We start from the raw sequence: 144,179 nt of genomic DNA on the forward strand, positions 1-144,179 counted from the left end.
TAAGGGGGCAGACAGGAGGCTTCCAAGTGGCTTCCCAAACACCAAAAGCTCAGTGTATATACTCTGGTCCAGGATGTCACAGGCACTTCCCAGAGGAAGACCACACAGGCTATATAATTATCAGAACTTCCCACTTGGCTAGAGCAGGTCCTGCTGTCTAAATTTTGGCACCAGTCAGCCCCCTCTGTGCCCTCCCATCTGCTCCCTGCTCCCTCTCCCCTTATCAGCTGAAGATGAACTCCACAAAGCCTTCCTGTCAACCAAAGCACAAACTATTCCCTTGTAGGGCAAAGAGTCGCGATTCCTTGCAACAATATTTCATAATTTATATATTTTATTAAAAACCAGAACCTGTGCCAGCAGCCTGCATAAGCTAACATATTGGGATCATTAGCTGCTTGTGTCATTCGTCTATTTTAAAACTTTCCATATTTGAACTCATGGAAATACATCCTTCACATTTATGCAACTTTTCCCATATCATCTTTCATACTTTTTTTTTTAAAGAGGGGCTTCGACAAAGCTCTTTAGACATTTCCTTCAGGGAATACCATTTTCTTTAGACCTTTTAAAATATTTGTCTTATCTTTCCAGTACTTAAAAAAATGTCAAAGCAAATGAGATTTTTAATGGCATTATTATTGCTTCAGCCTGAGCTTGGTGACCTGGCTTCCATCCTTGCCCTTTACTGCAGACCCTCCCAGGCCTTCCTGAGCCTTGGTTCCCCAAATCCTGTGATGTCTCCATTTGAAGCACTTCCTCCCGGGACACAGTCTTGTCTCCTGAATTCCTTGGGTTGGTCCTCTTCCAACTTCTCTGGTTGCTCCTTCTCTGCTTTGCTCCTGTTGTTTTATCCACCCAATTGCCCTTGACCCTCTTTAAGAAATGGAGCCAGCTTCCCTTTGCCGATAGGTTTTCCTTCCCCGCTCCATCTCCAGCAGCTTGATGGCATTTGATTGTGGGTGTCTTTTCTAATGCCTTCCCTGACCCAAAGATGTTGTGTGATCAAGTTCCTGCTGTAGGGAGTCCCCCATCCCCTCTGGGCACAGTCATGGGTCAAGGAAAGGCCTATGACCCATGTTGAGCTAATCAAGGTCATCCTTAGAAAAACAGAAAGAGATGCTGCTCCCTTTCCATTGAGGTCACCGGCTGTAAGGGCAAAAGTGGTCCTAGAGGCCATTTGGGGTATGCCTGCCTGAGAATGAAGCTACCGTGGAGGAAAACAGAAATTAGAGATTGAGAAAAAGAAGCAGATTCATTATTACATAATTTGAACTCCTGGAACCAGCTGTTGTTCCTGAAGCCAGCTGACTCCTGAGCCTTGTAGTCATGTAGACTCTCACTCATCTTCTGTTTAAACTGGCTTGATTTGGACCTCCCTCGCTGCAGGCATGAAGGCCTGGATGGCATTTGTTCTGTCTGCAAGTCCCCAAACTTTCCGTCTTCCAAGAACCAATGGTGTCCCAAACTCAAGCTGAAGGAATGCTCTGTGCTGATTCCCGCTGTTTCTATTTCCGTAGAACCAAAAGCATCAGACCAGGAGGTCATTTTGTTTCAAACTAGTAGAATATGATTGAGTACAGGTATCACTTGAGAGGGAGGAGAAATACTTCTTCCTCCAGTAACATCATCTCCAGACCTGGCTCGTTAAAAGCAGGGAGAGATGTGAACAGCCTCCACACCTCCTATTGCATTGTTTGGCTTTTCATGTAACTTTCTCATATTTGGAGCCCAAGTCTGATAACCCAGTGAGTCAAGCAGTCCTGACAGTATCGGTCTCACCCCTGTGGGACAGACTGGATTAAAAGTCCATATGAATTAGGGAGGGTAATGGTTTCAGAAGCAGGCAATTCACCCAAGCTAAAATGTGAAACACCTTGGGTGTTAATCACATTGGCTTTGACTACCATTAACAAAATCTCCAATAATGAAAAACTTGATGAGGAAATGTATGAAGCAATGAGGACATGTCTTGCCTTCCACAAAGGATAAGGAAATAAATGGTCTCATGCGACCATGGGTCTGGAGGCTGGTTCACTGCTTATAAACATCTCAAGGGCTTAGATTATCTCTCTCAGCTCCATCATCCTCATCTTATTGGCTCGGCTCTTAAATTTGTCCCTCAAGGTTCCAAGATGATGCCAAGAGTTCCGACGCAGCAGCACCCAGCTTAAGAAGAGAGATCCACTTGAGAAATTGCTGATTCCAGAGCTGGAGCAGAGAAAATACAAAATAAAGTTTGATACCTTATTGTGCCAGACTTTGAAAATTTGCTCAAAGGATGCTGGGAACATATCAAAGCTAGCTTGAAGGAGCTTCCTTGGGCTAGATCTGGGACAATTTGGGTATCAGGCTAAATAATGATAATAATGGACTATAAACTATTTCATAAAATAAAAATCCCTAAGTTAAAAGTGATGTGAATAAATAAATGGGGAGAAGATAAAGCTTTTCCTTGTAGTAGAATGCTAAGTTATAATTAAAGGAATAACTGAATTGGAAAAAAAAACATTTGGCAACTATCATAGTAATAATTAATTCTGTCAAGAAGCATCGATGGATTGGATTGTAGAAACTAGTGCGTGGCTGGACTCTGTTCTGTAGAGTGCTTTGAAAATTATTGTTTTTTTCTTTCTTTCCTTTGTAGATATGCTATATTATACAATAAAAAAAGTTCTTTAAAAGCTAGTGGGTGGAAGTTTAATGAGGAGCAGAATATTCTCATAATTTCTAAATACCTCCCCCCACAAAAAATAGTAACTTTACAATGGAAAATCCTGGCGGATACCAACATAACCGAGTGCTCAGCATTGCCACCACCTCTAATGGATTCAGTGAACATCCTGTACCATCTGATAGGATGCAGTGAAAAGCAAACATCACCACATCTGTGGTTTTTCTGCCAAAAATCTAAGACCTGAATCTAATTATGAGGAAACATCAAACAAATCCAATTAGATGGACTCAATAACTGGCCTTTAGTTTTCTAAAGACTCAAAGTAATAAAAGTCAAGGGAAGAAGGAGAAACATTTCCAAATTGAAGGAGAATAAACATGCAAAATAACTAAATGCAACCCATGATCCTAGCCTGGATTTTTGCATTATAAAATACATAATTAGGACAATTAGTAAAACTTGAACTGAGTCGGATTAAATGGGAGAAATGTACCAACATTAACTTCCTGATTTTGCTGGTTGGATTGTAGTGATGTAGGAGCTTGTCCTGGTTTGTAGGAACCATACTCGAAAATATTCAGGGGTGACAGGCCATCACGTCCGCAACACTCTAAAATGGTTCAAGGGCACCATTTCTGTAAATTTTCATAAAAGAAAGAAAGTGCGGCTATTTCTTTTCGTTAAGGAAGAAAAGTTTTTCCAAGAAGCCCTCCAATGATGAGGCGTCATTCGTCAAGACCGAGTCACATACCTTTTTTGTAGCTACTGGGGAGACTGGGGAAGTGAGTTCCTGTAATGGGAGGTGGGCTTCTCCCATCAGGAAGAGGTGAGCAGGATGGAGAATGGTAACACTTAGGCAGCCAATAGTGTCTGCCTCAGCCTACAATATTTTTGTTTGATACTGGCCGCTTTGGAATATAGTGCTGTTAGCACTCAAGAGCTCTAGATTGTTTGTTCTTTCATTTATTTATTTGTCATTGATTTGTCAAATTTTTTTTCTGAAGGGTGTCAGCCCTTGAACTAAGGGTTGGGGAAACAAGGATAATTAGACAATCTTCTAGGAGTTCCCATCATTACAGCATAGTAGAATCACTGTGACCACTGTAACTGTGGGGTATTATGCGAGCACAAGAAAAGGCAACTGAAACACCCCAGGGCAAGGGTGAGATAGGAAAGCCTTCCTAGAGCCTAGCAGCAGTGGCAGCGTCAGCTGCTGTTCTTGCTGACATGGAGGATAAAATCGTGCCAGAGTAAACAGTCTTCACCTTTTGAAACACACTCCCTCCCGATTCTGGGTTAGAAGCCCACTCCTCCACGGAAGAAGTAACAATTAAATCAAGTATGGGAAACTCCGGGAAAAGGGGACATGGTCTAGAGGTGGGGACATCACGGGTCACATATGGGACTTGAAAGCTGTTCATCTGGCTTCTGAAAGGGGAGCAGGTAGGAAGGGGGGCTGGGACCAGAAAAATTAAGGAACTTGATTGCAAAGCTAAGAAGTTAGACTTCCTTCTGGTATGCAACAGGGAGCCCTTGACTGTTTTTGAGGGGGAATGTGGCACAGTGAGGGCTATGTCTCTGAGTGATTCATCTGACAGCAGGACATGGAGAGGGTGAGCTTGTGGTAGGGAGACTTCTAGGAGGTTGTTGTTAGTCTGGGCAAAAAAAAAGTTGACGGTGGAATATGACCTCGGGAATGGGGAGCAAAAGATGATTGGAGAGAAGCGACTGGGCTCAGTGGTTAATCAGATGGGAAGGGGATGGTCATGTGCAAGGTTGGATGTCACTTGTAGACACAGAGAAGACAGGGGCATGCTCTGAGTGATCCCCTCTGAGGTCTGTCATGGAGATCAACCAAGTATTATGCTGAGGTTTCAACAGAGAACGGATCATGTATCTGCTAATACCCCTGTTGAAAACTCTTTGAAGGATCTGTTGCTTCTAGGTCAGGGACTGGTCTTGGCTGGCTCTGCCCACCTCGCATGCCTCAGCCCTCACCCTCCCCATTACCTCTGTGCTCCTGCCATGCCGGTCTTTTGGTCCTATCCGTGGGCCACATTCACCACTGCATTTCCCACACCTGGGTGCAGTTGTAGAATAAACTCAAGTGCTCCAGCCACAGGGCCTTTGCACAAGCCATTCATGTGTCTATCCTCAACCATCAGCCTTCCCCTCTTTGCCTATCTAGAGTCTACTCGTCCTTGAGATCTCAGTTTAAGTGTCTCAGGGGTACTTTCCCAACATCCCTGACTCTTCTATATGCTTGACTAGCTTCATGGATTGCTCGTTTATAGCATCCATGGGAGCTGTAATTTTATACTGACTTGTAGGGATCTTTGCCAGAGGTCTGTTGACCCCCTAGACTGTAAAATCCATGGGTGTGTGTGTCATGTTTCTTTTTGTGCATGCTGTATCCCGTTCTTAGCATGGGAATTGGAACTCTGGTGTACACTAAATATTTTTGGAGTGAATGAGTGAATACTCCATTGTTGCTTCAGGGAGGGTTCTGAGAAGCAGGTTGTTTGATGTGCCTTAAAGTAGAAATAGCATTTCAACAGGTGGAGATGGACTTCATGTGACCAGAACAGAACTAGAAAAAGTACAGAGGAGGGCTTGATCAAAGGGTGTTTCTGAATTGTTTGGGTCCAGGAGAAATAGGGAAAATAGAAATCTAGGGAAGTAAAGGATTCTAAAGCTGGAATGACAGTTAGTCTGAGTTTGGGAAGGATCCAGATGTCAGGGTAAGGACTTGTTCTTAACTTGACAGGCAATAGGGAGCCATGGAGGGTGGCAGAGGAAATCGTACTCAATGCCTGTCTATAGAAGATGGACATGACGTGATAGGGAAGCTGAGGGTGGCTGGAGAGAGGAGCTGGATGCAGAAAACCATTTGGGAGGCTATCACAGAGGCCTTGGTAAAACTTGCAGAGCACACAATTGGGGGTGTTGTAGACAAGAGACAGTGAGAAGGATGGGAGCCCTTAAGAAACTTGGCAACAGGTGCAGAAGTGGTAAGAGGGGAAAGTCATTGGTGACTGGACTGTGAGCTCCTAGGACCTGTGTCTATGTATCTTTATATCCCCAATAGAAAAACATATGTCCTTAGAAACTGAGGGAAGAAAACTAAAGTTGGGGGCTGAAAAGTACTCAAGATATGATAAAAGAGGGATCATATCTGGCCCAGAGAATCTGTTAATTTGGTTTATTCAATGTTCAGTTGGCAACAGTTAAAAATTGGAAGAGTTCTCATAGAAAGACTCGTATTTCTCAAGATCTGCCCACATTGGCCACATGTCTCACGTGGCACCTGCTGGGGTGAACTTGGAACCACAGGCTGCCTTCTCCGTGGGGCTTGGGTGACCTGTTCGGTTGGTCCTCAACACTCTCCCTGCCTGGGTAGTGACAGCATTTGAGTCAAGTTCCTGGATAAAAAGCAGCTCAGCTCTCCTCAGGAGGCCACTTTTTGTTCCACCCTGAAACCATAAGCTCAAGTGATGATCATGTTTCCAAGAGTGGCCTGGGTATGTGTGTGGGGGTGGGGGTAGTCCTGAGACCGGGGGGTGGGAGATTTGCACTGAGGACCTGCACCCAAAAGAAGTCTGATGAGACATGATTGAGGAAGAAGCTCTTTAGCCTTTACAGTATTTTCTGCCAGCACCAGTATTCAGAGCATGGAGTCAAACAGATCCTGTAGCATCACTGCCACGATGTAAATAACTAGAAAAGACTATCTGTGGAATTCATAAAACTTTTATTGAAATGTTGATCATGCCAAAAAAAGTTGTTTTTTTTTTTAAATTCAAATTCCACTGGAAAAGGAGAGAATAATTGCTAACTGGGCTCCCAGCCTGCTCCTGGAGGAGCTCCCACGTTCATGGAAAACGCACACACATCCTAGAGCTACGTGATTTGATCACTCAGAATTGCATTCTGGGAAACTCCTTCTACAGACAGATGCCTTGCGGGATGCCACTTTGTGCCTTTAGTTGGTTGTAGCTGGGAAAACATCAGCAGAAACAGAAATAACTCCATCTGCAGACTGCTCAGAATGTTTCTGGCTTTGAAACTATAGACCCTCAAGAATCCACCACCACCCAACCTAAAAATTTATATATATATATATTCCCACTGGAAAAAAAAACAATGTTTATGTTGCTTGCTGGCTGTGGCATCGGAACCTCAGGATGAACTCAGCACACAGCGGCTCTCATTCTTGGTGGGCTCCTGTGGACTCCTGCTGGGGGGTGGGGGGCAGCCTTTCAGGAGTGTTTGGTTTTGCTGCAAGTTGGGCAGAGGAGCTGATCCTTGGTGACGATGTATGCACGGCCAGTCAGTGGCTGCTCACAGCCCTCGCAGACGAAGTGCTTTCGGTGCCAGGCCAGGCCTTCCACCCGCTGGTAGTCCTCGGAGAATATTATCTGGGAGAGGAACAGAAGAAATGTGTGACTCGGTTTTGTCCCTATGTAGGGAGAATGTACCAAGCACAAGTTGTGGGATGGCGCTTCAGCCACTTCATTCTCGTTTTGGCTTCTAAATGCCCCAGTGGAGAAATATGACATAAATTTGGGGAAGGTGGATATATCTTAGCTTCTCAGGCAGAAAAAAAAAACATCTCTGCCATGAGCAGATTTTTATTGATCTGGTATCTCTGATTCTCTGAGCCAAATCCAAAGCCCAGTTGTGTTCTGAGATGGCAGTACACACCCAGGGATAAATAACCTAATTACAGCTAAGTTTGAGGTGCCACCAATGGTTTGTCATCAAGAGCAAGTCCCTGGGGCTTGAAATAAAGTGACACTTTAGACTATATATATATATATGGCTCAGAAAGAGCGTTACAGCACGCTGGTTTGGCGTGCCTTCTGATTTTGGAGCCAAACAGGAACTGAGTATGAGTTTTTACTTAGACACTTATTAGCTTCATGACCTTGGGTAAATTACTTAATCTCCCTGTGTCTCAGTTTCCACATCTATAAAATCGGGATGCAAATATTACCAATCCTGTAGTTTTAGGAATACTAAATAAGCTAATACATCCGAAAAGCTTGAAATGGCCACTAACACGAAGTCAGTGCTGTATTATTATCATTGGCCATTCTGAGCTGCACAGTTCTCAAATATAAGCTGGGGATAATGGTAGTCTCCCCCTAAAGGATTTTTATGATGTTTAGATAGCATAATGAAGGTAAAGCATGTTGCAAAGCACTGACCCACTGTAAGCTTGTAATAAAGGGTGGAGTTTTGTTTACTCTAGCTTACTCTAACACTGCAGAGTGTGTGTGTGTGCGTGTAGTCTATAGAAGACATTGTTGTCCTCACAGGAGGGAGACTGGGGCAGGCCTGCTGACAGTCCTTTTAAAAGACCCCTTCCTTTTTAATATTGCTTCCTAACACAGATATCGGGTAAGGATTGTGGTTCCTTAACTTCATTTGGAAACCAATACATAAAAGATGAGAGGAGACAGGTTTTGGCACATAATGAAAAGACATTTTACCAATGATGAAGGTAGTGAATGCACTGTCCCCAAAAGGATGCAGACAATAATTATCATAATTATTATTGACATTATTAATATACCTTAGAGTTCCTCTCGTCCAAGCTCCTATCGGGAAGTTGAATGCTTTCCTTAACATCTCTTGCTATTACAGAGTATTATATTACGTTGTATTATGATGTTAGAGTTATACTCACATCATATCACATGTCATAAGACTAACAGTGGTGACAATAATTCACTGTGCCAAGCGTTTTCATGCGTCCTCTACTTTATCTCATAGCAACTCCTTAGGATGGTACTAATCACAGTCCCATTAGATAGGAAAGAAAACCAAGGCACCCGACTGAAGGCACATGGTGAACGCAGAGGCGGGGTTTGAACCTGGCAATAGCTGGTTCAGGGCTTGATTACTAAACTAGGGGCAGCGGGACAAGCACAGGACTCCTCCCAGCAATCCCAGGGCTGGGAATGAAAAGCAGTCTCCCACTTTGCAGAGGAGAAAACGGAGGCTTAGAGAGCGAAGCTAGGCCTGGGCCTCAGTTTCCCAACCTGCACGACGCATGAGCAAGCCACGCAAGCAGCAAGGCATCCCCGCGGCTCCGCTCCCCCGCGTCCCCCGCGCCCCCGCTCCCTCCGCCCTTACCTCGTCGCAGCCCAAGCACCTGGGCCGCAGGCTCTCGCAGTAGTGGCGGCCGCACCAGGGCGCGCCGTCCTTCCAGAAGTAGATGAGGTCCACCAGCGGCTCGGAGCACTTGGCGCACACGAAGCAGGCCGGATGCCACTGCTTGCTGTAACCCGCCCGGTCTGAGTAGACCACCGGGCTGTCCGCGGGGGCCACGCCCTTGCAGAGCTCGCAGACCTGGAAAGGAGGGGGAAGACCCAAAGATACAAGGGAGGGGGGCTTAATGACCTAGTTTAGAATCCATTCTCAGCCCCTTTAATTCCTGGGCAGGGGCTATACCTCTCTGTTCCTCGGTTGTTGTTCTTTTTTTCATCTGCAAAGTGGGATATTATTGCCTGCCTAATAGGTCACTAGGTGGTTGTGAGGATTAAGCCAAGTATTTATTTAACTTGGTGATTCTCAATCTTTTTTTTTTTTTTTGGTCTCAGGACCCTTTGAACTCTTAAAAGTTATGGAGAACCCCAGAGAGTTTTTGTTTATATGGGTAATATCTATTGATATCAGTAGAAATGACAACTGAGAAAAATTGCAAATATTTTAGTTCATTTTAAAATGACAATAATAAACCTATAATATGTTAACATAAATATCTGTTATTAAAAAAAATTATTTCCCCCCCAAAATATATGTAGTAAGAAGAGTGGCATTGCATTGCATTTTAGCAAATCTCCTTAATAGGGGCTTAAGAGAGGATCGCTGGGTTCTCATGTCTACTTTTACATTCATTATTTCTTGCATGAACATATCTGGCTTCACCTGATAAGAAATTAGAAATGTGAGCAAAAGAGGGTTATTCCAATAGTCTTTCCAGATAATTGTGGCTATCCTTTGATACTCATCACAATTTGATAAGTGGTAGTTTCTTAAAAGTTAGTTGCAATATGGAATTTGAATCTGCATTGATGAACCTTTCATACTTGATTACATTAAAATTAAAACCTGTCGACCCATCCTGCACTTTGAATGGCTCTTTAGCGCATAAATGATTATTTTTTAATAAACGTTTAATTTTTGTATAGTTTAAGACTTATAGAAAACTTGCAAAGATATAGAGAGTTCTCATATACCACCCACCCAATTTCCCCTATTATTCACATTTTACATTAACATGGTACATTTGTCACAATTAATTTATCACAATATTGATATGTTGTTAAGTCCATACTTTACTCAGATTTCCTTAGGTTCTATTTAATGTCTTCTTCTCTCGCAGTTTCCCATCCTGGATGCCATATTACATTTAGTGGTCAAGTCTCTTTGGGCTTGTCCTAACTGTGACAGTTTCTCAGACTGTCCTTGTCTGGATGACCTTAACAGTTCTGAGGATTAGTGGTGAGGCATTTTGCAGAATGTCCCTCACGTGGAATTTATCTGCTGTTTTCCTCATATTAGACTGAAGTTATGTATTCTTGGGAAGATGACAGGAGGTAAAGGGCCATTCTCATCGCATCCTATCAAGACTAGCCTCAGTATACACCCCCTCAGTTGTCCGGCACTTGGTGGATGCACAATGGCTATTCGGAGGCGTCTGTCCTCCAACCTCATGTTTCCAACCTAGGGAGGTGACAGATGAAGGAGGAAGAGACACAAGCAGATGAGGCACCTGACCATACCTCGGACAGGTTTAGTGCTGCAGAGAGCCAGGCAGGAAGAGTTCTGTGTACAGGCCGTGGGAGTTTTCGTCTAATGCTCACTGAGGACCTATCGTGTGCCAGGCCTTGTGCTAGATGCTGGAGATACAGCAGTGGAGGAGAAAGGTAAGATCGGAGCCCTCGGAGATGAGACGTGAGATGGCAGAAAGGAAATCCATAAGAAGATTAGTACAGAGTCTGATGAATACTATGAAAAAATAACAGGGTAATAGTTGGAGAGGTGAGAGACTTGGGGGTAGATGGGTGGCAGGGGCTACTTTAGCGGGGGCTCAGGAGAGGCCTCTGTGAGTCCTGGGGGGTTAGGAGTCAGCCGCATTCCTATTCGATCTTCACAGCTTCTTCTGAGTAGGCAATGCATGGACCCAGGTTTAAAATGTACCCATTTTACGGAAGACGAAAATGAGGTTTAGTGAGATGGAATTGCTTGCTCTAAGAGCACAGCCAAGAAGCAGAGCTGGGATTGAAACTTCAGCCCTTGACTCTGTGGCTTCCTATGGGAATTGAGCAGGGACTGGGGGAGAGATGAAGTCAGAGGGTTAGGAGGGCTCCCAGGAGAACGCATTCTGGCACGGCCCAGAGAAAGGCATGCCCAGTGGCTCCGAAATGAGAATGGATTCCCTGGAGGACCTCCCGGCCATGAAGGAAGCCAGCCCTTGGCTCCTCTTTCCATAAGGGTCTTCTTTATCTCCCTTTTCCTACCCGTAGCATCTACACTGCTGGCTCAGGAACCATGGGCAAAGGTGGAGTTCAACTCATGCTGCTCTTTAGCTTCAGTTCTCATAATGACTTCATGGGGAGGGTGAGACTTCTTGGGAGGAGTGGGCTGAGAGATTTCAAGATTTTGCTCCTCTGCTCTTTCCCCAGGAGCAGAGAGAGTTGCTCAGTGTTCATTCATTCATTCGTTCAACTATTCACCCAACACAGGGAAGTGGCTATGTGCCTCCTCTAAAGAATGGGACCTTAACATTCTCAATCTAGAAAATCCTTTGAGCCATGTTACAGCTCAAAGCCCTGATGACGATGACGGTGATGAAGATGGCTGTTGTGTCCTCACGGTCATTTCCATGTCCAGCACTGTGCTCAAGACTTTGAAGTCACTAAAATCCCTTGTAGAAACCCTAAAGAGTTATTTCCCCTTCTAAGAAAATCATTATTTCCCCTTCTAGAGATGAGAAAACTGAGGTTCAGAGAGAGTTACAGATTTGCTCAATAATGCACACCTGATAAGAGACAAAGCTAGAAGTTGCACATGGGCCAAGCCCAACTCCAAAGCCATAAAAGGGTTCTATTATGTCACCTGGCCTTTAGAGCAGGTGTCAGCAAACTCCAGCCCCTGCACCAAATCCGGTTGCTGCCTGTTTTTATGTGCCAGAAGCTGGATTTACATTTGTACCCCAATTAAGTGAAATGTTCTCTCCTCCCAAATAAATCCATTTTTTTTCTCATTAATAAACCTATGTTAGAAAAAAAAAACTGTGCTTGATTATTATTATATTTTCAATTTCATCCAAATTTTGTAAAAATTGATTTTCTTTCTCTTTATTTAAAGTATCTACAAGGTATTATTGATTCTGGCTCTTGACCACAAAGCCTAAAATATTTACCATCTAGCCCTTTACAGAAAAAGTTTGCTGACCCTTTTAGATGACTTAGGTTTAGATGACTGCTCTAAACTTACTAAGCACCATCTATATGTCTGCTAAAATAAAAATACGTGTTTGGCCATGAAAAGTTGGGGAGGTATGTGCTAAGAGTCTGAACACTTAGAATACTTACATAAGAACTGAAATGGTGAAAAATGGGGAAGGAAAACCAAATGACAAAGACTGTCCATGCACTGATAGCAGTTCCTAAGCATGGTAGCTGTCAAATGAATGTCCTGATAAGAACTGTGTTTGGTTAATTGAGTATATTTTGAATTGGATCCTGACTGCCTAATAATGTTCCTCAAAACGTGTTAGACTTGTGGTCTCAGGGATGCCCATGAACGAATGGGGTGAAGCCTTCAGCAAAATGAAAACCTTATTCCTCTTCACGTAAGAGTCCCCAGCTGCCTGGAACTCATCAAAGGGTCCAGACCTGAAATAAGTGATGCATCAACCTCCATTTATTCTTACCAACTGTTCAGCAGTGCTGGGAACTGCTAACTATTTGGCAAGGGCCATCTGAGCATAAAGCGAGTTCTCAGTCTGTCTAGGTCCTGGGTTACGTGGAATGAAATTTCCAGTCCTTTTCCTCCCACTCAGAAAGAACTTGCTCTCAGCCAACCCAACTACACCTAGATGGATATCACCATGAAGGCAGTGGGACCCTCAGCAACAAATTTCCAGATGTTACTTAATATGGAAGTAGGGAAAGGGAGAGTGATATCAATGCCCTGAGATTTGGATGGGGCGTACTGGCTGGCAGCCCACGATGTATGGAAGGAAGTAGAGGGGCATGATACCAGAAAGGCAATTGGGGATAATAATGGGAGGCTTTGAATCCAGGCTCTGGGGTGTGACTTGGGGACAATGGGGAGCTATGACTGGTTCTTGAGGCATGCAGTACTATGTCCTGATTTGTCCTGTAGGTGGCTGGCTGTGGCAGCAGTGTATAGTGCTCTGTGCTCCCAGATGTTAGTCTCAACCTTCTCATTTATCAAATGCCTCTCAGAGGAGTGTCCCTCCCCTTGCTTCCTCCCTAGCCTCCTTGGCTCTTGACCCTGTTACCACCAGTAGCCAGCCCCTTTAAGCAACCAATGTCACCGCCATTTTACGGGAACAAGATGTCTGCATGATAAGCCCTGTTGACATGTATCAGGAACCAATTTTCTCTTCTTGCCTCTGAGCTATTTTCCATGCCTCCTCCCATGTTGTCTCAGATGATGGTGTCTCTGAGGGCGTCCTGGGTCTGTCGTCCAGCTTGGTGGGCTGGAGATGGAGGGTGGGGGACCCTCGGCCACCAGGGACAGGCTGGAAACCAACAGCCTGAATTCTGACAAGCCTTTCTCTGGGCAAATGTATTCTACCACAGTCTTTGGTACTGAGATATTATTTCTAAACTGCAGTGGATGATTAAACAGGGATCCTGCTCTCTCTATATGATGGACCATTATTCAGCCATGAGAAGGAATGAAGTTCTGATACATGCGACAACAAGGATGAACCCTGAAGACCTTATGCTGAATGAAATCAGCCAGATATAGAAGACAACTATTCTATGACTTCACTGAGATTAAATAATCAGAATAGGCAAACTGATAGGGTCTGACACTACAATACAGGTTACCAGGGAATGGAGAGAGGGCAGGGAAGAGGGAGTAAAGGCTTAAAGTGGACAGAGTGTCTATTTGGGATGATGGAAAAGTTTTGGTAATAGATGGTGGTGATAGCAGCATAACATTGTGAATGAAATAAACAGCACTGAATTATATATTTGAATGTGGTTAAAAGGGAAAATATTAGGTAGAAAAAGAGAAAGAGGGGCACTCGCCAGTCAGATTGCTTGGTTCATAGCTGTATGACCTTGGGCAAGTTACCTAATCTCTCTATGCCTCAGTTTCTTCACTTGTCAAACGGGAATACTAGTAACAGCTCCATAGGGTCTGCCTGGATTAAATGAGATAATGGGATTAATGATCTAATAACAGCGTTCAATAGTGATGAACTAAAATCTGTTACCTTTTCCCCAGCCTTGCTTAGAGATGAGAAACTCAAAGCTCAGAGGAGTTAAACCACTTTTCCAAGATGATGAAGACATGCTGAAGCCAGGGCTTGATTCTGATTTGGATGCCTGGGTTTCCTGTCCTTGATACCATAGAGACCATGGTTAAAAACAGGTCCGTTAGCTGGGGATGATTCTTCCCACTGACTAACTTGTGTTTTTTTCCCATCTTAGTTCTCTCCATCTGTGCAAGGCCAGAGAACGAAGTTGTGTGACTCTGTCCATTCATCTCTCACCACCCCTCACAATGCTACAATTAGACGCTAGCTTGGTGGGCCTACTCTTCTCCTTTCTAAATCTATCCCCCCAAAATAGTGTTTCTCAGACTTGAATATGCCTTATAACCCCCAGAGGGCTTGTTCAAACAGATCGCTGTATCTCTAACCCAGAGTCTCTAATTTTGCCGGGTCTGGAGTCAGGCACCAGAATTTTCAAATTCCCAGGGAATGCTGCTGTGGCCAGGGGACCACACTTGAGAACACCTGAGATGGTTGATTTCATGTGTCAGCTTGTCTAGGTTATGGTGCCCAGTTGCTTGGTCAAACACTAGCCTAGAGTTTGCTGTGAATTCCGTAGTGGGATTAGCATCTGAAATCCCTTGACTTGAAGGAAATGACCTTCAATAACGTAGGTGGGCCTCATCTAATAACTGGAGGCCTGAAAAGCAAATAAGTGAAGGTTACAGAGAAAGAAAAATATCCTCGCCTCAAGACCATACCCTCTACTCCTCTCTGAGTTTCCAGCCTGCTGGCTTCCCCTATGGATTTTAGACTCAAGACTCCAACATCATTCTTCCTAGAAATTCCAGACTGTTGGCCTGCCTATGGATCTTAGACTTTCCAGCACTCACAACTGCATCAGCCAATTCCTTATAATAAATCTCTTACACACACATGTATTCTGTTGGTTCTGTTTCTCTAGAGAACCTGGACTGATCCAACAATATTAAAATCGACCTTCCACGTGAGCTCAGCAAAAATGACAGCCCCAGTTTGGTTCAGTCACAGCAAAAGCTAACTTAAATTCCTGAAATGCTCAAATTCTATGCTATTTTTTAGAAAGCGCAATGTGGCCATTCTCAGCTTATTTTCCCCGTTACGATGGTCAGGTATAAGTTCTTTGGGACTACTTCAAAAGACACAGAGAAAAAAGAGTTTATCATCACATATCAGCTGGTTTTCAATGATTTCAAACCAGAGCTTGTGGATGAAAGTCTTTCCAACATTCACCATGTAACCTGATTCCCAGACTATTTTCCCCTTGGCAGAGAAGAGGTGTAACAAATGAGGTTTTGTCCTGCGTCAGTGAAGTTTTCCCTGTCCCCTGTTCGAATGTGAGAAAGTCTCAATTAAAAGGGTCTGAACCAGAGGGTTTGAAAGTTCTGTGCTTTGGGCCTTTGCCATTGGAAACGCTTTAAGAAAGCTGAAGAACATTTTTGATTCAGTTGTCTCAAAAGCTAAGACCTCACTGGGTTCAGAGTCCCTCAGCCGTGTGGGTTTGAGCCACGTTGGCAGATTCTTGGACACTCTCCCACCAAGCCGAAGTCTGAGTCCCTTCTTTTGGCTATGGTTGGGCCTCAGCGACTCACTTCTGTAGAGCAGAATGGGGTGGAAGTGATGCTTTGTCACCCTAGGGTAGGTCGTAAAAGTCCATGCAGCTTCCACAGGGCTCTCAGTCAGTCCACACATCTTGGGAGCCCTGCGTTGACACGGAGGAAGCCCTACTACTATCCTGAGGCAGAGAGGGACATCTCCTGGGGGATCCCACCCACTGGATGATGCCAGGTGGAACAGAGACTGGGAGTTCACACTGGGCCCTGCCCAAAAGGCTGATTCATGAGCAAAATCCATGTTTGAAGCCACTAAGCTTTGGGGTGGTTTGATATGCAGTGTGATAGTCAGGTTCACATGTTAACTTGGCCAGGTGGTGGTGCCTGGCTGTCTGGTTGGGCAAGCGCTGGTCTGTCTGTTGCTGTGAGGACATTTCATGAACTTAAATCACGACCATGCTGGCTGCATCTACAGCTGATTGCATTTCAGCTAAGGGGAGTGTCTTCTGCAATGAGTGATGCTTAATCTAATCCCTGGAAGGCTTTTCTGGAGGGTTCAGAAGAGACAGTCACTCTTCCATCCCCATGGTTGCCCAGCCAGCCTCTCCTGAGAGATCACGGAGGACCTTCACTGGAGTTGCCAGCTCGCAGTCTGCCCTACAGACCTTGGACTCTTACATCCCCACGGTTTTGTGAGATACTTTTATAAATTTTATATTTACAGATATCTCCTGCTGATTCTGTTTCTCTAGAGAACCCTAGCTAATACATGCAGCATTAGATAACAGAACATGGAAAGTGGATGCAAAGAATGATGAAGACTTACGAAATGGAAATAACCAAAGCACAGAGTGTTTCAGGCAGGCAATAGTAGGTTAAGGCCAGTGGTCAGAGTTACAAGCCCAAAGAGCTGTCTCTAAGGACCAAGCTGAGCCAGACTTCAGACAAGGATCAGCACACACAGAGAACCCTCCAAACTAGCAGTCGTCTCTCTGTCAGCGGTGCCAGTTCTTTCCCAGTCATGCAGTTTTATTCTGGAAGGCTCTTATCCAAAGCCTACCTAGTCTAAACCCAGAGTGCCTTGTGAAAATCTCACTAGAACACTACAGTAAATATTATTAACACAAGGGCCTTGAATTCAGATACTGGTTTCTTTCCAACACAAATACTCCACAATTTACAAACAGCATCTCCCCATTTCCTCTTATGGTGATTATTCACCCTCTTTGCTTTGCAACCTCATGTATCCCAGCGTATTTCTTGTTCTTTTCTGGCCTAGCTTCATTTCTGGCGTCCTTAGCATTCTTGTGCTCTGCTGCCCCCCTTCTCTAGTCTTACTGAGATTTCTTATGGTACCAGCGGGCAGACTGGGTGTGCAGCATTCAGGGACACGGGCTTTGGAAGGAGGTTAGCAACATGGCTGTGTCACTGGGCAAGACCTCTATGAGCCTCAGTTTCCCCATCTGTAACATGTGATAGGCCCAGGTCCGTGGAAAATGCTTTCACCAATAACCCCACCTTATGTCTCTTCTTGGGGCACGTTAAATAAAATAGGGGGCTCTCGGCCACACAAAGTAAAATACGAGGCATTTCTAAGTAAATCTCCCACACTCGCTATTTGGAGAAAGTGGGAAATAAAACGAGGAAGGCCTCATAGGAGGTACACTTCTAAGGGAGAGCTTCAGTGTGGGGTATTCTCAGACCCAGCTGTGATAAGCACAGGGAACAGGGCTGGCTCCGCAAAAAGGTCTACATGCTGGGTAGGAAAAAGCTGTGGTCATTTTCACCTCAACTGCCTTGCATGGAGCCTGGAGCTGCTGGAAGCTCAGGAAGCGGGAGTTTCTATGATCTGGAGTTGCATGGAGTTTGGGGCGAGGCAGACCTGGGGTTCTAGGTTTGAGATATGCACTTGGCAGCTAGGAGATGAGAAAATTTGCCCAACTCTCTCATTTTTTGCCTGTGATCCGTAGCAGAAAGTACTTTATGTCCTGATCTAGCACACTACACACACACAGACACACACTCCTGAAACAAAGTTTCCAAGAAAAAGTCTTACCCTGGAAGCACTCTTTTTCATTAAAAAAAGAAAAAAATTCTAGTTGTAATTTGCTAAATCAGTTTTACTACCCACTAATGGATTGTGGCCTGAAATTTGAAAACAGTTTTACTTTGCTAAGCAAAACTTACATAAACTTCAGGTTTAAATGAAATAACATGCTCAAAAAAAACCCCTCAGTTCCTGGCACAATTTAGGTGATGAATGAATGACAGAAGATGAGGACATCATTGTCACCATTATCACCATCGCTTAACCTATAATAGCAAAATAAAACTGGATAAAACTAAAATAATTGATAAAAAGCGCTTTTTAATGGCCTTTCAAGTCCAGGGATTTGGCAAACTACAGCCCATGGACCAAATTCAGCTACTTGTTTCTGTAAATAAATCTTCAGCAGAACACAGTATGCTAAGGCTAATCTGTTTAGGTATCTCTATGGTTGCTTTTGTGCTCCAGCAGTAGAGATGAGTGGTTGTGACAGGGACTGTCTGTCCCACAAAGCATAAAACTTTCATAGTCTACCCTTGACAAAAAGTTTGCCAACCCCTGTTCCAGTCAATGGGAAACTATGCAGCCTCTCCAACCCACCCGGAGACACACAAAGATGATGTGCCAACATGCAAAAGTATTTACAGTATAAAAAGTGGGGTAAAGGTAATTTTCTTTGGAGGAAAAAAAAAACCCAAAACTCCTGTAATAGCATTAAAATGTGTCCACCATAAGGAAGGGGTCAGGGTCAGGGGCAGATGCAAAGAGGTTGGTAACCACGGTGATCTGGCAGGGCTGCTTTCCAGGCTCCTCCCCATGAATGACTGAGCAGGCAGGAGAGTGGGCAGACGGGATTCCTTGGGGCAGGGGCCCCAGAAAGAAGGTGACAGCGGGTTTGCTTCTGGGTCCTTCACTCTCTTGGCCTCCTGCCCAGTCAGAGCCCACGGGGGTGGGCGGTGGTTTCAAATTCCCAGCGAAGGGGCAGTAAGGGAAGCCAGCCTGCTGAGCCCACAAGCCAGCCTTCCGCTCAGAGCAAGACTTGGACGCCCCTGGCCGCAAATATGTACCTCACTGGGACTGGAGTCAGGCTGAGCCTGCCAGCTGCTGCAAGTTTCCATCCGAAAGGCAGGCCTTGGCTGAGGGTGGGGACCCAGGCCTCCCTGTCCCCCTCCGCACATTGTTGCGGGGAAAGGGGGACAGGGGAGCCAGATTGTGCTCCCTGAGTCCCACTGGGCAATCTGGGGCATTTACCCAAACTTCATGACTGAAAGGAATGTCTCCACTTCTCTCAATTGTTCTCTTCCTTCTGGTCTCTTTTTGGGTGCAACTGCCTGGCTGAAGAAGGGGGTGGTGTGAGCACGGGGCAAGCGAGGCAGGGGAGGCTCCTGGTGGGAATAATTAATACCAAAGAGTGGAGAATATATTAAACCCTATGTTTTGGCTTTTTCTCCCTTTCTTTAGTTACACGTTTGGGGTGTGGAGAAGGGCGGAAATTCCTGGGCAAAATGACCATGCTCGGGAAAGCTGTATGGTTAATTTCCGAGAAAATATCCAGTAAGCTCTGTAAATGCAGGGAAATGGTTTGGGGGAGCTGTTACCAATCAGAGTTGTTGCCTGTGGTGCAGGCACCCAGCAGATCCACCCAGGAGGGAGAAGGGGGAACAGTGTCTTGGAAAGTGGATGTAGGGTCTCAGTCGGGCTGGTGTGAAATGGTCCAGACTGCTGGGGTTTTCCCGCACACCCCTCCATGGAACTCTGGAGCTCCCGAGACCCACAGGAACCCACAGCTAGTGGATGGGGCCGGGGCAGAAAAGTCCTTCTGTTGTTTCTGGCATGCACATAAGAAGTCTGCCAATTCCTCCCTGGGCTGGGACTGTGGGTTTCTGCCAACAGTTGGCTCCCCCCCACCCCCCGCCACAGTCAGACACACCAATACCCGCCCTGGTTCTGGGTCCCTTGTCCGGCTCCATCCCAGGACTGTTCAGACTCCTGCCTGCTGATGAAGGAGACAGACCTGGGGTTGAGTCCCTGTCCCAGCACTCACCCGCAAGCCAGTTACCCTCTCTGAGCCTTGGGCTTCGCATCTGTAAAATGGGTATAAGACCACCAACCTTCTCGCTGGCTGTTTCAAGGATTCAGAGATTGGGTAGGTGAAGAGAGTTGCTCAGTGCCAGCTCTCCAGGGACTGTTAGTTTCTTCGTCCCCTTCTCCAGACTTAGCCAGTGTCCCTCCACCCCTACCCAGCCTGCCACAAATGCACACATGCATGCACACCCATGCACACACACAGAGAGGCAAGTGAAAGAAAGTGGGGGAGGCTGATTGTTTTCTACTAATTGGCTTCACTGATGCAAAAGGCATTATGTGGGTGAATTATGTCCTGGGACTTTCCTGTAGAGGTATTTCCTCATGCTAAGGGAATACTTCTGGAAGCATGGTTGGCAATTTCTCATGGGGTCCCTGCCCCTTCTAACTTCAGGGTAATAACTGGGAGGTGAGCAAGGACCCCCTCAACTCGGGGTTCACCTCTCAAGCAGACAGATGGGCCACAGCTAATTTTAGGTCACCTGTCTGTCGGGCCTGTCCCAAGCCTTGGGTTTGAGAGCTGGGGGTGGCGCTGCAGATCGGCAAACTGTATTTGGGCCGGTGTAAGGGGACACACCTGGCTGCTTCTGGGCTGCCTCAATGAGAAGGGTCTGGCAGCACTGCTGCTCCCTGCAACCTGGCTGTCTCTGTGCCTTCCAGCTCGGCTCAAAGCTCAGCTCCTCGGCAGAATTTCACACAGGCAGGCTTGGAAAAGGCTTTGGCAATAGCTGCTCCTGTGAGCTTAATAACCCTTTCCTCTGGGGATGCTTTGGTGGAAGGGTTGGGGCTGGAGGCCGCGGCAACCTGACCCCGCGGTGGCTCCCGTCCGAGCCTCTCCCAAGGGCTCAGAGGAAGGCCAGCATCTGACAAGGTTGACCCAGCAGCAGGCTGGAGCCAGGCGAGTGCAGGAGAGGATTGCCTAGCCATGAAGATGGCCTTCAGAGAAAAACTGGAGGCTTGCAGGCCTCCGAGTTAAGGGTGGGCATGCTGGAGTGGGGTATAAAATAGTGTCAGTTCTGTGCCTGTGTCCCCAGAACCCTCCCCCATTCTCAAAGCTGGGCTCCTTGGAGATAGACAGCTCCCTGCCCTTTGCCCTTACACAAAGCCAAGAGGCCAGATAAATCCAGAAAACTGCCCATGACATCACTGGTTAGACACTCACTATATACCCTACTGGTGATATCATTTTTGCTGAGCTTATTTATAAAATAATTTGAGAACATTTGGTTCTCAAATGAGTCCCCAGAACTATATTAGCATCACCCGGGAATGCTTTAGAAATGCAGATTCTTGGGCCCTGCTCCACTACCGACAGAGTGGGAAACCCTACCCAGCCACCTCCACGTCAAGTCTTTCAGGAGAGTTAGCCCACTAAAGGCTTTGAGAAGTACTGCTATTAAAAACTCTATTTAATTTGATTCACCCTCATGTCTTCCAAATTTACATGACCTCATAACTCTTTTTTAATGGCATAATATTGATTTACTTTCCCAAGAACAAGCTTTGGGACACAGGAAATAACACGGACTTTGGAGCCCGACAGATGTTACTTCAAATCCCAGTTTTGAATCTCAGCAGCCTGGGGAGCTACATCCTGTTTGCTTCCATACAGTTGCCGTGAGCTTTAAATAAGGTACGATAGAGCTTAGTATTGCCCTTGCTTCAGAGCAATACTTTCCGCACTGTAGCTGCTGATGATAACACAAATGGTCATTATGATGAAGATATCGTCATGCGTGATTAATATAGTTCCTGTATAATTTTTTTTTGATGTGTCCCTCTCTTTGCCTTCCATTTGTCTCCTTAATCCCTGTTCAGATTTGGGATTTCAGGCCAAATCCCATATTTGCCTGCACACACCTGGGTTCTCAGGCTGAATGTTAGGACTTCTGCTAACCAGGTTCACTGCTCTTCAGCATGGGAGTAAAAATCAGGCTTCCTGCCCGGTGCTGGTGAATGTGGGTTCTATGCTGTCCCTTCAGGAGAAGCAGGAGAGCAGGGAGAGCCCGGGCACACATGAGCATGTGACGTGGCTCACTGGGGTAAGGCTGCATCTCAGGGTGCAGAGCCCATGTCCACGCTAAGGTTGGGCGGCTGGCGGCACACAGTTTGGGCCCGTTGGGGCTATCTAGCTGCTTTTCCCTATAAGGATTCATTTCCCTGCTCCGACGGGATAAACAGAAAGTTAAATAAGACAACTTATTTCTGGAAAAAATAATGAACAGGTTCAGTAAACCAGCAGCACGTAGTGGAGATAACGCTGACCTTGCAGTCAGCAAGCCTGAACCCTCATCCCAGCTCTGCCCCCTTCGAAGCTGTGGGGCCTTGGAAAAATCACCTAACCTCTCTGAATTTCAGACTTCTCACCTGTAAAATGGGGTTGGTGAAATTCACTCCACCAGGCAAATGTGTGAATTAAACAAAGACTGGGGAAAGATGAACACAAAGCTTGGAATAGAACAAGGGTCTAGCTGTGGAAATGGAAGTTCACATCTTCCCAGGTAAAATGTCCATCCAAATTGTTCCCATTTTCAAGGTACAATTTAGGTCAAACATTTATTCATTCATCTGTTAATTCATTTGTATGTCATATATTTATTAAGGACCTACTATATATGCCACATGCTGCGGATACAGAGATGCACACGGTGAGACCTCAGCATCCAGAGGAGGTGATGGACATTAAACCACTGTGACATAATTAGCTATTGAATTAAAACTGTGATTAGGGCAAGGAAGAAGTCTGCCTTTCCCAGACTAACCTACATAAGCTTTCTTCAGGCTCCCTCCCTCATTCTCTGCCCTTGAACTTGCCCCTTACGGTCTTGAATTGTTTAAATGCTTTCAAAACGCCAGAAATGTTTCTTAAAGTTGAATGTAGGCAAGGACCCAGGATCCCAAGCTGCCTTTGCCCCAGTTCCACACTGAAAAAACATTTGGGGTTCAGTAAAGGATAAAACATGTTCTTCAGCTCAGCACATCCGCCCTTGGGGATGGCAGTGAAAACAGGGACTTTCACAAATGTCACCACAACGTAAAGAGGCTTCTTTTGACTTGAGACTAAACAGCATTTATGATTTAAGGATAGACAGTTCTTTGAGAGTGGATACAGAGCAGAGCAGGATGAGGAGACCAACTTATGAAACAGGGAAACTGGATCTATTCTGTTATAGTCCCTAGGATGCATATTCTTCCTGAGAAATGGGTCTTTTAAACATCATTGCCAAGTGTGTGGTAGAGACAATCCATTCTGTTCTTTTGACTTAGAGTTCTCAGATTAAATGGGGTGAGACAGTAGGTAGCTGGGTGGCAGGCCTGGATTAAAATGTCAACAAGATGTGAGGGAAACATGTTTCAAGTCACTCCAGGAGGCGAAGAGCCCAGAGCTCTCTGAATGTGGTAGAAGCATCACTGGGCTTGGGTGTCTGGCTCACACAGGGACGGGCACCTGTCCCCAGGAAGACAAGGGCTTGAGGACCCCACATATTGGGGTCTTTGTCTCCAAATGCCAAATGGAGGCCAATGAGACCCTTGGATGATGGGAAGTGGGGCAGAGGTGGCAAAAGGTAGAAAGATGGCTGGGAGCTACAAACCCTCGTGGCCACCAGCGCCATGTGCTACTGGTCTCAAGCTATTCCTCTTGCCTCTTGGAGTGTAATTTAAGGCAAACCAACCTTAGGGCTTTCAATTCTCAAATCCAAGATTGCCTCCAGTGGCTCACTGCCCAACAGCCCATGTACTTACTCAGGGTACTTTAGAAAGCAACGCTTGGATGGTGGGCCTGGGATAGAAAGCCTGCCATGGCTCTGGGGTACTTAGAATAAGGGCCAAACTCCATGACATCCTTGAATATGGGGCCCAAAGAGCCTTCTGCTTGTTTGAAACCCTGGAGCTTGGCATATAACACAGCTAATCAGTGTCTGCCCGATGAACAAGTGGAAGGCATGGGTTCTTGGGGAGCTCACGCCTCCTGAACTTGCCAGCCTCGTGGCCCCCTTCCCTCAACACACCATACCTGAGTCTCACAGGGACTTCTTCCGATCCTGCCACTGCACCATACTCTAACCCATGGCAGATTTTGCACCTGTTCATCTCTTTAAGGGGGCACATATCATTCCCTTAAAAGCCCAGATAGCTCCTGGATCTTCTCCAGCGTTCAGCCTGTGTCTTACCCCCTCCTGGAAGCCTTCCCTCGCTCCCCAAGCAAGGCTGCAGGCACGTTCTCCAAGCTGTGACCTCTTGGTCCTTTCCAGAGCACTGACCTAGACTTATTTCCATCCGGACAGTTCCTGGCACAGGGAAAGTGAGCCACGCGTGTCTGGTGAACGCACGAAAGCATAAGCGAACCCCTGACCCTTCCACTGGGACCCGGCGGACCCTTCCACTGGGAGAGACTTACGTATTCCACCTCTTTGCTGGACGGGTCGCCGAGGCTGCCATTGGCGGTGGGGGCCACGGGCTCTGCGGGCTTCTCCGGCTGCTTCCCGTCCTCCTTGGGCAGGCCGCCCTGCCCCGGGAGGGCCACTTCTCCGACGCCCAGCGCCTCGCTCTTATATCGCTTGACAAATTCTTCCATCAGCTTCAACTCGCTTTCCACAAGTCCGCGGCAGCGGGAGGGGTCCTGGTCATAGCTGGGGAGCTGGTGCAGAAGCTGGCGCCGGCGGTAGTAGGCGCCCTCAGTGCCGGACACTGGCTGCTTCTCCTTCGGGATGAGCTCCATGTACTGCAGGCCCTGGGAGGAGACAGAGGGCAGAAGGCAGTGAGGGCGCAGCTCTAGGGACCCCTCCACCTCACCCCTCCGCACCTCTACCTGTTGAGTGGGGCCTGCAGCAGAGCAGAAAACTAGGGCAGAATCCAGCTCACACCGAAAATAAAGTCTTTTTTTCCCCCTAACATTACCAACCAACTGAAAGAAATGCAGCCTTTTTTTTTTTTTTTAATTTGAAGCAATGTTTTTATCCCTCCAAAATACAAAAGCAAATAAGAAAATGCAGACTAGAGAGAGAATGTAAAGGGAAAATAGGCATCCTCTACCCCGTGTGGGTTGGAAATGTTCTGCACCGTGATCCTGGTGCTAGTTCTTAGGTAAAAATCCACCCAGCTGTACACACAGGACACCTGCGCTTTCCTGCATGGATATTATACTTCGATTTAAAAAGCAATTGAAAATCCTCTCCTGGCCCCACGGTAGCAGCTTGTTGATAACTTTCAGTCTGCCCTTCCAGAAACTTTCCTAACTATATTTATTAAAACATGTATTGATATCATTTCCCATGCATGTGTGGATGAACTGCCTTTTAGAACTATTCTCTGTCCTGTGGGTTTTTTAATGACCGTGGGAGAGAGGACAATTTTGACTCATGCAAGAGCGACATTTGTTTGAATATGTAGATGTGAGCTCTGTTCATCCACGAGATACACTTCTGCTTGTTGACAACACTTTTATTTTATTACTTATTCTCCAAAGACCACTGCTGCTTTCATTTTCGGATGGCATTGGAAAGAGAAAAACCCTACTCGTGGGCTAGACTTTTCCATCAGAATTTGATAAAGATCATTTTGCTTTGTTCTCTGCTTTGCAAGTAATGGTAATAATTACTATTACAAGTATAACTCTTATCATCAAGGAAATGTGGCTACCTAAAGCCTCTTCTCTTGTATCATTTGCTGGACAGTAGCCAATGAATACATCTTGAAATATAATGACAGAAGTAATGCAAACCAGCCGACCTCATATAATCTGTGGCCTCCATGGGACCCTTTCCTTACCGACCCCACAACAGATGTGCTCATTTCTAACTTCCCTCATAGAAGTACCCTCCCAGGAAAGGAAAAGCTCTCTCTCATCTTTCCTCTCCTTAAGCAGTACCATAAGATCGAGCCACTCTCTATTCCCTAATCACTTCTTGCATGTTCGATTTAGCCATCCATTTCTTGAGGGCAGGTGACGTCCCTTCTACTTTGGTAGCAAGGCTGAGGGCCCTGGAGTCGGTCTGTCCTGAGCTGACCTCTGCTGCATGCCAGCCGTGGGCCCAGGGACACGTGGTCCCCTCTGTGCTGCGGAGACCCCACCCCCGGGGTGCTGTGGGATTAAGGAGCAGATAGAGAGCATGTGGCAGTCAATAAGCACTCCACGGAGCCCTCTTCCCTTCTCTTTCCTTTCTATGACTTTTCTATGTTTTAAAATCTGGGACTGCTGTCACACCTGCCAACTACCTACTTCGAAGCAGACATTCTCAAATGAGGCAATGAATAAAAATAAGGTGGAAAAATGACTAAAAACGTAGGTTCTGGGCACCGATCCCGCAAGGATTCCAATTCGGTAGGTGAGCTGTGGGGTAGAGTAATCCGTGTTGTTAACAAGAATCCCACAGGGTGGATCCAGGACCACCCGTGAATTCCTGTTCCAATGGAACGCTGGCCAGAAAGCAACTAGTGAGAAAACAACTGTGACTCTCAGGCATCCAGGGAGAGACACCCGAGGAAAGGCTCGCCACATGCTTCAGCTTCTTCAGGCTTTTGCAGGACCAAAGATTCTCAAGGAAGAAACATGAATTTTGGGAACACCCGGGAGAGGGCTAAATGAGCTTTTACTCTCCCCCACGCTGGAATCACAGATTCACTTTCGTGATGACAGTGATGCCATTTAAGTAGATGTTTATTTTTACATTTGCCCATTTTGCAATATGGGTTTTGTTGCCTTCAAAACGGGTTATTTTTACATCATTTACCTCATGGCAGCACTCCCAATAAAGAACACAATCTAGTTTAAAATGGCTTTTCTTAGAAGAGCATAATCAAATCATTATAAGGTATTTCATGGTTTATTAATTTAAAAGTATTCAGGGGCACCTTAGAAACAGGAGACTCAACAAGGGCTCAAATCAAGAACATTTCTACGTTGACATCACTTGTAATTGTCTGAATAGTAATACCTATGCAGATAACTTTTCCAATTAGGCCTCTTTCTTTCCTCTTTTAAGTGAACAGAAATCTTACGTGTGGATGGGTTCCAGAAATGGGACGATTTGGGGGAGATAAAGGTCAGGGCCGTGACGTGAGAAACTGAGGAATGCACATTGTCTGCTCCTGACAGCTGTTTTCCATTTCCATGCCCGACCCTGACAGCTCCCACACCCTGCCATAGTTTGACTGCTCCAGCCCAGGTGGCTGCTGGCACATTTAGGCTTAGAGCCCACCTGTCTCAAGTTTTATCTCCAGAAGCTTGGCTCCCTCTGGAATTATGGAAATCAGCATGGAAATGCATATTGAAATTCACAATGAACATTCCCACGTGTCTGATTTTAGGGAATTGGGGTGATGAATCTGGGGCATGGGACCTAGTCTAGAGGCTGGCACTTGCTCTAGATTCTACATACGGATGTTGTTAGAAAAGGGAGAGGCAGGTGACCTGGAGCTCCTGTGGGACCCTAACTGAAGAGTGCCTGGGGCAGCTGTGGACGTCCCACTGGTGGCTCTGCCTAGATTGTGAGGGCACCTGTCTGAAGGTCCCTTCCCAGCCTTGTGGCCTCACGGCAGGTCCCATTACTTTTGGAACATTCACACAAGCTTTAATGCTCTTCAGGGCAGATGGCCGGCAGTGGTGGACACAGTCCCAGCCTGTCTGGAAATCTGGGTCCTGAGTCCAGCTCTGCTGCGACTCTCTGTAATGCCGAGAAAGTACCTCACCCCTCTGGGCTTTGGTTTCCTCATCTGTGCATCTGGGGTAGATTACACCATCATCAGGGTCTTGTCTACCATGAGAAGTTCACGATGACCTCACCCAATCCTCACAACTAATGGGAGAAGAGGGGCAATAGCCTGAGGGGGATTTTATAGCCCAAGAAAGAGGACAAAGGAGGCAAATGGGTTCTGTCTGGTCCCAGAGCCTCCACCCAACACAAGGGAAAACAAGACGCCAGAAGGAACTGCACAACCTACTAAATGTCCCAGAATGGCACGTTTCTGATCCTGTCTTGGGAAAATCAGGGTGCCCAGCAGGTTTTCTCTGGGCCAACATGAAACTGCAGGCAGCCCCCAGCACATATGGCCTTGTCTAAAGAACCCAGTCTCAAGCTTAAGTGTGCATAAGAATCGCTTGGAGATTTCATGAAAAAAGATTCCAGGATCCACCCTTGGATTCTGACTTAGGAGGTCCCACATTCCCGGGTGAGTCTGAGGTGGGACATCCAAGAGTTGGGGCCTTTTTGGGGCAGTGGGTGAGGGGACGGGGATCTGATGTCAGAGGGCAGCCTGACAGCCAACAGGCTGAGCCAGGGCCCTGAGGACTCAAGTGCCCACAACCCTCCCTTCCGAGTTCTGGTCCAGGGCCTGCCCTGCTCCCAGGAACTAAGGGAGGATTTTGGAGACGTGGAAACGAGAATTTTTCTCACTCTGCCAGGGTAGGCATCCAGGCACGGCCAAAGTTTTACTAACTCCAAGCTTTGCAGCAGCCACAGTCCCAAGGCCAGTTCAGCTCATGGGAGAGTAACTGCTTCTCCTTGTGAAGGCTGCTGTCTCCCCCAGGTTGAGTGGTTTAAGGACTAACAGTACTAGCTGACACTTGCCTAGTGCTTATTACTATGTTCCAGGTACTCTTCTAAGGGTTTTATATACGTTTAACCCATATACTTATCACAGCAACTCTGGGAGGAAGATACTAATCTTACCCCTCAGGAAACTGAGGCACAGATGGGGTAAGTAACTTGCCCAAGGTCACACAGCCAGTATATGGTAGACAGGCCTTAAACTCAGTGGCTGGGTCTAGAAACCCTGTTCCCAACCCCTCTAGGAGATGCACTGATTTGCAAAGAGGAAAACCAGCCCCTGATCTCTGGAAGAGTTCCCCTTTGTCATCACTTTAGGGTGACTATGCAAGAACCTGGGGCCAGGGTTCCTCATTACAGATGTCTCTGTGGCTCTGGTTTGCCCAGAAAGGAATTAGCCCAGCTTTACAAATGCATGCCATGTTACAAATCCTGGAGCCTCTCAGCTTATGAGTGTCTCCGTCTGGAGGAGCCAGCCAGCTGCTTGCTAATTCAGCCTTCAGCATGTCCTTTCTCAACTCTGTTCTGGCCGTGAGGGGCTGTGTCCTGCCTGAACAGCTAACTGGTTCCTGGCTGGGGCCCTGGAGACGGGGAGTTTTCCTCCCCAGGGACCCAGTGTTCCTGTTGCAGTTCAAAGCCCCAGCTGGGCGCCGGCTCCCTGCCTTTGCATTGCCAAATCCACAGCATCCACGTGCCGCTGGACATGGGCCCTGTGGTCACTGGCTTTTCCTGGCTGGCCTGTGACTCTCCCCCATCCTTATTTATACATCCTGGGAGATGCTGTCAATCAACCATCATGCTCATTCCCACTGAGCACGGATGATGGTCTCAGAACCCCTCCACCCGGCACCCTAGGCAATCACTATTGCTTGGCATTGACTTGGGGAGACAGGTTTGGGTCCGAGTCAGCTGCCTGCTACTGCTCTGAGCCTGTAAGAGAATCTTCCAGATATCTCTCCAGAAAGTTGACTTAGGTCATGTTCCTGACATTTTAGCAAAAGATCTTTTCTCAGACCAGCTGGAAAGATTGGTTCAGGCTCTAACTTTTTATAAGGACTTTTCTGACTTAGTTGATGCTTTTGAACATCAAATGCCTGGCTTGAACATTCTGAATGGAGAGGTTCCTGGAACTTGACATTATCAGGAGAGAAATCAGAAGTGCAGAAAGAAAAGTGGAATGGAAGGTGTGCATGTTTCCTGAGTTGGACACTGGAAGGAGTATCTGGAATCTGATTCTGCTCTTTCTGATTTTTCTCCAGCTGCCAGATGAGGACAGTGAGTGGGCCTCATCTGACATGTTAACCCCAGTTAATAGAGCTGCCTGGAACTCTCTGTTGAGAAGGATTCTGAGGACTGCTAAGGGCTCAGTGGGAGACTGTGTTCTAATTTATCAGCAATTATGGTGAGCTTGTGAACTCTGAAGTGCTCTTTTAAAATGCCCTTTCTGCTTTTTAAAAAGTACAGCTTAAAAAAAACCCTTGCCTCTCTTTCATTTTATCTAGAAGAGGATTTTTCTCAAATGCCAGCTTAGAGCTGTGCTTCTTAAACTCTCTCTGGTGAAAGATCAGGATTTTCTGGTTTGTTTTTTGGTCCCTACCTTTTGCAGAATCATCTAATGCTCTAATGTCATGTGATTAGCATGTAGTTCATGCCACAAGTGAAATCCACGTGAGTCAAACTACAAATGAACTCTGTCCAGTGGGAAGTCTGTTCTCTGATCACATGCTTAGATGTCATACTGCTTTGAAGTCCTCTCAACATTTACTCTCAGTTTCTGTAAAGACTTTGTGGAGTGGTTCTAGTATACAGACTCACTTTGAATGTCACTGGCCTGGAGGGTGAGACACCACCAACATTTACAAGCCTAACTGTGGACCCTGCACCATGCTCGCTGCTGGGGACAGACAGGTGCACAAGACAGACTGTCCTCATGAGCCCTGCTTCACTCCGGGGTAAAAACAATAACTAAGTAGAGAGGTGCATGAAATAATAGCAACTTGCAATAATTAAGTTTTGAAAGATACAAACAAGAACTGAGATGGACAAAAACGTGTGGTGGGGGTGGGCATGTGCTGCAGATTGGGTCATCCGGGAAAGCATGTCTGAGACTTGAATGTCAGAAGGACCCAGACTTGTGAAGAGCAGGGAAAGGGAGTTTCAAGAAGAGAGAAGACCAAGGAATCTGAGCACGGCAAGAGCTTGGTGTGTTCCAGAATTGGGAGGAGAAAGGTCAGTGGGCTGTAAGGTACTGAGTGAAGGAGAAGAAGCAGGAGCCAGGGGTGGACAAGGGAGCAGGGATCAGATCATAGAGTACTCCAAAGGCTCCAGTAGACAATTAATTACATGCTTGGCTTGGATCTCTAAAATTGGAGAGCTTCTTGTATGTCACTGACTTACAGAATCATCCATGTCCCTTGCTACTCAGAGTGTGGTCTGGGGACCAGCAGATTCTCAGGACTTGCCCCAAACCTCCAAGATGCATTTTAACAAGATCCCCTGATAATATACATACACACTGAGAACTGAGGACCACTGGTTTGGCCTACCAGTTCTTAAACATGGCTGTATATGGAGTTACCTGGAGAGTTTTCCTAAAATGCTCATGTCTGGCGATTCTGATTCTAGAATCTAGGGGTTCTGATTGAAAGGTTGCGGCAAGGCCAGGGCATCAGGACTTTTTACAGCTTCCACGGCATTCCAGTGGGCAGAAGAGGGAGAAGGACTGATCTGCTCCCCCTTTTAGGTAGGGTTCCTACAGTCCTGCATGCAAACCAATGGACTCAGCCGTGAATGTTTATCTGTTGTCCGATATCCACCTTCTGCCCCTTGCTCGTATTTCTTTCTAAGCATCTCAATCCTAGCAGAAGGGAACCAAGTGACTGTTAGTTCTGTTAATTTATGCTAAAGCCTTCTAGAAGGAGCAATTGTTTCATCCATCAGCCTGAGAATCTGACAAGGCATTTCCTGTGCACCTACTAAGTACATGGTGCTCTCCTACGCACCTACTAAGTGCATGGTGTCCTCCCACGTCTGGGGCAGAGCCTGGGAACATCTGGGAAGGGGGAAATTAAAATGGCACAGCACCAGCCCCCTCATAGCCCGGCAGCCAAAGGGCCAGTGAACAGATGCATTTCTACAAAATGTGAGAAGAAGAGGGCAAGTAGGAGATGTGGAGAAGAATCCATTCCCTGGAGGAACAGAGAAAGATTTCACAGGGGAGGGACCAGTTATAAGGACTTGATAAATGAACAGGCATTGGCCAAGGGGTGATGGGCATTCGAGGCCTGAGAGTGGCCTGAGGCCAGAAAGGGCAGAAGATGTTCAGAGCTGGAGAGGATACTGGTTGAATGGAGAAGCAGTGGGGGCAGCAGGGAGGGACCAGACCACCTAGGGAAGGTGAAGTTGACTCAACCACTTGGGGGGTTGAAAGCAGCAAAAGAGAAGGTGGGGGATCCCTCTGGTCCCCCTTCATAGAGGCCAAGACTGGATGAGATTGAGCAGCCAAAGTGGCACAAGCTTTTGCTCCGATGTTATGGAACTTACAGTAGGAAGCGGTGAACACATCGCTCAAATAGGGACTTTGTTGAAAAGGAAATGGGGGATGGCTGAAACTTACTCTGTGACACAGAGTTGACTGTTCTGGTCAAATGATCACATCATCACCCAACGTTAATGCCAGTCTGTAGTGTTGGAGTTTGGGCCACAAACCAGGCCTCCTGTCTCCTAGTCCCACAGAAAATGGTGCTCTTGACAATAAACACTCTTCTCGGGGCTAAGCTGAAGACCAGTGAATCTCCATCCATTTCCCCTGTTCTTGCCAGAGCAGGAATTTTGCACTGACCTCATGAGTTTGCATCACACACTGTGCCCAGCACCTTGCTAAGGGCTGCTCAGGGTTATTCCCAAGATTTTTGCTAATACAGAGGCAGAGGTGGGATCTGAACCCAGGGGGTCTGACTCCAGATTCTGTGCTCCTATCCACCAGGGGATATGGCCTCAAGTCACTCAGAGGAGAAAGGATGTTCCATATATTCTGGGGGATGGTCTCAGAAGGGCTCCCGGGCACCTGAACCCCCACCTGGCAAAGGAAGGAAAAGAAGCACATGGAGGCCTCCACATGAAAGGCAGCTACTGGGGCAGCACATGCCCCCCATTCAGTCCATCAGGGAGCACTTCTGGTCTCAGCTGGTGCAGAAGCCTGGCCACAGTGCACTTTGGACAATGGGAGAAAAACTGGAAATAGGTATTCAGGAGACACACAGCATCAGCTGGTTATGCAGATAGCACTGAAGCAGGGTGCAGAAGAGGTGGTTTCAATTTCAGAATCTGCCACCAACTTGATAACCCTGTGTGAGTCACTTGCTCCTTCTGAGCCTGTGTCCTTGCCATTCTCCTTGGGGCTCTCAAACCATTTACCTCTTCCCCAGGGTATGAAAGACGAGTTAGGTTCTTCTTTCAGAGCCAAGGAGATTTCAGAGAGGACTGTTTCTCTGCTCTCCCAAAGGCCCAACTCAGGTCACTTTGTGGGGAAATGAGCATCTCCCAGTTGGAGAGAAGCATGCTGAGAATTTCAAATAATAAATCATTCCCTGTTCAGAAGTGGGAAGCTCAAAGAGGACCCGAATGACCCTCTATTAGGTCTGGAAGGGCCCTTAAGAGTTTATAGTTCATATAAATGGGTGACTCCCTGCCCATTTCATGGATAAGGAAAACTGAGGTCCAGCCAGTCTGCCCTTCAAGAAGCACTCAAACCAGAGCCCTTCCTACTATATCTGTAACCTTGCCCTCTTCCTACCTGATCTTCCAAATTCAACCCTCGCCATGACACTATTTACAAAGGCAGGACAACCCCCGCTGGGTTGGCTGCAAGCTGTCTTACCAGTTTCTGGGTGACTCCTGGGGGAGCCCACTCATAGGTGATCGTGTCAAAGGTGGGGTCTTTCCCGGTGGCAATGGGGTTGGTCATTATCATTCGGTTCCTCTTGTAAATCCGGATGCCATCCCCACCTTTCACCCGGGCTGTGAGAGTGGAATACTTGGAGTCCATCAGCAGGCGGCCAATTTTTCGATCGTCATCCAGGTCGGAGCTCAGGCAGTGATCCTCCTGGCTGCATTTGCAGGACTTGCATATTTTCCTGGGGGAGGGGCAGGATAAATGAAATCAACTTCTGGAAAACGGAGGCAGAGCCTCTAGCCAGTGGCTTCTACCCTTTTGAAAGCACGCTTAAGGTTTACCATTTGGTAAACTGTTACCAACTCTTTGATTGACAGCAAGGGAAAGATAACCCTAGACAAAGGGGCCCGTGTGATTGCGAACTCTGCTTGGGAGAAGCCCGTCTTTCTATCTGCAGGGAACGTGGGATGTGACTCTTGCTGGGAAAAAGAGCAGCCTACTTTTCCTTCTTGTCGTCATAGTGGCAAAGCCTTGTTCATTCACGAGACATGATCTAAAGCAAGGGTCTGCCCAATGGGTGGGTCATACCTGGCCCACAAGCTGCTTTTATAAATAAAGTTTTATTAGAACATGGCTGTGCCCATTCACTTACATAATGTCACGGCTGCTTTCACACTACAGGGGCAGTGTTGAATTGCAGCCACAGAGGCCGTCTGGCCCACAAAGTCTAAAATATTTACTACCTGGCCCTTTATGGAAAATGTTTGCTGCTCTGAAGAATTATTCAAACTGTTTTTCTAGATTTTTGAGCCTCCGAAATTTGGCAACTCTTAACCTCTTTTAGCATGAATACAGCTAGAATACAGCTGGAAATTTTCTTTAAGAAACTTGTGGACAGGACCCAGGGGGAAGAGAAAAAGCTGAGAAAACTCCTCAAGCTGGAAGATTGATAATCACTGGGCAAGGTTCTGTCATGAGGCTGGGAGAAGGGAAAGCATCCTGAGGAAGGCTCAAATTTACCTGAAAGCCTGACACTTCTCTTTGACAATTAAAAAAAAAAAAGTGTTCAGCTGCTTTCTGTCATGCTGTGAAGGTTTAGAAATCCAGAGAGTTCCACCGGATGAGAGGAAAATTGCTCCCTTTTCCACCTGTCACTGCAGACACGCTGTGCTGTGTCTCAGACACTTAGATGTGATTGAAGAATTTGTTCAGGAAAAACCTACCGCAGGGCTGGGGAAGGCCAGTGAGACGATGACTTCCCAACCAGGCAAGCCCCAGGGAACCCTCATTTTTCCTTCTAAATTTAGCAGATGAACAAACATCGACTGCGGGTCTACCATGGTTTGCACCCAAGTCAGTTTTGCTCCACCGGGGACGTCTGGCAATGTCTGGAGACGTTTTTTGGTTGTTGCAACTGGGAGGTGGGGGAGGGGTGTTTACTGCCGGCCTCTAGTGGGTGAAGCCAAGGATGCTGGGAAACATCTGGTAAGGCATGGGACTGCCTCCTACGACAAAGCATTGTCCCATCAGTACTGCTGAGGTTGGGAAATCCTGGTCTATACAAAGATTCCAGAGCCTTCCCCTTCAGGATGGGGGAAAGACAGAAAATCAGATGGAAACTATAATATAATTTAGAATAAGGTTGGACCATATGCTCTGGGCTAGTTCTACTCGTCTGGCTGGAGCTGTTCTCCAGGATGGGCACATAAAAAAGGGCTCAGCCGCCATGAGTTTGGAAAATAGTGAGTTAGAGGATGTTGAATACATTCCTTTAGTGCAAGGCTGCTCCTCGTCTTTCATGCAGTATGTGCATTGTGCCTTTTCAATGGGGAAGAAAATGAAGCATTTCCAACCTTATTTGGGAAGTTGGGAGTCCAAGTTCACGTTCGGTGGGCTACAATTTGGGAAATGCTAAAGCAGATGATCTTAGCACTACAAAAGAGTATGAGCTTAAGGTTGCTGCAGGACAAACACAGGAAGATTTTTCTTTTCTGTCTATAAAAGGGAGTTGCTCATTTTGCAGAGTGGGAGCATCGCATTCACAATCATTAGTAACATTCTCTTGCCTATCCCTTTTCAGAGCCAGAAAAGGAGGAGACTTCTTCTTTGAGAACCCACCATTGGTTTACATGGGGGGACTGACATCAACAGAGTGGAAGTGGACGGAGGAAAAAGAAGAAGGGAGTGAAGGAGGGCCAGCTGGAAGGGATGGGAGGATCCCTGATTCCAAGTCTTATGGGTCCCGTCTGGTCCTCTGATTTCCCCATACATTCCATACATGGACTGGGAGGAGGACGCTGCCTTTTGCTTTTATGTGTGGTTAATGTGGACTCTTGGGATGCTATGAGAGATGCTGGGAATGCACAAAATTTTGAAATGGAAAATTTTAATGGATATGAGGCATTCTTTGAGATGGTGTCACATTATTCAACAATGTATATGGCGTGCTCTCCATATCACCAGGCACTTTGCTGGGACTTTACAGATGAGAAAGACATCCTCTTTCTCTCTATTATAGGGACATATCCAGCAAGATCCTCAATGGTGTCTGAACAGCCATTTCTGCAATCTTCTACAGGAAACCTGGAATTGTGGGAAAGGCACAGTCTGTGAATCAAACCCCAGCCTAAACACTACAAGTTCCTTATCTGTAAAATGAAGGGTCTAGTCTAGATCAGGGGTTGGCAAACTATGCCCCAAGGGCCAAACCTGGCCCATCACATGCTTTTGTATGGCCCATGAGATAAGACCAGTTTTTCCACTTTTAAATGTTTGAATTTTTTTTCAAAACAATACTACCTTACGGTGCCTGAATATGGTATGAAATTCAAACTTCAGTGTCCTCAAAGTTTCACTGGAATACAGCCACATATATTCATTTATGTATTGTCTATGGCTACTTTTGTGCTAGGGCAGAGTTGATTGCTTGCAACAGAGACCAGATGGTCTACATGGTCTAAAATATTCACAACCTGACTGTTTACAGAAAGTTTGCTAACCTCTAGTTTCCTCCTTGAGTTGTATCAAAAATCACCTGGGAGCTAATTAAAGCTATGGACACCTGGACCCCAGGCCCAACTGGTTTGATTCAGAGATCTGGAGTGGGGTACAGGTCTGGGCACTTTCTATCAAGCTCCAGAAGTGATCTGGGTATATGCCAAAATGTGAGTCATATATGGTCCGAATGGAGTATGTACCCCAGAAAAGCCCTGTTTTATTCCTGATCCAATCTTATGGGAGTAGCCATTTCTTTTAATCCCTACTCAGCACTGTAGGTTGGAAACTTGATTAAATTATCTCCATGGAAAAGCAACACACCCAATTTGGGTATTTACTTTTGATTAGATAGAGATGTGACTCCACCATTCCAGGTCTTTTTTAGTTTACTGGAATACTTTAAAAGGGGAAACATTTTGGAGAGAGTCAGAAACGACAGAGCCTTAGAGCCTACAGAGAGACAGAAAATACAGAGAACAGAGCTGACTTGGCATCTGTGGAGAAGAGACACAGATGTTTGGAGATGCTTTGAGCCCAGCAGAAGTTGCCATGAGATATTGAGCAAGCCAGAAACTGGAGAGAGCCAAGGGAAGTCAAGAGATGAAAGCTAACCCTGGAGAAGCAAAATGAGGAACCCTACAGGAACAGAAGCTGAAAGCAAAGGTGCCCAGGAGCAGGGGACCAGCAGATGCCAGCCATGTGACTGCCCAGCTGACAGAGGTGCTCCTGACCCATTAGCCTTTCTTGAGTGAAGGTAACCTCTTGTTGGTGCCTTAATTTGAATTTCACTTCCTTAGAACTGTAAACTCACAACTTACTAAATTCCCCTTTATAAAGGCCATTCTAGTTCTGATATATTGCATGCCGGCAGTTTGCAAACTAACACAGTCTCTTTCGGGAAGTTACACAGCTCAGGTTGATTTTCTCTGGACTGTCCCTTGGGAAGCACAAGGAAACTCATCTATTACAGCAGAGTTATCTCTGAAGATCCCCGTAACCGATAAGGTTACAGTGACAGAGTTAGGGCTACAATTTCCAGGACAGTTGCTGAAGCTGGCCCGCAAACGGTGATGGAATGAGGAGATTGGGAAAATCTATCAAAAGTGGCCCCTGAAGAATTTTAAAAATATGTAATCTGGAGAGCCAAATGGCGTCTCTTCGATTTTTCTGTGCTCCTCCCCACCCCCGCTTCCCTCAAGTCAGGTTTTTTCTCTAAACACTTAAGTCAGTGTTAAGCCAGGTAGACACATTTTTAAAAGGAAAGCTATTAGAATAACAATAAAAAAATCTCTGCATTCAAGGAAAAGACATTGCCTTGGGCTCTCTTGGTTGAGAAAGCCTAGCTCTGCAAAGATTCCCCACATACGCGTCCTGGAGGTGATTTTCCCTCCATGAGAAGTCTTGCTCTGAATGGCAGATTTTAGCATCCTTTGAGGCTGGTCCAGATGGGCAGGGAGTCCCGAGTGGCCGTTTGGAAAACAGGAAATCAAAGGCTGCTGGGGAATTTCCTCCTAGATTTTCTTTCACAATATGTTTGTTCCGAAAACCCTGCTCTTGTCTTCTCTTCGTTATCCTTCTGAGTAACTCTACTGTTCTACGCAAGGTCACTGTCGCTACCCACATGAATTCAAGGTTCAGTTACAGACATTATGTCGGGAACCATGGAATTATGAAGGAGGAAGGGGAGCCGAGAACACATCAGCTCCAGCTTTCCCACTTTCCAGATGAATCTGAGGCTTAGAGATGGAAAGGGTCTTGTTTCAGCAAAGCTGGCTCTTGAATTCTGGTCCCATTATTATAAGTCAAAGGGATGTTCCACTAAGCCAGGCTGGATGACACAGATCATTCAAACATCCTTCAAACTACTGTAGAGTATGAGAACTGGAGCCCTGAAAAGGTTGGGCATGGTTCCCCCCTCTAAGAGCTTTGGTTTCTGAGACCTCACTGCTTCAATATGGCCTGGATTTAGGTCTTTATTAGGGTGGATCAAGCCAAAGAGGACATTCAATATGCAGGACCGACAAGCTGCAGTCTGTATTCCTCAAGGGCAGATTCATTTGATTTTCAAAAAATTTATCGGATGGTAAGGAAATGCAGGGATGAGAACAATGCTGCAATTTCTGTTTCCAGTCATGAAAAACAGTCCAGAATCTCCTCCCACCATAATCAACTAGAAAACTAGATGAAACATATAAAATAACTATTTTCAGATGTTGGACAACAGGCAGCACAGGACTGTGAGAGAAGGGAAAACAGTATTGAACTGATTAGACAGGTACATTTGGGGCAAATTCTTCCTGGGCTGCAAGTACTCTACAAAGAGTCTTCAAAGCAGTAAAGAGGAGTCGGTGTTATCCTATGTGACCCTGAAGGGAGATTCAGGACCAGTGGGTTGAAATGATAGGGAAGCAGATTCTCCTCAAGTCCAGGAAGAGTTAACGTGGCCAGAAATGGAAGTGTGGAGGTTCCCTTCATGGTAGGAGGACTTCGGGCAGGAGAAGGGATCCTGAGGTGGGTGATCTTGAAAGTCCCTTGCCTCCAGAAGAGTATACGAGCTCCTCTGAAGTCAAGGACTGACAGGGAATAAAGTCAAGCATGGTCTTGTGCTTTGAAAGCACACAGTGGTTAAGAGCATGGGGTTGGGCTTCATGCAGACCTGAATTTGAATCCTGCCATTCACTTAGTAGCTAGCTCCCCATTATCTACACTCAGTTTCCCTGGTCTGCAAAATGGAGATACTAATATGACTGCTTAGGATTCTTTCAACACTTACATAGAAAAGATTTAGCTCGGCTTAGTAAATGGAAGCTCCATCTGTAATTGCCATCTCACAATGGAAGTCAGAACCTCTGAGACTTTGTTCTCCACTGAGTGCCCAAGGCAACACTGTGGTAGCAGGGACAAAAGTTCCTTCTTTGCTACCCTGTTTTCTAGAGCTTAGGCTCTCTCCCAAGGCTCCAGGAAACACTCATATGGGTTGTGTACTCTGCACAACTCCAGGGGGTTGCTGTCCACATAAATGCTGCTGTGAATGGTGCCCCTGAAGTGGTGCAATGTGTGAGCCCTATACCTTGCTGTCAGAGTCCACAATGAAAACAAAGAAACACCCTGCAAACCAAAGTCCAGCCAGATCGTATGGCCAGTTTATGTGGCTCTGAGAATGATGCCCTGGTTTTATATGGATTGGGTTCAGAATGGCATTTATTTCTCCCCCAGGGGTCCCTCTTAGACTCAAACCCACCACCAGGGATGATGGTGCAGCAAAGAGAAATCAAGCCCATCTATCACGCCCCAGGGCAGACTTTCTCCCAGAATGCACCAGCTAACAGCTGCCCATGTCCTACCAGGGCAAGCCTTGGTGGGCTGAGCTTGGAGCCTCAATCATGGAAAGGGTTACAGAGCTAAACTCCCTCTTCATCTTTGTTCTTGTTCCCGAATAAGGCCAAGCCTTACTGACCAAGACCAGAATCAGGGAAAGAATGCATTCGCTCTGGAGCCATTTCTCCTTAATAATGCACACATCTGAAGCAGTCCCAGCAAAGAAGAACAAACAGCATTTCCAGGAAGAACAGACTAAAATGAAGGCAGGCGGAGCCCCATCTGACAAAACCCATTACCTCCATGGATGTGGCTCGAAGCCTGAGCACATTCCCTTGCATCTCAAACAAGGCACGCTTCTTGCTGCCTGCTGCTGGCCCAGGGACATCTGGAAAAGGAGACAGAAAAGAGGGTGTTTTCCTTCCAAACATCTTGGACTGGGGGTGCTTGACCTCTAAGAGACCTGGCATGCCAGCAAAGCGGCTGTGTGTGGCTCAAAGGACTCAAGATGAATATTCTGTCACTTACTATTTACCTGGAAAGGAGAGGATCCCTGGAAATGTGACAGGAGTTGAAGGGTGGGACCTTCCCAATAAAAATGCAATGGGGCTGCCTTCCCAGTCTCCAGTACTGTCACAAAACATCAGGGCTATATTGGAAAGTTCTGCTGTGAATGAACATCTGCTCCTTCTCACTTCCCCACCACCCCCCCCAACTCCCCTTAGCCACTTGTCAATGGAATGGAATCTTCAATAAATGTCTCCTCGCCCTCATTTACCTGTGATTTATGGATACGGTGTGCTTAAACCAAAGCTACAGGTACAAACAAATGTTTATGCTGCCAAGTGTTTACAGCTTGAAGCATAATTGGAAATATTTTGCTAAAACACTGGAAGTCACATGAGCGTTTAAAACCTGATTATCCTTTAGAGGGAGAAAAATGCACGAGACAGTTATTATTGTTACCAGGCAAAGGTAAGCAAAATGCATTGGTTACTGCTGCTGCTGGGTCTAGACTCTTGCACTCCTGCAGCATCACTTGGGAATGTGTCAAAAAGGCATACCCTCAGAGCCCACTGCAGCCCTTTTGAATAAGAATCTGCACTCTTACAAAATTCCCCGGAGATTCATACTACATTACATTTGGAGAAGCAGTTTGTTGGCATATGGATCTGCTGGCTGAGAAACTTACCTAACAGTCCACTGGGGATTGAGGGCTGCTCGGTCCAGGTGTACAAATTTCTTATGAGTTAATCAGAAGTAGGGCTCAGGCACTTGGACAAACAAGTCATTGATTCATTTAACTATTTATTGAGCATCTACTTTGTGCCATGCACAGAGGACTCAAAATAAAACATGAGTGTGCCTCACAGTCTGGTGGGGAGATGGAGAAGGAAACAAAGGCTTATGACCCGCTACTGGAAATGTTAGGTTTGATGCAAGAGAAGCTGTATGGTGTGTGGTAGAAAATGCTAGAAAGGCATGCACTTTGAGCCTGCAACCTAACAGCTGCATGATCTTGGGCAAACGGAGTGCCTACCGAGAAGGTAAAGAGATAATGTGTGGAAAGTGCCTCACCAGGCACTGAAAACAGTAGGTGCTATTATTTTGCACACAAACTTTAAGAGCACAAAGGACGGTGTTAATAAACCCACATGAGGTAGGCCACGGTTCACCCCATGAACCGGTCTGCCATGCTGGAAACCCGGGCTCGATTTCTGGTGCCTGCCTATGCAGAAAGCAAACAAACCAACAAACAAATAAAACCCATATGGGAAGTCCAAGGAGGCTTCTCAGAGGAGGTGATTTGGATCTGGGCAGGGTGAAGGATGAGCAGGAGAGCAGATTGAGAAGAAGGGAATTCCTTGCAGCAGGCAAGGAACAAAATGAACCAAAGGCCATGGTGGGTGGGGTGCGGCAGCCCGAGCGTGCTCCCTGGACCATTTCTCCTCTGCCCTCCCTTTTCTTTTCTTTTCTTTTTTTCCTTTGCTTTTAAGAGGGAAGCTGCCCATAGAGTCCATTCATGTTACTCCACGGAGGGATGTAGAAAGAAATAATTTCCCTTCACAATGCTTCCCTAACTACCTTAAACCCCTACGATGATGGGCAGCTGCACACCTCCTGCCTGGTGACTGCTGTCACACGTTTTCACATGCTATCCTGTTTTTTCGACTACCAAGTAATGCCTTCAGGGAGCCAGAGCCACGTGGTACATATTTGTGGGGAAGCAAGTTCATATTTGTGCCTGTTCAGTGCTCTATTCATGTTAAAAATGAAGACTCAGCCAACTTTCACCATCAATTCGTAGTCCCCAGCCAGGGAGCTTCCATTAGCAGGCAGAGCTTTCTCCCTAAAGCCATCAGCATGCAGTCTTGCTAACTTCTACCTCTTGTTCTGGACACCCTGAGTTCTGCTAGTGGAAGCACAGTGATCCCTCCATACTTCATCTTTTGAGTAACGCAAAGGTTATTTTTGGAGGTATTAAATAAATAAGTAAGACTTCATCATTGCATCATTGTAAGGCTTCATGGTCTGATTGGTTTGGATAGACCCAGAGGCAGTGAGGCTCTGGGACAGGAGAGAGAGGTGGAACCGGTTCCCGATGGGGAAGCATCCTGCATTCCTGAGCACTGTTGTTCTACGGGGAGGCTAATTTTAACAGTCATCCTACAAGGGGATTTGTCCTGATATGCAGCCTGGTGAGCCTGACAGCAAATTGTCTGCTGGCTCAGGGTTTGGTTTAGAAATAGAGGAGTGAGGCAAGCCAGAGCGGTACAGCAGGCCGCCTGCCAGGGGCTGGACGCCTTACGGGGCCGACTCCAACATTTATTAGGTGTGCGATGGGAGGCGAATCATTTACTTGACCAGCTTACGTTTCTATGCTGTAAAATGAGACAACTGGCCTGGATCAGGGATGCCCAAATCCTGCGCTGTAGAACACTCCTTCTGTGAGACAGTATGCCGAAGTTGATGGTCACAGGGAAATGACTGCATGATCAAATAAAAGTGGCCATTACTGGGTCCTCACAGGCTTGTCAGAGCCTGTAAAGCACCAACCTACTGTAGGAGCCAGAAGAGAGACACAGAGCAGGCGCCTTTCCCAAGCTAAGAGACCCAAGCTGTGGGGTCGGTTAGCCTGGGTTTTAGTCCCAGTTCTGCTCCCTTCTTCTGCTGGATTTGGACCAGAAACGGAAGTCACTGAGACTCAGTTCCTTCATCTGTTTCATGGAGATAATAAGAATCCAACCTGTCTCAAGTTACCGTGAGGCTTTGATGCAACGTGGCATGGAAGGGGTTCCACACAGCACCTGCACGCATGATGCACTGTTTTTGCTGTTGCTATCATTACATCTTGTGAAGAACAGTTTGACAGACTCTCAATCAGATGGTCTCAGAAAAATGTTCTTCAGTTTCAGAATTCGGCAGGACATCAGAAGAACGATTTTGTTAACTGCATGTCCCGCATACTTTGTTATTCTCTACTCTGTCTCATGTATTTAAGTGGTGTCTCTCTGAATAGATCAAAAAAAAAAATTAGCCTTTACATCCAGCTCCCACGCATGTTCCATGCTTAATGACTAACTCATGAATCAAAGCCAGTCCTAACCCTTTGCCCTTAAAGTGATCTGCTACCCATCACCTGAAGAAAATGACAAGCACCAAGAAAGATGAAAGTCATCAGAAAATTGATGACAGGAGGTTTGCCTTGTTGGGCTGTGACGCCAATCCAAACGGAGGTTCAGGAAGTGGAAAGTTGGCCGTCCCCATTCCTGCTTCCTGGGTGGTTTCTATGGCAACAGAAGTCCATGGGAGAGGAAAATAAATGGCCATTGCAAGGAAGAAATGGATTTGGGCCATCAGGTCCCACTTCTAGCTGGTTTCCTGGCTGACCGCTTCACAAAATGAGTAGTCACTTGTCCACTGCGTGCTATTCATCCAGGAGACAGACAGACCTAGCTATCTCCAACACAGGGAAGATGATATTGTTTATTGAGGAGGGGAAAAAATATCAGTCAGAAACTGTGTTTAAAATGAGATATTCTGGTTTATAAACAGTAGGTTCCTCTGATGTGGCCTCTGTCTCTGATGAAAGAATGCACAGTCTTACAGGGTCTCACGGTAGCTGAGAATAGAAGAGCTTAAAATGAACCAACACTTAACAAACGGTTTCTTGGAATGCAGCCTCTATTCTAGCCTCTTTCCTGAGGGGAGGAACAAATGTTTTGACAATTTTCTTTGGCTCAGGTCAGGGGATGTGGTTCATCTGATGCTGTCGGCTGAATTGTGTCGGGGACTTAAAAGGACTTGGATCAACCAAGATGCTCCCGGGGCTGCAGGAGTAGGGGGCAATGTTCCTCAGTCTTTGCTCCCCTTAAGAGTCTGCCCTCAGGTGAAGGTCAGGATCACATGAACTCCAGGGGAAGTCCTAAAGGGAAAAGACGTCACCAAAACAACGCCAGACTGAAATGAAGAGGAACGTAAAAGGGCAAATGCAATATGGAGTTAAAGGATGAGGATGGGATTTGGAGCTAGAAAATGTGGATTCTTCCCTCAGATCAGCTGCTTCTTCCTTGGGGAGCTCCATTTCCTTTTCTGGAAAAGGGGGCTTCCCTTTTTACCTCAACACAGCTGTTCTAAGTGCCATTTATGATGAAAAGATTCTTTGCAAAGTGAAACAAATCACTATTTCATCACTGTGAAAAAAATTATCCCATATTTGAAAATAAGGCAGGAAGGTGGGTGGAATGTCCTTTCAATGTCAGATTATGAATGAGTTTAACGGAGGTGAGGCAACTTGCTGCCACAGGACATGGGAACTGAAACAGAGAGAGGCTGAGCCTCTTGTTCAAGTTCCCATATGCCTAGTAAGTGGCGGAACCAGGACGTGAAGCCAGGAAGGTCTTACCACACAGAGCTCGCACTTTTCCTCAATCTGCGATGGCACTTTCTACCAAGGGCACAGTGCTTTACAGTTTACAAAGCATATCCACATCCCTTGTCTCGCCTGATTTTCATAACCCTGGGATGTGGCACTTTTTCATTTTGCTCATGAGAAAATCAAGCTCCTAGAACAGAAGGGGTGAGCTACCGAGTGGCTGGGAGAAAATCCACACTCGTGCCTTTAGACTCCATGTCCTGTGATTTTCTATGACACTAGGAGTCTCCAGGCCCAGGAAAGCTGTCCACAAGTCTAGCCTCGACTCTGGGCACCAGGCCAGTCCGGTCCCAAGAGGCAGGGGAGCGTGTCTGGAAGGGTGGGAGCTCCTGTGGGGTTTGGGATGGGGCAGTGCGACAAGGTCCCAGAACTACTCATTGTCTCAGGATTTCTACAGCCTGACCCTGTTCTTACACTCCAAACTAGAGTGCAGGTGTTCAAGCAACAGCCTGACTTCAAAGGCAGGTGGAGAGGCAGAGGCCAGAGGAGAAAGCGAATCAGAACCACACGTAGTACTTGGCAGGAACAAACTGCCCAGCCTTGGGTTTCGCTTAGACTTGAATGTCTGTCTCACCCCAGGAAACCTGAACCGACCACAGGGAGCAGATTCTTAGGCCCAGACCAGGAGGAGCTGGAGCTCACATCTGGATGCAAATGGCGGAGAAGCTTGGATGGACGCTCACTGGGGGGCTACATGTGGAAGACTGTTTTTTACAAACGATTATCACTCTTTAAAAAATGGAACAAAAACTCAAATAACTGAGAAGCCAGTCTCTTCCGGGTTGACTCCAACTCAACAGTTTGTTTCTATTAAGGAGACTCATGGCCACCTCATCTTGAAGCTAAGCTGAACTGCTTTAAAAGGTAAAAAAGGTTTGTTAAATGTCTGATGCCACTGGGCTCCCACGATGTGGCCCCACCACTTCACCTGACCCAAACTGTCTTCTACATGGTTTTCTATATTATCTAGTATTGCTGCCCAGATTCTCTTTCCAGCCACCTGGAGTGCTTGCAGTTCCCCGAAATATACACTCTGGGGTTTCGCTCGTGCTCATAGAGAGCTTCAAACTCATCCATTCTTCAGAGACTAGCTTAAAGCCCATCGTTTTCTTACACGATAAAAAGAAATAGCAGCTATCACAAGTACCAGGGCTTGCCGGCTCCCAGGCACTGTGCTAAGCCTGATCTCAGGCAGTTCTCACGACAATCCCAGGAAGTAGGTGAGCTGCCCTGGTTCACACAGTGTGGTCTCCAGCGCAGCAGCAGCACCTGGGAACCTGTTAGAATGGAAAACTCCCAGGCCTAGAAAATCGGACACTCTGCGTGTGCAGCACAGCCACTGGTCTTAACAAGGCTTCCAGGTGATCTGACGAATGGCTGTTGGAGAACCATGGGTATATTATTGTCCCCAAGTTGCAGATGAGTTAACTGAAGGGTAACCAACTGTCCCAGTTTGCCTGGGATTGGTTCAGTTCGTAGAATGCCGCACTTTTAGTGATAAAACCAGGAAGGCCCAGGGTCAACCATAACAAGTTAATCACCCTAATGACTGAGGTTCAGAAAGGTCAAATTAAAGAGCGACAGCTGGAATCTACACTTTAATTTAGCCACCATATCAGAGGGCCACATAAGAAGCTTTTGCAGCTATTTTGGGGTTCTTACCACTTATTCCTCAAATAGCTCACATAAATGTAGAATTACAAATGCAGCCAGTGCTAGAAGGTCACAAATACTATGCCACGAGACTGTACTTTAATGGCGCACTGGACCCGGTCTGTGTGTGTATGGAGGGCAGTGCTTCTCAAACCGAAGCGTGCATGAAGAGCACGCGGGGATCCGGGTAAAATGAAGATGCTGGTTCAGCTGGAGCCAACTGCAATGGAGCAGAGTTGGGCCACACTCTGCGTAGTGAGGGGCCAGGACAGTGGTTCCGGAGCCGGTCTGCACATGAGAATCACCCGGACGCACTCGGAGACTTTCCAAGCTCAGGCCACCAACTGGACCACAACTCTGGGGGGCGTGGGGGAGGCGGGCAAGCCTGAGGCATCAGGAGTTTGGGAAGCCCCCTCCTCCACAAGGTGATGCTATGTTTGGGAATGGACAAGCTTTACTGCTGTTTCCTCAGCTGCTCCAACTTGGACTTCAGAGCCCTCCGCTCATCGTAACAACTCTCCTTCCCAAATCCTGCTCTTGAACCTCCACTCCTGAAGAGGTGAGTTTTTGCACTGACTGGCTCCTCTTGGGGATCTCCCCAGTATGGAGACCTTCTGCCAGGCCTGAGGTCAGCGGAAGTCAGCACCCCTGCCCCCCAAACTCCCCCCACAAGAGGCCGGCCTGGGCAGGAGCTGCCCAGTAAGCCAGAGGTTAGAGGACCCATTGGCCAGGGGTGAAGGGTATGGGGGTCCTGTCAGGGGGCGGGGCCCAGCCTGGGGCCACGCAAAGCACAAGCTACAAGCTCTATGGGACGTGTTTTTTTTTTTTCCCCCTTAAGGAATATGGTCTTTTGTGGGAGTGGCCTGGCTAGCAGGGCCCCTTGAACCGCCTCCTCCAGAACCCCAAGGCCCTTTCTGGACTTCTTCCATGTTTTAAAGCCCCCCAATGATTTAAAAATGTGTTGTCAAAACAGGGTTAGTGAGACTGAACAACACACTCCCAAACACCACTGTCACTGCAAGGTTTAAAGTCTACAATTCGCGATCCTTCCTACCCTCAGCCCAATGTCTCCCCACCCTGTGGGCTGGGGGAAGGTGGACAGACAGACGTTTGGGGATCTCTTTGCTCTTAAACAGGAGGGTGACTTTTTGCATCCTCTTCCATAACATATATATTTTTTCTGTTTTAACTAAAATGAATGCTTCCCTCGCTTCCACCCGCGAGTCTCACGGCAAATAAAATGGGTGCTGTGTTTATACTCTGGCTTCTTGCTCGCTCACTTCGCAGTGAGGCTCGCATTGGTTTTGGGAAGCCCCAAGCGAGAGCCTTAGGTGACTGCCAAGGGAATCCTGTTTTCCAGATACGAGATGAGAGAGCAGGGCTTCCAGCCCCAATACTGGAGCAGTCTATACTTTACTTCACCCGATGCTGAGACGCTGAGTGGTTTAGAACACTATCTCAACAAGCAGAGGGACAAACAGAACTGGTGGCGGTGAGTGTCTCTATTTGAACTTCCCTTCCTTACCAGCCCTCTGCGATGTTGTGGAAATCGACTATAGAAACAACTTTGGATAAAGCACCCCTAAAATCACGGTGAGTCTCACACACACAAAGTCCATTTTATTTGCTGTGAGACTCACGGGTGGAAGCGAGGGAAGCATTCGTTTTAGTTCAAACAGAAAAAATATATATATGTTATGGAAGAGGATGCAAAAAGTCACCCTTCTGTTTAAGAGCAAAGAGATTCCCAAATGTCTGTCTGTTCGCCTTCCCCCAGCCCACAGGGCAGGGAGACATTGGGCTGAGGGTAGGAAGCGTCGCAAATTGTAGATTTTAAGTCATGCAGTGACAGTTGTGTTTGTGGGTGTGTTGTTCAATCTCACTAACCCTGTTTTGACAACGCATTTTTAAATCATTGGGGAGCTTTAAAACATGGAAGAAGTTCAGAAAGGTGTTCTTGAGGAGGCAGGTTTAAGGGGCCCTGCTAGCCAGAGACCATCTCTGGTGACAATGTTCAAGGGGTGTGTGTGTACAGGTGCGTGTGTCCCAATGCACGTTTTCTGCCCCAAGGCTGCTCCTCTGGCATTTGTATTACTCTCTCTGGAACAAACATGGGTGTGAAGAAATCCCTTTAATTTGGAGGCCTTATTCCCGAGTTGTGTAACGAGGATGACAATGCACAGACTAAACAAATTGATACTAGCTCTGGAATCCTCTGATGGAAAACGTTTTATTGTTGTTTTTAAAGGCCGAGTCTATTTAAAGCCACAGGATAGGAAAACGTGGGTGGGTGATGAGCTGATTGTTGGTGTGGAAATATTTAAGGGTAAAGAGGACTTCAAGGGCAAAGGTTCAATTCTCTTATTACATGGTTTGTGTGTATTGCATTATTCTGTGTGTTGGCAGTGACTGGGAGAGTTAGTCTGATGGATTTGTCCTGTGATGTTAGGAATGTCTGGTGTCCCTAACGAAGTTTTAAACAAACGCCCAACAAAAGGATACTTCTCTGTAAGAAATTTCTTGTTTTTGTTCTTTTGTCTCTCGAGAAAGTGTTTCGGGTTCAACTCTAGAATTTGCATTTAGGGCAAAATATGCCATGGTTTCCTTACCGTCTCCCTCTGTAAATACGTTTAATTGATAAAACCAAGTTAAAATCAGGGCAGCCAGGAAGGGGAAATGCATTGCACAAAATGCCCAGCATGTGAGTGGTTAGAGGAATGCAGAGTGGTGGAAGAGGCCCCGTTGCTCGTCAGTCTCCTACACCAGCTGCCGCCGCGGCCACGTCCCAAACGCAATGTGGCAGGACCCTGGAGGCACACGCCCCCACCCCCACCCCCTCGCTGCCCAGTTCCTCTGGAAAGACTCCTGCTAATTCCTCCCATCACTTCCTTGGGGTACTCTTTGAGTTTACAAGACTAGGATACCCCTTACCACCTCCGCCACCCTTTCCCCCGCCTCAGTGAGCTGCTGTCCCACCATGTGGACCACTGCATATACTAGTTCAGTTCTGGCTCCCCCTTTCCCATGAGAGACCCCCCCTTTCCCATAAGAGACCCCCACAAAGCCTGAAATCATCTGTGAACAAAAAGGGCTAATCCTGTTATGAAAAAGGAGAAAAGGAAATCCATGTGTGGAAAGGGCAATATAAAATGAAAGGTTTCTCTATTTAAGATCCTGCCCTCCCTACCGGGAGCCACGGAAGGGGTGAGCTCCTGCCAGCCTGTCTTACGTGGCTGAGGATGGTGGTGATACTAAAACCGCACCTCACCCAGCAGCTGAACCCATCCTCAACTGTCTGCAGCCTCCCAATTAAGAATGCAAGATGATTTCACTTGCAGTTCTTTCTGTATCTAGCATCATCGGAAACTGAGTCTACTAGTAATTTATCTCTCTTACCATGTCATTACTTGGCTTAAATGGAGCAGACTCTTTAAGTGCTCGGCTAGCCAAGACAGAGGATTATCTCTCTACCTCTTTTGCTTTTCTTTGTGTCTGCTATTTTTTGAGAAAAATTCTACTCTCTTCAATTTTTAACACTTTGATCAAAATGAGTCAAGAGGTGGTAAGACTCAAATCAGAATGTTTTTCAAGGGGTTGCAAGGTCTGACATGTGAGGGACGTTTGGACGGAAGAGCTATAGGCATTCTATAAAATAATTTGCAAGGCTCAGCTCCCTCTCCCAGTAGGTAATGGCAGGAGTTCTTGAAGTTGGATAGCCTGGAAATATGTGCAGAATATCTGTTTTCTCTTCCAAAGGTGATGGGGCTAGGGGTACTTTGAAAATGAAGAGTACGTGACAGGGCAAAAAGTTCCAAACTCTAAATTTAGTGACTGATTATTGGGCGATTGGATCTATGTAGTGGTATATGGAAAATTCAGGAAGTTTGCCGTCCTGGCTCGGGACACAGGTTCCTTTGTTTAACATTCTATTGGCAGGGCACAAACGATGATGACAGGGAGAAAAGAAAGTTTGGCTGCCAGCTTCTTTCTGATAGCTGATGTTTGCATGCGGTTGTTTCCAAAGAAGGTCCACAAATCTTGCGGATAAAGGACCCCACTGGACTGAAATGATGGGATTTTTAAGACTGAATACTTTTCTTCAACACCAGTTCCCTTTGAACTTGCTACAGACATGCCCTGGCTTACATGAATAGTGAATTGTACAAATGCAGACAGTCGCAATTAGCAGAGGGGACAAAATCATTCCTAGTTTTGAGAATTGGCCAAGTTTCCAGAATAGTGAGCCCATTATTCAAGGGGCTTGCTGCTTTATTAAAACAGTCTGTGGGAGGGGCCTCCCCCACCCCACTTCTGACTTTTTACTGCTCTTTTGAGACCACTTATGCTCCCCGAGTATGATCACTGTTTTCACTGACTATGAAAGGGATTCCTAGAGGGGAAGAGCTGGCCTGGCATTGCTTGCCAAGCTAAGTATTTTCAGAGGCTCCCATGCAATCTTTTTTTTCCCCTTGGAGTTTCCTTTTTCCCTTCCTAGGATATGCCCTGCCAGCTGGTTGGAAGATGTAGTAAAGTCACTAGCCATGCTCTGAGCCACAAGTAACTCAAAATCCCTGGGAATCTAGTCTGGAGATTTACCAAGTATCTTGGGAGAAAGTCAAGATGAAAGAAAATAAAAATAAAGTCCATGAAGGAAATTCTTGCTCCCCGCCCCAGCCCCATTTTCTAAATGAGAACAAGCTGTCATGTCCCCAGGCCTAATATCTTCAGGTTACACTTGGAAATTAAAATCTAATTGGTTTCATGCTTCTTAGGTTTCTACCCTTTATAGACTCCTTCTCAAGTATGAAACTGTAAGCCCAAGGCCTGTAATACTTATACCTCCCTAGTTTTATGAGACTCGCCTGCTTTTAGCAGCCTGATGCCTTAAGAATGTCCTCTAAGAACGCAATTTGGTACGGGTGTGTATCTGTTTGTGTGTTTGAATTCTTCATTTGTGGCATTACTGATCTTTCCAACAGTAACACGTTTTTATTGGCATTAATTTTGGAAAACTGGGAGACTTAGCAAACCAAGTGGGAGAGTTTTTAATTTTGCCTATCTTTGCCCCCCTCTCCCCCAACTTTGGTATCTTAAAAAGAAATGTGAGTATTCCTTCTGTGGGCAAGTCTGAATTAACTTCTCTAACATGGACTCTCTCTCCTTCTCTTCAATAAACTTTACTACTTACTCCTTGAAAAAAAAAATGCTCTGTAAATGTTTAGCACTGTTATTAAAAGTCTGAAGCCTTTGCTTATGCAAATGTTTCCTGCTGGGAATCTCACACCTAAATTCTTCTTAGATTAATTTATATGACAAGGGAGGCATTGAGACACACCCACACGGAAAGGGATTTCCTTTAGCTAACACTGGAGCCTTGCTCGATTCAAAAAAAAACACACTGCTTGTGTTTTAGCATCGTGCTTTTAGCAAGTTTTCTCGCTTTAAAGCAAGTATCTTTATAAATGGATCCCCTCTTTTTTTTTTAATGCTATTGCATGTTAGTAAAACCAGTATTAAATACTTCTTAGTTGAAATTATTTATCCTTTCCTTGATTTCCCTTCTCCCCGATATGATCTAGCTCATCATATTATATAGAGTTGAATCCTGTGTTTGAGAAAAGTGAACACAGGAATAGCAAAGATTCTTAGAACTGAAAGAACCTTAAGTGGTATCAGGCCAGGCTTTCCTAAGGCCGGTTACCTGAGTCAGAAACTACTGGATGGCCATCCCCTTTGCAAATAATCCACCTTCAAGGTCTCACTTTTGAGAGTGCATCTAATACAATCATAATGTAAAATCAAACTCATGTTAGCATCCAGGAAATTCTGTCTATTTGAAATTGAGGAAAATTCACTTAACCATCTGCCCCAGAAAGATGTAAGATTCCTTACCCTCTGAGCCTTCCCACATGCGGTTCCCTCTGCTTGGACCATTTCTCTCTCCCTTCTTCCCTTGAAAAACTCATATTTGTCTTGCAGATCCCCCTATTATGTGGTCTTAGAAAACTCTGTAACTCACACTTTGTAGTGCCTGTCACAGTTGTGATTATTTGTGTGTATAGCAGTTTGATGCCTTTCTTTCCCACTGGACTGTAAGCTCTGTGAGAGCAGGGTCCCTGTGTGTCCAGGTCACTGCTCTATCACCAGCGCCTGGAGCAACACCTTGCATATAGTAAGTAGCTCCTCAATAAACGTTTGTTTGGCTAGCTTCTATAACGCTTTCCTTTTTGCCTTTTATTAATGCTTCTCGGTTCATTAAAAGCTAATAAATTCAAAACAGTCTGTACCTGAGGCTGATGCCCACAGTGGGAGTTGGAAGAAAAAAGAACCACTATTCCCTCTGGTTTCCATGACTCTAGACTCCTGTTATCCTAGCCTCTCTGTTCATCCCTTATTTGGCTCCATTCACAACACAGTTCTCTTGTGAATGAATCTACTTAAATGGCTTCAGTTATTTCCTTCAGCTCTCTCCTTCCCCTCTAAAAGTTTCCTGCTTCTGGAATGTCTTTGTGGATAGCCTGATGGAATGGCCAACTCCTCCTTTGCCACCCGAACCCCATAGCTCCCCCGTACTCATGGTATCACTGCCCATGCCGTCACCTGGACATGACATCTAAATCCCTGGTAACTGCACAAGGCAAGGCAACTTGGAAAGAAATGCTTACTTACTGCCTTGTGCATGCTTTGGGTTTTCTGCCTTGGTGGCCCATTTCCAGTTTGTGGTGGACCATGCCCCAGGCTCATCTGGTCTCTGCTCTTCCTTGCCCCATTTGAAGAGCCAGTTTCTTCACCTTTTGGAAGGTCAATCACTAGGGACAGAAAATCAGAGTTCCCCGGAGAAAGAAGATACCAACTGCAGGCTTCTCCATGGAACAGAATATATATGAGGAAACTGAAAACTAAGGCCAATCTGCGAGACCCACTCAACTCACAGACTTTCCATGGCATTTCTGTTCTTGGCTCATTGCTTTGGGATATCCCTTATCCATTTCTGCCCTTGAAAGGATTTGCTGGTGTGGTGCTGGGGGACACTGTTCATGCTGGAGCTTGAAGAGTTGAACCCCCTCAGCTACTTTATGCACTAACTGTGTGACTCTGGGAAAGTGATTTCTGCTCTCTGGATCTCAATTTTCTCATCTGTGAAGTGGGTTGTGATCAATACTGGCTTCATGGAGTTGTTGTGAGAATCAAATATGGTAATGAACATAAGATGTTTTGACATCTATTAAGTGCTCTAGAGATCAGGGACGATCAATTTCAGATGTTTATGAAACCCTACGTGTTTCCTTTGTCACCTTTATCCACTTTTATCCTTATTTTTCTTTAAACAAAGCAATTTTAAAAAACATTTGTTTTTTTTAACAAAATTTTATCACATATATATGTGTGTGTGTGTGATTGTGAAGATAACCATAAAAAGCAAGAGATATAAAGAACCATCAGTAAATTCGAGATTTAAAGAAAATCAGTAAATGCTAGTACCTAAGGACTCCTCTCCTTCTGTTTAAAGAGAAACTGGGCAAGGGTTCATGAAGTGTTAAGGGTTCTTTTAGCACCAGGTAGATACTTACTTCCTCCTTGATATAATCAGAAAGATGGAAGAAATGAAAAGGGAGAGAGGCTCAGATTAATGTGGTTCAATGTTGTACATGCATGTCTGTGTACCAGCTAAATTCATCTCATGAACTGACAAATTCATGGCCCACACTGCTGTAAAAATGCTCAGAGGTATAGCAGAACAAGTAGTTCTAGTTCATTGTTACTAGCTATGTAACCATGGTAATTTCCTTAATCCCTCTGGATCTTAGCTTTTCATCTGTAAAATGGGGAAGGCATTAGATTAGGACAACAAGATGTAGCACAGGGCCTGACACTGGGCCTATGACTGGTAGAGAGAAGTTCAATGCTTGGTGAAGGAGCCAGGCATTGGTTGCAACACTCCCATCCATGGTAAGTCATGGTTGAAGCTTCTGATGCTTGGGTCTGAGGGGAGTAGAGAATGACTGACAAAACAGAGGAGAAAACCTGGTCATTTCTCTACTAGCAAAGTAGAGAAGAAAGTTAAAATGTTTAACTGCATCATTAAGACTTTCAAAAGAAGGAAAATACCAACAAAGCAAAACTTTGACTAGACTTACCCACTTTTTAAAAAGAATATTTTTGGTCATGGTGGTGTCAAAGGTTTGGCTAGAATTAAAAGGCACCAAGAGGTGCTGATATATTCAGCATTTTAAAATCAGGGAGTGCCAACTCTGTCTTCAGGATAAGAACAAGTATGATGGGTCCAGGGCCTTTTCAGAGTTTCTCACATTTCAAAGAACACATACTTGGCAATGATTCCCCTACTTTCCTGAGTTTGGTCAACACGGCTGAGGAAAGGCAAAACTCTTAAAACTGACACAGATGGAAGTTTTCCTCTGGCCTTATTCTGGTATAAATATCCATCAAAGGAGATATTGGTCTGGACCATGAGTGTCTGGAACTAAATTTCAGCCCGTCCCACCGCTTGCTCTTGTCTCTCAGGAAGTCCAACTCATTTGAGATGTGGCTGCTGTCATTTGGTGATCTGGGCCAGCTGCCTCCCCAGACCGTGGAAATCACTAGAGTTTGTTCTCAAGAGACGTCTAGCCAGAAAAAAAGGGCTTCAAGTTTAAGATAGAGGTTTGAGTTGTTTGAAAAGAAGGAAATGAATCAATGCTTGACTCATCCACATCCTAAAGTCAATTCTTTTGTACATAAGTTTGAAGGAGTATAGTAAAACTTGGGACAGTTCATAAAAAACTCAAGGTCTGTTGGGAATGGTGTCCTCAGCCTATCTTCTTACTTTCCTCTCCTTTTCATTTTAAATTTCCTCCAAAATACTACTAAGGAGTTTTCCCTCTTACTCTACACTCCTCATTATTCTACCTTGCCAGTTCTGACATTAGTCCACAAATTGGAAATTTAAAAAATAAGCAGTAGTGGGGACCTCACTGAGGGGCATTTAGAGAGATAATATCTCACCTACTTCATCCCGTGTCTGTTTGTTTTGCACTCTCCTGTTTGTATTTTCTCCTTTCCTATCCCCTCAGGAGTCCCTGTCTCTATCAGGAAGAAGAATGAAGCTGTTCTGACCCCTTATCCCTTTATATTGTGAAAAATAACACAGATACAAAAAGCAATACATTTCAAAGCATACCACAGCAATTTGCTGTAGAACAGATTTCAGATTTGGTATGGGTTACAATTCTATAATTTTTAGGGATTTACTTCTAGCTGCTCCAAGACACTGGAGACTAAAAGAAATATCAATATAATGATTCAGCAATGACACTCTTTTGTTAAACTCTACTTCTCCATATAATTTCATCTTCTCCTTCGTTCTTTTGCCTGCTCTAGGGGTATTTGGGCTATGCCCATTCTAACTTTTTCACATCGGAAGGGGGCTGTCTGACCTTTTTTGGTACTTTTTTTCTTCTTTCCTATTGGGGAATAGGGGAATTCCAAGTCCTTTCCTTTTCAGTCCGTGACTAGTACTGAGCCCCTACTGTATGCAAGGCCTTCTGGGGGGAGACAAAGACATATACTGCATGATCCCTGCTCTCAGGGAGCACACACATGGAGAATGTAGGCCTTAACAAAATATCGTGGTTCAAAAGTTAAGCAAGACAGAGATGGCAGATGTTAAAGGGCCATTCAGAAATACAGATGTCTGTTCATTCGGAGAATAAATCCCTGCCATGAATGCGAGTACTTGGTCTGCAAGGACAGCTTTGGAGAGGAGAGAATGAGGAATGGAAAGGACTTGCACCCATGGAGAAGGGTAGTTTCTAAGCTGTTACTGTGCTTATGAGGAAGAAAAGGTATGCTCAAGGAACAAGTGATGGATCAGTTTGAGGAAAGAAAGAAGAGTGTTGTAGCAGGAGATGAGGCCACAGAGGGAGCCATCATGCCCATGTAAAATCACTGGAAAGATCAGAAAAGGTGGTAGCTGCCTGGAACAAATTTATCCTTTATGTGCCTTCTTGACTGGGGTTGAAGCAAGAACTCAGCCTTCGACCCTTTTCTTCCCATATCGTTCTCCTGCTTCGATATATAACATTTTCCAATTCCTAGTTAAATATTGGCTTTTTCATTTTTTGACAATAGTTCAAAGCAAAATGTCCATACAGTAAAAATTCACAAACCTCAAGTATTCACTGGGTCACTTTATATGCAGATTCCATGTGTCTACATCCAGATAAGGACGCAGAACTCTTCCAGTGCCCTGGAATTTTCCCCCATGCCTCTTTCCTGTCAAGACCCATTCCTCCCTACAAAGGTAACTGCTATTCTGACTTCTTAAACCACAGATTAGTCTTGCTTGTTCTTGAACATCACACAGATGGAATCAGATAGGATTATTCTTCTTTGTCTGGCTTCTTCTGTCCAACATGATGGAGATGAGATGTATGTTGCTGGGTATATCAGTAGATCTTTGCAGTTTTTAATCAGGAAAGTGTTTTCTGTTCTGTTGTATAAATGTACAATGATTTGCATATCCTTTTTCCTGTTGGTGGACATTTGAGTTGTTTCCAGTTCTTGGCTATTATTGCTAAAACTCCGAACATTCTTGCCCAAGTCTTTTCATGGACATCTCTCTTGGGTATAGACCTAGAAGTGAAACTGCTGGGTCATGGGGTAGGTATATATTTAACTTTATTAGAAGCTACCAAACAGTTTCCAGACTGGTCGTATCATTTTACGTTCTCCCTGGCAATGCATGTGAGTTCCAGTTGGTTCACATCCTTGGCAACAGTTGGACTTTTGGCCTTTAACTTCACCATTTCTGGAGGTGACAGCATCTCATTGTGCTTCTAATCTGTATTTCTCTGATGGTTAATGCTACTGAGCCCCTTTTCATATACTTATTAACCATTTAGACATCTTCCTTTGAGACATGCCTATTTAAGTCTTGGGCCATTGTTTTAAAAAATAGGTTATTTTCTTTTTTTATTACTGATTTGTAGGGGTTACTTATGTATTCTGGATAAATCCTTTATTAGATATATATATTATGAATATTTTGTTTCTGCAGATTGCCTTGTACTTTTCTCATGGTATCTTTTCATGAACAGAAGTTAATTTTGACAACCAGCTTTCATATTATTGAATATTCCCTGGTCCAGAAGGTAAAGTCACAAAAATGTAAAATTTAGATTATTCTCTCACTGACAAGCAATGACAACATTGTGTGTGTGTGTGTGTATATATATATATATATATATATATATATATATATATATATATAAGCTTGGATATTACCTCTATTCAACAAGATTTTTCTCTTTTCCTTTTCCCCCATAGCTCTTCCTGATTTCCCATATACCCCTCATTTACCAGACAGATAATTTACTACAGTGCTGATTTCATATGAGGCTTATGACATAGATTTAGAGTTATTCTCTTAGTGCTATAGAACTGCCTACTTCCTTCTTGCCATGTGTTTCCACTTTAAAAACACTTTTCCAGGATACAGGATAGTATAGGGGTATACAAGTGGCCTTTGCAATTGTGTGTGTGGGGGTGGAGAGAGGGAAACTTCCTTCCCAGATGGAGGGACTGACAAAAATTTGACCCCAAAACGAAAACTGGGGGATATCTGTTGACCATCTTGCTAAGCCAAAAGTTAATATCTTTCCCAGAAGGTAGGGATAAAGAGAAAATGGATGTTCTGACCTTAATCTTGACCAATATGCAGAGTTTGGTTAGTGAACTGGACTACTAGGAAAAAAATGTGTCTATGGCATCCTAGAGCCTATCAAGAAAGCAGAGAGAACTGGGGAAATGCTGAGAGAGATTTTAGCTCAAAACGAAGCACCTAGAGGGGTTCAAAAACTAGGCCTCTCCAGGAGGTGGGCACACCCCTCAGTGACATACTTCCAGCATTTGGCTGCCCAGTTCAGCTCACGTTCAAGGTCATTAGAGGGTGTCGTTAGGCAAAATAGAGTTTTTTATTTTAAAAGCCTTTAAGAGAAGGGGCCATGATGCCTGTGGTGGCCTCCAGAAGCTGGACAAGAAAAGAAAGCAAATTCACCCTTAGAGTCCCCAGAATATAACAGTCTGGCTGAGCACTTGATTTCAGCCCCATGAGATTCAATGGACCTCTAACTTATAGAACCGTAAAAATAAGGAATTTGTTCTGTCTGAAGCCACTAATTTTTGGTAATTTGTTATAGCAGCAATAGAAAACTAATACAGCATTTTATTCCAAAAAAGGCTTAAATTCAGGGTGAGGTGTCTTATGTTTGCCTGTCACATTCTTTAAAAAGAGTTTATAAGAAGCTCTACATGTTGAAGGAGATGAGATAAGATTTAATGTTCTTGCATAGACGAATAAAATAATTTCTCACACTTAAAAAGAAAGAAGAAAAAAAGAGTCTTTCTGAGGCTGAAATGTTATGAAACCCTGAATTCTAATCTTATCATAGCCTACTAATTAGCTCTATGACATTGAACAAGTCACCTAACCTTGCTGGATCTGTTTCTTTGACTGTTAAACAAAGAAGTTAACCAAGTGAAACTCTAAGGTTCTTTCTGGTCCTTTCCATCCCTTAACAATTAATTGGAATTGCCAAACTATACAGCAAAAGTGTTATTCAATTAAGTACATGATGATTTCCCTAGTGATTGACCTAACCCTGGCCTGGGCTCTAGGAAAGGTACAGAAGTAGGGAATGGCACAAAGCTTATATCACAAGATTTTGTTTCTCTCACAGGCTCTTTGAGCCTACTGGCTGTGTAGGAGAAACAGCTTTCTCATCAAACCTTGTCGATTCTTCAGGGATGATCTCCATCATTTCATTTTCCAGATAATTGGTAGGGATTCCTCAGGGATCCTTTATTTTTTTTCTCTGCTTAATGTACCAGATGCAACTGGCAGAAACCAAGAACAATTATCTTAGTGGCATTTCTATATCCAAACCATGTGTTTTTTATTTCAATGCACCGCAAGATATTCCCTGCTCTAAAATATGGCAAGAAGGAACCCACATTCTCAGACCAGGTCAGAAATCAGAGCTGTGTAAAAGAAATTGTTCTGATGCAAGATTCTGCATCTTGTTAACCAGCTGATTTTCTTCCTTACAGTTCATCAAGGAATCCTGTTTTGGGTTTCTTTTCCTCTCATTATCACTTACATGGTTTCACGGTTTAAAGCTGAAACTCAGGCTGCACCCACTCAACCTGTCCTCTAAACAGCATTTTAAAGTTCTGCTTCTGTGGACAGAATGCTGAATCCTGCGGCGAGGTGGCGGGTTCACTGCTGGCTCGGTGTGTGTGCATGCATGTGTGCTCCTGTTTCTTTCTTTCCAGATATACTGTGTTTCCTCAGCTGTCGGGTTTTTTTTTTTTTTCCTATATCACAACATGAAATCTACTACTACTTAGAAAAATCCAAACTCCACAGGGATGAACTTGCTGAATCGCCATTGCCAGGCCGGGGAAATCTTGAGCCTTATCAGATTTCCTGGCAGGTCCTGCTAAACTCCCACCCCGAGGGGTTTTGGCTGAGTGGGAAGAGGAACTAGTTCTCAGATGGAAAAAGAAAAGGCATGTGACTGTGTCTGGGTGGACACACTGGAAGGTATTTCTCCATGGTCTGAGACGCATGATATCCCCCCAGGTTAAAAGTCAACCAGGACGGAGGACACAGGGGAGTCCCTGACATTTAATAAGTGTGTAATACATGTCTGAACAAAATAAATTCTTAAACTTTACCAAGTGAGAGGTGGGTAGTAAGTGTCATCAGTATGATGTTTTTATTCATTATGATGGTGGTGATAGTGCATTCAACACACATTATTTATCAAAGTATTGCACTAAGAATTTAACAGATTATTTGACTTAATCTTATAACAACTTTTAAGCCCATTTTATGGATGAAGAAACTGAGGCTCCGAGGTAATATGACTTGCCTGAGGAAACACAGGAAATGAATGGCAGAGCTGGGCTTCAAATCTAGTTTGTCTACTCCAAAGGCCTCAGCTCTCATCCCCACTGTTCGTTTATATAGGTATGCATGTGTGTATTTCTGTGTATAAATGTGTACATAATATTTTTACAGCTTTATGTTAAATATTTGGGGGTGGCCTTGGTTGTCTGATAGGAAGGGCCCCTTATGACAGTGTTTCAAATGTATAAGATAAAACACAGGATTAACAAGGAAACCAATGTGGATGAAATAGTATCAATATATAAAAACAAATCTGTGATTTAGCAACGTATGCACCTAGATCTCATGTTGCGTGTGTGTGTGTGTATTGGGGGGTGGGAGTGGGTGAGAACAGAGGGGTATTTATGGGAAGGGACTCTACTTTCCCTGCATTTTTCTGTAATAGAAAGCTATTCTACAAAAAAAGCTATTAAAATAAATCTATAAACATGCACACATTTAAAAGGAGAATTCCACCAAACTTTAAAGTCCTCAGTGCAGGCACTAAATCTGCCTATTGATGATCTTGTATCCAGTGTTCAGCATGGTGCCTGACGTAGTAGTTGCTAAACAAATATTTGATAAATGAAGAAATGAGTAACCATTAGTCTTTAATAGGCAAGACATCCAAGGCATGGAGTGGCTAAGGGCCTGCCAGGGCCAAGGCTGTTTTTCCAAGGGTGGCAGCAACCAGACACCCAAGGCAAATTCTTGCCATTCTCATGATTTTGCATACGATGTAGCCTGAGTATGTTTATGGCTAGATCTAAGTTTAGCTACAAAGACAAGGTGCTCCGATCAAGCTTAGAAATCATATGTGGGGTAGGTAAATTGAACTTGGTCTTCTGAGTTCCAGCACTTCACCAGCTCTGGGATTTGGGGCTGTGATGCTGACTAGGGGCTATCCACGATGGCAGGAGGCAGTGTGCTCAGCATTTACTATGCATCCCAGCAATTTATGTGCTTTATCTCATTAAAATGTTTAAAGAAGAAGGCTGGACTGTTTTAGCTCACTTTCTCAAATAAGGAACCTGAGGTTCAGAGAGGACTAGTAGCTTGGCAAGGGTCTGAGAGTGATACCTAGGTCTCTAGGCTTCCAGAGATTGGGTGTTTATCCACTTCTTGAGATGGCCTCTGAACCTTGGGGTAAGGCTGGGTCCACAGTCAAAATGCTCACCATTGGGCCTCCTAAAGCCTTGAGGGTGTGATGGACAGGTTGGGCAGGGAACTGTTCTGTCTGGGCATGGAATTGACAGAATAGAGAAGACCCTTTTCTCCTTCATTCATAAAAGCTGCCACAGGTCCTTACACCTTGATTCTGGCACCTTTCGCTTATGTAACAGGTAAACCCTGGATGTGCCGTTTCTTCCGATGGGTCTCACTTTTCTCATCTGTAACATAAAGGGGCTGAGCAGGAAGATTGCTAGATTCCACTCAGCTCTTTTGTACAATGATTCATTTGCACTTGTCTCCAAAAATAATTTTTACAAAAGATCCAAGGTTTTAAAATGAGAGGAGAAAAAAAAATCAATCCATAAACAAATCAACTGGATTTGAAACAGCTGCCTGGGTCTGGACCCTGCCTTTTACTTTGTCCTTCAAATGGGTGATTTGCCAAATGCAACCTTTGGTTTTCTTCACCCGCAACAATCTTATTTCCTTTTAAAGCATGTCCTGGTGGGGGCTTGGACTAGTGTTTTTCTTGGTCCTGATTCACATGATCTTGGATGGACCATGAGTCAGGCTGACCAGGCATGCAGAGATGCAAATTCCTGACACCAAGCTTGTCCCCAGGCTAAAATTTCCTGGAAGTTCTGGGACTGGGATTTCTAGGATTTTTTATTGTCGTTTCTAAGTGTCATTGCTGTTTCTTCGGCAATTTTCAGGATAATACCATATAATTCCTTTAAAGGTCTTTCTACCAGCATCCTGCCTATAGAGTTCTAGCAGCCTGCTAAGAAATCAGTAGAAATCTAAACATCTCTCGTTCTATACCTGGGAAACAGCTTTGGCCTGGTAAGGGTGACAGTACACAGCTGGCAGTAATCCAGAGAGATCAGAGAGGCAGCTGACTGCTGAGAAGTTCCTGAATCAACTACCAATGAGTGAGAAGACCATGATGTGTGTGTGCACGTGTGCATGTGTGACGGTCAAGCAAGGTAATGCTTGCAGTCCCTCTCTACCAGGCTTCTTCTGATGAACACCTTCTTGTTTCTTGTGTGACAGAAAAAGTTTAAGGTGTGGGATGAGAAGGGCCTGGGTTTGTGAGTTATCTGTCATCATGCCATTTAAAGTCTTTGGTCTTAAGGAAAGTCATTTTAAATTTTTAGTCTTAATTTACTCATGTAAAAATGGCACTAACCTTTTTGCACGGTAGCCCTTAAGGCTAAATGAGATACCATATGAGAAAATGTAAAACATCCTGTGTGGCCATCAAGAGATGTCTTTCTTCCTCTGTCTTGTCATCCTCCAAACTTGCCTGTCCTAATAAAGAGCAGAAACGTCTTCCTGCAGGGGCAGGAGTCCAAACAGATGACAACAGTGAAGGCCAAACACGCCCTTTCTGAGAAAAGAAGTAGAAGACTTTGCTTCTCATATAACGAGCAGACCAGGAGCCAAGGGGTTGATTTGGGAGTTTCACGGAGCTTTGCAATTGCATTAGTGTTTCTGTTTTTTTGTGAAAACAAAGTTAAATATTTAGCTTAGGTACCAAATATAAATTTAGACCACTAAAGGAGTCCCAATGCACAGCGAGACCCAACTACTTGATTGACTCTTTCTTAAAAAGTCTTCAGATCACAGAAGCATTTTCTAGTTCTTCTGCTGATACATGCCATTGATACATGAGAAGCTCCAAGAATGGGTTCAGGACACCCCAAATATTCCATGTAAAGTTAAGGAACTGTAGTGAGCTCAGGGGACTTATGTAGAGGTGGCTGGGAGTGGGTAGTTCTCTCTACCTGGTGAGACAAGAGCAGCCCTTAACCTGCCTGCCAAACTCCCTTCCAGTTATTAAATGAAAGAGTAGAGGAGAATTTCCAAAAGGCATTTAAAGAGAAACGGCTTTGGATGGCCTATAAAGTTTCTCCACAGTTCTGCTTTCAGTGGATCTGAGTCTTGGGCCTCTTTTGCCACACTCAGTTATTATTTGGGAGAAGGCTTGGTACAAAGAGAAGGTCAGTGAATGGAGGCAGAAGGAAGCCTGGTTCTTATACAAGTTCTACCACTTCCCAGGAAAAGTGACCTGTCCAAAGTCACCCAGTGAGAAATGCCTATGATTATCACAGTGACTCAAACCCTTCCTGGAAATCTGTTCTTATGAGGAATTTTTAAATAGCACACATTGGGTGAACAGTGGGGAGAAAATAACTCCCAAGCTCACAAGATCTTTTACTTATCATGGCAAAGCCCCACTTTATTCTAAATAAACTATTTTGAAAGTGTGAGTTGGAAAAAGGATGATTCTCTTTCTCAAAGTTAAATCCAACACCTCAGCTGGAGCCCAGTGGGTTTGCTGGAGAAACTATTCTGACTTTTCCATTCCTTACCATATCTTCACTGAAGGGGCTGGAGAGGGGGTCAGAGAAGGTGGGAGAGAAAGCAGCACACATGAACCTGAGCAAAAGTCTCTCTTAGCAGGCCCATCGCCTTTGCTAGATTCAGCCTACTCTCCTTTTTCTTCCTTGTCACCTTTGGTCAGTTACTATGGCAAGAAGATCAAACCAGAGGATTCTCAGACAGGCCTGCCAAAGTCATCTTTCCACCTTCCTATTAGAAGTTTTTCTAAGCCCTGGGCAAAGAGAAGGCCTTGACGTTGAGATGGCTTAAATTAAAGCCAAGGGATTATTTGTGATTAAGCCTTTCACTGCTTCCTGCCACCATACATGGTGGCCATACTGGCCGAAGGCAGCCGTCAGTGCCCAAGCCCACCTACCTATTTAGACACATCTGCACAAGATGGCAAGAACCTTCAATCTACAAAGTAATGGTTTCAGTATCTGTTTTTGGAGGCCCTTTAAGAGGGACCTGGGTAATTTATTTCTCCTTTTCGAATAAGGCTGTCTTTTGGGACAACTTGCTTAAACACCTATGGGCACGTCTCCAACACCTTGGCCATTAAGTTCTTTAAGGGACAGTTCAACATGTTTTTGAGATTGAGGGAGCCAACAATTCCGGACGAGCTGTGTTTACGTTGGATCAGCTCACCTGGGCAATGTGCCAGCACTTTTGCATGCTGCAGGAACTGGAGGTGAAAGCAGGAAGGCCTGAGAACAGAGCAGAGGACTAACCTGGAGCACAGGAAAGCCAAGAAGGACGTGATAACGAGAAATGTTGGGGGAGACGCCTGGTGAAATCTGGCAAAACACTAAGAAATACCATCGTCTCACGCTCCTGGGACACTGTGTTAAGCAATGGAAAACAGGACCTTTTGGAGGGAGTCCATTGGCACAGACAGAGTCAACAGTGGATGTGCTTTTAGGTCTCTTTGTTCTAGTCCTTTCTAAATTTCGGACCCTTCAACAGCCAAGGGGTCCAGATTCTCGCAGTGTCTAAAAGGTTTTGACACCTTCTCAGCCATCTTGGGTAAGAAACTTGAGCGCTCTGGGCTTCGGCTTCCTTATCTAAAAAACAAGGGGAGCTCCAAGACCCTTCCAGGCCTCAATCTATGACTCTAGAGCGAAATGGTCAATGACTGGCCATCTATTTTTGGAAACACTGACTCCATGTAAGTAGATTTTCTATCTTCTAGGCTACAAGGAAGGCAAGTTGGGCCATTGTGGTAACTTACCGAGGCTGAGCGTCTAGCGTAGGTTCAGCTGAATGGGCTGCCTTTCAGATAGGACAGGCACAAATAACAATTTTCCAAGTGACTCCTTTCAACAACCACTCACCCACTGAAATGTGCCACCACCGCCATCGACAATAACAATGGCTAACCTGACTGAGCACTCACTCCAACCCCTGTACTGAGTCCTTTATATACATCATCTCATTTAATTATCACAACCACAATGGAAAGGTGGGTCTTGCTGCTGTTCCCAGTTTGCAGATGAGGACATAGACTCAGAAGGTAAATGGCTTGCCCAAGATCACACAGCTAGTTAAGTGGTAAAGCTGGAATTAGAACCAAGATCTGAAGCCAAAGCTTGTGCTAGTACATAATATTCTCAAATATGCTTAATAAGCAATCAAAAAACACTATCCATCATGGTGGTTGGTTCCATCAAGAGAAATGGCACTTGGCCTTCAAGGCCCTTTGTTACCAAGGAAAGCTGGCAATTTCACCAGTCTGCAGAGCATTCTTTGTGCTAGGAAACCTTCTTTCTCGGTAGGAAAACACACAATGGTTCAAGTGTAGCCAGTGGGGGCATTTGACTTAGCACAGCTATGAGGAGGTGGGGAAATGTTTCTAAGTTCTGCCACTAATTGTGTGTGTGTCCCACGGTGAGTTCCTCTGGTGTTGGTTAGATGATCCCTGAGGCTACTTTAATTTTTGGATTTTATGTTGGCTCTTGAAGACATCTTTATGACTGTGCATTTGCTGGGGATTCCTGGCACCTCCTCTCCTTGGGGGTAGGTAGTGCAAACAATCTGTAAGCCATTTTCACCCATTCTTAGTTTGTAAATAGGTTCCTTGCAACTCTGAGTCTATAAAATTGTTTCAAAAGGTCTTTTGAGTATGCATTCCCAAAACCAAATGTTATAAAACCTGTTTTGTTGGGAGTTAAAAGGTACATGTGTACTAAAAGCCTCTCAGCATGTAATTCATATAACACACTTAATCACTGCTGTGATGCTCAGCCAGGTGAGCTTCTCCCCCATTCCTCTCTTTCTACTTTCTGAGTTGGAGTTGGTTCCTCTACAAAGTGGCACTCTTCCTCCTGACTGTCACAGTCCCAAGAGGTAAAAAAATATCCACCCTTTCATCTCTACCCACCACATTCTTTCTCTAAGCCTGTAATTGGATCTAAATGGAAAATACGCTCTCTGCAGGCCAAGGAAGTCGGCACTAGGGGGTGACAAGGAGAACGTGTTCCTCTAATCTGCGCAATCATACTCTCCTGTGCTAAGGAAAGTAACGAGGCTTCCTGCAAGTGATGGCCAGTCTGCAGGGAGAAGGGGTGGTATCCACACACCCCAGCTCAAACCACATGTGAACCATCAACCAGCTTGGAGTAAACACCTCGGAAATCTGACTTTCCAGAGGACAGGAAGATTCTGCCACCTTTGCTCTAAATTCTACTACCTCAACTGAATTTGGGATGGCAGTTCAGACACACAAACATCCCAGCATTATGACTTTTTTAAAAAATGCATAACATGCACCGCACACCAATGCTAGGGTCTTAGTTGGATGCATAATTAGTGGGCCACCCAGCTTAAGTCCTGTTATATATAGCATATGGTGTTGGAATGGAGATGAGCCAGAAAGGTATATCCTGGAGCAGTTTTGAAAGATGGGTTGAGAAGACCAGTGCACGTATAACCCGCTACTAAGTAGAAATTAATAGGTACCTTACAAAGGTCTAAAACCTTCTAACAGGAATTTCAGAGAAGGAGCAATGATGTGGTCCTGCAAATATTCTGGCAGATGCAATGGGGCATGGTACATTCCAGAGAGATGGCCTGATTCAATGTGACTTGGTCTACAGATTCAGAAGGCATTGTTGGATGCCTCATGTGGGGGATCTGGAGCGGGCAGCCAGTGCCAGTGTGTGGCTATAAATCAGATGCATGCTGAGCCTCCATGTGGCTCACTTGCATTTTTATTTTGATTCTTTTTCAGTCGTTCCCTTTTTTCTTATTTCTTTAAGAATCTCATTCTACTCCACAGGCAAACGTCTGAGGAAGACTTTGCCCTGTAAGGTTAAGTCCCCCGAAATTCCCCCAAGTCAGAATTTAAAACGTACTGATTTGGGGGATTGATCTGCTTTGTCACTGTCACTGCTGCTGTGTCTGTTTCATCTGACATGGACCCAGCTGTGTGGGGGGTGGGACCCACTGTCCCCAGGTAACAGATAAGGGAAATGAGGCTCAGAAGAGTGACCCAGTCGATCCTGGAAGGCTAGAAAGTGACATGCAGCTTTTGAATGGGGATTTCCGAGGCTTTCTTTATACACAGCTGCCCTCTGTACCCAAGTTTCTGTGGCCTTGAGCCTCAGTTTCCTCATCTGTAAAGTAAGAGCGATGGCCTGGATGGTACGTCTTCAGCCTGCGCCCTGTCCTAACTGCACTCAGGTAAGTGGCCAGTGGAGCTGCGGGCACAGCTGCAGGCCCCTCCTGCAGTTCACCCGTGACCTTCTGGGCTCCGGGCCAGCCCTTCTTGAAAAGGAAAGGGAAATGTGCAGACCCCGGGGACAGAAATTAGTTCCCTTATACTGGAACTGCCGCCACTGCCAACATCACCAGCTAAAGAAGCAGTTTTGTGTCGGGGGGGGGGAGAAAACAAACGAAAAGACACCCCACGCTACAATGATAGCAAAAGGACAGATTTCTCCTAAATAAATATCACACCCCCCGTACCCCCACCTCAACCTGGGGCGGGGGGGGGGGTTGGGGAGTGGAGAGGAGAAGCTAGGATTTTTCCGCTTACGGACCTTCAGTTTACCCATCCCCCCATACAAAAAAGTTGTTACTTTAATTAAATTTTAACTACCATTCCTAAGGAACTAAGAACCTTTGGAAAATATTCATAACAGCTCCGAAGGGTACATTTTGGTGTGTGCGCCTATTCGCGCCAACCTTTATTTCCAATGGTTCTGTTTTCTGTAAAGTCTTGGGGTTCAGTGAGTTTGCCCCAGGACTTCTCGGTAAGTGTCCTCGAGCAGACAGGAGAGGAAAACGAGGGGAAAATAAAGACTCCGGGTAAATACAAGAACCGCTCACCTTTTGAACTCTGGGGTTGAGGTCCTTCGCCACCTTTGCCATCCTCTCTGGGGAGGTGGAGGCGCAGCGCCGGGCTTCCCAGGCAGAGGCGCGAGGGCGCGCGGCGGGGAGCGCGGCGGCTGAATGGCCAGGTTTGCGAGCCGCCGGGACAGCTCTGCGCGCAGCCGGACGCCCCCGGGCCTCTTTAATTGGAGAGCGGGACTCCCTCTAAAACCTCGCCAGCCAATCCGGGCGCGCGCTCGCGCTCGGCCGGCCAATCCCGGCGCGCGGCCCCCACCCCAACCCCAACCCCATCCCGGGTCCCCCGCTCTGGGTGGCTTCAGCAGGGGAGGCTGGAAGCCCCCGCGCAGCGCTTCCCTGACGTCAGGCGGCCGCAGCCCCCAGCCCGGGGCGGCTCGCATCTGCCCCTCCCAGCGGCTGCAAGGCGTGCCCACGCCCTTCTCCTTAAAAGGACTTGGGGCAGAGGGTGGGGCGGACGGCTGGGCCTCCGCGATCCATTCAGGTCAAAAGGGAGAGTGATCAAACAGGAAGGCGGAGGTATTTTTAGTGAGCCGCCTCCAAAAATAAACTCTGAACTGCGCGCCCCTTGCCACCCTCTCTGCCTTTCCCTGGGCGGCTGGCGGGACAGGGGGGAGGCAGCCGGTCTGTAGCCGCGCTGACTCAGCCAGCTGATCTTTCTGAAAATCTGGGCAGTTTCCTAATCATCCAAGAGGAGATGAGATTTCAGTGAGTTATGATTCTTTTTACCTTAACGTTTGGAAAGTTTTAAACCGCTTTTCATGACTTGCGTTGACTTAAATTCTCCCAAATCAGCGAGGAAGAGAGTATCTCCAGATATTGTAGGTGCCATGGTGTACTTGGTAACGCCCACAAACTGACCCTTTACTACCGACGGGGGTACACATTTTCTCATGGTATCCCCATAATACTCAGGTATTGTTACAATCATCATCCCATTTTATAGGTGAGGAAAGAGGATTAGAATGTGCAAAGAGTCCACAGTTGAACTCTTCTGCGAGACTTACCTGGGGAGGAGGAGTGCTGGGTTAAAAGCCATAAGCTAGGAAATTAGTGGGTTTTTTCTTTCTTTCTTTTCTTTTTCTTTTTTTTAGATTAATGGGGTCACATGGGTCAGGACAAACGAGATTACGTTTGTGGATGAAGCATCCTTGCCACATCTAACATAAACTACCGTGTAAAAACAGAATTGGCCAGAGAATGGCATGCCATGTCGTTTGCCTCTAAATCCACATCTCGGTTTCGAGCCAATTCCAGAGACTTGGATTTCCAAAGACTTTTTATTTTTTTTTCCTCTGGCCAGGCAGAGGATTAAACACTAGAGCCTTTTATTCTGGGGGCAGTCCTGCTCTGCCTGCCATGCAGTTTTCATGGAGAAAGTCCCGGAAGCAGTGCCCCCTGACAGAAACCAGGGCTCAATGGACTGCCACAAAAACGCCACTGAAAGGAGGCTGAATAGCGGTACTTCTCAGGCACATCAGTTGTTATTAATTAGGGGGCCAGGGCTGGAGGTCACACCCGAGGGCTTTCTCTCTTATTAAAGGTTTTTTTGTTCTTTAAAGCCTCCACTGATGCAGTTCTTAAGGCATCATCACCTCCAGTGATCCCAAATCATAATTCCTTTTCCACATTCTTGAGAAGGCTTGTGTGATTCCCTTTTATCAAGGTGAGAGATGGCCTTTTTCTTCCTCCAAGTAGTTTTGCTATAATTGCAGTTTGTCCTGCTGCCACCTAAATGCTTTCTGTGCATTTGCTGAATGAATGAATGAATGAATGTTAGGTTCTGGCTTTTAAATCAGAGTCAGCCGGCAAGGTGAGAATAGGGGGGTGGGGAGGGCAATTTGCCACAACCGGTGGGAATTGTCCATACTTCCAAGACGGGCTGCATGTTAAGCCAGTGTAAACTAACAGTGGCCAGCAGAAGCCTGGGCAGGGAGAGGAGGTTTCCACGTGAATAGCCCTTTCAGTAGCAAATCCTTGGAACAATAGAGTGCTAAACTGGGATGACATGCCAGAAGCCTTTATGTTTCAGAGCTGTGGGAACAGGAGCCAGGAGTCCAACAAAGGCAAGCTTTATCCCTTTCAAACTAGCAAAAGCCTTCTCAGTGAAGTCATTTCCCACTGTTTTCCCAGGCACCCTTCTTGCCCCAGCTTGAGAAATCATTATGCCACTAAATAACCCTAATTTTATTAACTTTAAAAGCTGTTTAGCTCCACCCATAAGATGTGATTTTTACCCTTGGCCCCAGGTGTACAATCAAGGAGGCAGATACTGGGACTTGTTTCTCAGAATATGAGGAGGCGAAGCTGGTGCTCAAGGCGACCCGTTCCCGCCTTTCTGGTAAAGCACCTTTTCGGAGCAAAGAGGTGACCCCTTCTTCCTGCTAGATGAGGCTACTGACTCTGATCCTTTCAACCCTATTCTCAGATGCTTGTCAAGGAGGCTTGTCATCAGAGGCTTGTCTGGACCTGGACAAGTTTTGGAAAAAAAGAAATATGATCATTGCCCCTTGACCTCACTCTGGTACTGTGGTCCTCTCAGCCTTTTAATGGAAGAAGTCGGGTGAGTATCTTTTTCAGGGTAGTACAGGAGAGAACCCTGATTTCTCCAGTTCATTGCTTTGTGGTGCCAGAGGTTTTTGGACGCATTCTTTCATCAAGCAGTTTGGGGGCACCTGCCTTAAGCCAAGCCCCATGATTGGTGCTGGATATACCTTGGTAAATAGAACAATCCCTCCCCTTCCAGAACTTTCCTACTCTAATAAATGACACTGGGGCTCTTTGGTTGACAAAGCTCTTACCTTACTTAAACGCCAAGGCAACCACTATTGGAGAACATTGAGAGTCAGCACAGTTAAGGGCTTTAGCCAAGGTCATGAAATTAGTAAATGTCAGAAGTGAAATTCAAATTCCTAAGAATTCTAATTCCAGATTGTGTCCTTTTAACTGTACCACACTGCCTCCTATAATGATTGTCAAAGATTCATCATAGGAAAAAGAGGACAGCACTTGAAATCAGTTGATGCTGGTGATGTTGTCATCGCTATCACGGGGTTTGTCCTGAGATTTTTTACTGTTTTCTGCTTTTCCTCTTCCCTCTCCCTCTCCTCAACAAATAGGGTCGCAAATAAATAAGATAATTAAGAGTGGCAATGAATGTCTAGAAGGAAATAAATGGAGGAAAGAGGGAGAGACTCAGTTGATGTGACCCCTTTACATCAGGTGTTCTAGGAAGACCTAATGGAGGAGGTGACATTTGAGCTGAGACCTGAAGAAGGAGAGTAAATCAGCTATGAGTAGAGTCACCGTGGAAAGAACATTCCAAGAGGATGAAATCACAAGCGGAAAGGCCCTGAAGTGGGCAAGGGCTTGATGTGTCTGAGGGGCCAGTAAGGTCAGTGTGGCTGGGAGTTCATGAGGGACAGAAAAATGACATGAGGTGGCCTGAGAGAGGGAGGCAGGGCCAGATCACACTGGGCAAGGTGAGCCATGCCAAGGAGCTGAAATTCTATTCCGCGTTCAAGTTTTAGACTGTAGCATGCAATTGAGACATAACATGAGCCGTACATGTCATGTTAAATTTTCTAATAGGTACATTAAAAAGAGTGAAAAGAAACAGGTTAAATTTTTATATATTTATTTAGCCCAATATATTCAAAATGTTGTCATTTCTACTTGTAATCAATATAAACATTATCAAGATGTTTTGCATTCTTTTTTCCTCTCTGAAATCTGGCATGCATTTTATAGCTGCAGTACATTTCAATTCAGATTAGCCACATTGCAAATGATCAACAGAGGCTAGTGACCCCCATATTGGAAAATAGAGCTATAAGCAGAAGAAGGACATTATCTGATTTACCACAACTTTACAGCAAGGACACCCAAGAGGGACTAATAGAAACCTGGCTGGTAGCTAATAACCCCTCATCAGACGGAGACAGTGAAGGGTTGGGAAGCAATTGCTGAGAATCTTGTCTACTGTATATTTCAAGCACTGTGCTGGGAAGGGCAAATGATTTGCCCGAAGTTACACAGCTGCAAAGAAGCAGGCAAGAACTTGAATCCAGATCTTTTGGTTTCAAGCCACACACTTTCAAAAAATCCCAATTTATCATGGCTGACAATGATGGTTTTGTTGTTACAGTGTGGCAAACATAGCCCAAGTTGTTTTAATGTGCTGACATGAATAATGGCTTCTATTTGGTTATGATTTCTCTGCATATTGCATTCATTCAAAACACCCCACACTTAAAAGAAGGTAGATATAGTCCATGAACCACATAATATATTTTATTGTGTTAACTGCTATAAATGTACTATGATCCACATCATATATTTTAATTTGGACCATCATTTGGACCATATATAGGTGAATTGTTCACAACTTAAACATCTTTGGGTTCTTTCCTGCCACTCTTACAGAAACTTTAATTTTGGAAGAACTGTATCTAATTTTCTCCAGATTTTTGGATGGCCTCCTAGATCAAGAAAGCCTTTGCCTATAAGGCCAAAACATCTGGATAAAAGCAAAACATACTGTTGGACTCATGCATTCTCCTGCCTTACAGTCTGTCTTTGGCAGAGGCACCAAAAGGCATAAGGAAGATCTGCTTATTATAAAAAAGCGCTGGCTGAGGAGTACTCAGCCCATGTTTTGGTCTTGGCTTTGCTAAAAATGGCACTACCGGCCACCATCTCAAGACCGCTTGCAACTCAGATGCATTATCCTCTCCTGGGAGTGAGAATAAATTTGCTCTGAACATCATTACATCTGATGGTGCAATGGAGTCATCCTGCTTTCACCAGGCCAGCCTGAGAGTGTAAAGAACACAAGATTTAGACCCAGAAAATCTGTGCATATCTTTCAACTCCATCGTGGGAGAAAGCTCAGTAATTTGGGCAAGATGCTTAAGAGTCTCTGAGTCTGTTCCTGTGACTGAAAAATGAGAGGAGGATCTTTATTTCTCCTCCTTTGTATCCACATGTTTCCTACCACTGCAGTAGGCAGAATTCCCAGATGACTCTCAATAACTGCTTGTGTAGTCCCTTCCCATGTGTGGAGCCTATAACTTGCTTCTCATCACCAAATTATGGCAAAGGTGATGTGAAATCACTCCCGTGATCATGTTACATCTTATGAGGAAGGTGAAGGAAATTTACAGGTATAATTTGATTAATTAATCAGAGAGATTATCCTGCGTGGGCCAGACCTAAATGGATGTGCCTTTAAGGAAAACCTAGAGGTCGAAGACAATCCTTTTGTCCTGCTGGTGTTGCACAAGCAAACCACTGTAGGTTGTATATCTGCAAGGAAGTGAATTCTGCTAACTACTGAGGGAGTTTGCAGGAGGAGCCTGCGTTTCAGAGGATTCCCTAGTCCCCACCTGGATTGCAGCCTGTGAGCCCCTGAGCAGGAGACCCAACTGACCTGCCTCTGGTCTCCTGACCCATGGAATCTGTGAGACGATAAATATGTGTTGTGGTAGGCTGCTTAATTGTGGTGATTTGTTGAACAGCATAGAAAATGGATACACTACCACACTACCATTCCTGTCATTCTTGGGGTTTTTTTAAGGATATAATTCTCTGCTATTTCTTGGCATGAAGACATTTCATATCCCCTCCCTTTTTTTTTTTATGCTGTGTGGCGGGGTCGCGTTTCACTCTTTTTCCATGTGAGTATCCTGTTACTGCAGCACCATTCGTTGGATTTTTGTTTGTTTGTTTTTTGTTTGCTTTGCTTGTTTGTTTGTTTTTCTGGGAAGTGCATAGACAGGGAATCACCAGGTCTTCTGCATGGCAGGTGAGAATTCTACCACTAAACTACCCTTGCACCCCCTCGTCTCCCCCCTTTTTGGGGGGGGACATTTATGCAATGTTTTTATTTATTCAACTATAAAGACTGACTGCAGCATTTTTTTTGGTGGGTAACACCTTAGAGTAACACTAATCATATTGCTATAAATTTAGTTCAGGATAAGAACAGGATTCAGGGAAGAGGGGGAAAAAATCTCCAAATATTGAAACAGAGAAATAACTTTTTTTCCCCTCTTTAATTAAATGGTACCTTCCCATAGTCTTCTCTGGTTTGCAGTCTAAAGTAGTAGGAAACAAGGCTTTGGGCATTTTGGAGAAACTGCAGGTTAAGCTATGGTACCAAGCAGGATACTGAAACCCTGATTTGAGTGTCAAATCTTAGGCACAGATTCCCGGTGCCTGCCCAGGAAAAAAAAAATCTTAGGCACATTTTGGGAGTAGAGGCAGATTCTCAAATGTTTCCTACAGTTCTCTCGTTTTCATCAATTGCAATTTCCCTTCTCTGGCTAATCCAGAACACAGTCCCCTTACTACCTTTCCTAGTTACTTTGTTGTTTGGAGGGAACCTGGCAGGTATTTGTAGTTTCTGCCTAGACTGAAAAGGTAATGGTAGCTCTGACCCACCTCCTCCTGAGACAGCCTAAAGAGTGGGGGGGCTGCTCAATAAGGCCTCTCTGAGTAACTGAAAGGCCTGGTGCACGGGGAAGAGCATTGCTTGTTCTTGGGAAACCTGGCAACAGTTATCTCTGATTCCTGGTGGATAACAGCCAATCAGAATCAACCCATATCATTGCAAAAGGTCAAGAGAAAAGACAGCTGCCCCTTTAAAAGGGGTAAGGAGGAAATGACAGAAGATCAAAAATATTTAGAATAGCACAAAAAATGATATGCATGAACTTCTTTTTGTTATCAAATCTTCGTATCTCCTTTTAAAATAAATATTTCTCCTCCCCTCAACTCTTAAAGCTTCCTGGGGCAGTAACGACAGGAGCTGAGTATCACCTTGTTAAAGCAGCATTTAATTTACTCTTAGGCTAACATCAAGAGAGGGCCCCATTACAGTTCTAGAGAATGTAACTGTATTACAGCTTTAATTTAAGTATGTGTAATATTCAATGATATATTCAGCCTATTTATTCTCTTATTGCTTGCATGTTGTGTGTTTAAACACATATCTGTCACTTTGTTTTCTGCAGCAGAACTGGAGTGGTCCTTCTTTTGGACAGTGGGATAGAAGCACCCATGTCTGGTCTTTCCTGTCTTCCAGCAGCACTTTAAGCATTGAATCCTTAAAACAATCCTGGGTAGCAGCTATTATTATTTCTCTCTGCAGATGACGCATTGAAGCTCAAGTGGGTTAAATAAGCTACTCAAAGCTTCACAGCTGTTGGGATTCAAACCCAACCCAGAATCTGTCAGGACACCCATGGCTTGAGGGCAAGGACCTAGCTTGGACAAAGTTGGGGAGACTGGACTCTGAACCTTTGGAAATTGTGCTGGAGATTCTCCATTTTCACCCTTCTCCAGCCCTGTGCCCGGCAGGTGGCCCCTGAGCTGTCTGTATGGCTCCTGTGTCACCTTCCCATTGCGTTCAGCTTATGGGAGAGACTGGCAGGCAGTCAAAGGTATTTGTTCTCCCGCTGCCTCCCTCTTGGGCTGGGTTTGGAGGTGATGGTGCAACTCTCCCCACAGTCGCAGCTGCTGCCTGTCTTGTAGCTGCTCTCTCCCTTGGCCCTTCCGGGCCTGGAGTGATTCCAGCTTCCTGTTTCACCCTTCCTAACCCATCTTCACCCGTTTTCTCCTTCATAAACAGCTCCTTCGTTAAACTCCCTCAGTTGCCCTGGTGTGCATGCCCTGGGACACAGATCGACATGGAAGCAAAAATGAGTTGGAGAGATAAGTGTAGTCCAGCTTTCACTGGTCGTTGAGATATAAACTGCCTTATATGTTTCTTCTATATTATCTTTAGTTATTGGTATGTGAATTAATTAAAAGCAGCTGGGGCTTGGCAATTCATTGGAATAGGGAATCCGGTTAGAAGGACTGGGAAAGGAAAGAAAGTTGGGGTCCTCCTTCTAGGGCTGGTGTGCCTGTGGCTCCGGGGCCATGAGTTGCAGATAGGTGATGAGTTCTCCTTTGGCCACCGACAGTAACCTTAGGTACTTGCCACTTTGTGCCTTGGCCTTAGCTACAAAAACGGGGCTTCACGTGAGGAGTGACTGTGAGTAGGTATGCAAAGCACGCTTTAAACCCTCATGGTCCTTCTGAATGTAAAGCATCCCTGTGTTGAGAGGACAGCCTAATATTAATCTCTTCTGGATTCTTCAGGGATGGGGTTTAGCGTGAGACAGTGGGAACCTTGGAGCAATTTGCTGAACTGGACTCTTACTGAGCACACTGAGTGTAATTTGCTGACCTGCCTGTCCTTTGCAGCCAAGATGTAGTAAAGAACTTGTGCTCTATGTGGCCTCCTGGGAGTGAGGTTTTGGGACAGCTCAGTAAGAAGAAAGCTTATTGAATGGGATTAAGAGATGATGCTGCGGTTCCGAGTTCCTAGCTTAAGAATCATTTTGACTCCTTGAGGGAAAGCTGGGTGTCCAAGAAGGGGTGGATAGCTTGGAAGGGGCTGTGTGGAGAGTTTACATTGGCCCATCCTGGAGGCCGCTGCCTGCTTCAGGGAACATGCTTAGGATAATTAATTGGTAGCCATCTGATCTGCCAACAGGAGTTTTTCCAAGCACTAGCCATGCGTTATTTCACCGAATCCTCCCAACGCCATCCTGAGACAGGTTGTCTTATCCCCATTTTTACAGAAGTGCAGCCTGAGCCCTAGGGAACTTAAATCACTTCCCCAATGCCACATAGCTGGTTGCAGGGACTGAATTTGGACACATATGTATTAGAAAGAAAATTATACTAATAAAAACTACGAAACAACAATAGAACGCCTGCAGCCATTTCTTGAGCTTCTAACTTATGCATCGACACTAAGCACATTTAATCCCTATCCTATAGGGTTTGAACTCCTAGCATAGACATAAACAACTTCCTTTTTTCCTCTCCTTTGACTCCCCACTTAATTAACACCTGTCATCTAATTTTAGGTAACCTTAGTTATGGGGACATTTTTCTATTTTAGAATAACATTCTATTTGCCAGATAATGGGGGAAATCAGAGCTGCTCAACTCATCAGGGTGTCTCTAATTAGGGGAGGAAAGCACAGAAGCACCTCTGTTTCCTGGGAGAACCTAAGAGACAGAGACAAGATAAAAATCAGGATAGTTAAACACATCATTAGCATCTTTCTCCATTATCACTTTTCCATTCTATCTTGCCATGTTGGCATTTTAATTTTCCAAAGGCTTATGAAGCTGTGTTAGATGTCAACATCTCCCAGTGGAATATTGAACTTACTTCATTCTTTGGAAGACAATGGTGAAGATGCTTCTGTATGTTACCTTTGGGAGCAAATTTGATGCATGCAGGCTTTGTTCAGATTGAGATGCCTGAAAACCTGGACATTTGCAATTTGGAAACAGTTCTGTGGTGTGAGCTTGAGGCCAAGATTAGACTGAGTTAGGAGGCAATGTCTGGCATTGATCCATTTCTTGTGTTTCTTGTCTTTCCTCTGATTACATTGGCAGTTTGCTAAAGCCTGCCTCAGCATTCCACTCTGACCTACTCCCTTGTGTCCTACTCCGTGCTGCAGCCATATTATTCCTTTTCTGTCCATCAAAAACTTGCCTGTGCTAAGTACCATTCTGTTTGTGCTCTCCTTGGCCTTTCCCTCACTGAGCTCAGCATCATTCTGCTGAGCAAAGAGTAAGGGTTTTGAAGCCAAGTTTGTCTGAATTTAAACCCTGGTTCTTCCACATATCTGCAGTGTGGCCATAGGCAAGTTGACTTCTATCTCAGGTTGTCCTATCTGTAAAATGGAGATGATCATCCATACTTCCAGAAGAAGGTACAGAGCATAAATGAGGACATAACATAAACTATCCAATCCATTGCTTGGCACATGGTAAGTACGATAGTTTCCTTCCATTCTCCCTTCTAATATTCAACTGATTCTTCCGTGTTCATCACAAATAACTTTAGAAGAATGGTTCCCAGAATTGTTTCTCCTGTCCTCAGAGAGATGAAACAGTCATATTGGACTGATTCTGTAAAAAATTCTTTTACATATATTCCTGGGACAGATAATGGGTTAGATGCCAGAAAGAGTAATCTTTCTCAAATGACCAGTGAGCACCCACCCAGAAAAGGACATCACACCACACCTCTGTGGCACCCTGATAGAATGTTTCCTAGCTTCTGCTTGCATGTTTTCAGCATCAAAGAGCTCTTTCTTTCACCAGAGAGCTCAAACCACTTTTAGAGAGCCCTCAGTGTTAGAAGGCTCTTCTTTTCTTTGGGCCAACACCTGCCTTCCTAGAGCTGTCATCTATCTGTCATTTTTCAGTCTTTGGAATTTATTCAAAGGCCACACCCTTTTTTACATAGTGATAGTTAATCTATTGAAGACTGCTGCCATGTGCTTATGACTTCTCCCCACCTTCTTTCCAGGTTTTAGGTACCATTGTATTCCACCAAAATATATCCCACCATTATATTCCACTTTGTGGAAAGTTGCCCTTCTCTCATATCTCAGAAGAGTACAATCTATGAAGAAGTAGGTGCACCAGTTCTAGAGTTGGAGGCGCCCGGTTCATTTCTCTGCTTAGCCACTTACTGTGAGCTCAGTTTACCTGTCTGTGAAATGGACAAATTAATACCGACCTCATAGTACTTCCACATGGATTAAAAGTGCTGCTGCATATAAAGCATGCAGTCCAGTGCCTGCCATGAAGAAGCTGTTTGATACCTGGCAGCTGAGTAGTTACTTGGTAATTGCCAGGTATCATCATGCTTAGTTTAGGTTTTGCTAAACCTGGATTTTGGAGTCCTTTCCTCCCTTATAACAGGAAAATGACATTAAATAATTCATGTATTTCATTATAATCACAGTTTCTTAATAGTGAGATAAGATAATTAAAAGTGTTTGACAGTCATTTTAAGTGTGTTCATTTAAGACAGGCTATAGTTTAAAATAACATAATTTAGATCTATGACTAACCATGGACATCCTAAGAGGTCCTCTGGGGATGCAGCAGAATGTTTAGACGACATAGGCAGAATTCCAGAGTGAGCTGATCACTGGCTGCTTCTGAAAGATGAGTGTGACCTATGCCTGATGAATAAAGTATGAAGACACCAAATCCCTCTGACAGAGTCCAGCAGTGCCTTGCCACAATTAGCCTTTCTGGAAAGACCAGATAAGCTCACCCAGAAGAAAGGGGTGGATGGGAGATTTCAGGAAAGATTCTGAGTTAGAAATTAGACAGCGAAAGATCTGGAGCTTCCTGCTGATTTCCCCAGTTGTTCTCACAACCCAAGATGCATGGCTTGACCATGATGTCATCTGACATGGATAGATACGCTGAGGCCAGAGCTGTCAAACGAATGCTGGATTTTGACCAAGGGTAGGAGGAGCTATGAAATGTGAATGCCACATGGTGTGGAGTGAGTAATGCTTTTCCATAGGGTATTATCATCTGTATTGTCATTGATGAGGGAAAAAATAATTGGGTGCCTCAAGAAATTAAAAAATAGTTATCATGTTTCTCCCCTAAGGTCTTACTTTTCTAAGTCAAAAGCTAGTATTTAGTAGTCTCATCTCTTGTCAGCTAGGTTGGAAACCCATATCATTTGGCTGAATTTAGATGACCAATTTCAATTATTTAGTCAAGAGTACATGCATTCATTCACTCAGTTGGTCGTTTGGTCAGATGGTTGGCAGTATAGTCATTCAGTTGGTCATCAGTCATTAGGTCTGTCACTCAATCAGTCCATAGGTGATACAATTGTTTGGCCATTCAACAAATCATGATTACCCACCTCCTTCTGTACCAAGAGTTCTGCTGGGTAGTAGACAAGCAGCAGTGAACAGAGATGCACATGGGACCCACTCTCATGGAGGAAGATGGATGTTCAACAAGCAACAAGAAGAAGAGGGGATAAATAAGGGCCCTTTTAATAGGAAAAGTATTGGTCCTAAAGTGAAAGAAGCTCAGTTTGGTTGGATCTTATGGTTTTCTATTATGGAAAACATCAGATTCCAGTGGCTTCACTTCTAGAATGTCTAAACAAAGACGTCCACACACTCCTCCATTAGAAAGAATAGATCTAGCCTTTGTGGAGCTCTTGCCATGTGGCTAGGACTGAGCTACATGCTTTACAAAGATGTAGTAGCTGTTGGTTACAATTAATCCTCCCAATGATCCTATGGTTTAAGGACTCTAAGTATCCCCACTTCTCAGATGAGGAATCTAAGTCTCAGAGAGGGTAAGCACCTTGTCTGCTGTCCCACAGGAGGAGGTAACAGTCAGAAGATGAACCTGTTTTGTCTGACTCCAGAGTTTATGGTAATAACCATGAGTGCTTTCTTTTACCCACATGCCCAGGGACTGGAAAACCTGTAACCAAAGACGATGAGACCTTAGGGCAAAAAGAGGTTCTGGTTCATCCTAGTTTACTCCCAAAGAGCCAACAGCCTTGCAGCCCATGGGAATGAGAGAAAGAACTTGGGGTCACCAGGTCAGAGAGCATTTTGGGTGAGCTATTTCCCTGCATCCCAGAAAAAATGAGAAAGCTTTGCAGGAAGTCACTTGTATTAATAGAAAGATTTTAGGCATTCCATCCTAGAAATGAATCCATGTTATGCTCACATATTATGAATGTAGCTAGAATAATATAAACCAAATTAGAAAGCCTAATGTCCACATGACATCTTTATTTGGTTGTAAAACAATCCATCATACACACTCTCTTTCCTTTTCAATGATCAAAAAATAAAGTGAGTCAGTTTCTTTTGCAAAAATAGGTCCTTTATTTCAAAAGAAGATAAATCGTTTTCTCAAAGAACATTGCCTTCTCTGATTTTTTTCTCTCCTTGTGTCCCCTTCCTCCAACTCAGTAATATGTATCATCTGTCCAAACGTTAGAACATTTTAAGCTAATCTGGAAATCATAACTAATCTGAAAGTGATTCAGGTACAAATTGAGTAGCACCTAAGTTTAGCCGGGCATTGGGACAGTGGCTAGTGGTGGTAGTGATTCAGACTTGAAGGGAAATCTACCATCACTTGAGATGTTACTGAATTGTTGTGATGACTCAGGCTGAGCCAGTACACCTAGAATGTAGTGGTGAGCTCCCACAGGAGCAGCTTTTCTTGGTGTCTACATGGTCTAGAATGGCTATGTGTTTATAGGCACTGCTGAGTTTGTGCCTTATGTTTCAGTGAAGGAATAAGTAACTCGGGTTATCATGTGTCTCTTTGTCAGTTCTATTTGGCCACTCTGAAGTTACTACTTATTCATAATCATCTCCTTTTCCAAAGGATTCTTTTACCTAATATCTACATTATCATTACTGATGTCCCCTTCCTTTCCAGGCTCAAGTACAGTGAGCCTCAGAGTCTAACCAAAATTCCTCTACCCCGTATAACTCTTCTTGACAACAGCAGTGTACTGCTACTACCATCACCTCTACCACCCCCACCACTTTTCTGTCTACTACTAAACTGTGTTTGAAATTCCTTACCTTGTTATGGGTACTGGTGTGAGTTCTTTATATTCTGTATCTCAATTACTCTTCACACCAATCATAGATTGGTAGGTGCTATTTGGATCCCGATTTTTTTTAGTAATAAACCATGGCTCAAGTAAGTGAAGTGACTTACCAATATCTCAGCATTAGTAAATGGCAAAGGCATCATCTAAACACAAGTTATCTGATCTTCTGTTCTCTACCACAGTATCATTGCTTTCAACTCCATGATCTTATTTTTTACCACCTGATATAATCTGTACTATTATTTAGTTAATGTTTTTCTTTAAATCTTCTCACACAGTTTACTTAAGTTTGTTATGAAATCTTTTTAGAAATCATGGTCATACATAGAAAAAAGTGTTATTCACGCTAAGTGGAAGATAACAATGAAAATGAATACCCAAGTATTAAATTGTTTTTTAAAGTTTGCCTCGGGACAACTACAACCATTTTGTGTACCAGCATACCATGTAGGAAAATGGCTGACTGCCCCTCTCTGTCTTCTTTCCGTTGCCGATAATCAAGTGCCTGAAGCTGGGCGGTTCGCAAAGATGGAAAGAGATAGCCAGAAAAATGCCATTAAAAAGGAAGGGCAAAAATCTTGAAATTCAAGCAGGGACCTGGAATCACTTTTCTGACAGTGAGGCTGAGCAGGCAATTTTGATGGAAGAAATAGAAAACCTTTCTGACTGGCTTGAATTAGTAAACGTACAGTGCTTGAATGCAACCCTCACATCATCTGTGAAAAAAGTAGTAAAGGCTGCTCTGGAAAAACAGAAGAAATAAATGAGCAAATTAGAAAAGAGAAAGAGGAAGCAAGCTAAGCCTTGTATGTGACAAAAAGCTAAGAATGTGGAGAAATCCACTGGTAGGGGGAAATGGTGGTAAAAAATTGAACTGGAGGTAATCTATAATTACTAATAAAGTTGTGAACCTCTTCCCTGCTGGAAAAAGTTCCAGGTGGGAAGTTAATGACAATGACATGAATATGTATTCTTCTTCTGGAGTCTGGAGAACTGCTAGAGATACTATCAGCAAAGCAAAGAGTCTCCAAAAACTTGACCTTCATCAAAGAGATGGATAAACCACAGTCTTTTGATACCTTTAAAAAAGAACATGGAGGGCCGGCCATGGTGGCTCAGCAGGTAGAGTTCGAGACCTGGGTTAGATTCCCGGTGCCTGCCCTTGCAAAAAAAAAAAAGAAAGAACATGGAGTGGGGGTGCCTCAAGCACATAGTGCCACACCTTCGGAATGATTTGAAGGCCCTGCACAGACTCCACCCCTTGGACAAGAGAAGAACCGAAACCTTTGCATCAAGCTTTGGACACATATCCAGTAAACAGACATGGAAGATGGGAAAAAATAGCAGAAGGAGTGCCTGGCAGGTCAGAGAGGGACGGCATGAAATGATACAAGGAATATATCAAGATGGTAAAAGCAAAGAAAGCTGCTGAAAAGCAAGTGCTGAATACAAATAGATTCGAGAAATGACTTAATGAGAATCTTCTGGGTGTGTGCCTTTTGTAATAAAACTGAAAATACTGTCATTGATTAAAAGTATCCCCTTCTTTCCAGGTAGAGAGCTGGGTCCTGACTGCTTCAGTCCTCAGGCAGGTGGGCAGTGACCCCTAAAGCCATGAGTCATGTTTGGAGAAGCCTGACTGTGCCCTGATGCCCCTGGTTCCTTCTGACCAATGTCATCGGGCCATTAGGTGCCTAGCACTTGTCACGCTCATAGGGGCAAGGCTGCAAGAGCAGACAAGCCATTTTAACCTAGTGATACTCAGGCCGCAACCTGCATCACCCATCAGGTAAATCCCACAAATGAAAAGAGAAATCCTACCATTAACATGGACTTAAAAAGATAACTTTTTCAAGCACCCAGTCTTCCCTCTGTGGCAGATACTTTCCTTAGGGATCTCGGGGCATGAGAGCCATTCTCTAAGTCATTCTCCCTCCTTGTTAAATGATTACTTCCTTCTAATGCTGACCTTAGTTCTTCCTAGGCATGGTCTAAGAGTGTCTATAAGATTCTGTGCAAATTTTATGTCTCTATTTTGAACAACTCTGACCTCTGCCCAGGAGGACCAGGGCATTTTCCCATGGTTTCCAGTCACCCATTGAGTGGTGGCTACAAGTATCAGCTTTAGATTCAGGCAAAGATGCTTCCATCCTGGGGTCCCAATTCTTGCCCCCCTCCATCTACTTACCCCTTTTATATCATGTTTTAGGTTTCTTGAACCCAGAATTTCCTGCTCAAAGGGCCCTAATCTGTGCCTCTTCTCTAGGTCCTTTCCTATGGATGGAGTTTGCTACCACTGCTGAGTTCCCCTAGGCCCAACTGGTAGCCAAGAGGTGGCTATTTATGGGAATATAGATGGAGTATGGGCATCTGCACCTCTGTGAGCAAGACCCGGAGATGTGGACAGAGCCAGGAGTGGGAGGAGAAGGCAAGGACAGGTCAGGAGCCAGAGACTAACTCTGGGGGTGCAAGAACTTGAAATTCAAATCTGGTCTTTCAGATCTTCCAGGTTGTTTTGAAGACATTTGTCATTGTAGGAAAGAACGTGTTGTTTAACAGTGTATTAGATTGATTTACAACTTTAATATATTTAGGTATACACTATATGGGCCTCCACTTGTACCTTTTATTCTGGGTCCCTCGAGTGTTAGAAGCAGGCCTGTTAGCTACCATTAGGATGACCAGCTGTCTCAGTTTGTCTGGGACTAAGGGTTTTTATGGGATGCAGGACTTTCAGTGCTAACGGAGAAGGTCCCTGGTAGACTGGACAAGTTGGTGCATCACTTTAGACTATGCACTGTCTATAATATAATGACACCGCTATTGATTTTCATAATTGTATATAAATTAGAATCTTTCCTTCTCAAGATAAAAGACTCCTGTTTACATTGTCATCATTTCTAGAACACTAGAAATTCCATTTAATGATAGGCCTATTCTGAGAGTCAAGGGAATAATTAAAGATCTTTTAAAACCACGAGCAGACCTCCTGTATCAGTGCAAGATTAAGACTATCTGTAGCGGCTTTTGTAAAATTGCCACCACAGTCAACAATGAGCATTAACTGACCACTAGAAGAATAAACATCCTCAAAACTGTTGCCAGAAGTCAAAATAAGTTTCTATACCTTGGACTGTATTATTCCTTCAAGAACAAGGAGGCTGGGGATGTTTCTGCTTGATACTGTTTCTATCAATACCCAGTTCAGACCTTGCTATGACTGTCTCAAGTGACTCTTTTTCACAGAGCCAGCAGATAATGGAGAGCTGTGGGTACTTTGAGGGTATTAGGTAACTGAAACAAGATTGGGTGACAACATCTTTAAACCAGAGGACTTCCTTGGCAAAATGGAAACATAGGCAAAATTAATCTCTGTCCATGCTGCTGCTTCTACGTTTCCCACGTCTCGTTTCCTGAGTTCTTGGAAACAAGAACTTCATTCATTCAGTCATTCATTCTGCAAATGAGGCCAAGAGTAGCAGCATATCAAGCAAAAGGAACTGCAAGAGCAAAGGCCCTGTGGCAGGAACATACTTGCTTAAAGAACTGTAATTGGACCAGAGCAATGGGCCGGGAGAGAAGGAAAGTGGAAGCGGTAGGTAGGGGTCAGACCATGGAGGGCCTTATGGACCACAGAAAAGACTTTGGGTTTTACTAAGTACAGTGGAAAGGCAGTGTGGTAGCATGAATAAAGGCCCCCCCAAATATCCACCCCTTACTCCCTGGAGCCTGTAAGTGTGACCTTATCTGGCAAAAAAGGAATTTGTAAATGTGATTAAGTTAAGGATCTTGAGATGGGGAGATTCTCCTGGATTGTCTGGGTGGTTCCTAAATACAATGCCATGCACCTTATAAGAGGGAGGCAGAGGGAGATGTGACATGCACAAAGCAGAAGGAAATGAGCCTAGCAATGCTGGCAGCCACCAGAAACTGGAAGAGGCAAGGAATGGATTCTCCCTGCAACTTCCCAATATGAGCCCAGTGAAGCGAATTTCACACTTCTGGCCCCCAGAACTGCGAGAGACTCTATTTCTGTTGTTCTACATAATGAAGTTTGTGGTAATTTGTCATGACAGCCACGGGAAGCTAATCCAGGCCATCTTCGCTTTAGGCTGGGGTATGATATGGTGTGATCCCATCTTCAGCGACCACTTTGAGTGCTTTGTGGAGAGGGGACTGGACGGGTGTGAGTAGACACCTGATTGGGAGGTCATTGCAGTTTCAAAGACAAGATAATGGAAGGAGGGAGAGTGAGAGAAGTGGGAGAATCAAGATTTTCTTGGAAGATACAATGACCAGGCTAGCTGATAGATTGCCACTGGGAAAAGCAGGCTCTGAAAAGTAACCACCATTTTAATTTGAGTCTAAATGTGCTTTTTCTTCTGCAGAAAACTTACAATTTTAAAAAGAAGCATGAGGATCACTCAGTGGTGAAATTTCAGGCACTGTAACACCCCAAATGAAGAGAGTATATTTAGTGGGTTGTGGCATTTCTTTGGAGCTCATCCTGCTGTGCGACTTAGCTGACCCCCTGCTCTGTTTATAAGCTTCCACATACTCTTTTTCAGTTGTAGATGGGCTATAAATCAACTGATGATATTTTCCATGCTATCTAAAGTGGAATTTTTGTCAATTCCTATGTATGGGAGGCATCTGAAAGATATTAAGTACCGTAATATGGACGTTCTTAGGACATTTCAAAGGTTTTCAGTACTGGTTCTGAGATTTCAGTGTGCATCTAATTCAGCTGGGGAGCATATAAAACACACAGATTAGAGTCCTACAGCTCCGGAGATCCTGACTCTGTTGGTTGGGGTGTGGTCTAGCACAGTGCAATGCAAACTTTAAAGTGATCACCTGGGAAGCTCCTTCAAATACAGATTCTCAATCATCAAGCCTGGGGTTTAAGCTGAGAGTCTGCACTTCTCACAAGCTCCAGGTGTTACTGATGCTTCAGGCTCAGGGACCACATGTGAAGTAGCGAGGCTCATTGCAGGGATAGTTTTCAGAGGTTTAAGGCTGAGGATGTAACTGACTCCAGTTTGGATGCAACACCATGTGTGTGAGAAAACAAAGGCAACTCCGGACACATTGCCAAGCCCTCTTGCACGATGGCCCAGCTGCGATCTTGGTTTAGCAGACCCTTTTCCACTCTAAACCAGCGACACTCTGCATTCCCTACAGCTGAGGTCATAAGTGTCTCCTTGCCAAACACTACAGGGGCCAGTTTCCCAGTCTGGGCTTCGAGGCCGAGGTTTGCCAGTCTCGCCCCTTCCGAGAGCGACTGCCATGGCCCAGACGACTTCCTCAGCCGGATCTGTCTCTCTCCAGACCCCCTGAGAGCAGGCACTCCACAGCCAACATGCTGTTTCCAGTGCATGGTCCTGGCCACGCTCCCCTCCCACTTCAAACCCTGCCCTGGGAGAGAGGATCCAGGCCCTCTGGTCTACCCACAAAGCTCCACTTCATCTCTAGTCATTTCTCTCCCCACTGCTTACAATCTACAACCCACCCATACCCACCTGTAGCTCCTAGTTTCCTACACTCCTTTTCTCCTCTTTCCAGACCTGAAGAGTTACAACTGAATCCAGAAGCCATCCTCATGCAATGGGGATGCCCTTGAACATCTTGAGCCTCAAAGGTATGTATGATGTGGAGAGAGACGAGTTTTGGGCATAAAGGGAGCAGGGGGAGCTAGTGGTTAAGAGCAGACACTGAGCCATCAAGACCCAATTTGGTCACACCTCAGCTCTGTAACCTTGGACCAGTGTCTGGGTATCAGTTTTCCCATCTGTAGAATGGAACTGATAAAAGGGTGCAGCGCTATAACGTATTTAAAAGGCTTAGCTTTGTGTCAGGCAGGTAATGAACATCCAGATCAGCTATCACCATGCATCAGTTCCATCCTCCTTCCCTCCCTCTCTTTTTTTTCCCTTCCCTTCTCTCCTCACTCTTAATCTCAGGATCTTGGGGCCTTCATAGATATATAATTCTTGGCATTTTCTCTAAGTTAAGTGCCATAGGAGAGGGAAGTATTGATTGTATTCCAGAGACTGTTTTTAATAATCAACCAACAGAAAAGGTTTTGGACTATCCACTTGGCTGAATTATCAGCAGCACTTTAAAAGGAAATGAATGGAAAGGCTCATTATTCCTTTCATTGGTCTGTATTTGGAACAAACAGGAATTTCTAGGTCCAAATATTTCCCCTGTAAAATTTTATTTACCTTAGAGACCAACATCAACACAGTTAGGCTTCAATATCAACAACTTGAATAGATTTGAAGTCCAGGGGAGCGGAAGCCTTTTATAAATCTGGTGTCCAGGGCCACAGTTAACATCTTCCCTTCTAGACGGGGCAGGGTTGCTTTGCTGTAGGAGGTAGGGGGACACTTCAAGTTGTATCATTAGATTAAGTAACCAGGACCTGACCATTAGATTCCAGGCATGATCATTGATAGAACATGAGGAGACTCTCTGAGTCTGTGTAGTAAGGTCCAAAGATGTCATTCTTTGCCGAGGCCCCCATTGGTGGTTTGCCCTGTCCCCCCGCTGCCAATCAGATGAGGCATCATTTGTCTATGGGTCACACTAAGCAAAAGGATACAGGGCTTTGGCTGGGGTTCATTCATCCACTTAACAACTATTTTCCAACTCCTTAGTAGGTGCCAACCACTGTTCTAGGGCTGGTAATATGGCAGCGAACGAAACAGACAGAAACCCCTGCCTCCGTGGAGCCCCCACTGTGATGGGGTGTGTGTGTCATGACATCTCATCAACAAACCCCACTGAATTGCCCCAGTTGATGCAGAAATGTGAAGGATTCATGTTTTGGGGTTTTAAAGATCATCTAATCCATTGGCTCACTTGTCTTTCTTGGAGTCAAACACACATTGGCGAATACCATAGAAACCATAAACCCTCTCTCAAGTTAAATTTTTGCCTATGATTTCAGCAGGGTTCTTCCCCCCCATGTCCCCAACCTCAGTCTCCAGGTGTAAACCTCTGGTCTGGTTCTCCGTCTTGAGAATGTTCTTCAATATCCTTGAAAGGGGGACTCACCACTGCAGCGTGGTGAACTCCTTCCCTCTCGAGGCAGCCCTTTCCACGCTACAGCTCTGACTAGGTAAGGCACTAATTGCCTTTTTGACCCGGTTCCTTCTCTCCAAGCCCTGAGCCTAAGATCTGCTACAAATAGGCCTGCATATTTTGGGGGTGTTCCCATTTTTTCTTGAATGTACAGAAAGAAGTGGCTACGTCTACCTCCCTCATGGATTTTGAGGCTCTTATGAGTGTGGCTACTGTCCTTTTCCCTGAAAAGGGAAAGATTTTAGTAAGTTTCTCCTCCAAGTCTCTCTATAAAGATACTGGGCTAAGACAGACCTCCTTAATCTCTGCCCTCTATTTACTTTCTTATCTGAAAATATTACTGGATTTGCAAATTAGCCAAAGGAAACAGAGACATGTTTTTAAGGCTGGCGACTTGCTTTTTGAGCCTGCCCGTATTTATAAGGCTTAAATGACTTCTCTGTTCCTTGTGTCATGTGGGAGGGAAAATAAAACTGACCTACAGCCGGTTGGGAGGGCAGAGTCAACAAGGCAACCCCACCGTCTGCGGAAAGCCAATTTTTTGGATCCCAAAGTCCAGGCCAGGTGAAAGCCTTCAAAAGGAGAGAACCGGAGACCAAATTCTGAGAGTTCTTTATGAAGGAAAGGATAGTGCAAGCATATTGCAGCACCCTTAAGAACTCCCTATTAAAAAAAGTAAACTGTACATTTTGGAAGTAACTGGGGCTTGTTATCTATGAAGCAAGAGCTCTGTGGCTTTTAAGACTTGGATCCAAAGACAGTGGAGAGGTTGTACTTCGTCATGAAATCAGTTGAGCCACCCAGGATGAGGGGTTGGAATAAAAGGAGTTTTATTTTTTTAACCCATTTCAAGCTGTCTTCAAGCTACATGTACATGAAATCACCACTACCCCACAGCTGATTTGTGTTGTGGATATTCTGGGTGCCAGGGAATTGTGTAGAAGCTGGGCTGCTCACCCCAAATCCCTTCAACATCCCTGCCAAGGAGGAGTTAGCACTGTTGCTTTCATCAGCGGTCCTCAGTTCTGCAGGATTTAAATAATGGTTCTTGGTTCGTGGCCCACACTAAAAATGACATATTTTAATAATGTAGTGATCACTCAACTTGTGATTTAAAATAAAAGCTTAGCTTTGACAATAGCTTATATCTAACTGTACGGTTCCCTCCCCCAGCTCATCTCCTGTCACTCCATCAGAAGTAACCATTGTCCTGATCCCATGTTCATCGCCCCTTGCATTCCTTTTTACACAGCTTTATTGCCTAAGCTCACAAAGTTTAGTTCTATGAAATTTTATACAGTTTTATTGTATAAACAAATTTTTGTTTTTAGCTTTTAGTTTTGAGGACTTTATTTTTCACTTAATATATTGCTAAGATCCATCCATATTGTTGCCTTTCTCTGTATTTATTTTTTCATTTGGCTACTATAGAATATCCCACAGTTTTTTCATCCACTCTTCCGCTGATGGGCTTTTGGGTTGCCACCAGGCATTTGCTCCTCTTAGCAGGATGGCCTTGGACAGCCTTGTGTGTTTCATTCGCATACATGGAACAGGTTCTTTTGGGTATATACTCAGGAAGGAATTGCTGGGTCATAGGATGTGTACCTGTTCAGATGTGGGAGATAATGCCAGACCATTTTCCACAGCAGCTGCACCAATTTGCACACTCACCAACCACACATAAGAGAACCAGTGTATCTATATCTGGTCCAGATTTAAAAGTTTCTCTAGTGCACATAAAATGATTTCTTGCAGTGACCTTGATTTGCATTTCTTTGACCACTAATGATGTTGAACATCTCTTCACATATATATTTTGGGGGCCTATCTTTTCTCATTCATAAATTGTTCATTTTCTTGTTCCTTTGTTCTATGCATTGGTTGTACTTTACTTATTGACCTTTTTAGGGCCACTTATATGTTCTTGATACTAATCCAGATGAAAGAATTAGTATCTACATATTTAGCTGAAGAAACTGAGCATCCTAGAGGTTAAATGACTTACTCAAGGTCACACAGCTATATATGGCAGGCCAGCATTTGCTCCTAGGCCTGTGTGACCTTAAGTCCTGTCCAAAATGCCAGGTCCATGCTGGCTTCCTGCTGTGAAGGTCTGTGGACTTAAAGAAAGAGGTTTGGCTCTAGTCCCTGCTGCACCACCGATGGACTGGAAGGCATTGCATCATGTCTTTGAGCTTCAGTTTCCTTATCCGTACAATGACAGATTTTCTTCCAGCAAAACCCTGAGGACCTACCTCCAACTTCTCGGGTTCTTACAGCTTTTAAGTATCAATGTGTCTGATGCGTTGGGGAATAGGAATGATCGCCACCCGCGCCCAGTTCATCCTGTCCAGGCCATAATGGTGTGTGTATGGCCTTGGAGAATCATGTCTTGATTCAAGTAGCTTCAAGTATCTTCCTTGCTTTCAAGTTTGGGAGACTTGGGACGGATTAAGATAGTTCTAGTTTCTTTCTTACTTGCCTTGACTATCATTGGCCATCTCCCTGTTTCTAGGATGCCATTGATGAAACTTGGCAGGAGGCAAAATGAAGGATAATAATCATGATAGCTGTCATTTATTTTGTCCATCAGGAATTATTTATTAAATGACTACTATGTGCCAGACTTTGGGAAGGGGCAGAATAGTGTGCTTAGGTACTAGACAGAATTGAGTTAATACCTTTTACGAGCTATGGGAAACTGAGCAAGTTTCTTAACCACTCTGAGCCTTAGTGTTCTGTTTTAAAAAGGGGAGCCAATATCCATAGAGTGGTTTAAAAGTAAGTCTTCAGGCTGCCCGGGTAATTCAGTGGTTAGAATGCCCACCTTTCATGCCAGAGACCCGTGTTTGATTCCTGGACCATGCACCAAAAAAAAAAAAAAAAAGTCTGCAAGTCCTTTTACACTCCTCACATCAAGATATGGTACCAGTGTCCCTTGCCCGGGACCTGGATAGCTCTTGATGGGTGCTTCAAAGTACAGGATATAGTGGAAATGATGCTGTGTGATATCCAAAGCTCAGTTAGGAAATACCATTCCGTTTCTGCTGGTTTCTCTTGGAGCACATGCTCTGGGAAACTTCACCAACCATCTAAGATGCCCAGGAACTCTGGGGTCCCCATGTAAAGAGAAAACAGAGAAGAAGAGAGATGGCCAAGAAGCCCCAGTTCTTCCAGCCCCCAGATGTCAGAGTCTTCCCAACCTGGATCTGGACATATGTGTGACCTTTGAGATGAACCCAGCCCAGCCACTGTCTGACTGTACCTACATGAGGGACCCCATAAGAACTGCCGAGCTCAGCCCAATCACCTTCCAGATTCATGAGCAAAAAAATGATGGTTGTTGTTTTAAGCCATTGTTTTGGTGGTGTTTGTTGTACAACAATTGCTAACCAGGACAAAATTTTAATTATTATTATCTCATGCACATTGTCTTTGACTCCCTTACAATGACCCTCTGAGGTAGGGACTGTTTTCAAACCCATTTTGTAGATGAGAAAATGGAGGCTGTTTTGGGATACCCTCAGAGGGGCATGGGCTCAGTGCAGGCTAGGGTCGAGCTGCTTTGGGTCACCATTATATGCCCCAGCCTGGCCTGGGGCCTGTCACATTGTCTGTAGGACAAAGTTTTCCTGCCAGCATTTGCTAGGGGCTGGGACTGAGGCTTCAGTGAGTAAGTATATAAAATGAATGTCAGGGTTAATTCCTGGACCCCAGGAAGAGGAAATAGACTACAGAAGAAAAAGGGATAGAAAAGGCTCATTGCTCCTCTGGATAGGAGAATGTGTCTTTGCTCAGATGGAAGACTCTTCCATCTTCCTTATTTGACCTCCACACATTACTACAGAACCAATGGGTTGATGCTTTGGGTACCTCACCTCAAGAAGGGAAAACAGAGGCACAAAGAAGTTAGGAGTCCTGCTGGGATGGTGGTGTAGGGTCCCGACAGTGACAGATCCAAAGAATTAGATGCAGAACACAAAGTTTGCAAGATCAGATCCATTAGAAAATTTAGAACATTCTGGTGAACATGAATTAAATCTGCTCTTGGACTACAAGAAAAAATGGTATTTGAAACTTGTCACTAGATTTGAGTTAGTGGTGCTCCAGGATTTTTATTTTTTGAATGAAATAATTTCTAGGAGCATGAAGCCAGGTTGAGTAAACTCAACTCAGAAATTACTAACCACTAAGAGATCTGGAAACCAGACATTTCCTGAAGCATGACTCAGATATCAACAGGGTTGAACAGGTAAAACAGACCATATTGAATGGCTTGCCAAACATCTCGTGATCAAGCCCCTGGATAACCCTGCTAGCAGTCCACTGGAGACCATGGGTTGTGGTGGTGGAGGTGGGAGCAGGAGTATGGAAGAAGAGCCAAAGAACGTGAGGTGGTATAGGGCAATTGTGGTAGGTTAATTTACGTACCCCAGATCACACGTGTTCTTAGTGTCAAAATACATCCCTGTGAGTATGAATCCATTATCAACAAACCTCTTAAAGAAGTTATTTTTAGTTAAGGAATGGCCAACTGAAACAGGTTGGATCTTAATCTAATTACTGGAGGTATTATGAAGAAAAGAGCTATAGGGAGAATCTGGCGGTTAAGGGAACCCAGAAGTAAAAGGAGAGGAAATCACCATGTGGTGGGAAAGGCAGAGAACCCCAAGGATTGCTGGCCAGCCAGAATGCTACCAACCCCAGGGGGAAGCCAGCCTCACAGACTTTGAAACCATAAACCTGTTGTTTAAGCCAATCCAATGTGTGGTGTTTGTCGTAGAAGCTGGGAAACTGAAACAGTGGTATAGGGCAGTGTTGGGCAGTGCGGTGGAGGTAGGAGAACAGTGCATTCTAACCTTAGCTCTGACACCGACCAGCTGTGTGGCCTTTGGGTTGGGTTAACTTAACCTCTTTGAACTTTTTTGTCCTCAACTGGAAGATTGAGATAATCTTAGTATTTTTTTTTGTGGAAGTGCAGAAGCATTTGATTTTGAGGACTTTCCATTTATCTATCTTTCTTTTGTTACTTGTGCTTTGGGTGCAAATTTAGGAAGCTACTTCTTATTACTAGATCTTGAAGATGATTCCCCTACATTTTCTTTAGAGGTTTTATGGTGCTAGTTCTTATATTTAGGTGTTTGATCCACTTTGAGTTAATTTTTGTATAGGGTGTAAGGTAAGGGTCCTCTTTCATTCTTTTGACTATTGATATCCAGTTCTCCCATGCCCATTTATTGAAAAGACTGTTTTGTCCCAGTTCAGTGGGTTTGGGGGGCCTTGTCAAAAATCAGCTGATCATAGATTTGGTGGTCTATTCTGCACTCTCAATTTGATTTCATTGGTCAATACTTCTGTCTTTGTGCCAGTACCATGCTGTTTTGACCACTGTGGCTTTATAATAAGTTTTAAAGTCAGGAAGTGTTAATCGTCCATTTTGTTCTTCTTTTTTAGGATGCTTTTAGCTATTTGGGGTCTCTTTCCTTTCCAAATGAATTTGGTAGCTAGCTTTTCCAAGTCTCAAAGTAGATAGTTGGAATTTTGATTGGTACTGTGTTGTATCTGTAGATCAATTTGGAGAGAATTGACATCTTAACTATATTTAGCCTTCCTATCCATGATCAGGGAATGTCTTTCCAACTATTTTAAATCTTCTTTGATTTCTTTTAGCAATGTTATGTAGTTTTCTGTGTACAAGTAGTTGTCCCTAGTTAAGTTCGTTCTTAAGTACTGTGATTCTTTTAATTGCCATTTTGAATGGAATTTTTTCCCTTAACTGACTCCTCAATCAGGTCATTATTCATGGATAGAAACATTACTGATTTTTGCACATTAATTTTATATCCTGTTTATAAAATTTTATAAAACCTTGCTGAGTTTGTTTATTAGCTTAAGTAACTTTGTTGTAGATTTTTCAGGATTTTCCAAGTATATCATCTGCAAATAATGAAAGCTTTACTTCTTCTTTTCTAATTTAATGTACTTTATTTCTTTTTCCTGCCTGTTTGCTCTAGTAGAACTTCTTGTACAATGTTGAATGATAGTGGTGATAGAGGGCATCCTTGTCTTGTTCCTGATCTTAGGGGGAAGGCTTTTAGTCTCTCTCCATTGAGTACAAGGCTAGCTATTGTTTTTTCATATATGCCCTTTATCATATTGAGGAATTACCTTTGATTCTTATCTTTTGAAGTGTTTTTTTTTTAATCAGAAAAGGATGTTGAATTTTGTCGAATGAATTTTCAGTATCGATCAAAATGATCATGTGATTTTTCCCTTTAATACAGTTAATGTGCTATATTACCTTAATTGATTTTCTTGTGTTGAACCATCCTTGCATTCCTGCTATAAACCCCACTTGGTAGTGGTATATAATTTTAGTGTGTTGTTGGATTTGATTTGCTAGTATTTTGTTGAGAATTTTTGCATCTATGTTCATTAGGGAGGTTGGCCTGTAGTTTTCCTTTCTTATAGCATCTCTACCTAGTTTTGGCATTAAAAAGATGCTAACTACATAAAATGGGTTTGGTACTGCTCCTTTGTCCTCAATTTTTTGGAAAAGTTTGAGCAGGATTGGTGTTAGTTCTTTTTGGAATGTTTGATAATATTCCCCTGTGAAGCCATCTGGCCCTGGCTTATCTTTGTAGGAAGATTTTTGATGACTGATTGTATCTCTTTACTTGTGATTGGTTTGTTGAGATCTTCTGTTTCTTCCTGAGTCAGTATAGCTTGTTTGTGTGTTTCCAGGAATTGACCATTTCATCTAAGTAGTCTAGTTTGTTGGCATATCTTTGTTCATAGTATCCTTTTATGATTTCTTTTCTTTCTTCAGGTCTGTGATAATGCACCCCTTCTCATTTCTGACTTTCTTTATTTACATCCTCTCTCCTTTTTTCTTTGTCGGTGCTAGTGGCCCATTAATTTATTGATTTTCCTCAAAGAAGTAACTTTTGGTTTTATTGATTATTTCTCTTGTTATTTTGTTCTCCCATTAATCTAACTCTGCTTTAATCTTTGTTATTTCTCTTTTATTTACTTTAGTAAATAAAATAGTTAGTTTGTGGTTCTTTCTCAAGTTCCTCCAGGTGAGCAGTTAAGTCCTCAATTTTGGTTCTTTTTTGTCTTTTAATATAGGCATTTAGGGCAATAAATTTCCCTCTCAGCAGCCTTTGCTGCATCTAATACATTTTGATATGTTGTATTCTCATTTTCATTTATCTCCAGATAGCTACTGATTTCTCTAGCAATTTCTTCTTTTACCCACTGGTTGTTTAAGAATGCGTTATTTAATTTCCATATATTTGTGAATGTTCTCATTCTTTGGTGGTTATTTAGATTCAGCTTCATCCCACTGTGATCAGAGAAAGTGCTTTGAATAATTTCAATGTTTTTAAATTTATAAAGACCTGTATTGTACCCCAGCATATGGTCTATCCTGGAGAATGTTCCATGAGCACTAGAGGAGATTGCATATACTGGTGTTTTGAGGTGTAATGACCTATATATGTCTGTTAGGTCTAATTCATTTATCAAATTGTTTCATTTCTCTACTTCCTTGTTGATCTTCTGTCTGATTGTTCTCTCTATAGAGGAAAGTAGTATATCGAAGTCTCCTGTTATTATTGTTGAAACATCTATCACTCCCTTCAGTTTTGCCAATGTCTGTCTCATGTACTTTGGAGCTCCTTGATTGGGAGCATAAACATTTATGATTGTTATTTCTTCTTGGTGAATTGTCCCTTTTATTAATATATAGTGTCCTTCTTTGTCTCTTATGATGTATTACATTTAAAGTCTATTTTGTCTGATATTAGTATAGCTACTCCTGATGTATTACATTTAAAGTCTATTTTGTCTGATATTAGTATAGCTACTCCTGCTTTCTTTTGGTTACAACTTGCGTGGAACATCTTTTCCCATCCTTTCACTTTCATTCTATTTGTATCTTTGTGTCTAAGATGAGTTACTTGTAAGCAGTATATAGCTGGAGTATATTTCTTAATCCATTCTGCCATTCTGTATCTTTTAATTGGTAAGTTTAGTCCATTAACATTCAAAGTTATTAATGAAAAGGCATTTCTTGAATCTACCATCTTATCTTTTGGATTTTATTTTCCCTCTTTTCTCTTTTTAGCCTTTAAATTATCCTTACTGATACTCTTCAATTCTGTATCCTCCTCCAGACCTCCCTCTCCTGTCTTTTTTTTTCTTCCACTGGCAGACTCCCTTTAGTATTTCTTGTAGGGCCAATCTCTTGTTGACAAATTCTTTCAGGATTTGTTTGTCTGTGAAAATTTTAATCTCTCCCTCAGTTTTGAAGGACAATATGGCTGGGAACAGAATTCTTGGCTGGAAGTCTTTCTCTTTCAGGATCTTAAATATATCATACCACTACCGTCTTGCCTCCATGCTGCTAGTTGAGTAGTCTGAACTCAGTCTTATATGGTTTCCCTGACTGATTAGTATGTGTCTTGCAGAAGGCCTATTTGGAATTATTCTATTTGGAGTTTGTTACAGTTCTTTGGCTTGCATATTTATGTCCTTTATAAGGGTTGGGAAGTTTTCCTCTTTTATATCCTCAGTTAATATTCCTAGCCCTTTATTCTTCTCTTCTCCTTCTGGAACACCAGTGATTCTTATATTTGTGTGCTTTGTTTTGTCCATCATTTCCCTGAGATCCAATTCAAATTTTTCCATCTTTTTTGCCATTTGCTGTTTTGAGTGTTTGAAATCAGTTGTCCTGTCCTCTAGTTCGCTTATTTTTTCTTCTGCCTCTTCAAATCTGCTGTTGTGTGTCTCTAGTATGCTTTTTATTTGGTCTACAGCATCTTTAATCTATGTGAAATCTGCTCTTTTTCTATTTATTCTTTCAAATTCCTCTTTATGCTCTTCTGGTGTCATCTTGGTCTCCTTTATGTCATTAGCCATCCCATTTATTTTATTTAGTAGAGTTATATAAACATCTTTGATTAGCTGTTCCAATGTCTGTGTCTCCTTAGGTGTTTTAATTTGATCATTAGACTGGGCTATGTCTGTCTGCATCATGATGTGCTTAGTGATCTTCTGCTGTCTTCATGGCATGTAAATATCTTGATTGCTTTACTTTGGAAGTTGATTTCCTTCAGTAGTCTAAGGCCTTGTATTTGTGGGATTGTCATGGTCAGGTTCATGTGTCAACTTGGCCAGGTGGTAGTAACTGTTTGAATGGTTGGGCAAGTGCTGACCTGTCTGTTGCGATGAGGACATTTCATAGAATTAAATCATGGTCACTTGGCTGCATCCACAGCTGATTCCATTTGTAATCAGCCAAGGGGAGTGTCTTCTGCAATGAGTGATGTTTAATCTAATCACTGGAAGCCTTTTAAGAAGGACTCAGAAGCGACAGTTTCAGCTTTGGCTGGTGAGCTTCTCCTGTGGAGTTTGTCCAGACCCTTCATTGGAATCGTCATCTTCACAGCCTGCCCTATGGATTTTGGACTCTATGTTCCCACAGATAAATGAGATACTTTTATAAATTTTATATTATGGATATTTCCTGTTGATTCTTTTTCTCTAGAGAACCCTAGCTAATGCAGGGATGGATGTGGAGCAGGATACAGGGCACAGGGCAGGGCACAACAGTGCAGTAATGCATTGCAGTGCAGGTATAGTGCAGGTTGGAGATGCTATGCTGGTGCCTGTGAGTGTTCTTAGTATTTTTTTATTTTTTTGGTATACTTATGGTGGGGTCACATTTCATTGTTTTTCCATGTGAGTATCTCATTACTACAGTGCTATTTATTGAATTTTTGTTTGTTTGTTTGTTTGTTTTTTGGGGAAAGTGCATGGACTGAGAATCAAACCCAGGTCTCCCGCATGGCAGGCGAGAATTCTACCACTGAACTACCTTGCACCCCTGTTAGAATTTTTCCCATAGAAATATTGTGAGGATGAAATTAGATAAGATATTTGATGATTGTGGAACTGGCCTTGGTATAACAGCTCAGTAAATGTCAGTGGTGATGAAGGTGGGGGAGGAAACTCCCTGGGGAAGTGCTGGATCTGCCTGCACAGAAGGAAAAATTAAAGGTTAGCTCACTGCGTGCACCCTTGGAACCTACAGATTATGAGAACATTGTTTACTAAGCCAACACTTGTTTGTAAAAATTGACATGGGGAGTATTGATTAATATTGGTGATAGCGGACATTTATGTACTGCTTATCATATACCAGGCCCTGTTCTAAGTGCTTTAAATATATTAACTCATTTAATGCTCTCAAGATTCTGATGAGCCCTATTTTACAGATGAAGAAAGTTTAACTAACGTGCCCAATCCCAAAGCTAGCAAAGGCTTGCATGAGGGTTAGAACCCCCGCAGTCTGTCCCCACAGTACAATTACAGTATGAATGAAGCAAAATCCCTGTCCTTGGAGCATTCACGTGTCAGGGTGCAGACAGACAAATTTAGTGTAGTGTGATTAAAAAGCACCTGGATGGATTTACAGCAAGTATTGATGATTATGCTGGTGTGTACTGTTAAGTACCCCAGAAAAGCTATGTTCTTTTAATCCAATCCTGTAGGAGCAGACCTATTGTTGGGTGGGAACTCTTGATTAGGTTATTTCCATGGTGATGTGAATCTACCCATTCAAGGGCATTAATTAGCTTACTGGAGTTCTTTAAGAGAATATTTGTATCAGAAACAAATGCTTGGAGATGCTGAGGGAGCAGTTTGAAAACAGAGCTGGGAGAGGAGGACAACAGGCTTCACCATGTGCCTCACTATGCGATGGAGAAATCCTGGATTCAGTTGGCCTTTCTTGAGTGAAGATAGCCTCTTTTTGATGCCTTAATTTGAACATTTTCACAGCCTTACAATTGTAACTTGTAACTTAATAAATCCCCTTTTTAAAAGCTAATCCATTTCTGGTATATTGCATTTTGCTAGCATCAGCAAACCAAAACAATGATGTTTACCCCCTGGGTTGGAAGGAAAATTTTTGCTTTTTATTTCATTCCCTCGTGTATTTTTAGGAACTTTCTTTCAGCATTGTGTATCTCTCACTTTGATAATAATAATAAAAATCATGCTATGGGCAGATACAAAACAAGGAAGTATGACAGAGGTGACAACAGAGGTATGGCACAGTGCTGTGGGAGCCCAGAGGAGTAGTGCTTGGCTCTGAGATGGGAAGGCAATAGAGAGTATTGAAGGATAAGAAGGAGCGCACTGGGTGGAACTGAGCATGGGTCAATTTTTCCAGGAAGAAGGACTATTATGGATTGAATTGTGGCTCCCAAAAAGATACATTCAAGTCCTAACCCCCCAGGTCTGTGAATATGAATTTATTTGTAAATAGAATCTTTGAAGGTATTATTCGTTAAGATGAAGCTACAAGGAGTTAGGTGGGCTTTAATCCAATATGACTAGTGTACTTATAAGAAAAGGAAATTTGGACACAGAGAGGGAGAGAGAGTCCAGAGACTGATATATATATCAGTCCCTCTCTCTCTCTATATATATATATATAGTCAGATCTCTGTCTCTCTCTCTCTCTCTCTCTCTCTATATATATATATAGAGAGAGAGAGAGAGAGAGAGAGAGAGATTGAGGTATGCCACCATAATCCAAGAAATGCCATGGATTGTCTGCCACCCATTGGACACCAGGTGCAGTTGGTTGAATTATGTATCCCAGTGAAAGACATGTGCTTAATCTAATCTGCATTTCTTTGGGTGTGGATTTACTAGTAAATTAATCTTACCTTTTGAAAATGTGGTTTTCAGTGAAGGTACGGCCCAACTCAATTAGGGTGAGCATTAGTCTGTATTGTGGGAAACCTTATAAAGAGAAGGTGACTGGGAGGCACCAGAAGCCAGAAATAAGTAGAAACCAGAAGAGCAGACAAGGAGAAGAGATTGCCATGTGACAGGAGGCAGAGACACAGGCCAAGGAACCCCTAGAATTGCAACAAGCCAGCAATAGAACACCATAGACTTTGGGGAGAAAGGATGGCCTTGCTGATGCCTGGATTTTGGGCCTCTATCCTCTGAAACCATGAGCTAATAAATGCTGGTTGTTTAAGCCAACCCCAAATTCTACCTGCCACTGTGTGGTAGCAGCCTGGCAAACTATGATACCAGATTCTCTTCTTTAAGAGGAAACATGGACCTGCTGACACCTTGATTTCAGACTTCTAATCTCGATTTCAGATTTCTAACCTCCAGAACCACGAAATAATAAATTACCATTTAAGCCAGCCAGTCTGTGGTACTTTTTCACAACAGCCCTAGAAAGCTAAGGCAGGTACCACTTGGGTAGAAGCCTATATAATTGCCCTCAAATGTAAGACAAGTGTTGACCCAGGGTGTGTGATGCAGGAAGTTCTTGAATAATTGTTGATTCCCAATCCAGCACCCCAGGATATAGGGGGCGGCTGTTTGTATCTTTGTATTGTGTTATCCTCATTAACATTGCATTAGTTAGGAGTTTTTGCTCACCATTGACAGAGAGCCAATAAATTTTACTGATTTATGCCAACAGGGGCCGAAACAGCCAGGAATCAGTCCCTTCCCACTCATTTCTCACCTTCCCTGTTAGGCAAGAGCCCTTCTGAGTCTCTCCCTTCATCCCTGTCTGCATTTCCAGTGATGGGAAACAAAGAGCTGCACTTCCTGGTAGTTCCCTCAGAAACCTTAGATCCCCTGTGCAGGGACCAAACTGACCTGGGGATCCCATCCTTGGAGCAACCACTGGGTGTGTTCCAGTTTGCCAGCTGCCAGAATGCAATATACCAGAAAGGGAACAGCTTTCAAAAAGGGGAATTTAATAAGTTGCTAGTTTACAGTTCTAAGGCCGAGAAAATGTCCCAATTAAAACAAGTCTATAGAAATGTCCAATCTAAGACATCCAGGGAAAGATACCTCGGTTCAAGAAGGCCAATGAAGTTCAACATTTCTCTCTCAGCTGGGAAAGGCACATAGTGAACATGGTGGCATCTGCTGGAGACTTTCTCCAAAATGCTTCCAATTTTAAAGGATTAATAGGTGGAGTCACAACTCCATGGAAGCTATCTATCTTTTCAAAAGTTACCACCCACACTGGGTGTGCCACAGTAGCTCAGCAGGCAGAATTCTTGCCTGCCATGCCAGAGACCTGGGTTCGTTTCCCAATTCCTGCCCATGCAAAAAAAAAAAAGTTACCATCCACAATTGGGTGGGTCACATCTCCATGGGAACAATCAAAATGCTCCCAGCCAGCAATATTGAATGAGAATTAAAGGACATGGCTTTCTGGGGTCTACCACAGATTCAGACTGGCACACTGAATATCAGGGCTGTGCTAGTTGGAGCGACCTGGCTTATTTACCTCAGGTATCTGCCCTAGGAACAGAGAATAAGGTTCTCCCCTCCCAGGCCCCATAAACACAAAAGAAGATGGCAGGCATCCTCTAGGAAAATTGGGGTGATGTTCTCAGAAGAAGAGAGAATAGATATTAGGCAGGCAAAACTAAAACAAAGCATGAATCCCCCAAAATGCAGGCACTTCCCACAGCTGTCGTCGGGGTTCTTATTTATTATGATATGTGCTCAGGTGAGGAGTCCCTGATGTGCCCCCATGGAATCTCCTTGCATGTCTCTCTCTGAGTTTAAGAAGAATTTGGATTAAGTAGGGAATCATAGAAACTGGCTCTTACTGTTTTTTCCAATCTATCTCTGTTTCCTCCATTTTTGGATATTTTCAGGCTGGGGAAATGTGAAACTTTGAAATACATTTTTTTTTTTTTTTTTGCATGAGCAGGCACCGGGAAATGAATGAAATACATTTTTAATATTGTTTCTCATCCAAGAAGTGATTTGCTTTTGTAAATGCCCATTGAAATCTACTGTTGTCATTGTTTTCATTCTTGGGATTTCAAAAGGTGAGCTCCAAGGCTGGGTCAGCACCATCATGGGAGAGGGTCTATTTCATTCCCAAAGTATCTGTAAAGCTTCAAGGTTGCCATAAATGCAGATGTTAACAAGGCCGTGTGTCTCTAAGGCGTCTGGAGTGTCTGTTGTGGGTCTGAGAAAACTCGTCCTTTAGAGAGTTCCTCTCCTGCCTGGTAACCACTTCTCACGTGGCGCTATTGGGCCATGATGTACCGACACTAGCAACCTACAAAAGAGGCCTGTGATTAGGAACTCAGACTCTGGAATCAGACTTGTATTCAAATCCTGGTTCTACTGGTTTATACCTGTGTAATCTTAGGTAAGTTGCTTGGCCTCTCTGAGCTTTACTTCTCTTTCAGCTGGAAAGGGAGGATACTAGTCCTCCCTAGATAATACTCAACACTGGTATTGAGAAGTCTAGTAAGACAATATGTCAGAAGAGGACCTGAGCTGCCAGGTGTTGGGGGTGGCCAATTAAGATGAAAGCCAAAACAGGCGTAACCATGAAGACTTTCATTGCTTATCGCCATGGTATCAGCAGGGGTCCGTTCTTTCCCCATAGAGTGGCACCACTGGGCAAAGACCCACCCAAACATGGGGGACGTCTCACTACCAAGAAGACCCTGAACAAAAGCCTCCTGCCATTTTATGTATCTGGGCACAAGAAGTGAGGTAGGGAGGGATGGCTGGGAGTGGAAAAGTATGGGTCACAGTGGAGAAAAGTATCTTTCCCCAATGAGGAGGTTTCAGCAGAGTCAGCTGGGGCAGGCAGATGAGGTAAGAGTGTGACCAACCAGGGGCCTGAGTCCTTGACTGCATTAGCTGTGTAGCCCATCTGTACGGGGAGGGTAGGCTTTGCCCTGGGAGACCTGCCGGGTTAAAGCCTTTGTAATTGCCTGTTACAAATTGCCTGTAATTGCCTGAAGAGTCACACATAGGTGTTTGACCAAGACTGGACTCTTCACAATGCTTGTAAACTTAGCCCAGGGATAGAGCAGACCCAGTCCCTGCCCCCAAGGAGTTAATAGTTAAATGACTATTAGTAAAATACTGATGTGTCTAATAGCAAGAATGTAAAATTTGGTCTCTAACTAAGTCTGGATTTCTACCCTGGCTTTCTAGCTTAATAGCTATGGGCAACTTACTTTACCTCCCTATGTGACATTATTCTTATCTGTAAAATGGGAACAAGGATATCACCTTGCAGAGTTGGGAGAGAATTTTGACAATTTATGTAAAGCACTTGGGGCAATGAGCACATAGCAAGTGCTCAACCAACGGTACTTTCCCTCATCTCTCTTTCTTTTTGGGAAGCTGTGGCCAGCCTGGATCCCTGTGCTGGGGTTAGGGTGGATGATATTCGTATGGCACAAATCAGCCAAATTAATTGGGGTTGGTAAGAGAAGGTATTTTATAACCTATCTTTGAGCCTGTCATTCCAGGACTGAAAATCCCAACAACCCTACTTCTGGCTACCCAGAAAGTACTCATTAAATTATTCTCCATTTGGACAGGATTTGACTTGTAGGACAAAAGCCCATAACAAGCATCATTCAACATATATGGAAGCCAAACCCTGGATGCCCTGGAGTAACCTCAGTTTTCCCTGGGTTGTGATTTGGACAGGAAGCATGCAGCACAGGCTGCCTCCCTCGTGTCTGAGTTCCCAGGCAGCCCTAAGCAAGAAGCCCATGCAGTGTTTATTGCCATTGCTGCATCTAAGAAAAATACCTCGGAACAGTGAATTGAAATGTAAAAGTCTGGGTGGGAGTACTTGGCTTCCTAAGTGAATAATTGACTCAATACAAACAGGACCCAGCCACCTCCAGCCCAGTGGATGCTGTATTTCGTCCTGGCACCACCAGCACAATTCCTGACTTGCTAAGGAAAAGGAAGATCACACAAAAACCATAGTGAAAAACAAGAATGGGTGAAGATGGGTTTGGCTAGAGGGGAGTCACTTGCACATTCTCTTTGGAAGCCATCAGCAGTAGGCAAAAGTGACATCTCTTGTCACTGGTTACTGTCTTCTCATCCTAATCTATTGCCTATTTTCTATTCAAACCCATTCTTGTCTTTCCTTCCCATTGGGTTTCCCACTCTATCTTCAGTGTCCTCTCTCACACACTGATCCAATAGTGATTCTCAGGGCAACCCTACTCACAGTAGCTTGAGGGAAGTAGAGAGCTTTCCATTTCCTAAATTGATCTCCCCTAAAATATATGCCCCACTGTGTCCTTGGTAGTACTCAAGATACTGGGTTTCAAGAGGCCCATGTTGTAGGGGAAATAGAGTGCTCAGGAGACTAGCACCAGAATCAATTGATGCCCATAGTACTGGTCAGCTGCTGCTGCATAACAAACAACCACAGAATCTTGAGGTATACAACAATAGAACATTTATTTTGTTCATAGGCCTGTGTGTTGGCTTAGGTGGTTGGGTGGCTCTGTTGCACATGGATTCATTCTGAGGCCAGGCTGAAGGGGCAGCTTGTCCCTGGAGGAAGCCATCTTGGGGCAATGGTGGAGGTGTGAAAGGGCAAGCTCCACTGCACAAACAGATTTCAAGCCCCTGCTTGCATCATATCTGCTATTGCCCCATTAGCTAAAGCAAGTCAGCTAATGAAGTCTAAGGATGAAAGAGAGGGGATTATCCTTTTGTGGAGGAACTGGGTAGTTTCATGGCAAAGGGCACCAGATACAGGGAAGGGTAAAGAATTGGGGCCAATAATCCAATCAATCACAACTACTAACACCAGAGCATGAAAGAGTGATGGGAGGGTCTGACAGATAGGTCTAGACAATTCCATGAGGGAAGGTGAGAAGAATATAGGCAAAGTCCAGGTTACTGCTAGGTGGGGAAGGAATTTGAATGCCTGGAGACAGTGTGAGGGCTTTAGATACCCAAGAATAGCATAGCAAGCCAAAGTGTATCAGGCATCCGAATCTTCTGGAGCTCTGGTTAACACCCACCCCCAGAACTTCTGATGCAGTTGGTCTGGGAGGGGGCCTGAAAATTTATACATTCACTAGAATTCCAATAATGTGGATGTTGTTGTTACAGAAACTACACTTTAAGAACTATTTCCCAAGACAAATGATAATTGCTGACGGCAAGCTGATATTCATTAGTGACCATTTTGCCCAAGTTTGGTCTAATTCTGTCCCATTTGATCTCATGCCAATGCTATTCTACTATCTACCGCTTCCTTAGCTCAGCTGCCCCCGATTCCCAGCTGTTTCCCTTTGGATTCTGCACCTTCTTTGTCTCTCCAGAGAACTATTCGTTCCTCTACCCTCTAGCGCTGTGGGCCCCTTTTCCCTGCCCCAGAGGCTGGTGGGACCCAGAGAAGGATGTGACCAGGGTGTGCCCAGAGAGTCTGAGTCATAACCCTAGGAGGGAAGTGCTCCAGATTTAAGATAGAGATCACCAGTTGATATGAAGGTGAAGATAATATCCTAGGAAGTACATGGTCCCTCAGCTCTATTCTCTTATGGGATTTTTTTGGCATCTGTGCTATGTCTTTGTCTTTTCATTTCAAAAATATGTTTGGTGCCTGGTGGTAGCTATCACAAGACACCAATTTTAATGACTTGTGAGGGATGAAATGGTTCCCATGGGGTCATCACAAGAGTCTTATTAAACTTAGCCAGGGCTTTGTAAAGTGGGCAGACTTAAAATCCAACTAGTGCTCAGAATTCACCCCATGCTAGCATTGTCCAGCACTGTCGAACGAATCCCAGTGAGCCTAGGTTAATTCCCGGGCATGCCCTTAAACTGCTGCCCGACTCACGTCAGGAGTGTGAAGATTCTGATAGCTGGTCCTCAGAGACAGAGACAGATAAGGTAACTACACTGGGGCCCACCAGTGGCTCCTTTCTTGCTAAGCACCCTCTTTGTATTTGAGATCCAGCATTCACAAATACATTTTTTTCTTTCTTCCTTTCTTCACAAGCCCTAGGATCTCAGCTTGCTATATTTTCTTCTCAGTGGCTGCCATTACATATTCCATCATTAGGACTTTCTCTCTACAAGCATGGCTGGGGAATGGACCAAGTCTCCCTGACTCTCTTTTTTTCCTGCCACTTGAGAAGGTAAGTCTATAGGGACTATGCTGATTTGAATCTGTTTTTACCCCAGAGAAGCTAAGTTCTTTAATCCTCATTCAATATTGCCGGGTGGGAGCTTTCTGATTGTTTTTATGGAGATGTGACCCACCCAGCTGTGGGTGGTAACTTTTGATTAGTTGGCTTCCACGGAGATGTGTCTCCACCCATTCAAGGTGGGGTTGCTTACTGGAGTCCTTTAAGAGGGAACCATTTTTTAAAAAGCTAGAGAGCCACAGAGAGCCACCAGAACCAACAGAGCCCACAGAATGGACAGAGCCCTGGGGAAGCCGTTGAAGAGAAAGCTAGCAGATGTCACTGTGTGACTTTCCAGCTGAGAGAGAAATGCTGAATGTCATTAGCTTCTTGAACCAAGGTATCTTTCCCTGGATGCCTTAGATTGGACATTTCTATAGGCTTGCTTTTATTTGGGCATTTTCACAGCCTTAGAACTGTAAACTTGTGACTTAATGAATTCCCCCTTTAAAAAGTCATTCCATTTCTGATATATTGCATTCCAGCAGCTTGAAAACTAGAACAAGGACTTTTTGCTTAATTTAATGCCAGTTATCAGGGGACAGCACAACCATACTGGCCACTGGTTAACACACCTTGACCGACTCTGAAATGGTAAATAAAAGAATTGTGTTTTTTATTTTCTTAATTTCACGGTTCTATAAATTCTAATTGTTTCTGACCTGGCTTTAGTAGAAACATGTTTAGTGAAGGGGCCTTTATTTCTGTAAATGAATGAATGATTTTAATTTACTCTGTGTTACTTTTCTACTGCTATGTGACAAATTACCACAAATTCATCATTAAAACAATGGAAACATTTGCTGTCTCACAGTTTCCAAGGCTCAGATGTCCAGGCTGTGCTTTAGCTGGGTCCTCCGTTCAGAGTGTTGTTAACCTGCCATCCAAGTGTTGGCTGGGGTGTGGTCTCATCAGAGGCTCGCCTGGGAAAAGAACATTCCAGCTCAGGTTAGCAGCATTAATCTTCTGTGGTTGTAGGACTGAGGGTCCATGTTTTTGCTGGCTGCCAGCTGGGAGCTGCTCTCACCTTCTACAGGCTACTACAGTTCTTGCCATCTGGCCATCTTCATAGACCATCTCACATCACGGGCAACCAACAGCTGAGTCTCCTGCTCCATCCTTCTGACATCTAGTAACACATAATATAATTACAGGAGGGAGGTCCCGTCATCCTCACCAACTTCACTCAGTTAGAAGCAAGCCATGGGTCCTGCCCACACTTGAGGGGAGGAAATTACCCAAGGGTATGGCTGAGAGGAGGCTCTGTCTGTCACTCCTCTTTCCAATCTGCAGGTGAAATGCAGGCAGGATGGTAGGTAACTCTTAGACCCAGTCTTTGTTCTCTGGGGTTTCTGTGACAAAATAACACAATTGGGGTGACTTAAATCAACAACAATTTATTCACTTACAGTTTTGGAGCTCAGAAGGCTGAAGTGTAGGTGTTGGCAGGTCCACACTCCCTCCAAAGGCTCTAGGGAAGAACCCTTGGTGTTCCTTGGCTTGGGCAGCATGGCTTTACTCTCTGCCCTTGCTTTCACGTGATTGTCTCCTTCTGTGTCTGCCTGTCTGTGTCAGCATATCCCTCCTCTTGTAAGGCAAACAATCATATTGGATTAGGTCCAACCTTAATCCAGTATGACCTCATTTTAACTAATTATGTCAGCAAAGACTATTTCCAAATCAGGTCAGGTTCACAGTGACCCGGGGTTAGGAGTTGAACATATCTTTTGGGTTGGGGGATGCAATTAAACCTACAACAGCCCTCCAAATCATGTTGCTTTTCTGGGGACCTCCTGCTGGCTGGCAGTTGGTTTTTGAGGCTTTATACTCCATTCAGAAATGATACCTAAAAACATTTCCACAATAATCTTCCTACTCAGGGAAAAAACTCCAAGATATCAGGTGGATCTCATCACCACCATGTACTTCATTTCCTTCATTGATTTTTCTTTCATTCAAAAGGTACTGATTGAACACGATATGTGCCAGGTACTGGGGATATGAACGTGAATACAGCAAAGTCCCTTCTCTCACATTCTCTGTAAACTCTGTGAAAGGCAATAAATAGACAAAGAACGCATAAACAGATGACAAGTGCTATAGATATAATCAAACATGGGATAGTATGTCTCAGGGGAGAGTGTAAATGGGGCCATGAAGGAAGGCACTCTGGGGATGTGGTATCTGAGCTAAGCCTCCAATGATGAAAAGGAGCCAAGCCTATCACCATTTGGGAAAGAGCATTTAATATAGGCAAACAGCAAGGGCAAAGACCCTGAGGCTGAAAAACACTTGGAATGTTTGAGAAAGCGAAAGCAAGCCCATAGGCTGGAGCTGAGAGACAAAGGGGCTGATAAGAGATGAGGTGAAGGAAACATTCTAGGACTGATCTCTTGGGATCCAATGGGCCATGGGTTTAGATTTGTTCTTATGTGATGGGAAGCCTTGCAGCGGGTTCAGCAGATACATCATATGACCCACTTTACTAGCTCACTCTGGTTGCTGCTATATGGAGAACAGCGCAGAAGCCAGGAGACCTGTAAGGAGGCTATAGAAGCTGTCCAGGCAGCAGATACTATCAGCTTATGCTAAAGCCACAGCAGTGGGTATCATGAGACGTGGTGGGAATTGGAACAAATATATTTGGAGTTGCCTCTTTTTCTCCTAAACTTATGAGTCTAAAGTCCTTTAGTAGTTTACTACATAAAGAAGTCAGTCCTCAAAAAAAGAGCAATCTCTTTAGTTTTGTGAATGTTTGAAATTTTTTCGAATGAAAAGCTCTAAAAAGTTATAAAGATGTTTCCCACACATCACCTTCAGGCTGCCCTCTGAGGGGCTCCCATATCAATTTCTCAGCAGCATGAGGCCTTGCTCCAAAGTGGAGTCTTAGGAAATAATGAGAATTTTGCCGATTAAAGAATTCCATGTGCTAGACCCTTGTGCGTGCTGACATCTGCCCACATGGTTCAATTTTAAATCTGTAAATATTTTCTTTTTGGTTCAAGGAGTAGAAAACAGAGTGCTATTAAGACCTTACAGGAAAAATTTTGTGCTGAGGGTTGAAGCAAAATATTACATGTTAAAATCCAGCATCATGGCTGAGAGCGCAATTCTGGAATCAGAATGTCTGTTTGCATGTTATTAAGATGCAATGAGTTAACTCTTGAAAAGCAGTGTTCGACATAAAGAAAACACTATGAAAGTATTCAACAAACTAAAAACAAGAGGTCAAATATTTAGATTGTCTTTAAGGCCGTCATGACATTGAAAATGCAGATTGCTTTTTTGCTTTCTCTTCCTTTCCTTTAAGTGTCAGCACATTTATTGTGGAAAAAATAAGGGTTTGGACAGACCTGACTGGGTCCCCAATTCTGCTGTTTAATGGCTGCATGACCTTGGGCAAGTCGGTTCACCTCTCCAATATAAGAGTAGAAAGAGAAGTGTGTAAGTGTGTGCTGGTAAATAGATAATAACTGACCCTCTGAAAATAGAGCCTTATTTCTATGTAGCATTTGCCAACTTCCTTGGTGTAAATACTTCCACAATAGGTGATTTGAAGCCATCTCCGTGATGTCACTAAGCATGAACTAGGGAAAAGATGCAGGCAGTGGACTCTGCTGAGTCAGTATGCCTGTCTGCAGTCCATCCATGGATGAAAGCAATGTTTCCCATTCACTGAGCACTTAGTGTGAGCACAGTGCTAGCTAATACAAGTGCAATGGAGTATTTTGCTTAATCTTCTAAGCAACTGTATGATGCAGGGATTATTATCCTCATTTTACAATAGATGAAATTGAGGCACAGATAGGTAATTTGCCCAAGGTTAAGGGGCTGTAGGTATGTAAATCATCCAGTCCAGTGACTGGTCCCTGTGAGGCACTCAAAAAGAGGCAGACGTCGATATTATTATTCCTGAAAAACAAGAGGAAATATTTCTTAGTGTCTGTCTTGCCATATCTGTAATGCCCCATTGGTTTCCCTAAAGCTCACTCCCGATTGTCATGCTTCTAAAAGAAAGAAGGAATTTGATTCTTTCCATTAAGGTCAGAATGAGGGTGTAAATTTCAAAGAATCACTCTCAGTTATTTAGATAAAAGCTGAGGATCTGAGCCTGCTACATACTTGGAAGAAGGATTGGGGATGGAGAGAAGGTGTGGATGTTTATTGAGTACCTACTTTGTGCTAGGTGTTCCCGTGAGCATTGCATCATTTAATCATCACAGAGCTAGAACGGATTGTCCTCACTCTATACCTATTCCACAGATGAAGAAGCCGAGGCTCAGAAAAACATGGCCATGCGGCCAAATTTACATTGCTAGTAAATGACCATGCTCGGGGACTTGAATCCCAAACTATGGACAGACCTGGTGCTCATCATTGAACTGTGTTGCTCATGCCTTGGCTGCCATGTCCCACAAATGTTCACAAAGCCGTGTTCTAGAACTCAGATCAGAATCCTGAAATAGCAAATCAAGCCTTTCCTGCAGGCTCACAGAGCATCTCTTGGCTGCTGGCCCCAGCCCTCCTTCCCGGGACCTCTGTCAGTCAGAGCAGTAGCACAGCCAACTGCGTGGTTGGTGGTCTAGAAAAGCATATGGCCCTGCCATGGGCCTCCAGGGCTGTTTATATTCAACTACTCCAACCGTGCCCCCAGGATGCTCAAAGCCCCAGCCAGTTGTTGAGGGAACATATCAGCCAGAACTCCGTTTCTGGTCACCATCTGCACACATTCCAAAAGACAGACAGCCTGTCCTAACTCACGACCAGCTGACCTGGAGGAGCAAGGCTCAGGCCCCCTGGTCAGTCCTCAGAGCATGGGCTTGTCTTATTTGTTGCTCGTTGGTTTAGGTCTTGAGTCCAGAGCAATCTTGAGTGTAACTTTTATTCTGCATGGCCAGATGGCCTAGTGGATGAGATTACTTGCGTAAGTACCTTTGTAAACATTGACAAAATTGGACTTTACTGGAGTGTATACTATACTAGACTTGACTGTGGTGTCTCAGGTTTTCTGACCCAACAAAGTGAACGGGGGGGGGGGTTGACCTTAATTCCTGCTTCCAAGTGGACAGGAAGCCAGTTTATTTTCCAAGTCTTATGTAGAGCCCCAGAACATCAAAATGGAAAGGGGCTTCATTCATGAATCAAGCACTATTTATCTGCCACGTTCCAGAAGTTATTGGGTCTCTAGGTGACTCCCAGGACCGTGAAGCTCATGGTTTGCTGAGGAGGCAGCTTTAATCAAACACTCTTGTAAGTACATCTAAATTTGCAATTGTGGAAAACATTATGAAAGAGAGGAACGTGGGCAATGAATACCTGCGATTAGGGGAACCACTGTCATCTATGGGAATTGGGGAAGGCTCCTAAAGATGTGACATTGAGTAGTGAGATACGGAGTGAAGGTGGACAGTGGAGAGAGAACCCCAGGTAGAAGGAACTGCATGTGTAAGGCCCACAGACAGAAGACAAGCATGGCATGTTTCAGAGTGGAGAGAAGATCAGAGTGTCTGGGTCATTGGTTTAAGTGACAGGGACTGAGATGAAGCAGGGGAGGTAGGTGAGAGCCAGGTCTCACCAGGCTTTGTAGCCAAGTTAAGGATTTTGCCCTCTGTCTTGAGAACAATGGAAGGGCATCGAAGATTTCCAAGCACTATATAAAATGACGGATCCTGTCATTATCATAGGATATCTGTGGAGGATCATCTGGAGCAAGGAAAATAGGAGTACAGGGTTGGGGGGAGCTAGAGAGTCCAGATATATTGTTTCAGCAATCAAGGGAAGACATGGTCTTCCTTGACCCAGGAGATTTAGAAGATTACATTGACAGGGCTTAGAAATGGGTTCCTTGTGTCAGGAAGGGAGAGGAGGCGCCAAAGATAAATTCCAGATTCATGGAAATTATGCAAATGGATGGAAGTTGATCTCATTCACTGACATAGGAACATTGGAAAAAAGACCAGGTTTGTGGGGTTCATTAGTCAGCTTAGGCTAAGTTATGCTGAGGTAACAAATGACCCCCAAATCTCAGTGGCTCACAAAACCAAAGCTTTATTTCTTGTTTGTGCTTTGTGGCCACATGGTAAGCTGCATCTCTTTTCCACCTCATCTTAACTCTGGGACTCAGGCTGATGGAGAAATGTCTGCCTTAGAGCAAAAGGGAAAGAGAGAGAGCAAACTGCATGCTAATTCTCAAAACTATTGAAAAGACACCCATCACTTCTTTCCTTTCAAAGCGAATCACAGGGCTATGCCTGACTGTAAAATCCTCTTGCAGGGTAGGGGAACCCCAGGAAGGGCAAAGAATATTTTGAACTATAATACAATCTACCAAGGAGAGATTTAACCGTCAGCTTTATCACCTGTAAAATGAGGGTGGTAATAGTGAGTATTTAATAGGATTCTTGCGATGAACAAATGAGTAAATGCATGTAAGGCGCTTATTGCATGCATACCACGTAGTTCAGAGAGGGAAAGGAATTTACCCTGCAATTCCTATTAATATATAATAGCCACTCTTCCTACCTTCCAGGTGGGTGGTAAAAATAAAATTCCATCCAATAAGCATTTGTGGAGCATACACTCTGTATCAGACACTGTGCTGAGCTGGGATCTGAGGATATAAATGGGAAGAAATTTCCCTTAAGGAATGTAGACTGTGCTAGAGCACAGGAGCGTGTCAACCGATACAAAACCCAGGGGCAAGGTAACAGTGCTAAGCCAGAGTCCTCAGCTCTAAACTTCTGTTTTTTCCTTTTGCATGAGGAGATATGTGAAATCCCTGAAGCTGCTCAGAAATAGTGGAGCCTTAGGGATTTCATCAGCTAGCCAGTAAAGTAAGGTCTTCTAGGAAGAGGGAGCAGTGTGGGCACTGATGGAGCCATATGTCTCCTCGGCATTTGTAAAGTTCTCAAATAGGATGAACTGCTCATTGGCGCCCATCTGTCCCCAGTCTGGGCTTCTCTGGGAATGATGGGGAGTCTGGTTTTCCACTGGAGCCTCTCAGCTGGTGACCTGACTCTTATTTTGTTCAGTGGGCTATTCAAGCCAGGGCTGGAGGGGAAAAAAGAACTAACCTCACCTGAAGAGTGGGTTTTGGTTAAAGAAAGGAGAGGGAATTTTTTTTTTAAACACTTTTTGTTGTGAAATATAATGTATCTACAAAAAAGCAATAAATTTCAAAGTACATTTTCACAAGTAGCTATAGAACAGATTTCAAAGTATGCATGGGTGACAGTTCCACAATTTCAGGTGTTTCCTTTTAGCTGCTCTAAGACACTGGAGACTAAAAGAAATAACAACAGAATGATTCAGTCATACTCATTTGTTAAATCCTATCTTCTGTGTAACAACTCCTTCTTCTCCTTTGACCCTTCTCCCCTTCTTTAGGGACATTTGGGCAATGACCATTCTAATTTCTTCATCTTGTAAAGGGGTGTTGACAGTATGGGGTAGGGGAATACAACTGATTGGTGCTCTTGGAGAGACTGTACCTCTGGGTTTCAGGGCTTATCTGGCCTAGGAACCATCTGGAGGTTTTAGGTTTCTGAAAAATAGACTTAGGGGTGAAACTTTTGTGGGGTCTCACATAGAGCCCTGGGGTTTACAGGAGAATTGTCGGTTTGGGCTTGGCTTACCATAGCAATTAGCAATATCTAGCTGAAGTTCATTTAAGAGTAACCTCCAAATTAGCTTCCTGACTGCATTTGAAATCTCTTAGCCACTGATTTCTTATTTTATTACATTACTTTTTCCTCTGAGAGTCATTACAGGGAAAGGAACTTTGAGGAAATAGTTTAATTGGAATTTTAAGGACCATCTCGTCAGGTGATACACATTCTTGTTTAGACTGCTCTCTGTAGATCACCAGAAAAAATTCTTCTGTCCAAATGTTGCAGGGAATGTACTCCAGTACATTGTATGTGTATTTGTGTGTATGCACGTGTCTTTTGTATGTACATGTACATTGTATGTATGTGTATTTGTGTGTATGTACGTGTAAGCATGTGTGTGTGTTTAGAATGAGGGGGTTGGTTGAGCTTGACTGTCATGCAGTGGAAACCCAATCATGAAGGTCCAGGTGTATTTGGGTCACAGATGAGTAGCTCAGTGTTATTGGCATGTAAAGTACAATGTGGGCAGTGTTTGGATATGAAAATAGGCAGGGCCAATGTGGATGACCTTGAACATTAAGCTAATAACTTAGACTTGAGTACCTAAAGTTAAAGACTGTTTACAAATTCACAGGATCAATGTCAGGTGTGGGAATAGAGAAGGGAGACGTACATCCCCTTGGTAAAGATGGCTGAGGTGTCCTTATATGCCCTTCTGAGAGCCTGCCAGTGCAGTTGTGATTGTGGAGTGAGAGAAAAAGCGGGAGAATTCAGTTCAGTTTCAAGATAAACAGTATTGCTTTAAAAAAAAGAAAGAAAGAAAGAAAACTGTGATATCTCTATGTGGTGTTGCCATGGAAAGAGCTGTTTTCATCCGATGTGAGAGCAGGAAGCCACATAAAGCTGAAAGAAATGGCCAAAATGCAGGCTTGAAATATCCCTGGACCTCACTAACTTAGCTGCATTTTTAGAGAGGGCACGTTTCTTTGTGTTTATGTGTCAGGAATGAGAAAAATGAAAGGTCTCAATGACCTATTCCTTCCATTTTTCCCATTGAAAGAGAAAACATGCCTAAAATCCAAGGAATGGAGGAGATATTCCAAGGAAATGACAGCCTCCTGCATGAAGTATGGTCCCCGGATGGCGAGCCTGTGACCTCCGCCCGTCACTGCCTTCCTCTCCCAATTCCACCACAGTCCTTGAATGATGGAGCATATCTCATCACCTTCCTGTTAAATGTATGCATTCCAGGTATGTAATCAGTTGCAGTTGACTCTTTAAGGGGTATGTCATGTTCCAGTGAAGTCTAAGGAACTATAATGAGGACATACATGTCTTTCCAAGAAAAACATGTTTTTTTTTTTTTTAAAAAGTAGCACATTCATAATGTTGGAAAAAAGAAAGCAGAGTCAAAACTTGGACTGAGATGCTGGAGCCACCTTAGGTGCCTGATAAAATGATTAGTGCTTGGATGAGTGGTGAAGTTATGGGTAGAGACAGGAATTTGCCTTGGGACTCTGGGACCTGAAGGCCCCTGTTGAATGCACAAGAAACTAGGGAAGCAAATAATATTTTGTTAGCATGTCTGGCTCCTCTGTGGCCCTGAGGACGTGATCTTAAAGTTGACACTGTCTCTGAGGCTGAAGAAGGGAAGGACTGGCAATTTTAGGGGGAGGCTAGGACATTAGGTCTTGCATTTTCTGAGCAATGTTTTGGGGAAACCAGACCTCACACTAAAATGTGAATATGAAGATGCACCCATTTCAGAAAGAGCTGAGAGGCTCAGATACCAGCCAAAGGTTATTTCCTGTCCATTCTGTTCAATTGCTCTTAGTAGATTTTTGATGGTTCCCACTGATAAACAGAGGTTAGAGGGGCAGACTGCATGGACTACAAAATTTATTGAAAGTAACTCTGGTGTGGGAATGTGAGGCACGATTATTTTCTCATGGTTGGCAACATTTCTTCTTAAATTTTTGCTGGAAACATGAACCATATGGGTTTGCCTTCTCTGGACAGCTGTGGGTCTAGGAAAAGGGGCACGGTAGTCACCCAAATGCCAGCTAATGTTGCAATGACATGCAGTCTAATTCAACCTTTTTTAAGCACTTACTATGTTCCAGGCAAAATTCAAGACATGAGACTACAAAGAGGAACAGTGCAGAGACCCTCCCAGGAGAAGTCACAAACAAGCACACAGCATCCACAAATAGCTGTGATTAATGCCAGAGTCCAAATGCCAAAAAAAAGATGCTGGGACTTGATATTTTTTATATACCTGACCTCATTTAGTCCTTACAGCAATTCTATTAGTTGATGCTATTATGATCCCTATTTTTCAAATGAGGAAACTGACACCAGATAGGTGAAACATTTCCCTGAGCACTCATCGCTGGTATGTATTAGAGTTAGGATTGAAACATGGGACTGACTCCAAGTCTGAGGCTCTTTCTATTATGCATTGTCCCTCTCCTTACGTAGTGAGGTTGCTATTGGACAAAGGCTGTGGATTCTTTTGCCTGACATGCTCAGTAACTAATTCCTGAGACACTGAGGTGTCAAAGAGATTTCGAAAGAGTTTATTGCCATGTGCTTCGTAGGAGAGCAGATGGCCGAGCAGCCCAAAATCTGTCTTCCCGAACTGCAGTGATTCTGATAGTTTTATTAGAGGAAAGGTGGGCAGGGTTTAGACTAACGAGCACAGTGGCCCCAGATGATGAAATTAGAGGTGATCTAATTATTGAGCATGCACAGATTGATTGCATGCTTGGTCACAGAATGTATGGAAGAGAATGGTGACATGAGGTGACTTGAAAGTTAAAGTCTAAGCTACTGCACGTGCCAGGGGGGACCCCTTTGGTTATGTCCAGTCCCAGTCATCAAGATAACTTTGGACTTGAGGTGGGTTAGTTCCGGGGACCCAAGACCCTTCATTAACAAATATTAGGGGCTGTCTTTAGTGATTACAAGACTCTGAAGTTGAAAAACTGGATAACTAGGTACAAATGAAGGTTAGTTACAGGGTTTTTATAATCACAGAGGTGGAAGATAAGAAGAAGAAGATAATACAAGCATTATCAGAGATCAAGGCAGCTGGACTACAAGTTGGAGATTTCAGGTATTTCCTTAAAATAGAAAAAATTTTGATATTTATATCAAAATCATCCCTTAAATCCTGATTTCTTGGTTACAAGATTAGAGAGAGGTCGGAGAACTGATGGGTGGAAGGTTGGTGTTGTCAGAAGCTGAGGTGGGGGGTGGGGGACCAGGCATGCTGTGGAGAGACATTGGCCTGTCTCTGGCGAGTGGACAGAATGCATCAGGTGGTCCAGGGGTACATGGGGCAGGGGGGAAGGACATGTACTCTCAGTAGAGGGAGCAGCTTGTGCAAGGGTTTGGAGGTATAAAAGGTAGAGGAGCAAGGAGCTGTTATGGCTAAGTGTCAGGGAGCAGGAACCAGACAATTGATTAATCTTTCCACAAATGGTTGAATGCCAATGCTCTGCCGGTCGCTGGGGGAGGTACTGGCCATCAGTGGTGACCAAGACTGGACCAGCGCTTTGCCCTCGTGGGGCCATCCTCTGGCCAGAAGGTAAACATGCCCATAACCCAGAGAACCTGAGCTGGTGATGCACTGAGAATGCAAACAGTGCTGCGTGAAGCAGATCCTGTGGTCCAGGAAGGCCTCTCCAGCAAGATGACGTTTCAGTGGAGATCTGAAGGCCACAGAGGAGCCAGCCATGCAAAGATCCCAGGGCAAGGCAGCCCGGGGTGGGGGGGTGGGGGGGGGTGGGGGGGAAAGCACAGCAGAGACAAAGGTCTTACAGTGGGGAAATTGGGCCCCAAAACATGTCTCAAGCAAACCTACACTGCAGCGTATATCCCGTAATGTTTACCGTGCTGGTCATTCCAGAGTGGCATGATGTTGGTTGCTTCCTATAAGCTCGTGCAGGAGGGCCCGGTAATGCTCCTGATATAAAAACCACTCATGTGTTCAGCCCAGTGAAGGATAGCGTGCTTTGTTACAATGGGCCTGCCGGGTTTGCTGGCTCCCAACCCCATCCCCATCCTTTCCCATCTGAACCAAACTGACAATGATTAAATTGCCGCATTTTCACCAAATGACACCAATTATGCTTCCCCTTTATTCTCACTGTAGCTACAGGAGAAAAAAAAAAGCTTCACTGATGATCTCCTAAACACTCCTTTCCTAAACCTAGGTTAAACAGCGTCAGCAGCCCTGAGGCCATTTGAAGACTGTCAGTTTCCATGACTTAAATGTGAGCCTCTTTCTCCATCCACCCACCCGGCTCTTGGTTTGGAATGAGTCTTGGAAATAATTTTGTTTGTTTAGCAGGGAGAGGAGACTAATTAAATGCCCAGATCAGTCAATTCGCACCTGTCAAAGAAAAATCAGATGGAAGGTCCGAGGAAACAATGGAAAGTGCCAAGGAGAAGCCAATCTACATTCCTCCCCTAAACTCTTCCCCCACCCCCCTGCTCACACCTGCTCTGTCTCTGTGTCCCCTTCTGCTTGTTACTTGTGGCTTATCAGCCCCTGCTCCTCCCCCAGTCCACGAGGCGGGGTGTCACAGATCTGACCCACAACCCCTCTCATGGCCATGGGGACCGGTTCAGGGATGGGCATGTGGTCTGAGCCAGGCTTTTGCAACTCAAAATCAAGGGCTGTGAAGGAGTGTTGGGAAGGAGAAGCCCCTTTTCTGTTGGGGTTTTGAGCTGGGAGGATGGAGGTCTGAAATGCTGTTGGCCAACTTGCCTATACAGAGTGACTAAATCGTGACGAAAAGCTGAATTGACAGATGAACCTGAGACAGATTCCTGAAAATGTTATTTGAATACCTTCATCCAGCCATGTCTGAAGCCAGGGCAACCACAGATTTCCCAACTATATGAACCATAAATATACTGTATTCTTTTCTTAAACCATTTTGACCTGGGTTCCTGTTTCTTGCAACTCAAAGAGTTGTGTTGAACACACGCCTGCAGCTGCTATCTACCCGACCTCTTGCAACCGTGCTAACTTGCTTGTTCCTTTTCTTCATTCAGAAAACACTTATTTAGCAACTACTCTGTACTGGGCATCTGGCCATGGTAGCAGGCAGTGATCCATGACCATTTCTCACTCACCCCTGACTTTTCCTGGCTGGCAGAGGCCTTGATCATTCAGGCCTTTCTCCATAGAGCCATGGGCCAGGTCTAATGAAACTTTCTCCATGGAGCCAAGGGCCAGGTCTAATGAAACTTTCTCCAGGGAGCCAAGGGCCAGGCCTAATGAAACTTTCTCCAGGCCCAGTAGTGGATCAAGTCCAAATTCATTATCACAATTTTCTTTCTCTTCTTTAAAACCAATTTTTGGCTTAAAAGGGGGCATGTGATCAAATCTCAGATAATGAATTGTGAGGAGGGAAATCTCCTGGGGAGACATTTGGGAATAAAAAAAGACAGGGCAGGGAAAGTAACTGATCTTCCGATGAATAGGATTTCTGTGTGAGAAACCTGGAATTGCCGTAAGACAACAAAAGAGCGAAAATGTGGGAAAAAATCAAGTTCTTAATGACATCACTGAGTTGCTGAATTAGCCCATTCTGGGTCCTCTGAACTTCCTGATATGTCAGACAATAAATTCCCTTATTGTTGAAGACTTCAAGTTGGGTTTTCTATTGTTTGCAATTAAAAAGCTTCTAGCAGATACAAATGCTCAATAAATACTGATGCGTGGATGGGACAGCAGCTTGTCTTCTGGGGAAATTATCCACCCCAACCACATGGGTCCATGTAGAGCGAGGGCACTACCTTTTATGTCTGGTCTCTATCTGGGTGAATTTGGACACTCGGGTGATTGGGCTCCAGGGACTCAGTGATGATAACCAAAGTCACTTTTGAGCAATCAGCAAAAATTGCAAAGTCAATATATTAATTTGCATTTGAAATTTAACTCCTATCTGAACAATCTCTTCTAATAGAAAAACCTTCAGGGAAAGTCAAATGGTAACTAGAGAGTAGCCAGGTAAGCATGGAGCTGGAGCCAGAGCTAGGGGACTTAGTGGTACGATGGTAATGGCTTGTGTCCCCTCGTCACAAAGGACTGATACCTCTGTCTCCACCATCTGAATGTACATAACACACAGTCTGCAGCTCCCCGTTTTTTTCCCTTCCCTCCAGGCATGTGTGTGTGCCGTTTTCTCTGCCCAGGACACCATTTGCACAGTTAGCCTTATTCATCTGACTGACTTCTGTTTGTCCTTCATGGAGCAGTTTAACATCACCTCCTCCAGGAAGCCTCCCTTGACTGTACCCTCCCTTCCCATCTCCAATTTTTATAGTTCCTTTGGTGTTTCCCTTACTATTCTATTTCTCCCTCTTAATTGTAATTACCTACTGACTGAGTCAGCGGTGAGCCCCCCGAGGGCTAGGATCTTGTCTACCTTGGTTCCTGCTATTTCCTCAGTTCCTAGACCTTTACTGGGCATTCCAGGAGTTCAATACCTGCTTGCTGAATAAACAATGAATGAATGAATGACTGTGAAGCTATCCTTAGAGCCCTACCCTCAACCTTACTTTGGTGGGTGCTGCCAACAACCCCTCCTGCCTGTACTTCAGTGGGTCATGTGCGGACTTGTCACTCATCTGCAGTTTTCATTCCTTCTGCAATTATCCAAAATCCCTTAGCTGCTTTCTTTCAGCTATTCCCAGTCAGTCTGGGAATTCTGGTTCAGGTCCCAAACAGTCCTGTGTTTAAAGTGATCCCTCCTTTATCACCCACTGGCTGGGTGAACTTGGGTGATCTTCTTAACCCCTGGGAGCTTTAGTTTTAACATCTGTAAAATGGGGCCGATGGCAACAATTCTTTCTCATGAGGTTATGGTGAGAATTAAATGAAAAAATGAATATAAAATGCTTTGCACGTGTCTGAGACTCAGCGTGTGCTTAACTAACGCCCTCAATTATTTTTATGAAGCGGACAACATCTCTTCACCGTGGCCCTGTCCTCAGGCCCGGGGCTGGAGAGTGGAGGGTCTCTCCTAGAGCTGTAGAGAACTGATGCCCTGTGCCCTTAATCACAGAGCCAAAAAGAACTCGGGGCTTCCATCTAGCATTTCCGATTATTATGTTTTTCCATAAATAGCTTTTTTTTAAAAACAAAGTGTAAAAATGTCTGAGTCTGGCCCAAGAATGTATGTTATGTTCTTTAAAAAGGAAATGTCAACAGAGTGTTGGGTGACAACCAGTCTCATGCCAATCTTTCAAACAAAGCAAGGCGAGCATTCAATGGAAAATATTTATAAAGGACCTTACTGGAGGGAAGTTGGCTCTGAATTCTCTTCTCATTTAGAGGACGAGGAGGGACTCACTTATCATTGGATGTAGCCGGACTTTTGGAAGGAGAATCGTAGAATTTGACAGGGCGAGCCATTCCCTCTGGAGAAGTAACCTGGCACGGTGGTGGGTGCTGGCGAGTTGTCACCGCCACAGGCTGCCAAGGCTAAGCCCGGTTCTGCCACAACTTGTGTATGTTCGCATCTCTGCCACTTTAAAACTATTCTACACCCCAGAAAAGCCGTGTTTTAATCCTGATCCAATTTTGTGAGGCCAGACCTATCGTTTAGGGTTTATACTTTGATTGGCTTGTTCCATGGAGATGTAATACATACAACTGTGGGTGTGGCATTTTGATTAGATGGAGATGTGACTTCGCCCATTCCAGGTGGTTCTTAATTTGTTTACTGAAGTCCATTGAAAGGGGAAGCATTTTGGAGAAACCTCAGATGCAGATGCGTGGAAAGCAGAAGCAACAGAGCCAACACAAGACCCAGATATTTGGAGATGCAGGGCCCAGCAGATGTCACCATGTGCCTTCCCACGAAATGCTCAGCAAGCAGAACCTGGGGAGAGCCAAGGGAAGCCAAGACATGAAAGCCAGCCCTGGAGAAGCCAAGAGAGGAACCTGCACAGGAACAGAGGCTGAAAGCAACAGGGCCCAGGAGCAAGGGACCAGCAGATGCCAGCCAGGTGCCCTTGCAGCTGACAGAGGTGTTCTGGAGATCAGCCTTTCGTGAATGAAGGTAACCTCTTGTTGGTGCCTTAATTTGAACTTTTTCACTGCCTTAGAACTGTAACTTGCAACTTAATAAATTCCCTTTTCAAAAGCCATTCCATTTCTGATACACTGCATTCTGGCAGCATTAACAAACCCTAACAGCATCTCTGAGTCTCAGTTTGCCCATCTGTAAAATGGACATAAGGCTAGGTATCCTCAAACAAGAGAGATGCACAAAACACACTTGGCACAGTGCCTGGCACATAGGAGGTCCTCAGTAAACACTGGTGGTTTTACCGTCATTGCCACCTACTCTTCTTCCTCTTCTTCTAAGGTTATTACTTCTGTTATTTCTCCTCCTCTTCCTAAAACTACTATTTGTATTAAAGCTATGACTTCTGTAGTATTAATACTTCTACTTCTTCTATTATTATTATTTTTTATTATTGGTACAATTTCTTCTGCTACTATTACTTCCACTACTTCCATTACCACTTGTTTTAGTTTGTAAAAGTGGCCGGAATACAATATACTAGGAATGGAATGGCTTTTAAAAAGGGGAATTTATTAAGTTGCAAGTTTACAGTTCTAAGGCCGTGGAAACCCAGGGAAAGGTCCCTTGATTCAAGAAAGGCCAATATGTCTAGAATACCTGTCAGCTAGAAAAGCACATGGGACATCGGCTAGTTTTCTCTCCTCATTTCGTAAGGCTTCCCTGGAGGCGTTTTTTTTCTGCATCTCCGAAGGTCTCCAGCTGTGTGGGCCCTGTCCACTCCAAAACTTTTTCCAAAATGATTCTCTCTTAAAGGGCTCTACTAAGTGACCTCACCTTGAATGGGTGGAGACGCATCTCCATGGAAACCATCTAATCAAAAGTTACCCTGTGATAATTGCACAGCTGTATGCTGTACTGTGAACCATTGATTCTACACTTTGGATGATTACATGATATGTGAATCTATACTACCTATCAAAAAAATTGCATTAAAAAAAGTTACCACTCACAATTGTATGGGCACCATCTCCATGGAAGCAATAAAAATGATCTCACCCAGAAATAGTGAATGAGGATTAAAGGACATGGCTTTTCTGGGGTATGTAATAGCTTCAAATTGGCACACCACTACAACCGTCTCTTCTATTACTATTTCTTATACTGCATATTTGACAGCACAATTCTTTAGCCTTAGAATAGCGCACCCTATTAACTGCAATTAAAACCTTAGTGTCATCACCAGAGAGTCAGCATAGAAGGCAGAAAAGCAATAGAACAGTTAAAAAAGAGGACACACCTCTTTCTTCCATTCTCACATCAAGAACAGTTTTCTATTCTTACTCTTGGGCTGTTTTATGATTCTTTGTTTGATTTCAATCCACTTGAAGGATTTTGTTTGCAGATATCTGAAGGTTACAGATTGCTTACTCCCCTTCCCTCTTCTCGGCTGCTTGCAAACATCTAATTTTCTTATCTGCAGACTCCAATCTCTTGTATTTCATTCACAAGGCATTCATCGAAACCTTGTGACTCAGCTGCTTTAATTTACACAAGGAACTAGCAATTCAATTTCCCAGGGGTTGACACATTTATTTTTCCCGTGTCTTCTCTCCCCTCATCTGTGTGATTAAGCATTGCAATGCTCCCTCTATATCATCTTCCCTTCCTGTGTGGATAAATTCCTTGCCTTTCCAGCCATCCATGTGGTTGAGGTTGAATGCTCTGTCCCAGCAATGATTTTGCTCTATGTATTAGTAATGATTAGAAAGCGTCAACCTATTTGGTTCTGCCTTGTACCTGTAAGTCTTTGGTTCTTCTTAGGAAGGTCCATTTCTGGTTGACGGATGGCATGTAACTAACCAGTTGGAATTCCATCTACTTTGTGGCCGCTGCTGACAAAGAGTCAGGCCTCAGGTCTTTAACCTGAGGTTCCTATTACTATGGTGGATCTTTGCGGTTTGGGTCTACTCAATGATTCCTCTCCCTCCTTGTTTTTTGTTAATAACACTTTGTCTTAGGCTAGGTTCTCCAAAAGCAGACCCTGAGAGGGGGTTTCTGTGCAGGCAATTTATGGAGGTGTTCCCTGGAGAAATCAGAAAGGAAGTAGGGAAGCAGGACTTGGAAAGAGGGGGAGATGACAAGCAAGGGTCTAATTTAAGTTCAAGTCCCAGCCTCAGCCTGATCCCCTGGGGGAGCTCTGGAGCGTAAACTACACCTGACTTGAGGCAAGAGAGCTGGGTTTTCCTACTCTCCCTCTAGAGGGCACTCCTGAGGGATGGAGACTCTGAGGCATGCCTGGCTCTTTGGACTAGCAAAGTGGATCCTGTAGCAAGGGCTCCTTTAAAGAAAGTTGCAGGGGTGAGCTGCTGGAAACTAAGCTAGTGGAAGCAACACTGGGGAGTGGGTAAAGGGAAATGGTCAAAGGATCTAAGGTCATCTGAGTGGGGAGAAAAGTGGATAGCTTTTGCTATACACCTCAACTTTCCATGACAAAAATGCACTTCTGCATTTGTTGCTGGGTCTGTTGGTCCAGATTAGGCCTTCTTAACCTTGACACTTTTGACATTTGGGGCTGGAGAATTCTTTGGAGTAAGAGGCTGTCCTGTGCATTGTACGATATTTAGAGGCATCCTTGGCCTCTACCTATTCATGTGCCATGCTTATGACAACTAAAAGTGTCTCCAGACATTGCCAAATGTCTCTTAGGAGGCAAATCACCCCCTAACTGAGAACAACTGGTCAAGATGGTTTGCTTTCCTCTGACCAGATGATGGGCATGTGCCCCAAGCTAGAATAATCAGATTCTCCCTCACAGGAATTTAACTGCTGTGTGGAGAGATGCAAGGATGTAACAAGAATGCTCTGTATCCCAAAGACATTGAGCCTGAGTTCTTGCTACTAGATGCTCACATATGCCCTGGTTTTTTACTTCCAAAGGACTGTTTTATTCCCCCAGTTTCCCCCTGATTCTATGAGTCACCTGATATCCTTTAATAAATTCCTTCTCTGTTAAGTTAACCTGAATCCGTTTCTATTGCTTCCAACTAAAGAATCTTAAAGGACATAATTATTAACCTATTAAGTTTTATGACTTAAAAATTCCAATCCAGAAACTAAAAAGTATCAGTAGGCTCAGAATGGAATGTCAAACTCTGTTTGGGCATCACCATGTCTCCTTGTTTCTAAACCTCCACTTTCTATTTCCTACATTCAAATATGCTAGTTGAAAATTTTCTGGATATGTTGGATTCGTTAGCTAAAATAGCTAGCAATCACCTCTCCAAGAAAGCCCCTTTCTTTGCTGTTTCACTGAGTGTTGGCTACAGAATAATTTATTGTCATCTTACTAGGAGACATATCTGGATTTTTTTTTCCCCAGGGATTTATGTTTTCCATGTCTCAATACAGTTTTTTCCTCTCCATAAAAGGAGTTACTCATCTTTTCTGGACTTGGAGAGTATCTATTCTGTTTTTCTGGAAAGCTATCTAAGACTCTGGAATTGTTCCACTCCCAGAGGTGTGTAGTGTGGACTGGCCTTGATGCCTGAGGATGGGTCTCAGGGGTGACTTTGTGCAGCTAAATATGTAAGACCTACAAGACCTTTCCACCAGATTCTCATCTGCCACCTTCTCTTTGCTGTAGCATGTAGCTTTCTGAGTTTGCATAAGACTGCCTTATTGCAAAATCTTAGGGAAAAGTATTAATGAAAGATTGGCAGTTTCCAGAGGAACTTAGCAAATCCCCATATTTACATCATTAGGAGATATTTCAATCATTTGAGAATGTTCTTTGAGAATTTGTCATTAAGAAAAACCTTTTCTTTTTTAAGGACTTGTTAAGAATCACTGTCACTGATAATGAGAATTATTTATTGTTTCCTTTTTCCCTCTGGCTTCCAGGAAGCTCACACAAAGTTGATGCTACTCATAGATTCTGTATTTAATTTACCAAGTCTCTCATTTGCTGTCTTCCCTGTTCCTTGCTCTGAATTTACTATACCTGTATTTATTTCATTTACCTTATATGCCTTGTTATAGGCTTCCCCAATGCCCATTTGAGAAATAAATTGAATGTAAATGAACAATTTTTAGCCAATTGTTGCTTCTGTGAGCTTGATATTCTGTCAGGAGTCTTAGTTGTCATATTCCCTGCTTCTGCTCTGACCTAATTCTACTTCTTCGGGTTTACCAGATGTACCAGCTCCAGGCATATAGTTAGCATCAATTCAGTACTTGATTCTTTCTCCTTTGCTTTGTTCATATTTGGTTCATTGGACTAGGAGAATTATGAACAAAGATATTCAATTTATTTAAAAATGAGAGAAGGAGCACTTTACACAGGAATCACAACTTGGTGGCTTGAGTGTGGCCATCACAGCCCACTCACTTGGCCATTTGGTTTGGTGGCCCAGTGTCTTAAGAGGTGACATGAGAAGGCAGGAGTTACACTTTGTTATAAAACCAGCAACTTTGTCCTATCACCTTTCACTTCTTTGGTTTAGCTTTGTATGTTATTTGTCTGATCCTTATAGTTGAGACTCTCCCTATATGGTTTTCAATCCTTTTCATGAGTAGATAAGATATGTATGAAAACAAACGGGGCCAGCCACAGTGGCTCAGGGGCAGAGTTTTCACCTGCCACGCAGGAGACCGGGGTTCAATTCCCGGTGCTTGCCCATGCAAAAAACAAAACAAAACAGAAAGCAAACAAACAGAAAAATAGGTTCTGAATGATAAAAAATGGGTAATATTGAAGTAATTCCAGACTCTCACTGATTGGGTCCCAATTTTACTTTGTTATTGCAAGCTCTGACTCAGAAATTTTAATGGGAGAATGTAATGCTGAAAGTCCAATTTTTAATGTATTAAATACTGTAGATGTGTTACATCTTGACTTTTGAGAAGAGATAACTATCTATGGGGTATTTCAAGTACCCTTAATAACCCAGACATAAAATGTGTGTGTGTGTGTGTGTGTGTGTTTGGGTGGTATCGGGGGAGTGTGTGTGTATGTTTGGGGGAGTGTAATGAATGTTTTCTAACTCCCTTTCAATTCTAGAGAGATCCTTAGAACAGCCACGGTATCTCTCTGAGCCTCAGTTTCTTCTGAGAACTTTTGGCAAGATGAATTCCAAACCTTTATCTGTTATGAACTGAGTACTGTCACTGCCTTGGAATTTAATTCAACTTCAGTAAGGTATGAGCCATCAAGAAAGTGAAAAGAGAACCTACAAAGAATGGGAGAAAATATTTGCAAATCATATATCTAAGAAGAGACTAGTACCCAGAATATATAGAGAACTCTTACAACTCAACAACAAAAAGATAAAAAACTGAATTTTTTTAAATGGGCAAAAGACTTATATAGATATTTCTCCAAAGAAGATATACATATGCCTAACAAGCATATGAAAAGATGCTGAACATTGTTAGTTATTAGGGAAATATAAATAAACCCACAATGAGATACCATTTCACACCCAGTAGGATGCTCAAAAGAAAATGAAAAACAAAAACAAAATCTACCAAAACCTGGAAAATAACAAATATTTAGAAAGATGTGGAGAAACAGGAACACTTGTATGTCATTGGTAGAACTGTAAAATATTGTAGCAACTATGGAAAACAATTTGTCAGTTTCTCAATAAGCTAAATGTAAAATTACCATATGACCCTGCAATTCTGCTCATAGGTATGTACCCCAAAGATTTGAAAACAGATGTTCAATTAAAAACTCATATGGGAATGTTTACAGCAGCATTATTCACAATGGCCCAAAGGGGGAAACAACCCAAATGCCCATTAACTGATGAATGGATAAACAACATGTGATACATATATACACCGGAATAGTATTTACCCATAAAAATGAAGTACTGACACGAACTACAACATGGAAGAACCGTGAAAACATTATGCTAAATGAAAGAAGCCAGATGCAAATGGCTACATATTATTGTATGATTACATCTATATGATGTTTCCAGAATAGGAAAACCCACAGAGATAGAAAATAAATTAGTGTTTGTAAGGGGTTTGGGGAAAATGGGGAGTGACAACCTAGCGCGTACTGAGTCTCCATTTGGGGTGAGGAAAAAGTCTGGAACCAACTAGTGGTAATGGTTACACAACATTGTGAATGTAACTAATGCCACTGAAAAATGGTTCAAACGGTGACTTCTGTGGCATGTGTATTTTCTCATATGCACATGCCCATGGTGAGCACATTTCTGGATTAAATTTAATTGAATTAACTGAGATGGTTATAAGAGGCCTAACAACCAACCAACCTACGAACAAACAACAACAACAAACCAAAAGCAAAATATAAGAAGGAATGGCCATTTTTTTGGTCTCAATAGTACTTTTATAGATCATAACAATATCTGTATTACACAAATCCTTTATCTACATCACCTGGAATCTTGTTAGAGCTAGAAATTCTTGGATCCACGCCCAGATACCTATGGAATTAGATTCTGTGGAGGTGGGTGGAGGAATTTCTGCTTTAACAAGTTCTCCAGGCTACACAGCACGCAAAGTTGGAGGAGCACTGCTTCACGATTCATTAGCCCAGCAGTTCTCAATCTTTCAATAAGAATGACTGGAGAACTTTTTGCACATGCCTGTTCCTGAGCCTTAGGTGTGGGGTGAAGCTTAGGGACCCCCATTTTCATCTGGCATTCAGTAGAATCCAATGCAAGTGGTCCAAGAATCTACTGAAGACATGCAAGAATAATGGAGGGAGAAGTGATTTTCATACTTTATTGGGCTGGTTATTTGTTAAAAATTGAGGTTTCTGGGTCTTCCCTCCCCAGATGTTCTGACTCAGTATGTCTACAATGGAGCCTAGGACTCTGCACTTTTAAACAACCATCTCAGTTAATTCAATTAAATCCGTTAATTCAGTTCTAGTTCAGGGGGGCCAGGGATCCCACTTTGAAAACCCTGCTCCAGACAGCAAAATCTCCGAGGACAGAGGCCAGCCTTCAAATAACCTTGCTAGACTAGAGTTTTGACCCCAATCTAATAAAGTGGGATTCACTGGAATGGTTGAGGAGTCCCGGACTTGGACCCAGATAATCAATTGCATCAGTAAGGAAGGCAGGTGATGTGGCTTATCCACAGTTCATGCAAAAACTAAAAGGGGAAATAACTATGGTTTTATTGAATGGTGAGAAAGCTAATAATTCTATTAAATAATTAATAGAATTTAATAAATATTAAATAATTATTTAATAGAAAGTAAATAATTCTATTATTTAATAGAATTAATACAACTCAAGTGAGGCAGGCGATAGTTACATTCTAATATGTGATAGTCAAACCACACCTAGAATGGCCTATTTCATTCTAGATGCCATGTATTATATAGACACACTCGAATGGGAAAGGAAGCTAACATTTGTTGAGTCCATACTCGACGCTAACCACACACTTATCTCATTTACTAACCCATTTCCATTGAATGCCGACAATGACCCATGACATATAGTCTATACCCATTTTAAAGATAAGGAAAATTGAGGTTGCCGGAAGGGGAAAGTAAGTTGTCCACTTATTTCCTACTTTTTTCCAGAATAACTTGACATTTCTCTTGCCACCTGAGAAGCACCTATAGGAAGGTGGGTGATGTGCTACCAAATACTAGTTATAACAAAATCCTGCCATATAAAAATGTCAACATGCCCATTGCTCAGACCTGCCTTGTGGTGAGATCGTGCTTTGTAACATGGGAGCCAAGCCACACAGCTCCCAAGCTCAACATTTCTTTTGGTGGAAGGATTCCAGCCCGGCCCCCAGATGACATACTGTTTGCTTTGCGTCTCTGGTATGTGCCTAGTGTAATATTTACCAACTGGTCTCCTCTGTGTACAGAGCAGGCCATGGGACTGTCTGTGTTTGCCCAGCTCTGCTTCCCGGCTGGGCCCGTTTCCATGGTAACGGCCTTTCCTGTCATCAGCCTGGAAGGAAGTACAAAAGAGCACACTGTGGGCTTCTGCTGTCTGGGACCCGATGGGGTCAGATTTTTCTCTCAGATCCTAACAAGGCAAAAGCAGTCATTCTTTCTCTTAAGCAGTCCCACTTGAGCCTCCTGTGCTCTGAAAGCTAGTTTTTTTTTTTTTCAGCTTTGCCTTTTACACCCGTCCGGAAGGTGTGATTCTATGGTTTGGTGGGAGCTGGAGAAGGACTGTACTTGGGCCGTCTGCCTTTTTTGCAGTGTAATAATTGTAATCTGACCTGCCAGGCATTTTCTCCTCTCTTCTTCTGTGCGTCCTCCCTCTGCTTTGTTCAGACCCAAACACTCTGACCTAGGATTTCGAAATGGCCGTGGAGTATCCTCCTGGGCCAAGCTTTATCCTCCAGTCTGTACAGCAGGCTGAGGGATGCTTCTAACCCCCATGGCACTGAATCATTCCTCTGCTGGGAAACCTCTGGTGACTGCAAGATGAACCCCCAACTCCTTAGAGCGGCGTTCAATGCCATTATGCTCTGGCCCAGCACTGTCCACTAGAGAGTTAATGTGAGCCACATTAAAATAATACAAGTGGTTGCAATTAATTGAATAATTTATTTAACCTGGTAGGCTCGTATATCCTCATTTTAATAGGCAACCACCATAAAAATATTAACGAGGTATTTTACATTCTTTTTTTTTTTTTTCCTCCAAAGTCTTCAATCTGATGTGAATTTCACACCAATGGTACATGCCCATTCGGACGAGTGACATTTCTAGTGCTCAGTGACCAGTGGCCCCCTATCTAGCCCCTACCTACCTCTGCAGTTGCCAACTCTTCCACCTTCCCAATTTCTCCAAGTTTCCCACGCTAGAATTTTTGCTCTTCTGTGGACGTCTCAGACCTTTTTGCCTCTGTGCCTTTGCACCTGCTGTTCCCTTCCTGGTGTGCCCTCCTGTACCTAAAGAACTTTTATTCTTTAAAAGTTCTTTTTTTTTCTTTAAAAGTTCTTTAGAGCCAGATGGTTTCCTGGCTCTAAAGTAGTTTCCCCTCGTGGCTCTCATCTCCTCTCTTTTTTGTTTTCCCTCCCACTAGCCCTTTATATGTAACTCAGATTCAGTACTGGATATACTGAGTTGTCATTTTTCCTCTCCACCATGGGGCAGATCTTAAAGGCAGGCTCAGGGCTCTGTCACTTCTGTGGCTCCCAGGATAAGTGTTTGAACGGATGAATGAAGGAGTACCTTGAAAGCTGCTTTTGTGTTGGGGTTTTCAGGTGCCTCTTCTAGCATATGCATATTCATAATCTGTTTCAAACCACCGATGTCCTTTGACTTACGATGTTTAAGTGGCAACATTTGAACCTAGCTGGGCTTTTTCTCTTTTTGAGGTGTTGAAAATGTTCCAAAATTGACTGCGGCGATGTTTGCACGTCTGTGAAGATACCAAAAAGCACTGAATTATATGTAAATTTTCAACGGGTGAATGGCATGGTATGTGAATTATATGGAAAACTGTCAAAACACAAACACACACATGCACACACGGCTTGCTCTAAAAGTAAATAAAGTCCAACATTTGCAATATATGTCAAAAGTAAGAAAAAAGAAAAAAAGTCCTGCTGTTTTGAATAGTCCCAGCTACCACGCCCCTCTACTAGCTGCTATGATGAGCTGTTGTAAGATAAAGGAGAGGCAGTTACCTTAGAAAAATGGGTTTAATGAGCTAAATAATCGCTCTCCCGTGCTCTTGGGCCTCCTGCTTTGACCGGTGGCAGTTAATAACGGTAGCGGGTCCCCGTGGGAGGTTGGTGTGGAATTGATGGATAGCCCACGTGCAGTCGGAGACACCTGGGCCCATTCCAACTTCAGCCACTTCCTAGCTGTGTGCACTTGCGTCTGCTACAACCTCTCCAGCCCTCAGTGTTCTCCCCTGTAAAATGGGGAGAGGAGCAGCACAGTACTGCTTAACTGAGCAAGTCTTTTGTCAGATGGCACCTAGCACAGAGACATTGGAGTCAAGGCATCTCCTTTGGTGACAGTTATAAAAGCCAGTCCGCCTTTACCTAGAGGCTTTTTTTAGCTTGAAGGTTTTTCCAGCGCTGAGAGTGTGGGATGACTCTAGGGTCGGAATTTCCCAACTTCGTTCCTCGCAGAGTTTAGAGTGGGTTTGTGTTTGGTGACACCTAGTGGTTGGATTAGGTAGTTGTCAGAGCTGAGTGCCCAGCTTCAGATTTGGTGCCCCCTCCTCTCGGGGTCTCCCAGCCCCTCTGCTCCACTCCTGAAAAGCTGCCCCCCTCTTTCCATCTCCTATGTGTCTCCCCTTCAAGTACCTGCTGCTGCATCTCCCTGGAGTCCGTACTGTGCACCAGCGTTTCTCTTGGGACAAATCTAAGTGGCTCCATGTCCCGTTCCTCCATGTCTTGTAGGTGTCCCCTTTTCCTGGAGCCCTGTTATTCCCCGTCTCTGCCTGGAAAACTCATTCTCTATACATCGTAACCCACAGGCCAGCAACTCCCTAAAGCCTGCCCTGCTCTGCGCAGGAAAAGTTAAGTACTTTGTTCTCTGGAGCCTCAAGCCTTATTTCCCTTTAACTCTTTTTTTCATCTCCTCATTTAAGTCAACAGCATTTACTGAAAACCCACTACCTATCGGGCACTTACCACACTGAATTTTATTAATATGCTCACATGCTCATGGTTCCTATTTGGCAGTGAAGTTTCCTGCCACCTTCCTTCCTTTCCTGGCCCCTTCTTCCCTCTCTCTTCTCCTCCCTTCCTACTTCTCTCTTTCTCTTTTATCTTCTAGGTGCCTACGATGCATAGTGGCACACAACCAGTCCTAAATAAAGATTTATTTTTAATACCTATCTTTGTGTGGGACACAAAAGCAGGGAGCAGCAGCCCCTTTGAAGCTGAGCTGTACCCTAGGGCACTGGTCCAGTAACCTGCAACTTACACCCCAGATGACCACCTACTCACCTGTAATCAGAATGGAGTATGGCAAGTTCAACTTAAGATGACACATCAAAATAAGCCGATAGTGGAAGGAAGAACATGTTGGATTGGAGTGGCGACTGGGGGAGGAGCTGTAAAGCTCAAGAGAATGGGAAGATACAGTCCATCTTATATGCAATATGTTGTATATAATAGTCTACATTATATAATTACAATCTAGACTTTTACCATTTTATCTCCCTGCTTCAAAAAATACAACTAAGCACCCCTTTCGGAATGTGGTAATTTCCAGTTTTTTTATGTGCTCCTCAGCTGTTTTGAACAGCTGAGAGCCTCCAATATATATGCATAGGAATTATGCATGTCCTCTATCAGACCCATATCACCACCAATATCTGCCCTTGATGTGTCTGGAATGACATTTGAATCAACTATAAAGTCAATTGGATTTCATGTCATGGTCAGGTTGGAAAACACACGGGGACTGAAATTAGAAGTCTAGCTTTTAAGCTTGCCCAAACAACCAACATCCTGTGGCTTTAAGCAAGACTTCACCTCTCTGAACCTCAGTGTCTTTACCACCAATTACTACTGCCCACCAATTGGGCAGTAGAAATTCGAAAATAACAGGAAAATGTAAACAGCTGATACGGTGTGACCCCATCACCAGATGCTAACTCTCTCACTTCTTCTGAACACAATGCGTGCTGTCCTCTCCCTGCCTTGCCTCCCTCCTGGAATGCCTTTCCCCTTTCCTCCTTGCCCAGTCAAAGTATACCATCTTTGAAGGTCTGACTGTAGACCCTTCCATGTCAGAAAACCTTGGGGAAGCTGAGGTCCAAGAGAGTAGGTATCTGGACAGATTAGAGTGGAGGAGAACCGGTTTCCCAATTGATTGGTTCATTCAATAAATATTTATTGGAGACTTGCAAGATTCCAGGGACTGAACCTGGGCCTGTTCTATTCTAGGAAGTTTTCAAGTGTGGGTGAGCCAGGATTTACTGCCCTTGATGTGTCTAGAATGACATTTGAATCAACTATAAAGTCAATTGGATTTCATGTCATGGTCAGGTTGGAAAACACACGGGGACTGAAATTAGAAGTCTAGCTTTTAAGCTTGCCCAAACAACCAACATCCCGTGACTTTAAGCAAGACTTCACCTCTCTGAACCTCAGTGTCTTCATCTGTATATTGGGGCTGCTAAGAACTACCCCTTAAGGCTGTTAGTGAAGAGGAAAGAGATGAGGCAGGTATGGCGACCAATTTGTCCTGGTTTGCCCAGGAACTTCCTGAATTTGGCATTGAAAGTCCTACATCTTAGAAGCCCAGTCAGACTCAGGAATATGACATACTATTCACCTTATTCCTGTCTCCTACTTTACAGGCATTCTAGTTTCTCACGTCCTAGATTCTTCTTTTTCCTCCACGGCAAGTTGTAAGAGGTCTGACTGTACATCCTGATTGGGTGGTTAATTCCTCAGTGCTGAAGATTTGTCTTTTCCTGGGAATATTAGGTGACTTTTTATTTACGTCCAAAGGAATGGGTTTATATAATGAAGACATTCCAGACAGCAAAACGGGTTGCGTTGTTTCATTAACTTGCTCTTTAATTCTCTGAGGTTTATTGAGGGATAACTCTGCCCTGGGCACTGGGCCCGACCGCGGGGATATGGCAGGTACAGAACAAATCGGCCCCACCCCACCTTCCTGGTGCCCACAGAGGGGTGGCTGCCAGTTTCTGAGCAGCCTTGTTTGCACGGCGCCACGGCACTTTATGACCTCCAAACAAAACCCTGACATCAACTGTCCTTACATTTTCCCCATTCCTTACAAAATGAAGCATCTCTGAGGGATGTTACAAATGCCCTTTTCTCAAGATGCTTTCCAAAACAAAAAGAATATGGGAAATGTGATGGTAGGGCAGAAGGACACTCCTAAAATTTTGCAGCATTGCCAGATGATGACAAAAATGTCCCCTCAGTCATCTGGGAGGATTCCGAACATTCGCAGTCTGCCTTTTGGGGATCGAGCGTCTCATTGTTTGTGTAGAGAGAACAAGCTGTGGCCTCTGTCAGCATGTCTGTAGGTCCCTTGAGGGCCCCTTGTTCTGATCTGATATGTGGGGGTTAGGACTTACCAGGGTGGCTTGGAGAATCTTCCTGAGTCCATGCACAGCTCAAACCTTGGCGCAAAAATCTAGCTGAAGCAAAGTCCCACAGTTTGTCGTGATTTAGGTAACAGAGGCTAGGATAGACGGAAGTGTTCCCTAGAAAGCTGTTCATCCCTCTTAGGAGATGGGGCTTTGAGTTCTAAATGGCTCAAATGTTGAGGACTCGAGTATAAATCTAGAGGTGAGGAGTGAGTGTGCATGTGTGTGTGTTTTTATGTGTGTGTGTGTAATCATAGAGCCCCTGGGTGGAAGCATGAGGCACTGTTTAAAAATCCACTTCTGGGTCCATCAATGCACAAGATAAACCTTGGTTATGGGACTTAGTGCCTGTGGGTGGACAACAGTGACTCAGTGGCAGAATTCTCACCTGCCATGCCAGAGACCCGGGTTCAATTCCCAGAGCCTGCCCATGCCAAAAAAAAAAAAAAAAGAAAGAAAGAAAGAAAGAAAGAAAGAAAGAAAGAAAGAAAGAAAGGAACTCATTGCCTGTGTGCCTCTGTCTATAAAACAGGAATAGTTTGTAGGTTCGTCATAAAGATCAAACTAAGCTTATTTCATGATTGTACAGCTGGTAGTTTAACATCTCAGAATTCAAGAGTTTCCCCATGTGACAGCGCCTCACTATTACAATTGGTGACGCTTTTTAATTTTAAAATACTGATGCTAAGTGATGGCACCTAACAAGCAGTGAAGTGCAGTGGATTAACTCACATAAAACAAGGGTGGGGATGAGGCTGGTTTCAGGAACAGCTGGGACCCAGCACGCCCATAGAGTGAGCACCCGATAAATGACAACGGCTGTTCTGATCAGAACAGTAAATATGCTCTCTCTACCTTGGTTTTGATGTCCGTAAAACTGGGAAAAGACTACACCTCCCATTGCATTTAAATAAGACTTTGCATACGCGTGTTCCCAGTTCTTGTCCTTGGATTTAGCAGGCTGCCTCCTGATCCTTTCCTTTCTTATTTCATAGTACTTAGCTCAGTTACCAACTCAAAGTCCACAGCATTTGGTGCATTATTAGCAGTCAGTAGATATCCATTAGGTGAATGAAGGGTTGCATGAATGGTGAGCTAGCTGATTAGATTCATTGCATTTCTACTTCTTGTTTTTAGTAACAGGAACAGAACCTTAAACTAGTTTAGGCAAAGAGGGGACTTTGTTGGCTCCTATGCCCAAACCCCTGCAAGGGTGGGGTTGGGGCTGACTGGTGACAACTGGGACCCTGCACCCTAGGCTGGCAGGGCTCGGTGTTTCTCATCTCTCTCTCTCTGTGATGGCTTCATTTTCTCCTTTGGAGTGCAAGTTCGGGGATATAGTTGCCCGCAGATTCCAGTTCTCATCCCAAGAACTTCCCAGAGAGCAGAGGGCTTATCTTCTCTAGATTCTGCTAGAAAAATTCCAAGATTGAACGGGTGAGACCAGGTGGAAATCTCACATCCCCTCCACCCCAGACCGTCTCCCTTGAAGACACGGTGCAGTGACAGCCCCTGCAGAACTGTGGCCTGGGCAGCCATCCCAGCGGGTATCGCCTCTGCCAGCGAGGCAGTCCTGACAGCTAATATCCGTTATATGTGTGTTCGTTTATTCAGCAAATCTTTATTAAGTGCCTGCCCCATCTCCTCTGGTTGGACAAGCCCATTACGCGTGCTATTGCCATCAACCCTTCCAGTCCTGTCAGGTAGAGGAGGGAAACCCCAGCCAGGGAGGACACCAGGTGTGTGGGAGTCAGGCACGTCACCCCTGGTGCCCTTGTTAGCGAAAGGCAGAACGAGGACCTGATTCAGCCCCGTCTTTGGAGATTCAATCACAGCCTCACTACCCAGTAGCTGATACTTGGAAGACACTTGACATCTCTAGGCTTCAGTTTCCTTATTTTTCCTCTTCAGCAAAATGGAGATAATTATAGCCCCTATATCGTGGGTGGTGGAAATTTAACGAGATAATATGCACGCAGTGCTTGTTACAGGGCACGCCACAAAGTGCTTAAAGCCTGTCAGATTACCTGGTATTGTTCTGTCGTCAATTTGTTTCTAATCTCTCACTGCCTAAGAGTGTTGTGCAAGCAGCAGAGAAGGCAGATAGAAAGACCTGCGCAGGGAAATGTCATTCAGGAAGGAGCAGAGAGCAAGCCGCTGGGTTCCGAAACGCTAGAAGGAGATGGCTGCTCCCCTGGCTGCCCCTGGCGCCCGGCTGCCTGGGCAGGAAGAGACCGTGGCTGGTCTAACCCTTCTCTTACTCTGTTCCTTGAGGAACCTGGGACTGTGGATCAGGGCTGGGCCTGAGGATCTGGGAATCGCCATGCAGTTGCTGGAGGCTCTGTTTTCCTCTCCACTTCAGAGTCTGCTGTTTTCCCCACTGATCTACACCTCTGTTAACATTGGCTACTCTTAGCAGCCTGAATATATTTACTTAGTAATTCCTCAGCCGGGACTGTCTGTGGGGAAATAGAGAGCTGGTGGCGGTGGCAGTGACCCATGGTTGCCATAAAAGCTGCTCAATAAACACGATGCATTCTCATTTGCTGGCCAAGAATTCAGGCCACCCCGAGGCCACACGGGCCCTAAGATGCCAGCAATCTCAGACGAGGAAAGAAGGGGAGAAAGTGTTGGGAGAAAGACAGGACCAGAGGCGAATCTAGACACTACGCCTGTAGGCCTGCCAGGCTTTGTTTACTGTGGATGGGGGGGTCTGTATCATAATGTTTTTAGCCACCACCTACCCTGAATTCCATTCATTTAATCCAAGGAAAATTATGCCTGACACCGCTTCTGCTAATTAATGCTGCCCCCTCCCCACCCCGCCCCCAAAAGATTTAAATAGAGATGTTTGCAGCTTCTGGAGTGTGGACCCCAGAACGGTATCCAAATGCTAACCCACGAGGTGGGGACTCATGATTAGGGAATTTCAAATGTTAACGAACTCGGCTTAGGGTGGAGACTACAGGTAACTTGCATATTTACATATTTATACCTAAAGTTTTCTCTCTCAGTGCTTATAACAAGTATTTTAAAGTACATTATAATGTCCATCCTTATCCTCATGCCCATTGTTTATGTAGCTGGTAGACCCTTGTAATCACAAACTCACATTTTGTAGGAAATATTATTTCTGTTCTCCTCTCCCTTTTTCCTCTCTCCCCCTTCTCCTCTTCCATTCCCTTCTCTTCCCTCCTCTTCCTTCCCCTTCCTCTCGCTATCCTTCTTTTCTATCCCTTCCTTTCCCACTCCCTTTCCTTCTCACTAGTAACTAAATGCCAGACCTTATTTGGGTATCTCCAGTTTTTACACAAATGCCTTTTTACCCTTCTAGCATCCAGGCCAGGCTACCACATTGGCCTCAGCCTCTTTAACCTTCCCTGGTCTGTGTTTCTCAGTCTCTCCTTATTTTTTATGACCTTGACAATTTTGAAGAATACCAGCCAGGTGCTTCGTGAAACATCCCTCAGTTTGGGTTGGTCTGATGTGTTCCATGATTGGATGCGAATTAGGGGCTGAAATAATAACCCTAGAGCAACCGTGCACAGCGAAGTGCCCTTCTCGGCACGGCTTATCGGGGTGCAGGTGAAATCAGCTTCCTGTCACTGGCAACGTCCCCCTGCGGCATTCGGGTAAAGTAGGGATTGCCGGGTTTCTATTCCCCCCTTTCCATGCTCTTCCTGGGAAGCAGCCCATCCATACTCCACACAGGAGGGTGGCGAATCTAGGGTTAGATGATTTGGAGTTCTTAGGTAAGGAAGATTTACCCCTTCTTCTCACTTATTTCTCTTTCAATTGTTTATATCAATATTGACTCATGCACATTTATTTGATACTTTGAGTTTTAATCCAATATTACATTTTTTGGGGGGAGGAAGTGGGCTCAAATTGTTCCAGGTTTGGCCCCTGGGAGCGCTTTCGTTGGCTCTTAATATTAGTTTTCTCTTGCTGCAGTAACAAATGACCACAAATTTCATGGCTTAAAACAACATACATTTATTATTCTACAGTTCTGGAGGCCAAAGTCTAAAATGGGTCTTACTGGGCTGAAATCCAGGTGTTGACAAGGCTGCATTCCTTCTGAAGGCTCTAGGGGAAAATATTGTTTCCCTGCCTTTTCCAGCTTCTAGAGGCTTTCTGTGTTCTTTGGCTCGTGGCCCCCCTTCATCTTTAAACCCAGCGATTATATCATCCTGACCTCTGTTTCCCGTCTCCATCTCTCTAACTCTTCTGCTTTCCTTTGCACTCATCAGGACCCTTGTGATTGCATTGGGTTGACACACATAATCCAAGGGAGTCTTCCATCTCAAGAACCTTCACTTAAGGAGTTATGAAGGTAAAATATGAATATGTGATTAATAAGGTAATATATTAATGTAATGCAATTAATAAGGTAATATATAAATATGTAAGTTCATATATTAATTTATATGAATAAATTCTGGTGTTGAGGATGTGGACGTCTTTGAGGGTCTGTTATTCTGCCTCAGAGAGTGTCCCTGTCATATGCCCCGTGGGGGATCGAATCATGCCCCCCACAGATGGCGTGTTCACATCCTCATCCCTGCTCCTGGGGTGGAAACCCATTTGCAAATAGGATCTTTGAAGATGTTATTACTAGTTAAGGTGTGCCCAGCTGGCATGAGGGTGGACCTTAATCCAATATGACAGAAGTCTCTATCAGCAAAGGACACTGGACACAGAAGAGAAGGTGTTCTAGTTTGCTGGCTGCAGGAATGCAATATACCAGAATCAGAATGACTTTTTAAAAGGGGAATTTAATAAGTAGCTAGTTTACAGTTCTAAGGCCAAGAAAATGTCCCAATTAAAACAAGTCTATAGAAATGTCCAATCAAAGGCATCCAGGGAAAGATACCTTGGTTCAAGAAGGCTGATGAAGTTCAGGGTTTCTCTCTCAAGTGAGAAGGCACATGGCGAACACAGTCAGGGTTTCTCTCTCAACTGGAAGGGCACATGGCGAGCACGGCGTCATCTGCTAGCTTTCTCTCCTGGCTTCCGGTTTCATGAAGCTACCCAAGAGGTGTTTTCCTTCTTCATCTCCAAAGGTCACTGGCTCGTGGACTCTCTGCTTTGTGGTGCTGCAGCATTCTCTACTCTCTCTGAATGTCCTGCTTTCTCCAAAATGTTTCCTCTTTTTAGGACTCCAGTAAACCAATCAAGACCCACCCAAATGGGTGGAGACATGTCATCACCTAATCCAGTTTAACAACCACTCTTGACTAAATCACATTATCCAGGGAGATGATCTGATTACAGTTTCAAACATACAGTATTGAATAGGGATTATTCTACCTTTATGAAATGGGATTTTGATTAAAACATGGATTTTCTAGGGGGCATACTTCCTTTCAAACCAGCACAGAAGGCCACAGGTTGAAGCCAGAAGAAATCAACAGGAACCTGAAAGAGAAAGGAGAGGCCATCACTATGTGCCGGGAGAACCCAGGAACCCAAGGACTGCTGGCCACCCAGGACACCAGCAACCCCAGGGGAAAGCAAGGCTTCCAGTCTCCAAAACCAAGAGATCATACATTCTGTTTGTTTAAGCCAGCCTATCATCTGGTATTTGTCATAGCAGCTGGGAAACTAAGGCATGCCCCATCCCATCTCTTTTTTATCTGATGAACATAGATTAATCCCTGGTCTCCCACTTCAGAGAGTAACACAGTATATTCAATCTCATGGATATGGAAGCTCCTTCCCCTGGGGTCCTTCAAAGGGGTACAGTGGTGGGAGGGTTTTAGGTAACTCCAAAGCACTGGTCCACACTGGCTACTACCAGCAGCCTAATGTCCTAGATCTCCTGGTCTATTGAAGTCTCAGAGACTCTGCTGGGCCCTGTAAAGTTATGGGCTGGGTCTAGAAGTTGGTGTCCCACTGACATCCTACTGCCCCCTGGGGTACTGCTCTTCTTAGAAACCTCTGGGAATTTCTCTCCCATCTTTCTTGCTCAGTCAAAGACAGAATGTCCTACTGGCCTCCCCCCTGCCCCCAGGGAAATCTAGTATAATCATGACAATTAACTTAGGTTTTTACAAAGACTGAGAACAACTGTTGATTTCAAGAAAGGTCTACTTTCTTTAAAAATTCCTTATGGCAAGGATATCTATGTCGGACATAACATGAAGAAAATATAGCATCTCAATACATTAACCTGTCACATTATGTCATGGAAAGCTTTTGGAAAATAAACTTGAAAAGGGGGAAATCGACGAGGAGAATGAGGGTCTTTCACCCTGCCTCAGGAAGGTCAACTACTTGGGATGTTTTTCAGCGATGAAGACTGACACCAAAGTGAGCTTCGTGAGCAGGGGTCCACGTGAACTCTTTAGAGAAGAGGCAGGAAGAATATGTTCTCTCAAAAGTGAAGGTGTTGGGATTTTGCCCAGGAACAAACTGGAGCAACTATTGTTTGGATGTCGCGTACTTGGAGGGCTTTGTTTTTTGGAAAGCTTTGCTCCAAGAATGGGATATTTTCCTAGTGCTAAATCATTTTAGACATGGGGTGGGGTAGAGGGATCCACCAACATCTTGAAAGTTTTAAGACACTGGGCCAAGTACACGATCATTCTCTAAGCCTCTGAGGCTCCCAAGCTCTCTCTCTTTCTTATCCACAGGACTGTAGAGGGTGGGAGATGTGACAAGTCTCCCCAGGCAGGGCTCCAAGAGACATGTAGATCTAACCATGAACTGCCAACAAAATGAGTACGTGAACCCTGTCTGATTTACATGTGTTCCCTGGTACCTCATATTTCCTTGAGCGTTAAACCATCTAACTGCTCAGGAAGGCTGTTTTAGTTTGGGTTCTCCCATAAACAGAACCTCATTGAGACAAGGGTTTTGGTAAAAAGTATTTATTTGGGAAATACAGTTGATTGTCATTATTTGCAGATTCCATATTTGTGAATTCACCTCTTCACTAAAATCTCTTTGTAACCCCAAAGTCAATACTTGCAGCGGTTTTGTGACCATACATGGACATGTGCAGAAAAACTTGCGCTGCCTGACATGCAACATCCCCAGCTAAGGTTGGACAAAGACACGCTCTGTCTTCTCATTTCAGCTCTCATCCTGTAAACAAAGGTCCTATTCCTGCATTTTTGTGCTTTTTGTTTGTGATTTCAGATTCCACGCATAGAGCTGAAGTGCTGTCTAGCATTCCTAAGTACAAGAAGCTGTGATGTACCTTAGAGAGAAGATACATATGCATATATATGTATTAGATAAGTTTGGTTCAGGCATGAACTATAGTGCTGTTGGCCATGAGTTCAGTGTTCATGAATCAACATCCTATTTAATGAGCTCCAGTTAGCTGTTTTCCCCACAACCAATGCAATTTGTGATTAGAGTTGCTTAAATTTATGTTCAGAGGCTTTGTTTACACTCTCCTCTAAAATGTTCTGAAGGCAATGCTGCTCTTTCTAGATGGGCTTGAAAAGACACTGTCTCTAAAAGGCTGGTAGAACAAAGAACTACCTAAGGTATCAATGTATACAAGTTTAAGGAAACAAAATATATAAGGTATCTTTAAACAGAAAAAAGCATAAAACAAAGTTACAGTAAAATGTTGTGCACAGTGGCTCAGAAGAGCCCAGCTCTGAATTTTCCCCAGGAGCAGTGGCTCAGTATTGGCTATTCAGTGTCTGGGATGTAACTACTGTGAATAATGAGAAGCAATTATACATGAATGTCTAGTGGGGGATAGGCAGGTGAGGCAGGGAAAGGAAGGCAGCCCATAAGGGGTGCACCATTAAAATTAGTATAGTGGATGATTGGAGCTCAACCCTGCAGTGCAACACTTGGGAAATGGGACCAAACATGCATCTCAGCTTCATCCCACCTGAGGAGTGAGGGAGCTCAGCAGATCCGGCGGTCCTGGGGCTGGCTTGCTCCTGGACAGTGCTGGTTCCCCTGCATTCATGGCCTGCTGAGCCCTGGCAGCCTGACTTTCCACAGCTCTAGAGAAAGAAAACATTCCAGCCCCGAGACACACATCCCAGCAGTTGGAGGCCACGAGGAGCATGCAACAAGGACAGAGGATGTGAGTGGTACCCTGACAGCCTCTGGTCTAAGAGACCCAGGAAAGATGGGGATTGTGTCTGCAAACAGAGTTCTGAGTTCCCCAGAGTCTTAGGGGATGTGCAGCCTGGTGCTGGAGGCACTGCCCAGAGGGAGCCTGAGAGTCACGGTGTTCCCGCCACACTGTTGCATTGACCAGTGGACAACAGAAGAGACACTTCCTACGTCCAGGATGGAAGCCCGGGGTGGGTGAACACAGTTATCCCTTCCACACTGAGGGGGCTAGGGGGCGGCCCCCCATGATCTGGAAAATCTGTGCAAACACTTTTTTTTCCCCTCTCAGGGTTTCAGGAAGCTCCCTACTGCCCCTTGATCAGCAAATGCTGCCTCCTCTGTCCCTTTCACATTGCATAGGCCAAACCTTTTTTTGAAAATTTCAAACCAGCCTTTGTTGGCCTGAAAATCCATAGGCGTAGACCCTTCACCTTCCTTTTCCTTTAGAGAAGCAGGTAAGGGCTTAGCCTTTTCTCGTACATTGATTGAAGCCCTGATCACTGGCGAGGTGGAAGATAACTGCAGTCCCTTGCTTATGTTTTCAAAGGCACTCTTTTCTTTCCTAGCTTCTAGCGCTCACCGAGTCCCTATCCTAAAAGTTGGCACAAAGTCTTATCCTAGT

The 144,179-nt window shown here is 44.3% G+C and overlaps 1 protein-coding gene, 1 long non-coding RNA gene and 1 pseudogene across 2 annotated transcripts; 2 read left to right on the forward strand and 1 right to left on the reverse strand.

Annotated features, from left to right (window-relative positions):
- Positions 1 to 6,824: 6,824 nt before the first annotated feature.
- LMCD1 (LIM and cysteine rich domains 1) lies at positions 6,825 to 68,221 on the reverse strand. The gene is made up of 6 exons (XM_077116679.1): positions 68,078 to 68,221; positions 39,950 to 40,038; positions 33,321 to 33,576; positions 24,295 to 24,627; positions 8,819 to 9,034; positions 6,825 to 7,095 (listed from the first exon to the last, which is right to left on the reverse strand). The coding sequence occupies exons 1-6, from the start codon at positions 68,117 to 68,119 to the stop codon at positions 6,937 to 6,939; spliced, it is 1,095 nt and encodes a 364-aa protein (XP_076972794.1). The 5' UTR covers positions 68,120 to 68,221; the 3' UTR covers positions 6,825 to 6,936.
- Positions 68,222 to 68,692: 471 nt separating this feature from the next.
- LOC143646069 (uncharacterized) lies at positions 68,693 to 117,444 on the forward strand. The gene is made up of 5 exons (XR_013157250.1): positions 68,693 to 68,803; positions 70,524 to 70,658; positions 87,156 to 87,231; positions 115,406 to 115,596; positions 117,385 to 117,444. It is a non-coding gene; the product is annotated as an uncharacterized LOC143646069 (long non-coding RNA).
- Positions 81,671 to 83,059, forward strand: LOC143646339 (dnaJ homolog subfamily C member 2 pseudogene; annotated as a pseudogene).
- Positions 117,445 to 144,179: the final 26,735 nt, after the last annotated feature.

This window comes from Tamandua tetradactyla, chromosome 9 (assembly GCF_023851605.1).
Source record: "Tamandua tetradactyla isolate mTamTet1 chromosome 9, mTamTet1.pri, whole genome shotgun sequence".
In the NCBI taxonomy this organism is placed as follows: Eukaryota; Metazoa; Chordata; class Mammalia; order Pilosa; family Myrmecophagidae; genus Tamandua; species Tamandua tetradactyla.

What these genes read in the sequence shown, in the direction of transcription:
- LMCD1 (XM_077116679.1), bottom strand. Translation starts at nt 68,119, where the DNA reads ATGGCAAAGGTGGCGAAGGACCTCAACCCCAGAGTTCAAAAG. An exon ending in TTCGAGCCACATCCATGGAG is followed by an intron (nt 33,577 to 39,949) that starts GTAATGGGTTTT and finishes CCCCTCCCCCAG; the next exon opens with GAAAATATGCAAGTCCTGCA. An exon ending in CCAGCAAAGAGGTGGAATAC is followed by an intron (nt 9,035 to 24,294) that starts GTAAGTCTCTCC and finishes CCTCCTTTCCAG; the next exon opens with GTCTGCGAGCTCTGCAAGGG.